The following is a 109,921-nucleotide window of genomic DNA, read 5'->3' on the forward strand; positions in this document are numbered from 1 at the left end:
CAAAAAACTTTTTTCAATTAAACATTATGCTATAAACAAAATATTATCATGAAAGACTATGATCTATGTGAAAAAGAAAGGTACAAAAACAATATTTATATGTAGTAGTGCAATACTTTTTAAAAGACTGTGTTGGAGATTGATAATCACACTTCTCTCTTCACCTCAGAGTTAGAAACCCATTCCAATACACTAAGAAGCTGGGAGAATGGAAAGCAAAATACCAGCTTTGTTACTCAGCATTCTGATTGGAAGAATGTAGGGCAAAGCTAAGGCAAGGCTAGCTTTCTAATCTTTTCCCCTGTGAGTTACCCTAACCCACTCCAAGCTTCAAGCCAACACAGAACTGGGCGGTGTCAGCCCTGGGAAGCTGATCCCTGTGTATTTGTCTCAACTGTCAGGCTACTGTCACACTGGACAGTGTCTTTAGCTTTATTAGCCCCCACTACTAGACACCATGGTCTCTCCCAAATCATGGAATGAAAAAGAAACATCCCCATATATTTCCAAATGCTCTCTCATTCAAGAGAGCAGAAAAGCTCCTGGCTGAGAAGCACCAGATGAGCTGAGATGAAATCCATGAATTTGAGAGTAGAAGATGCACACTTAAAATTGTCCTCAATCTCAGCCCATCTCTGCCCCATAATTCCTCTTCCAAGGGGGTAGAGGATGAGAAGGAAGCTATGAGGAAGGCAGGTCTCTGCTGTGAAGCGGCTGCACTGTGCACTGGTTACCAACTTGTCTGAGCTCAATGAGACCAACAGCAACTCACAGCCAGGAGCAAGGAGCAGGTTTATTACCCAGTCAGGCAGCAAGGGAAAGCAGGCACCAGAGTCCTGTACAAGGCCCTCCCCTAAGTCTTAGGGAAGCTTCTTTGGATGGATGGAGTCCTATCTGTTCTCCGTTTGCACCACAGCCAGGACAATACAAGGAAGGGTTTTCAGCCCTGGAGCAACAGAAGTTGGTAGGCTAATGCATTGAAGAACGTCCTATTTCTAGGAGGGACTGGTCAGACCACTCCCTCCTTATCTCAGGATGTCACTCTCACCACTTTCTACAGCAGTTCTTGAGAACTCCAGGGAAGAAGGCAGGGGCTGAGTCAACCCAAGGCCAGCTGAGTAACTGTCCTGAACTCTGCCTGACACTTGTTTTAGGAATGGAGGTCCCAATGTAATTATCCTCAGTAGAAACATGAGGAGAAAAAGAATGAAGGCCCTTGCAATCTACATATCTCTGTAAAAGTGAAGAAAAAAAAAGATGAGAAGGACATATGCTATGCTGTCACTAATGGTCACACTGCCTAGCTCTGTTAGTGGGGAGAGAAAGAGGGGAGGGGAGGAAGTTAGAAAAGTATGGACCGTTATTTTTGTTTTCCTTTAGTTTTGGGTTATATTCAATTTTTCTCCATTTCCTGAATATATGATTTTTGCAGATTTTTGCAGAGAAAGTCCTTAGAGAGAGGGAGAGAACTCAAATGAAAGGAAGTCCTAAGCTTCTCAGATACCCTGGGCTGGGCAGTATTTGCCCTGAAATGGCTCCTCATTCCATTATTTTTGGGTTAGTGTCATATACTTTGTGAAGATGGCATTTGGGGACATGTTGCCCATCATCTCTAACAGTGCTACCCTGAAACTGTCCAGCTTAATAAACAAGATTAGATTATACTCTTTACCTTTTCTTACCTGATAAAGAGAGTGACATGAAATGATTTTTCTAGAATAGCTTCCACTTAGCATCCTCGTGGGACTGACATTCAGGCATGTCGTGGATCAATCTTCTCAAATTGATCACACCAAAGCCTTAGTCTGGTACAAAACTAAAGTTACAAAAAAAATCGTAGACATTTGACTATCTAAAGTTTTTAACACCAAAAAGAATTGTGTGCACTATAATAGTGCTATTCATAAGGTAATTACATGATTTTGTTTTAAGGTATTAATTTCTAAAGTTCTTTCAGTAGCTTTGCCCTATACCAGGAAACAAAAGCTGTGTGCAAGCCATCTTCCTTCTGTCCTATTATCCTGTAATTCTACCCATCATCTCCCTTTGAAATTAACACCAAAAGTCTACTTTGGAGGCCCTCTTTGACTGTAAAGCTGACTCCCCTGTCTCTTCTCACACATACCCTCACCCTCAGGGTTATTGTGATTCAAACTCCAGCCATCACACAGACTCCTCCATACACCAAGCCCAGCACTTGATATGGCAGGGGGCCAGAGTAAATTTGGGAGACTTTTGCTACACAGAAAGAACAAGCTCTCCCGGAAGGACCAGACACACAGTCATCCACTAATCCAGAATTTGCAATCAGAAAAATAGAAATTTCTTTACATTAATGGCTTTTCCATTTGTGATTATAACAAATGCCACAGAGACAATCTGTAACTATCTGAGGGCTAAAATAATCTCCATATACATTGCTTTTAGAAATTCTGGCCAACCCACCACCTCACAGAGATCTCACTGTCTCTGGGCACTCACTGGCTTCCACCAAAATGTCTCACACAAACAGAGGTATGTCTTGATGAAGAAGTTCAAGCCCATTCGTCATTTGACCTGAGAGTAGGGCAGGGAAAAATCTTTCTAAAAGCATACTCTGGGTCCTTGTGGGCAAGTACTGAACAACCAAGAGCACAAAAGTCTGGAACTAAGATCCAGGTTGGCCAGCGAGGGCTTTGGAGCCAAAGTAGGGTGAAGCTGCTTGGATCCCAAGGCATGCTGGGAACTAACTACATGAGGGATTTGCCAAGATCTTTTATACTGATGTACAGTAAGAGATACATTTTGTATCACGATCCAGTGTTCATACACTTGTCCCTTAGTATCTGCTGGGAATTCACTCCAGGACCTGAAGGATACCAACATCTGCTCAATTTCCTTATATAAAATGGTGCAGTATTTGTGTATAATATATATCTTCCTGTGTATTTTAAATTATTACATTTGATTACATATGACTAGTACACATAAATGTTACTTAAATAATTGTTACACTATATTATTTAAGGATAATAAAATAAAAAGTGTATACATGCTCAGTACAGACTCTTTTTTTTCTAAGTATTTTCAGTCTGCAGCTTATTGATTCAGTGGGTGGGAAAACCGTGAATAGGAGGGGCCTACTAAGACACCTAATAAGTGGATACATATAGAGACATTAACGGCTATGAGGATCAGTGGAACAGAATTAGAGGATGCAGAAACAACCCCAAGCACATTCAACCATTTGCTCTGTGACAAAGAGGCCAAAAACACATTCTGAAGGAAAAATAACCCCTTTAATAATGATTTGGGGAAAACCAATTATCCACATGTAGAAGATTGAATCTAGACCCATATCTCTCACCATGTAGTAAACTAAAATCAAAATGAATCAAAGATCTAAATGTTAAAACAGAAATACTGAACCTACTGAAGATAAAACAGGTAAAACTCTTGAAGGCATAGACATAGACAAGGACTTTATGAACAGAACCCTGATTGAACAGAAAATAGTAGCAAGACTCAAAAAATGGGATCATTTAAATTCTTAGCAAAAGAAACAACCAACAGAGTGAAAAGACAGCCTATAGAATGGGAAAAATGTTTCATTAGTTGTCCCTCGGACAAAGGACTCATATCTAGAATATATAAAGAACTCAAATAATTAGATACCCCAAAAATAAAAGACCAAATCAAAACTGGGCAAGTGAAATGAATAGACATTTCTCAGAAGAAGTACAAAAGGTCAATAAATACATTAAAAATGCTCAAAATTTCTGGTCATTAAAGAAATGCAAGTTAAAACAAGACTGAGATTTCCTCTTACCCCAGAAAGAATGGTCATCATCCAAAAAAAAAAACACATCAAATAATAAGTCCTGTTGAGGCTGCAGAGAAAGAGGAATGCTTCTACATTGATGGTGGGAATGTATACTAATACAACCACTATGGAAATCAGTATGGAGATTTCTCAAAAAACTAAAACTAGATATTCTATTCAGCCTAGATATTTTCCTTTTAGGTATCTTTCTGAAAGAGTTAAAGACATCATATTACAATTATACATGATTACTCATGTTTAAATTCATAATATTTAAATCTCGGAAGTGGCCTATATGTTTGTCCATGATAAATGGATAAAGAAAATGTGATATTTACACACAGTGTAATACTACTCTGCCATAAAAAACGCTAAAGGTGAGTCATTTTTAGGAAAATGGATGCACCTTGAGACCATACTATTAAGTGAAATAAATCAGACACACAAGCTTAAATATTATGTGATTTCTTCCATGTGAGAAACCTAAATTATAAACAAAGAGCAAAATAAAAGATAGATAATGGGAAGTAGGGAGATGGATCTTTCTCAAATGGGAAGGAGATCAAGAGGAGGAAGGAAGAGAAAGGAAAGGGGATAAAAAAAGAATTAAGATGTGTTATGTACACGTACCATCTCCACACAGGGAATGTACACTTTATTTACTGCAAATATGTATTAATAAAAAATAAAACAACTTTAAGAATTTAAAAAGAAACACTGTACTTGAAATTAGCTCCTAAGAACTCAGCCTACTACAGAATAGCTCTTCAATAATATTTGTTGAAGGAAAAAAAAAATCAAAAGAACTTATTAAAACATATTTATTTTCATCAGACACAGGCTCTGTGAGAGGTCCTGGGTTCAATTCTCAGTAAAATAAGTGCATATATACATACATACATACATACATGGACTTGGAAATGTAGCTCAACTGTACAGTTTGCCTAGCATGTAGGAGGCCTTGGGCCCAATCTTCAGCACCAAAAAAGAGTAAATTCCAACCCACAAATGTGCTCTCACCACTAACAAGTAGCAAACCTCTACTTGGCTACTTGAAAAGTCCTAGAACTAGGAGCCCAGAAACTGAAATTTACCAAGCTAAAGCAGGGGTCTAGGTGAATTGAGGAGAAACAGATGAATACTGGGCTGTACCAGGGTCAGACAGAGGAGGGTTGTTGGGTGGAGCCCGTCCATCGCAGAGCAATGGAAAGCCATGCTGTTGTCTGGGCAAAGGCGCTGCTACCTGGGTGCAGAGCTGTGCCCTGTGTCTTCCCTCCAGTCCACACCCTGCCCTAATGGCCCCTCATATGAAAACACTCTTCAAACCCTGGAAGATTTCACAAAGGGAATCAGAAGTCAGTGGGCAATCACTTTGCTGCACTGTCAGTCATGGGATCAGGGAAGGGGGAAGACAAGGGTTGTTTAAGCAGCTGTGGAAATCATGCAATAATTTGGTAAATGAAAAATCCAGTCAGAGCCACAAGGAGCACAAAAGTGAGGAATTAAACAACTTTGTAAATAAAAGGATCATTACTCTCAAGCATTAATACACACTTAAGACCCACTGAAAACTTCCCATTTCAAGATAAATGAAGAGCATTAGCAGCTCATTTCCCAAGCTGGATGGGCTGTTTTCACAGCCCAGTGCTGGGAGCCAGAGGCCTGGGTCAGCTGGGCCTGGCTCAGGTGGCATGCTGGTGGCTCCACACTGGGGACTCAAGAGAGTATGATTCCTGCACTTGTTTTTGCGAGAGTTGGAGCCACAGCCCTGTTTGTTTTTTGTTTTTTTTACCTAGGGGGAAGTCCTCATGCATACCTGAGGAAGTTGGAGGAAAGTTCTATACCAGTGCACTTGCCTCCTCCAAGTTTCATTATTCACCAAATAAGCATAATTGCTCCATGTTTAAGGGGTGCTGGGAACAGAGGCACTGCTGGTAATTGCCTAATGGGCAGGCGAAATGAGGTGTGAGCCACATCAATGTGAAAAAAGCAATAGCCACAAGTTTATTAACATTGAAAATTAAAATAAGCTTGGCCCCAGCCAGGCAGTCTTTGCTGAAATGAATCCCATTATCCCTCTGATAACTGCATGGGGCTCAATTTGATGCCACCCAAGAGGTAGAGAGGCCTCGATACAGGTCACCTCTCTGCTAGCTTCGGGGATCTGAAGCTTCTCTGGTTCGCTGGTAACTATCACAGAGGAAACACAAACACCCAGTCTCCCTTGCAGCTCCTCCAACTCCACTTAAATCCATCCAGCATTTGAAGAGCTGCAAAAGGGGAGGACAGATAATAATCACATGTCATTCTGTCGGCATGTCTTTTTTTTAATGGTTGCTGAATGGAATTTGCAAAGGTGTGTGATGCACTCCTAGGACTGAACAAGCCAGAGCTACAGGAAGGAAGTCCAAGGTCCTGCCCGCAGCTGAGCAGTTGCAGATCATGAAGTATTTCTAGACACCCAGAGCTAGAAGTAGAACTGCTCTTGACCTTAAATTCATCCAATCTATGCAAGAAGCAAGGCTCTTCCAATAAAATAATCAACTAATAATCCACTGTTCAACATATGCTCTACCAATGGCATAATGAAAAGGCGAGAAAGCAAACTTAGAGTGGTCAGGGAAGGCATGAAGCTCAGGCAGTCAGGTAATAAAGAGGGAAGCCTGTGAATAAAACCTCACTCCCTTTCAGAGGCACTCAGAGGAGTGGGGAGGGAACCAGACAGACAGGAGTGTGGACAGTGACCTGGAGTCCAGAGTGATGAGCACTGGGAAACAAACCTGCTGCTGGATTTTGGATTGAATTCTGCACACAGAGGGAATCATTGGCAGGTTCAGAAAAGAGGAATCATGTCAAATAATTGAACTCATTCTACATTGAATTCACTTTACATTTTAAAATATGTTTGGAGTTTACATTTTAGTTTACTTTAAGTTTCATGAACTCCACTCACTTTGCATTCATTGCCAGTCATTTCACAACTGGGCTCTTGCTGTGTCCCAGAAACCTGGTTATCCCACCTTACTCCATTCCATTTACTCCCAGGGTTTGGGAGGATGATTCTGTACCTTTTCCCTAACTTTCAGCACCTCTGTTCTGTCTCACCTTCAGCTGCTGACCTTGTCTACCAGTCCTCCTGCTGCTGCTCCTACCCGGCCTCTGCCCTCAAACCCTGCCTCTCTCCCTCCCTTTCTGTATCAGGTTCTTCCTGGTCCCCACTAGGATGAACTTCCAGAGCTGCTGCCTCACCTACCTGAGAAGGATGCTCCAGAACACCTTCCCTCCAACTCCCTGAAGCATTTTTCTCTTAAGTCCATCAATATCTTCAGCATACAAACCTGCAGCAATTTCTCTCACCTTAAGAAAAAAATCCGAATCGCGCGGAAGATGCCGAATCACCCCTCTGCAGACAGGCAGGTCTGCCCATGCCCTACCGAGGTCCTGAGTCGCACAGAACACGCCGAATCAGCCCCCTGCAGACAGGCAGGTCTGCCCACGCCCTACCTACGCCGAATCACCCCGCTGCAGACAGACAGCCACCTGGTTCCACACTACAAAGACGCAGAGGGCACCAGACCACCAGGACCAAGGTACTGAGTCCCGCTGTTCCCGGCCCAGAGGTAGGGGCTTCTGAGCCATCGTCCCACTGCTCCTGCTCCAGAGGAAGGGGCTTCCTGGTCACCATCCCTCCCGCTCCTCCCAGCCCAGAGGAAAGGGCTTTTGGGCCACCTTCTGTCCCACCTCTCCCGGCCCAGAGGGAGGGGTTTCTGAGCAACCATCCCACTGCTCCTGGTCCAGAGGAAGGGGTTTCCGGGCCACCATCCCTCTGGCTGCTCCCAGCCCACAGGAAAGGGCTTTGGGGTCACCATCCCTACCGCTGCTCCCAGCCCCTATTCCACCTTGCCCAGCTCAGAGGAGGTAATCCGTGCCGGTGCTAACAGCCCCCCGCCCCAGTCGAAATGAGAAAACATGTAAATAAATCTCAAAACCAGACTTCCAGATCACCTACAGCAACCCCAAAGGGAAATGAGATGGAACACTCTGATGCTCAACCACCTGGACCCACTGAACTGGCAACAAAAGGGGATCTGGAAAAAATGAAATCAGAAATAATTTCTCAGATAACAGGAGAAATTGTGCCCCTAGTGCAAGACATGATTAATAAATCTAGAGAGGAGCTCAGGAACATGATGGAATCCCAACATAAGAAACAAATGGAATCCATAAAACAGATGCAAATAGATTTCCAGGACATGAAAAACTCCATTGAAAGTCTACACAGCAGAATGAGCCAATGTGAGGACAGAATTTCAGACATAGAAAATAAGATTGCAATTAGTGACCAGGAAAAGAAAAATTGCTTCAAAATTATAAGGGAACATGAGAAATCAATCCAGCAGCTGCTAGATGATGCAAAGAAGAATAACATAGGACTGATTGGGCTCAATGAAGAAACAGGAGAGAGTGGAGATGACATAAAAAATCTCTTCACAGAAATAATGGCAGAAAACTTCCCAAGCAGGGGAAAAGAGCTTGACATACAGATAAGTGAGGCATATAGGACTCCAAATAGCCTTGATCAAAAAAAATCTACACATAGGCATATAATTGTTAAGATTCCAGAAACTCAACAGAAGAACAAAGTTCTCCAAGCAGTCAGAGAAAAGAAACAAATCACATACAAAGGAAAGCCCATCAGAATCACAGCAGACTTCTCAACACAAACTATCAAGGCAAGAAGAGCTTGGAGTGACATATTCCAAGCCCTAAAAGAAAACAGCCTCCAACCCAGATTGATGTACCCTGCAAAACTATCTTTCAAAATGGATGGAGAAATAAGATACTTTCATGACAAAGAGCACCTTAGGAACTTCATGAATAGCAAACCAGCACTCCAAAGAATTTTACACAATATCCTAGGAACAGACATTGAGGATCACAACCCCAGGAAGCAAAGCAGAATGAACCCATCTGGCATGACAAGAAATTAAATGTAAAGGGGGAGAACCCAACAAAAAAAGTCATGGCAATGACAAGTCAATATGTTTCAGTTATAACCATCAACGTTAATGGTCTCAATTCACCAATCAAAAGAAATAGACTGGCAGAATGGGTCAAGAAGCAAAATCCAACAATATGCTGCATACAAGAAACACACTTCCTTCAAAAGGAAACTCATAGACTGAAAGTTAAAGGGTGGAAAACAATACTCCATGTGACAGGAACCAAAAAAAAAGCAGGAGTAGCTATCCTCTTGGCAGATCAAGTAGATTTCAAACCAACACTGATTAAGAGAGACAAAGAAGGGCACTACATCCTTGTAAAGGGAAGAATCCAAGAGGAAGAGATGACAATCATAAATATCCATGCACCAAACACTAGTGCACCCAACTATATAAAACAAATACTAATGGACATGAAAAGTCATATATGCACTAATGCAATTGTAGTGGGGGACCTCAACACCCCACTGTCACAAATAGATAGATCAACTAGACTAAAAATAAGTAATGAAATACTAGAACTCAATCAAACTCTTGAACAAATGAACTTAACAGATGTTTATAGAGTCTTCCACCCCACAAAATCAGAATACACATTCTTCTCAGCTGCACATGGGTAATTCTCCAAAATAGACCACATACTCACACATAGAACATGTTTAAGTAAGTGCAAAGGAATTGAAGTTATCCCCTGTATATTATCAGACCATAGTGTGATGAAATTGGAGATCCATAGCAAAAGAAACTCAAAAAATTTCATAAATATGTGGAAATTGAACAACACACTTCTGAATAACCAATGGGTCACAGAGGAAATTAAAGAAGAAATCAGACAGTTCCTTCAATTAAATGACAATGACCATACAACACATCAGAATCTATGGGACACAATGTAAGCAGTCTTATGATGGAAATTCATAGCAGTGAATACGCATATTAGGAAAACAGAATGAGCCCAATTAAACAACCTGATGCTGAACCTCAAGCTTCTAGAAAAAGAAGAGCAGGACAACCCCAAAGCTCATACAAGGGAGGAAATTATAAAGATCAGAGGAGAAATCAATGCAATGGAGACTAAGAGAATGATACAAAAAATCAATGAAGCCAAGAGTTGGTTCTTCGAAAGAATCAGCAAAATTGACAAACCTTTAGCCAACCTTGTCAGAAAAAGGAAAGAACAGGCCCACATCCATGCAATTAGGAATGAAAAGGGTGAAATTACAACAGACCTAGCAGAAATCCAGAGGATCATCAGATCATCCTACTTCCAGAACCTATATGCCAATAAGATGGACAACACAGAAGAAATGGACAGATTCCTAGATACATATGAATTATCAAAATTGAATGAAGAAGACCTAAAAATTTGGAACAACCCAATATCAACCAATGAAATTGAAAATGTAATTAAAAACTAATCAACTAAGAAAAGCCCAGGCCCTGATGGCTTCACTGCTGCATTCTACAAGACATTTAGAGAGGAACTGCTGCCACTACTGTTTAAACTCTTCAGTGAAATTGAAAGGGAAGCAATACTCCCAAATTCATTCCTGGAAGCAAGCATCACCTTGATCCCCAAAGCAGCGAAAGACCCAACCAAAAAGGAGAACTATAGGCCAATCTCACTAATGAACACAGATGCAAAAATCCTTAATAAGATACTGGCAAATAGAATGCAGAAGATCATCAAGAAGATCATACATCCTGATCAAGTGGGATTCATCCCAGGGATGCAGGGATGGTTCAATATATGCAAATCAATCAATATAATACACTATATCATAGAGCCAAGGACAAAAACCATATGATTATCTCCATAGACGCAGGAAAAGCATTTGACAAAATCCAACATGCATTTATGATAAAAACCCTACCAAAAATTGGAATAGATGGTCTCTACCTCAAACTCATAGAAGCCATCTATGAAAAACCAACAGCCAATATCATACTAAATGGTCAAACACTGAAATCCTTCACACTCAAATCAGGAACAAGACAAGAATGTCCACTATCACCACTCGTGTTCACTATATTCTTGGAAACGTTAGCCATTGCAATTAGACAAGAGAAAGATATAAAAGGAATAAAGATAGGAAATGAAGAAGTCAAATTGTCATTATTTGCAGATGACATGATACTCTATATAGAAGACCCCAAGAACTCCACCAAAAGTCTTCTAGACTTAATAACCAAATTCAGTCAAGTAGCTGGTTACAAGGTCAATACACAAAAATCAATAGCTTTCCTCTACACCAATGACAGACTCACTGAGAGAGAAATAGGGCAAATAATTCCTTTCACAATAGCATCCAAAAAACTGAAATACCTAGGAGTCATCCTAACAAAAGAAATCAGAGACCTCTTCTTTGAAGACTATAGCACTTTGAACAGAGAGATTGAAGATGATATCAGAAAATGGACAGACATTCCCCTGCTCCTGGGTAGGAAGGATTAATATAGTGAAAATGGCCATATTTCCAAAACTGCTATATAAATTTAATGCAATCCCAATTGAAGTCCCAGCAGCATACTTCATAGACCTCGAGAAAACAATCCAAAAATTCATTTGGAACAAGAAGAGACCCAGAATAGCAAAAGCAATTCTAGGTAACAGAGACATGGCAAGGGGGTATTACAACCTCCAACTTGAAATTATACTGCAAAGCTACTGTGATAAAAACAGCATGGTACTGGCAAAGAAACAGACTTGAGGACCAGTGGAACAGATTAGAAGATGCAGAAACAACGCCAGACACACTCAGCCATCTCATCTTCGACAAAGGAGCCAAACACCCTCACTGGAGGAAAGATAGCCTCTTTCATAAATGGTGCTGGAAAAATTGGGCTTCAACTTGCCAAAGATTAAAACTAAACCTGTATCTCTCACCATGCACTAAACTAAAATCAAAATGGATTAAAGACCTAAATATTAAAATAGAAACTCTGAACCAGTTGGAACAGAGGTTAGGTAGAACCCTTGAAGACATCAGTGTAGGAAAAGATTTTATGAACAAAACCTCAGTTGCCCGTGAACTAGCACAAACAATCAACAAATGGGATCTCTTTTTATTAAAAGGCTTCTGCACACCAAGAGAAACCACCAGCAGTGTGAAGAGACAACCCACAATGTGGGAAAAAATCTTCACCTGCTCTTCCTCAGACAAAGGTCTACTATCTCGAATCTATAAAGAACTTCAAAAGATCAGACCTCCCAAATTTAAAGACCCAATCCAAAAATGGGCAACTGAAATGAACAGACATTTCTCAGATAAAGAAGTAGAAATAGCAAATAAATACATGAAAAAATGTTCAACATCACTGGTCATTCGAGAGATGCAAATGAAAACAATGCTGAGATTCCACTTCACTCCAGAAAGAATGGCTGCTATCATGAAATCAACCAATAACAAATGCTGGCAGGGCTGTGGGGAAAGAGGAACCCTGCTCCACTGCTGGTGGGAGTGTAGACTGGTGCAACAACTGTGGAAATTAGTATGGAGATACCTCAAAGAACTAGGATTGGAAGTCCCATTTGACCCCGCTATTCCACTGCTGGGGATCTTCCCCAAAGAATTAAAAGAATCATACCACAGTGATATATGTGCACCCATGTTCATAGCAGCACAGTTTGTAATAACTAAAACTTGGAAACAGCCCAAATGCCCATCAACTGGAGACTGGATAAAGAAAATGTGTTTTTTTAATAAAATGGAGTACTACTCAGCCATAAAAAATGACAAATTAGAGACATTTATAGCCAAGTGGATGCACATTGAGGTGATACTCTTAAGTGAAATAAATAGGACACACATGTGTAAATACTGAATAGTTTCTCTGATGTGAGAAACTGAAACTGTAAATAAGGACTCAATGTATAATAGGTCATGTGAAATAGGAAGAAAAGGGGCAAAGGGGAAGGAAGTGGGAGGGCTATGGGAAAGGATAGAAGGGAATGGGATTAATATGAGAAAATGGAAAAATAGGAACAAAATCTTTGTAAATAGGGAGGACTGGAGGGGTTGAAGGGAGGGCTGGGCAAGGGTGAAAAATAAGAACCAAGAGAGACTCTGTAAAGGTGCAAATTTCCAATGATGAATGTCATTATATTGTATACCTAAAATGTACCAATGATTAGAATGAATAATCGAAAATGTAAAATAGGAAGAAAAGGTCCAAAGGGGTAGGGGTAGTGGGAGGGGCAGGGGCAGGGGAAAGGAAAGAAGGGAAAGGAAAAATGCTGAGAAATGGAAAAAATGGAAATTAAAGTCTTTGTAAATAGGGAAGGGTGGAGGGAGTGAAGGGAGGGCTAGGAATGGGGAAAAAATAAGAACCAAGATGCATTATGTAAAGGTACAATTCCCAATGAGAAATGTAATTGTGTTGTGTACCTACAATGTACCAATAAAAGAATTTAATACAAAAAAAAAAATCCTTTCTTGGTCTCACATTGCAGGTCTTGCTCCACTTTTCTGCTCCTGGTTTCAGAACCATTCTTCAAAAGAGCTGGCCACACTGGCAGACTCTACTGCCTTTCCTTCCAGTCTCCCTTGAACCCACTCCAGTCTGGCTTTAGCTGCCTCCTCCTCCAGTGAAGCTGACACCAATGTGGGCTGTGGTACTAGATGTGATGGTCAGCTCTCCATTCTCATCTGGCTTCAACACTCTGTAGCATCCTTCATTTGCCCAGAAACTGCTCCTTCTCCCTCTCTAGTTTGTTCCTTCTCATTTTTTAACCTCTGAAAATTAAAAGTGCCTCAGGAATGACTCCTAGACCCCTTCTTGGTCTAAACTATATTCTTAGTTGATCTCATACACTTTCATGGCTGTAAACACCACCTATTTGCTAAAAAGTTCCAAATATATATCTCCAGCCTTGACCACTCCCTCAGACTCCAAAGAGGTCTCTATGTGGAAGGGTGCAATAGACATCTTGAATTTAATAGTTCCAAAGTAATCCCTGCCCCACCTCTACCCCCCATCTTACACACACATGCATCCCACCTGCATTCCCAGGTGCCTTCTGAATAAGTGTTACCTCTTCCACATCCTTTGTTCAGGACCATGACTTTAGTCATCCTTGACCCCTTTGCATCCTCATATTCCAATACATCAGCAAAGCCAAACTGTGTCCAGACTCTGACCACCTCTCACTACTTCTACAGCCTTCTCCCTGCTCCAAATCACCTTCCTTCTCCAGGATGGCTGCAACAGTCTTCTAAAGAATCTCCCTTTTCCACCCTTGCCCGTATACTAGGTATTCTTAACACAGCAGTGAGAGTGACCCTTTAAAAATAAAAGCCAAGGGCCGGGGATTTAGCTCAGTGGTTCCACTGCCTACCTCACAAGCAGAAGGACCCAAGTTCGATCCCTGGTACCAAAAAAAATAATAATAATAAAAAAATAAAAATAAAAGCCAAACCATGGGCCTCTCTGCTCAAAGAATTTTAGTAACTTCCCAGATCCCCTGAGAATAAAATCCAATATTTTTACAATGGCCTAAAATCTCCTACACTCTCTGGCCCCAAGTACCTCTCTATTGTCCTCTCCCTCTCTCACTCTGCTCAGCTATGCTGGCACCTTGCTGTACCTCAAACACACCAGGCACATCCTGCCTCATGGCCTTTGAAATCACTGTTTCTTCTGCTGGAATTCAGTTCCCTCGGATAGTCACATGACTTGCTCCTTCATTTCTCCAGCCCCTTCCCAGTGACACCTTTCTTAACCATTCTACACAACACACATGTCCACACAGGTCCTCCAGCTCATATATTCTGCCTCACTTTCCTCCATTCAACTTACGACCCTGTATTAAATCAGGTTTTACTTGTTTATTTATTCATTGTCTCTGCACTAGAATATAAGCCCATTTAAGCAAGGCTTTTGTTGTATCAATTCCTAATGTCTAGTAAGAGCTCAATAAATATTTGCTCAGTAGACCATATTTATTTGAATCTACTTTTTAAAGTATCTTCCATCTACAAGAAAAACACAAAACCTGTCACTGTTCCAGCTGTCTATTGCTGGGTGACAGTATTCGAGGCTATGGTAATTCCTACTGTTGCTACAAAAACTACTTTGAACCCATCATGTGGCTGGCACCCACCTTTCCTCTCAGGCTACACCCTTTGAGATTACCAAGGTGAGTTTATTTCTGTCCTCTATGTTCTTGCCCAGGATGAGTTTTCTGATACCACTTGCTGACTGTTACCTCATCCAGAACTAAAGTAATTGACCGTAACCCATAGTCCCATCCATCAAGCTAAGGGGTGGTGTCTGGGATATGAAGTCTCAGCTCTTCCACTTATTTACCATGTGATCTTGGCCAAGTTTTAAAATCTCCTGAATCTAAGTTTTCTTAAAAAGTAGAATACAAAAAGCAAAACTTATTTGTAGTTATTGTATTCAAAGAAATGAAGAATAGATAATGTTTGGCATATAGTACTTGCTCACTAAATGTGGTTTCCTTTCTTTTCCTACCAGAAGGTGGCACTAGAATCATTCTGAAATCACAACTTTTAACCTGATATTTGACCATAGCCCCCCAGAGATACCAGGCTAGGGCTCAGCAGAGATGCAGACTACTTTGGGCTGTCTGGACCTGTCCTGGCCATTCCCTCTCCCTCCCCTTCCTCCTCCTGCACATATGCCCATAGAGGGACAGGCTGCCCTTGGGACCCTTCTTGCATTTATGGCAATCCTTCTCCATCCTGCAAGGGTGGTGAACTGAATTCAGGAAAATGACAGGTCATTACAGATATATTGCATGCTGTAAAATACAAGGATGCCCTTGTTGAAAAGCCAAATGACTTACTTTAGGAGCAACTGTAAATGATAGATATAGGATATCACGAACCCAGAATGCACATGTTACACTTTGGTATGTATCATTATGTACTGCAAACATGTACTAATAAAAGCAAAATTTTTTAAAATACTTGGAATATACAGGTGGCACTCTCATATTGACACACGTGACACTAGCATGAATCCTCTAACCGGAATGCTCTCTGACAGTAACTCTCCATTACTCAGTGCTCTATTGATTTGAGTTCAGCTCTAAAAGTTCAGACTTAGAGGATACTCAGGCCAGGTCTCCAATGACCAGAGCAGTATGGACTGTTGGTAATTCTCCAATGAATTCCAGTAATTATATAATGAATTACAAATTGTCTATACCAGTGTTTCCTGGAATATTTAATCCAGAAACATCCCTGTGAACTTTCTAGGACACATTTGGGATAGAAGGTTGGAGAAGAAGTATGTCCAGTGTTTGCCCCAATGTTTGTCCATGTGCCTCTCTTCTACCCAACACATTTTTATAAACACATGCAATTCATAGACTTTTGGGTTCTGTCTGCCACCATCCTCTTCTGCCTCTAAAATAAAAACTACTGAAGAACTACTAAGGAACTGGCTATGTGACCTTGGAGAGGTCTGCACCATCCAGTCAACTCAAGTTCTCTAATACTGTTCTCAATAAATGACACTAACACGGATCAGGGACCTCCTCAGAAGTGAAGAAATAACATGCTGCACCTCTAAAAGCTCCACTTGGTGTGAGTATGGTTCTCTGCTTCTCAACGCATTTCAAAGGAAAAGAAGATCCAGAGTGGGTAGAATTCTCCCCAAGGTGTACCCTGTATGGCATATGTGCCCAGGCTCCTACAAATCCACTGTCTCTGAGCCCATCATTTGGCAGAGTTAAGTCCAACATCAATTACATGTCCTTTGTTGGTGAAACCATTTTCGTTAAGTTCAATTTCAATAACAACAATAAAAACTTGTCAAAATAAGTGTCTGACAGAAGCTGTGGAGCTTTGATGATGAATGTGGGAATGAGAGAGAAGCTTCTGGATACTTCTGAGGACTAAACATCTCTCAATGGTGCTTTTCTTTGTACTCAGCCATAACACAATTTGTGGTATTTTCTTCCATGTCAGATTAAACTCTTAAGATTTCCTTTTCCTTTCTGGGCCGTGATTCATGTCTAGTCCAATGACCAAAGTGAAAAGAACCTGTGATTCACTCTGGGGAAACTACAGGGCAAGAGATAGCTTGTTAAAGTGTTAGTTCCTGAGTGACCCAGGTTCCCTTATGGTGCAGAGCAGTGGGTCAGGAGCATTTCTCACCTCAACATAACCACAGATGCACTTGCCTCAGGAATGGGGAGTGTGGAGCCCCCTGGGGTCAAAGGAATTGGTGAAGTCATCACCTCTATTCCCATCAGTCAGACATGAAGCCAGCCGGTCTCCTTCAGAAAGTACAGAGCTTTTCAAGACCCACTCAGGTTCTCAAACAAGTTAACAAACATGTTCCATTGAGTATCTATGCAGCACTCATACTATTGGCTACTAGGGTACAGAGGGTTGTGTTCATCCACCAAATGTTCAGTGAGCATGTAGTACAAGCTAGCCCTGCCCTAGACAAGGTAGACACTACTGCTGCCCTCACTGAGCCTCAGTTTACCTTCAAACAAATAAAAGCTATAAATCTATTTACCTGTCAACTTCATACAATCAGATGAATACATTAATGTGCTTGAGAATTATGGAAAGATAAGGTATTGCTACTGCAGAAGTTCAAAATGCTCCCTTTCATACTCAAAAGAATTGAAGGCCAGGATATGAACAAATATTTGCACATTTGTATTCATATGACATTATTCACAACAGCCAAAGGGTAGTAACAACCTCAATGTCCATCAGCAGGTGGATAAACAAAATGTAGTATATACATACCATGGAATCTACTCATTTTTAAAAAGGAATGGAATTCTGAGACATACTTCCCCAGAGATAAACTTTGAAAATACTATGCTAAGTGTGCCAGATACAAAAAGACAAATATTACATAATTCACTTGTATGCAATACTTAGACTAGTCAAATTCATAGAGACAGAAAGAAGAATGGTGGGTTTTTGGCTTCGGGAAGTCTGGGGTTGGGCCTGAGAAGTTGCATTTCTAGGAAATTCCTGGAGAATGTTAATGCTAATTGTCCTGTGACCACACTTTGAGAATCTCTGCCCTAAAATAGTAATTTGACTGGCAAAGTATGCTTTGATTTAATAATAATACATTGGACCAAGTGCTGAGTTAAGGTTCCACAATTTTGTCCAAGAAGCTTGAGACTAGTTCAAAGAGAGAGAGATTGATTTGAGTACTTTGCAGTCAGAGGAGAAGTTGAGTGATGCACATACATCAAGTACCATTACTCCTCAGCAACCATCCCCAAGAACCTAACATTCAACATCACGAAGACCATCAGTCAGGAGGAGTGGCATGCCCTGCAAATGCTTGAGAGAGAAGGTGAGCCAATCCCAGCTCCCGGAAGGAGGCTCCCCTGCCGCCATTCCATGCTCCCAGGGCAGAGAAGGTGAGCAGAGTAGGTGCCAGAAGCACCCCCCCTCCCACCGTGGAAATGAGAAGACACATAAACAAGCCTCAAAAACAGACGTCCAGGTCACCTAGAGCAACTCCAAAGGGAAATGAGATGGAACAATCTGATACTCAACCACCTGGACTCTCTGAACTGGCAACGAAAGAGGATCTGGGAAAAATGAAATCAGAAATCATTTCTCAGATAACAGCAAAGATTGTGCTCATAGTGCAAGACATGATTAATAAATCTAGAGAGGACACAGATAAAAAAATAGAGGAGTTGAGGAACATGATGGAATTCCAACATAGGAAACAAATGGAATCCATAAAACAGATGCAAACAGATTTCCAGGAGATTAAAAACTCCATCAAAAATCTGTGCAGCAGAATGAACCAATGTGAGGATAGAATTTCAGATATAGAAGATAAGATTGCAATTAGTGACTAGGAAAAGAAAAATTGCTTCAAAATTGTAAGGGAACACAAGAAGTCAATTCAGCAGCTGCTAGACGACACAAAGAAGAATAACATAAGACTGATTGGAGTCAATGAAGAAAGAGGAGAGAGTGCAGATGACATAAAAAAAAACTGTTCACAGAAGTGATGGCAGAAAACTTCCCAAGCAGGGGAAAAGAACTTGACATACAGATAAATGAGGCATAAAGGACTCCAGCTAGCCTTGATAAAAAAAATCTACACATAGGCATGTAATAGTTAGGATTCCAGAAATCCAAGAGAAGAACAAAATTCTACAAGCAGTGAGAGAAAAGAAACAAATCACATACAAAGGAAAGCCCATCAGAATCACAGCAGACTTCTCAATGCAAACCCTCAAGGCAAGAAGAGCTTGGAGTGACGTATTTCAAGCCCTAAAGGAAAACAGCCTCCAACTCAGACTGATGTACCCTGCAAAACGATCTTTCAAAATGGATGGAGAAATAAGATACTTTCATGATAAAGAGTGCCTCAGGAACTTCATGAATACCAAATCGGCACTCCAAAAAATTTTAGACAATATCCTAGGAAAAGACAATGAGGATCACAACCCCAGGAAGCCCAACAGAATGAATCCACTGGGCGTGGCAAATTAAATGCAAAGGGAGAGAATCCAACAAAAAGAAAAAGTCATGACAAGGCTTTTAAAACTTTTAACTTCATCTCCCTAATGAGTGTATAATGCAATCTTGTTATTGTACTGATTAGTATTTTTCTGATTCTAGAGTTACACACATTTCCTTGTGCTATACTGGCTATTTATCATCTTCTTATGTCTACTTTTTAATTGGGTTGTCTATTAATGAGCTGTAAGAGTTCTTTATATATTCTGGTCATAGGTTATATGCATTGTAAATATGGTCTGTTTAAGGACTACTTTTCATTTCAATGATGTCACTTAAAGTTCTAAATTTTGATGGAACCTCATTTATCAATTTTTTTCTTTTATACATCATGTTTTTTGTATCCTAGGTAGTTCTTGCCTACCCTGAATTCATAAATATTTTCCCTTATAATTTCTTCTTAAAGTTTTATACTTTTAGGCTTTAATATTTAGGTTCATATATCCCTTCAAGTTATTTTTATGTATGGAAATAAAGGTTTGAGGATAATTTTTTATATACAGAGACCAGGTGTTCTAGTGCCATTTGCTGAAAACACTATCTCTTCCTCGGCTCTTGAATTGAGTTTATATTCTATAAAATGTTAATGTTAAATAATCTTTCAAAACTCAGTGGACCATATATGTGTGGTTCTATTTCTAGACTCTCTGTTTTATTCCAATGATTTATATGTCTTTCCATAAACCACCACTGCCTTAATTACTGTAGCTTTAGAAGAAGTCTTAAAATTAGGTACTAAACATCTTCCAACACTGTTATTTGTTTGTTTGTTTGTTTGTTTACTTTTCTAGGTCCTTTGTACTCCTACATAACTTTTAAATTTCAATATCCAATTCTTCATTCATAGCAAGTATACACAGACCTGAATTTTTATATATACCTTGTGTTTTCTAATCCTGCTAAATTCAAATACAAGTTCTCAGGGCTCCTAGAGATTTCCTAGTATTTTCTCTGTAGATGATCATTTCATCTACATATAAAGATTTTGCTTCTACCTTGCCAATCCTATCCTAATTGTGCCATTTTATTGCCGGACTATTTTGGTTTGGGCCTAGGTTTCAAAGTTTAATGAACAGATGAAGAGTAGGCATATCTGCCCTTGTTCCCTATCTTAAGGAGAAAGCATTGTATCATTGTATCTTTTCCATTCATATAAGTCATTCTTGCTGGAAGTATGGAGTACATGTCTTTAATCTGTTGAGAAGTTTCTGTTCTACTTCTAGTCTCCTGATAGCTCTTACCATGAACAGGTGTGGAATTTCATCCAATACTTTTTCTCCAACTAGTGACAGGCTTTTTCCTTTCCTCTGTTAAAATGATGACTTTTAGGGGTGGATCTTCCAATGCTGAACCAACACTGCCAACCCTATAATAAAACCACTTTCTACATCCTGCCAGATCTAACTTCTAATAGTTTGTTTTGTTAAACAAATTTCTATCTATGTTCATACTTTTTTCTTCTATTATCTTTATCCAGTTTTAGGATTAACACAATGTTGGTTTCCTAAAATGCGAGGAGAAGTGTTCCTTTTTTTTCCTGTTTGATATAATTTATCAGTTAAAATGTATATGAGCCTGTTGTTGTCATATAGGTAGGTTTTCAAGCTAGGAATATACTTTCTTTAATAGGTGCTATTCAAATTTTATATTTCCTCCAGAGTTAGTTTCATTAATTTGTCTTCCAAGGTACTTCTCAGAAGTTGTCAAATTTATTTCAAAACAGATTTTTGAAATATGCTTTCTATATCCTTTTAAATTCTATAAAATCTGTGGTAATGTCTCCTAGGTCTTGATATTTTAATTTTAAAAATATACAATTATTATTGTGTAATAGGAAGTAAAGGTCTAAAGGAGCAGGGGAAGTGGGAGGGGTAGGGGAAAGGAAAGAAGGGAAGGGAAAAATATGAGAAAAGGAAAAAAATGGAAACAAAGTCTTTGCAAATAGGAAAGGGTGGAGGCGGTGAAGGGAGGGCAGGGGAAGGGAAAGAAAAATAAGAACCAAGATACTCATGTAATGGTACAAGATCCCAATGATGTATGTAAATGTATTTTATACCTAAAATGTACCAATAAACTTAATGGGGAAAATATTTTAAAAAAAAAAAAGAAGAAGAATGGTAGTCACCAGAAGCTTGTGGGGAGGGGTCATGAGAATCTGTTCTTTAATGGGCACAGAGTTCCACAATGAGATGATGAAAAAGTTCTGGAGGTGGAGGGTGGATATGGTTACACAACAATGTGAATGTGCTTAATGCCACTGAACTTTACACATAAAAACGGCTAATACAGGTTTTTATAAAGTTTCCAAGACTTCAGCTTGGTGTGTTCCACTCAGGACAGTCCTCAGCTCCCAGTCTAGGTCTCAGCACAGGGTGAACAGTCCAGCTCTTCCTAGGCCAGTTCAAACACAAGAAGAGCATTAAGTAAAAAGACACTTTCAGGGGTATTCTAAGGCAGGGCCATCTTCCCTTCTGCTTTCTGTCAGCTAGTGTTTGTGGGGAGCAAGGGACATTCTGGAGACTGTTCGTGAGCACTGAATGAAGTCAGAGAAGAGAAAGTGTTAAGTGGTGCCAGAATAGGATGGGATGTTCTTCCCCAAGGGACCTGGATCCTTGAAATCTGTTGATTACAGACGTGTGCTGTTAATGGCTTCCATCAGCGTATTCAAGATGCATCTTTCAAGAGGCCCAGAATTACTTAAGTCAGCTCCCTTTCCCTGGGATAAGGTTTGGTGTGATCCACAAACACTTTCCTCTGACACCCTCTTTCTGTCCTGCATCCGTGGCTGAACAGCTCTCCTTTCTGACCAAAGCGTTCTTTCTTTAGGTTTGCAAATACAGTATTCAAAGTAGATCATATCACAGTGTATAGGCTTAGGAGCACTTTCAACCCCTTTCAGTGGACTGCAGTACTTCTGATGTATTTTGTGTTGAGGGTTTGAATCTTGGAGAATGACAGGCCTTCTTTATAGAGTTACTGGGGATACCTCCTGCAGCCCCTAAGTGCTTTCAACGTTTACCATTACCCATCTTTTCCAGTTTCTTCACCATCTGGGTAACAAGGGAGAAGCTGAAAGACCTCTTTTCTGTGCAGTTGAGCTGTGAATGCAAAGCAGAGACATCTCTAAGAGTGACTGATGCAAAGATGATGATCTTGCTGGAAAGGCTGTGCCTCCCCTTTCGCCCTTCTCCTTCAGCTTTGTGTGCCAGTAATTGCCCGATGTCCATGACAAATTGCAGGTAAATCCTGAGCTGAGAGCTCAAAATGGACTTTGCATATCTCTCTTCCTGGCAGGCTCTTGCGGAAAGAGGTGAAGGATTGCGGGTAGTGAGGATATCTCCAAATAAATCCACCTGGAGGAGGTCAAAGGTCAGGGCTCAAGGGTGAGTTTTACCTTAAGCAAACCAGATCTGCAGATAAACAAAAGGGACCACAGTTTTGAACCTGGTCAGTTTCTTAATCCTCTGTAAACATACACATCACTCACTGCAAATTCTGGTCCCATACTGGCATTTACCGGAAGAAATCAATTTGTGGAGGCAGCTGTTTCTTTTCTTATATGTCTTCTGTTAAGCAAAATACAATGTACAACTAGCAAGATTGATGGTAATAATATTAAGTCTATAATAATCAAAATTAATTCCATCGGGACCTGAAAAGGTAAGCTGGGGAGAAGGTTTAGTAAAGGCATGTTTCTCAGGAGACAGTTATGGTGTCCCACTGTGTGCTATCTTCAACATAAAAAACATGGATTTGGGAGACAGTGCAGCCTATGGTCAAATTCCAACTCTTCAATCACATCATTCTGCCTCAGGTTAGGACTGAGTCATAAAATGGCATAATAAGGCTTGGTGGGAGAAATAAATTAGAGAATATGTATCAAGAACCAGGCAGAGAACTTAACACAAAATAGGTTCTTTTTTTTTTTTTTTTGGTACCGAGGATCGAACTCAGTTCCTTACACTTGCAAGGCAGGCGGTGGAACCACTGAGCTAAATCCCCGGCCCACAAAATGGGTTCTTAATAAGTAGTGGATCCTGTCTCCCTGTCTTCCACCCCAAAGCAAGCATATCCTAGTATGCACATTTAACAAAGAGCTCCTGTCTCAAATCTCATGTCCTTAGACGATTCAACAAACCCAAACCTTCAATAAATGCTTTTCAGTGGGCTAATGCTGTGCTGTATATCCACCAACTGGCAAGCATCTAGGAAATGTAAAGGAAGCAAACTTTGCCCACTTACATGACCCCAGAGCATATCATGGTATCAAGGACTAATTTGATAGGAAACCCTATCCATTGTCCCTGGCATTAAAGCTGTGCCTGGGTCAGCCCAAAAACTGGAAGCTAGTGTGTAAGGGAGGGGTAGAGGAGGGGGACAAGAAGGTAAGGCTAGATGTCACCAGCTTGTCCTTGACCTCTGGCTGCATCCCAGGACCACCTTTATGATGCCGCAACCTCTCTTCACACTAGGGAATGAGAACTTTAGAGATATGGGAGGTACCCCAGCTCCAATAGCCATGCTTCTTAGAGACTGACCAAGAGAGGGAGGTAGAAGGAGATGTCTCCTCACTACTCCTCTACTTCTTCAGTACCCCCTGTAAGATTATATACCTTCCCAAAACCAAATTGTTTCCTTTTAATCTGCCCTCACATTTAGAACTCCCATAAAGACAGCAATAAAATGAGAAGTGCCCTCAGATTCACATTTGCAGGTGTTCAAGATGCAGCGAGTCATTTGAATCTCCCCTTAGGCCAATGGATTCACTCCATCTGTGCTTGCAATTCAGCTGGGACTGGTATTTTCTAATGTGCAGCTTTCCCAAAATGTCTGTTTCTCCCTTTTTTCCCATACCAAAGAAGAAAAATTAGTGTTTCCAACAGTATTATTAGAACCAAGAATAGCCCCTTTTCTCCCCAGCCCATATCATCACCATATTACAACATATTTTTGTGCATCAACCTTAAAGTCTGTTATGTTTCCCTCCTGCTTTCTCCTTTCATTATACAAGATTTCCAGTTATTCGGTATTTTGTTCTCATTAGAACACTGCTTGTCACATGTTTTCACCAGAGACATTCATCACCAAGGTCAAAGGGTGAATATCTTGATCTATTATGCTTAGAGGAATCTAATGAAAAGCCACATAATTATCCAATTTAAAGAGAAGCATGTAAAAAAGAAGGGGAGCACTTGCTATAATTTAAATTGTTTTGTTTCCCTGAAGCAAAATTCAGCACCTGATTGACAGGACCTAATGATAATTCTTATTGATATGGTGATGTTAATTATGGGGAGATATTTAATAAGTCCCATATTCAGGAGGTAAATGCATGCTCTTAACCTGCACCTGAACCTGATTTTTGATGCAGTGTGGGGATGAGGTACAGATACAGATAAGTGAGCACAAGTGGATTTTCAGTCTTGTGTGGCAGAATGGAAATTGGAATCTTCAGAATCTATTAGGAGAACAATTCCACAGTTGCTATACTTTTATAAATTATACTGTATATTACAGAAAGACACAAAGTCAGGGGAGTTGCAAGACGAGGATATTGTCATGACTTTGCAGAGAAGTTTGTGTGGTAGCATTTGGTGATGGTGGTGGTGTTTTCAATCACAAAAACACAGGAAAGAATGTGATCTATTTGCATTATCAAATAGAATGCGCTAATGAAAACTATGTCCTGGCTCTCCTCTCCCATGCTCCCTCTCCTACCCTATTTTGAAAAAACCGAGGCCAGCTTTGAAATGTAGGCTCAAATAAATTCTTACACCACGAGCAAAATCACTTGAGAAAGCTGTCATAGATCTAAACTCCAAAAGCAGTGATCTGTGGGTATTGAAAACATCAGTGGACCTCCACCCACCAGGGTTCCCAGAAATAGCTGGGCAGCAGTGGGCAAAGCCAAGGTCAATTCAAACTTTCTTGGAGGCCATATCCAAATCATTAGCCGGATAAGAGAAGATAGGTCACCAGAACTGGTTAATCATGATTGGACTCTGAAAGAACCTGTGTGTAGCTCATGGTGTTTTTTTTTGTATTAATAAAGTTTTACATTTCAGAACTTTAAAACTGTGTTTGCTTTGTCCTAAGGCAATTCCATCATTGGAAAACTAATACTGATATAGCCATCTTTGCAAAAATAACACAAAATTTTTAAAAGTGAAAGCTCCTCTAAAGACAAATAGACTACAGCAAAAAAGAAAAAAAGAAAACCAAAACAAAACCAAAAAACCCAAAGTAGCTTAAATCTAGAGAAATCAAGTTCTGAAATTGAGTTCAAGTTATTTTTTTAAACTCCAAGTTGACTCAGTGTTCCACTGTACTCATGGGAAAAGAATATGACATGGTGACAATTTTAACATGTCTGGATCAATATAATTACTCATATCAAAGCATATTTAGCTTCCAAAAAATCAAGCCAGAGATAGTTATAATCTGAGTCACAAGTGGGTCCCTGGCACCTGGAAAGTTGTCAATCTACAAATAGAAACACGAGAGCTAAGTTATATAAAAGTATAGCACAGGAGGGGCTGGGGATCTAGCTCAGTGGTTCTGCCACCTGCCTCGCAATCACAAGGTCCCAAGTTCAATCCCTGGTACCAAAAAAAAGGCTATCACAGGAAATAAAAGTAGAATGTTTTTATTTTGGTATAGCTTTTGTTCTTTGTAGTACCAAGGATTGAACCCACGGCCTTGTCTAGTATATGCTAGGCAAAGGAGTAAATTTTATTGAGCAAAATATTGCTACTGTTCAAAACAGCCCAAAGTAAGATTGTTCTCGACCCTAGCAACTGGGGTCTAGCACATCTTGGATGATCAATAAAAGAGCAAAGATCAAGAAATTATCTTTTTTGCTTTTTGGACTTGCTTATTATTTTTTATTTCAATGCAAACATACATATACCTTGAAAAATATTCCAGATTTAAATTATACTGACTTTGAGCCAAGAGCTTACCTTAACTGAAAATAAAAAGTCAAGTTAATTGGAGATGACTGAATTGATTGCTGGTTATGATACCAATGGCAGCTGAAACTGCTGCTCTGATTTTCAACTTCCTCAGCCAAAGCATTACATCATGTGCAGGACATTAAGATTTCTCTGAAGAACACTTCTGGTATCTCTCTGCTCAAAAAGCGATATGCCAGCAAATTGAAAAGAGTTCAGAGAAAGGCAATAAAAATAATTAAGGAGGCCCTTAGATTGACTGATGGAAAGAGATGGAAAGAAGTGTGGGCTGCCTGGCCCAGTGATGACCTGGTGATTATAGGAATGAGAAACAGGTATCTGGAGGGACACAATTCTTGTCCAAAGCGGGCCTTCATAAACAGAATAAGAAGGCAACAATAAACACTGCAAACTTGGCACTGCTTCAGGTCAAAAGCCAGAGCCATGTCTGCCATGGGCAGCTGCCAAAGCCCTTCTGCCTTTCTGTGTGTCTCTCAGTGTAAGGTCAGATCTGACATAGAAGCTGAGATGGCCCTGTTTCCACTCTGGTGCTGCCTAACCCTACACTCACCCTATGCTAGACACTTGGGTTCTTGAAATAGTTTGCAGCCCAGAGGGGGAAATTAAGGACTGCTTAATATTGTGGTTCAAATCCCAATAACACTTTCCAGCTGAGTGACCTAGGGAAAGTTACTCAACTTTTCTAAGCTGCAGTTTCCTTACTTGTAATATGGAAATAATTATGTTATTCACATAAAGCATATCTCAGAGCACTCAGCCTGCAGAAAGTGTTCAGTACACAGTACCTATTGTTCTTGTTTATTATAATTACCAATAAGGGAATGGGAAACCCTAAGGCCCAACAAAGATCTGACCCTCCCTAAAACATTCCCTCATGAGTGAATGTTAGTCTCTCCCTTGGCCTGAGGGACTAAGCCACTGACCAAGCAGACCCCACCAAACTTTTTATGTTATTCCTGAATCCTCTACTCCCAGCCCTCCAAACATGACTGTTTTCTTTGTACTGCATTATAGATTCAGGGATCAAATGTTTTCCCAGGACAGCCCTGGCTTATGCCTGCTGGCCCAGAGTGATTATTAGTAGTACCTTCTTTCCCTCATCTAGGGCCACTGTTATTATGATGAATGAGATGTCACCCTAGTTACAGGCTTCTTGACGTCTTATCTTCTAAACCTGTTCTGTCCTGCACCACCTTTTAATAAGGAAATTCTTAAGTACATGGAAGGTACTGAGAAAAAAAGTATTTTTCATCATCCCTGACCTTCCCTGGGTCAAAGGTTGAGAGTTGCTCTCAGTTTTACCACCCAGGATATGGTGAATGGGTCCATGTTCACCTGAGCTGTATATTGCCCACATTTCAATGTCCACAGGTCTTAGAGCCTTGTTTATTGGTCTGCCCTGGACAGACAAGGCTTCCCCATCCCCATTTTCACTATTGATTTTTTTCCTAGAAAATGTCCAGTGGCAAATTGTATGATTTTTCTTCCCTTGCCTTACTGCCCTGGCTAAGGCCAGTACAGTGTTGAATTGAAATGATCTTTCCTAAGAAGCATAACTGAAATTTTACTTTGATTCTTTTAAGCAAATGAAATACAGTAATAACATGCCTCAGCTCATGAACACTTCTACTCTGGAACAATTCGGTTCACAAACAGAAATGTTCAGCAAAATTTTACTTCCATTTGCTAACTCTACATGAGGTGACAAACACAACCAAGTCCACCTTCCTCACAAGAACATAAATGTGGATACTTTCCCTAGAATTGTGGAATGAATTAAGTTTGTGAACCAAGGTACCTCTGTAGTCCCTTTTTTCATTCTAGTTGTGAAAATTCATTGTACAAAAGGAAGTCTTTCCTGTCTTACCCCATAAAATGGCATCCAAGACCCTGGAAAAGTAAGGGGGAAAACTCAGTAAGGGGGATGTCTGTTCTGGGAGTTCTGTTGCACAATCAATCCAATGAAACAGCCTGCCTATTAAGACTATTTTTACTTGGCAACTGACCACAAACCTATCAACTATGCCCTTAAGACTAGCTTTACATAGTGCCTGCCACCACTCACCAATCAGCGCTTGCCAGCTCCCAAGGGCCAGTGAATTTTCAAACTAACGGGTATAGACTTACCTGTCCTAATAAGACCCCTGACCTTTCCTTTGTGATCTAGGCATAGCAGAGGCCAGCCTGTGCATCTGTGCCTGGAATTGCAATTCTATTTTTTATACTCAAATTGTTCAAATTTCCTTTCTTGCAGATTTGTCCCTGCATTTTTGTTTGACTTTGATATAGTGTTTGAAGTCAAGAAAGCTAGGTTTGAACCTAGCATGAACTCACACAGTCATTTAATCTCCCCAAGCCTCACTTTCCTCATCTCTAGACATAGTCAAACATCTGAAAATTTTAATTTTACTTCTTTTTTATAGCAAAACATTTATTGGCACATTTTAAACTTACATAATGATAACACATAGGGAATTTGCACTTGTATACAATTAGCTTTACTTCTTCCTTCCAATCTGTAAAATTTTTTTCACACCTTACTGTATTGGCTGAGACTTCCAGTACACGATGGATTTGAAATGGAGTGTGCATTCTTGCCATATTTCTACTCATGGAAAAGGATCGAGCATTTCACTACCATCTATGATACCTGCAGATATTTTTATAGATGTCCTTTTACCCAACTGAAGTTCTCTTCTAGTGCTAGTTTACTCAGTGTTGAATTTACCAAATGTGTTTTCTCTGTTCACTTGAGATGATCACATGTTTCTGCCCCAATCTTGTAATTTATCAAGCTACAGAAATTAACTTTCAAATGTTTATAAAGAATGTTTCATTCTTAGAATAAATTCCATTTATAGATGGTCTTAATTTACTAATATTTTGTTAATCATTTTGTGTTGAAGTTATTGGTGTAATGCTATAAGGAAAGTATTTTTATGTCCTCTTCCTATATTTGAGAATCAAATGAGATTGTGAATTTTAACATGCTTTCTAGACAGTAAAGTACTTTCCACCTGCAGGCTCCAGAGCTGCTGCTGCTGCTGCTGCTGACCATGCATGGCATAGCAATAGCCCTTGTCATACAGCAGCCCACAGGGTGGTCAGAAACCAACCTCCATGACTCATTTCTATCTCACAAAATCACTCATAACCAATAACTCAGAACCCTCAGCCTGTGGGTCTTCTAGATGCCTTTGCAAGAAGCCTCCAACATTAAGTAGTCTTTCCTATTGTCTGACCTCACCATAGATGTATCCTAATTTTGAGTTTAAGAGTACTTTGGGGAGAATACACTGACTAATTCTCACTTAGAAAGAAACTCATCTGCCACTTTCCTAATTATTCCAATACACTCAAAATATTTTTCTTGGATCTGTCCCAACTTAGGAGGTAATAGAGCTTACTATACTGTGTGTGGCTTTAATATATCTATGAAGATTTTGTCTCAACTTGGGAAGTTTTAAATCAAGTCAGGCTTCTCAATTTTGACAGTTTGTTGAAAGTATCCTAATGTATATGTCCTTTGCATAATCCTGAAGGTTCTTCCTTTGTTTACTCAGCAAATGTGATTGCTAATATTGACTGTCAACTTGGTTGAATTGAGAAACACATAAGAAATTAGTAAAGCACACTTCTGCGTGTGTCTGTAAGGGTGTTAGTTATCTAGAAATAATTAGCATGTGGGGCCTCCACACACTAAGGGGGGACCTGCCCTGAATGTGGGCAGCACTATCCAATAGGCTGGGGCCCAGATGGAGCAAAAGCAGAAGGAGGAAGTCCACCATCACAAGCTCTCTTACTCATTCTCTTTGCTTCCTGGGTTCATAGCACTTTTCTTCTGCCACGTTCTTCTACCATGATGTTTCTGCCTCACCACAGGCCCAAAAGCAATGGAGCCAATGGCAATGATCATCAATCGAAACCTATGAAACTGTGAACCAAAATAAACCTTTCCTCCTTTAAGCTGTTCATATCAGGTATTTTGTCACACTGGTGTAAAGCGGACTATCACAGAAAATGTCTGAGTACCTACCATTCTGCTAGGTGCTAGGCACTGGAGATATGGCAGGGAGCAAGATGGGCAAGGCCATGGCCTCACGTGTCCAGTGTTGCTCAGACTGCAGTGTTGATGTTGAAGCCCTGCACAGGCTGCCAGGTAGCACTGGCTGGACCCCACTTTAGGACCATGGTGCACCTTCCCGTGGCTTCCAGGAGGTTTGGCCTCTGATAGCTTACATCTGAGACCCTTCCTACGCTTTGCCCTACAGAGAGCTGCTCACAACGGTGGCATTGTCTTCCAGGGGGAAGCCAAATCTAATGACTGGTGGGTGTGTTGCAGGAATCCAAGAGACTGGAGAGACCCACAGACTGAAACAGGAGGACTTTATTTCAGGTTTAAGGTATATACGGGCTCAGTGGATTCCTGTCCAAAGGAAGAGCACTGAACAAAGAGAAGTTCCAGCTTTTCTACATTTTGTCAAAGTGGGTGGTTTGTCTAGTGAAGTAGCAAGTGAGTTTGCTGGAACAGGACAAGGGCAGACAGTTTTGTAACTTTGCCTTGAAAGAAGACAGTGTCTTATAAATCATATGAGAACAGAATGTCATAAACTTTGTTTACCAGAAATAGCTGTCAATTTTATCTGTACCAGAAAAAGGAGTTAGAGCTACAGGGAAGAGGGGGGTGATAGTGGTGGGGGGAACTGCCCAAGGCTGGGAAGGATTTGTTTTTCTCTTAAGTCCTGCTTCGGGTGGAAAATTCGTAGGGCCAACTCACTTATCCTCAATACAGGACAGTTCTGAGGAGCCACCCTAGCTCAGGGTTCTTGCTTTATTACATTTCAACTCTTCTGCCCCTTTCTGCTTCTCTCACCCCTCCTCCCAGGTATTATTTCCACAACACTCTCCAATAAACTTTTTGCACTCAAATTCCCCTCTCAGAATCTGTTTACTAGGGTAAATGACTTAAAAATAAGCCCTAAACCCTGATATCTTCTTTTTAAATGCTACCTCTGGGAGGAGATGCAATTAACTGAATGACTACATTATGCGTCTTTCTTCAAATACAAGAAAGCTTAAAAATATACAGGACCCAAGTTAAAAGTTCACTGAAAAGGAGAAAACATTTTTTCTTAAAGATTAAAGCCATAACTGATAATTATTAGGGGAATCACCACTCCCAACTAATCTACTTCCTAAAAAGTTCAATAAACAAACAAAACCAGCCACCATCACGGAGCAGGAGTTTTAGGAGCATTTGGCTAACATTGAAAGTTCAGGTATGAAATGTCACAGACATTCACTTTGGAAACAAGTAAGTATAGCACTATTAAATGGGCCGAATTCTCAGCTCTGATGTGGGTCACAGGCTGCCACAATCTGTAAGGTGGTATTTCAGTCTCACACAAGATCTCTTATAAAAGAGTTACCTGAAATCTCCACTTGCAGAGCATTACTTACATGCAGCACAGTTCATGACATTCTTTTAAGTTTGGTTTCTTTTGGAAGGCAGAGCAGAATCTGTCAGCAGTGCAGTGAGACATCACAAGCCACAAGGTTAGGAAAAGATGAGGGTGTGCAACAGGCATAGGGAAGTCCTAAGTTTGTCCAGTGCTTGGCAGGTGCTCAGAGGATGGTTCCTGGTCATGACTACCTCTTCCCTTGCCCTGAGGTAGTGGTAGCCCTGGGTAAAATTGGCAAGCTCCTGAGATTCTCTCAACAAAAACAGTCGAACTGAAAGCTAAAGCTATGTAAGAAAGTGTGGTTTATGTCTAGGTGTTCCCTCATGTACTCATAATTGGAGTTTGGGGAGAGGGGACTGGATCATGGGGGTGTGACAGTCATCAGTGGATTAGTCCACTGATAAATTTGTAGTTGACTTGCTGTTAGGAGGTGGGATCTAGTCAGAAGAGGTGGGTCACTGGGAGTGTGGCCTGGAAGGGTTTATGTCCACCCTGCTCCTCCCTTCTCCCTCTCTGCTTCTGACCACCAGGCTATGTCACTTCTCCTCTGCATGACCCTCTGCCATGCTGTCCTGCCTTGGAGCCAGCCAACTATGGACTGAAACCTCTACAAATGATGAGCCAAAATAAAACTTTTCTCACTTAATTTGCAGGTATTGTGTCTCAGTGACAACTAAGAAAGTAACTAAGATACAAGGAGACAATCAAACAGAGTGGCTTAAAGAAATACAGGTTTATTCCATACTTGTGCAACACTGCAAGCAAACAGTCCAGGATGAGGCAGGTTCTGCCATATGTGGTCACTTAGGCTTCCTTCCAGTTGCTCTGCCACTCTCCAGAGTGGTGTCTTTGTCTACACAGTCAAGTTGATCATGGCACCTCCATCCTCTTCCCCTCAGGGAAGAGAACTGGATTAGGGATTACTTTCTGAGAAAATGAGACAGAAGGTAATGTATCTTTTTCTCTCCTTTCCCAAAGCTGATGACTTTGTCACCTAGCAACACAGCCTCAAGGGAAGCTGGGAAGTGTGGTGTAACTGGGCACGTAGCAGTGCTAACCACACCAACTTAGAGCCTGATATCCTATTAGGTCCAGATGACCTGTGGTCTTGTTCCAAAGAGTTTCCAGTCTGGTGGTGAAGAAAATAGATAAGTCAAGAAGTAATTCTAAACCTAAAGTCTCAGGAAAAGAATGAAGATGGTGCTGTGATAGAGAGTAAGATACAGAGTGAGAAGATATGAGATGGTTGGTGCAAAGCCGTAGAGACAGGATAATCAAGTGATATTTAAGCTTACACTTGAAAAAGAAGAATGTATGACTATATAGTGGGGAGTAGGGGAGTGTACGAGACAGAGGGACCTATTGCCCAAAGTCCTTAGGCAGAGAGTTGGGTGTATCAGAGGCCAGTCCAGAGAAAGGTGCTGGAGCAGAATGAGTGGGGAGCAGTGACTGGATCCAGGGATGCAGAGGGATGGGGGCAGGATCCTAAAAGATCCCTGGTCCCAGTGAGGAATGTCAATATTTGAAGTACAGTGGGAAGGCAGATTATAAGCTATGATTTACCTCTTTAAAGATCCCGATGGCTGCTGTGGGCAGAATATAGCCATTACATAATTCACTTATTACTCTGAGAATGAAATTCTGGGGCCAAGAGAGTCAATACTGTCTCTAAAGAAAAATTTTAAGATGAGAAAGACTCCTCCAGTAGTCAAAGGTTCTCTGGGTCTTCAGAGGGCCTGAGATCAGCCACGAAGGATAACAGCCTGAAGCCATGATCAAAACCAGAGCCTTCAAGGCAGATCTGCCAGGAGGAAGATGAGACAGGAAGTGCATTGTGGAGAGGGTTAGTGCTGGGATTTATGTCTCAGTCTCATATCTCTGTGGAGGAACCTCTCAGACTTTTAGGTTGTGAAGCTGTTTACCTGACTTAAAAAAATACAGAGGTGTTTTCTCCTGAGAATGTGGAAGGATCTTAAAAGTAATTTTTCTCTGGTTTTGTTATCTTAATATGCAAAATAATAAAGAGTCATTTATAACAGAAATGGTAAGCATATATATCTAGCTTGTCTACACTTTTTCAAAAATGTAGTCTTGTATTTACAATTATAGTAGATGGCAATTATACCTGAAAGTTGCATAGTTTTTATTAGTTCACATATTTGCCCACATTACCTTATCCAGATACTTGGTTAAATTAAATTTTTTATAAATGGTTCCTACTAAGTAAATGAGATCAATTGACTAAAAACTGAAATATGTCATGAACCTGAGTATTAGTCAGCTTTCTATAATTATGAAATATCTGACACAGGCTACTTATGAAGTAAACAGAGGTTTATTTGGCTCACAGTTTGAGAGAGTCAAAAGCCAAATGGAAATGCTTAAATATTATCTGTAAAGAATATTAAGGTGAAAAATCCTATTTAAGATGAACAGTCCTGTTGCTTTGGCCTCTGTGGAAGGTGGCAAAGGGCCATGTCTTAAATTGGAGGAAAGAAATGGAGATGGGTCCCATAATACTCTTCAAGGATACACTGACAATGACCTAAAGATCTCTGACTAAGCTCCACCTACCAAAAGTTCCATCATCTCTGGACAGGGGTAACCTGTGGACCAAGCCTTCAATCACAGTAGGCCTGGGGGAACATAAGTAAAAGATCAAAACACACCCAAACCATAGCAGCCTACTTTACTTCTGCATGCATCATAACCATTTCAGTCTTCAAAAACAGTTGAAAAGCCCTGATAATGCAAGGGGACTTGATTTCTTTAGCCTTTGGTTTATAAAATAGTGACAACTTCAGATGAAATGCTGCACATTTGTAAATGATTCTGAAACCTTGGAGATAAAGGGTCATTTCAAACCTTTGTTATATGAATATACATGCAAACTGTGTCTGCACTAAGTCAAATTCTAAATTAGTTGCAGTGTGAACTAATCATTTCAAGCATTATGCTTGGCCTTGGGATGAAATTAAAGGAGAAGCGTTTAGGCAGAATCATTGGAGAATTACCCTCAAAGTAAGATTGCTAAATCCATTAATATTTTCCTAAGGGAAAAAGTGAAAGTATCATCAGTTTCTAATTCTAAATAAAAAAAATTAGCCTGTGGACCATAGAAAACAGCCTTGTGTGAGAACACTGAATGATGTTTTTTCTACCTCTCATTTTCATTGTAACTAATGTTTCCTAAAATATTCCACAAGGAAATGTAAAATAGAAATCTGCATTAGGGATCTCAGATTTATCATCCCAGAGTAGTCAAAGGAACTGCACTGGTTCAGAGATATTACCTGGGTATCCATGTCCCAAATATACCAAGCCCAGCACAGCAGACATTTCTGGAAGTAGAGATGTACCAAACAATGAGTGTGAGAGAAGTCATGTGAAAGAGAGAATGAAAGAGAAACCAGAGTAAAAAAGCTAGTTGAGGGTAGCATTTAGTGAGCACTCTTCTGAGACGATGTTCACTCATGATCTTTGCCAGAGAGCCAACATCCCTCACTCCCTTCCTCTCTCCTTCCTCTCTTCCAAGCATCCTGTCATTCATCCACTAACATTTATTGAGCATCTATTATGGGCCAGACACAGTGCTGGTCCCAGATCAAATCAGGCATGGCCCCTCTCCTCAAGAAAATCACAAGCTCACCAAGAAAAGAAGCACAAAAAAATGAACAATCTGAAAAGATACCTAAGAGAAAAGTGCCAGATTTTGAGAAGGCCTAGGAGAGGAGGGAGCCTTAGGGAAGGCTGCACAGTTTTTAGTCCCTGAGTCAAACTGCACTTCCCCAAGCTGCAAGGAGGAAGGAGCATGGGGCTATGGAGGGAGTAGCAGAAGATAAGACTCCAAGGGTAGGTGAGGGGCACAATGAGATGGCCTAAGCCAGTGGTGGACGAGCTATGGCATGTGTGCTACAGCAGGATGTTAGTATCATTGAAAGCTCTACAAGGTTTGCCATCACTGACCTAGGCAGAGGCTAAGCAGTTAAGTAAGAGAAGGCAAGCAAGAGGAGAGACAGGACCAAGTTTGGATTTGAGGAAGGCTGGTGGCAGTAGCATGATGCAGCCATCACCCATTTGACCTTGGAACGCGCCCTGAGCAGAAGAGTCTCTTCCCCAGGCACCACTCATCACCTTGAGAACCCTTCTCTGTTCGGCATTGGTGACTTCATCGTGGGTTGCTCATAGAGGCTGTGGCCCATTAGTCAGGGCACAGTGAGCATAGTTGTCTGGGATCTCAGCTGGGGAAAACCAAAGCCTGGGGTGATTCCACGACTAGGAGCTAGGGCCATCTGGGGTTTGGCATGGGGTGGTAAAAAGTTTGGGAAGGTTGATTGGAGTTCCTCAGAAGGACATATTCAAACTGATGGCCAATGCAGGCCGCACGCAGGGAGTCTGGAGTCAAAGAGCTGGAAACTCAGGGTCTTTCACAGCTTCAGGCAACCTATAAAACAATTCCTTGCTGCTCTGTATTTACCTGGTGTTCTTGTATTTCTTACCGCATCATCTAACTGCTACCTACCAAAAAAGCACCAAAATATGACCTGCTCATCTGTTTGTAACCTCTGCTCCCATCCACACTCTCAACTCTGCAGCAGACAGTTGCTTGGTGTTGCCCACTTTGACTTTATTCTGTTTCCCCCCTTTCTTCCCCAAACTTGTCCCTTTGCCTGGAATGTTCCCTGGGTACCTGGCAACCTTGTACTTCCCTTTCAAGATTCAATTCTAATATCATTTTGTCTTGGAAACCTCGCCAAAGTCTGAGGTGCAGGTGACACCCTACTCCCCTCTGCTCCCATTACAGCATTGCGCTCTACACTGAACGCATGGCTGCAGTTGACTGTCATCGCCACCCCTCTCACTAGACTGTGACACCTCAAAACTCTTGCTGGATGGAGAATTCATTTCTCTCCTTGTCATATTCTCAGCTCTCAAACTTCCCAGTACATAAGGGATGTTTAACTGATCTGAACTTTTCATAGTAACTTTCAATATAATCCTTCACGTTTGAAAAGCATTTTACAGAGCTTACATTAGGAAAGCCCACTTAACATCTTTTGGCTTTAATCATTTTGATTTTTTTATTTCTCCATGTTTGCAGTACATGATTACATTCCTATGGAAAGTTGATGCATGTATATAACACATCATAACTTCTTTATGTCCTCTTGCCCTCTCCTTCCTCCCCATTCCCTCCATCTCTTGAAGAAAACAGTGGATCAGAGAGAGATGTAAGATGATTTGCTCAAATTCACTAAGCAAGAAAGTGACAGGGCTGGGGATTTAGCTCAGTGGTTCCACCGCCTGCCTTGCAAGTGCAAGGACCAGAGTTCAATCCCCAGTTCGAAAAAAAAAAAAAAAATTCTTTGGGCCAGGGATTTAGCTCAGTGGGTCCGGCGCCTGCCTCAAAAGCGCAAGGTTCTGAGTTTGATCCCCAGTACCAAAAAAAAAAAAGAGAAAGAAAGTGGCAGAGCCAAGATTTGTTCCTAGGTGGTCTGATCTGCTAGAGCTCTTGAATTGCATGATAAGGGAGCAGCACTGAGTAACCAGCCTCAAGTTCAAGGATTTACTTTGGGTACAATCTCCATCCAGTGCCCAGGGCCATACCTTAGTCCTATCTATTCTAATCTGAGCATCATTTGGAATGGAAATCTGAGGTAGGACTCCAGGAGCCAAGGGGAGGGAGCACTGTGAAAGGTTACTAGGACCAAGTCAGCAAGCTAGGAGTGGAAGGGATAAGACTTCAACTATTTCTTCTGCTGCTCAGTCCCTGGCATTGATTTGCAAAGCAAATTTTACATTAGAGTCTAAGTCCTATTGAAAATGTCATAAAATCAGAATTATCAGAGCACAAATTTCTGAGATCTTCAGGTGTTTATGAATTGTCTTGGTTTAATTATTTATTTCTTGAGCAGAAAATACAGAGTTTGAAATTTCAAAGGAACAAGAGAAAAATTGTCCTTCCCACCTTTGTCTCCCTGCCACCAATTTCTTCTCCTCAAAAGTATTTCATGAATACTCAAGAAAACACACATGCACACATACATGCATGAGCACACACATTCTTTTCTCCTATTTTCAAATAAAGGGTAACTATTTATGTGCTGTTCTACACATTGATTTGTTTCTTCACTTTAAAACGTCTTGAAATTCCTTCCGCCTTTGCACACACAGAGATGTCTCCATCTCTCTCTCTCTTTTTTTTTTTTTTTTTTTTGGTACCGGGGATCAAACTCGGGTCCTTGGCTTGCGAGGCAGGCAGCGGAACCACTGAGCTAAATCCCCAGCCCTCCATCTCTTTTTTTAATAGCTGTACAGTATCCCTTTGTATGACTTTGCCAAAATTTGTTTAACTAGTTTCCTGTTGAGGAACATTTAGTTTGTTTTCCATATGCTGCTATTATAAATAACATTGCAATGAATAGTCTTATAGATGCATCATTCTGTCCACATGAGAGTGTATCCATAAAACAGATTCCTAGCCAGGGGACTGCTAGGTCGAAGGGTGTGTGCATTTGTAATTTCAATGGGAGTAAGCCTTCTACTGACTGGGTACTGATTTAAAACTCTATCAAAGTTGTAAAAGAGAACTTTAGTCCCCAAGACTGGAAGCCTATAACATGTTAGCCATCAGGAATGGTCAGAGAATTCAAAGAAGTCACAAAGACCAAACCATTCCTCTGAATTTAAAACATAAAGATAGCGGGAATTGCAAATCGAAACCACATTGACATACCACCTTGGATCCACAAGGATGGCTGTAATGCAAAACAAACAAAAAATAAGTGTTGAAGAGGACATGGAATAACTAGAAGCTCTGTCCTAGGCTGATGGGAATATAAAATGGTTTGCCTGTTTGAAAAGAAACAAGAAGTTTCTCAAAATGTTACACAAAATTACCATATGGCCTAGATATTCCATTCCTATGCATATACCCAAAAGAATAGAAGATGCTTAAATAAATACTTCTACAATAATATTTATAGCCGCGGCATTTTTCACAGTAGCCAGAGTGTGGGAACAATTCAAATATCTATGAAAGGATGAATAAAAAAAATGTCTGTCTGTGGTATGTACCTTGATGAAATATTACTCATCGACACAAAAAAAATGAAATTCTGGTACATGATACAACATGGAAGAACTCACTAAGTGAAAGAAGCCAAGGGCCAGGGATTTAGCTCAGTGGTTCCACCTCTTGCCTTGCAAGCGCAAGGTTCTGAGTTCGATCCCTGGTACCAAAAAAATTTAAAAAAAATAAGAAACCAGACACAAAAGGCTATGTGTCATATGATTGCTTCTACATGAAATATTCAAAATAGGTAAATCTACTGGAAAAATGCAAATTGATGTTTCCAGGGGATAGACAGAGAGGGAAATGGGAGTAACTGGGTCCAGGGTCTCTTGTTGGGATGATAAAAATGTTTTGGAACAAGATACAAGTGGCAGTTACACAACATCATGAATGTACAATATGCCACTGAATCGTACACTTTAAAATGGTTAATCTATGTTATGTAAATTTCACCTTAACAAAGAGAAAAACTTCAGATGGAAGGGTCTTCTTTTCCACTGTACTGATATTCCTGGTCATCAACATTTTGTGACCTGCTTCTCTGGGATCCCCTCCCCATCTGTTAGTACAGAGAAACCAAGATAATTTCCTAGTGGCTCACTGGAAAAGAAGGGCACAAATACAAGTTAATAGCATATGCCAGGCTATAAGCCTGGTGTTTGATATGCATTTTCCCATAAATTCTTCCTCATAACCCTGCACATCATTGTCTTCCTCTTACAGATGACTTGGCATACAAGTGGCTTGCCTGTTGTTACTCAGCTACAATGCAGCAAATGGTGACCCCAAAGCTGGCCCCTTTCTGTCAAGCAGCCCACATGTGTTACCCATCTCAGAAAGAGTCAGGCAAAGTAGGCTCTTGCCACCCCCAAAGACCACTCTTAATAGCTCAATGACCAGGGCATCTGGCCAGCCTGCTCTCCGGAAGCACCTGACTTCTCTTCAGGGGACCTACTACTACCTCCAGCTTACAGAGAGCATTTGCCCTCCTACTTAACAAAGTGAATGAGTTCATGGCGTCCCATAAATAGTACATGAATTAAATTGATCTTAGTGGGTTGAAGCAAATGAAATAAAAAGAATTCATAGCATATTGGCTGTGGCCTTACAAACTGAAATTCTTACGTTTGAATAAAATGATCTCACCTTATTCCTGCTATGATATAAAATGAAGGGGGATTTGATGCTAAACAAACCTAGCTGTAAATCCCGCATCTACCACTCACCTGGTTTGTGTTGTTGGGAAGTCAGTTTACTCATCTGTAAAATGGGACTACAAAAATAAGGAGGAATTAACAATACGTAAGAAGGTGACTACTACACTTCATTCACAAACTATTCATGAAGAATGTACTGTACACAAGGTAGCGTGCTGAGGTTTTTAAATAGGTTTTTAATGAAATTAAGACAAATATAATTCCTGGATTAAGAGACTTTCATTCTAATGAAAGAAACTGACATCAGATAACTAACTGCAATTAGGGGCCTCATCTAATTGGAGGGGGAGAAAATTTCTGAGAAAGCTTTTTGAGGGGATGACTTTGGAGCTCAGTCTGAAGCATAAGTAGATATTAACTGGGGCAAAGGGATGTTCCTGCATGGGCCCTGAGCAGGAAATGAAGTTGGCGAGTTTCAAACCCTAAAAGGGGACGGGCATGACAGTGTCCAGACTTTCAGGAGAAGGGAGATAGGGTGGCAACCATTTACTGCTGAGCACACAGAGTAACCCACCTCCACGCCCAGTGCTGCCCATCTCTGCTCCCCTCATTGTTTCTTACCAGCCCCTTTGGTCTTTCTGCTTGCTTTCGTGAGCCCCTCCTGTTCTTTCTCCAGGACATGACAACAAGGGCTTTTAAAAGACATAACCAGGTCAGATCAACCTCCACGCAACATCCTTCAATGGTTGCCTGTTGTTCCAGGAGACTAGACATCCTCCTCCCTCATGCATCTGCACAATGGAGTCTCTTCATCCCTTCATCCCAGGAAGGCTACAGGGTGACATCCTCTCCTAAAGAGACATCCCCCACCCTCAGCTTATGCCCCCAAGATAGTTGTGGGTTACACAATAGAATACAACCCAACTCCAATCCAATCCCATAGCCAGGAATGGGAAGCACAAATAAGAGCAAGTACTCTGAGCCATGGCATGGAACTTGAGCCAAGGTTAGCGGCAAGAATGGAAACAGAACTGAATCAATCAGAATCTTTCTCTTGGGAGCTTGAAATAAGGAATTCCATGGGAATGTCCGAAAGTAGAAAGGACACCATGATTTCAAGCCAGGGCCATGACAAAACAAAGCCACATGAAATCTAACACTGGGAGGGAACAAACGCAGCCCTCTCTCCCACCCCACCCCCCTCCAGTAGGGAGGTAGTAAGAATGGAAATGAAGCAGGGCACAGAAAGGAGAAATGTGTTGAAGATATACCCTAGGGCCCAGGAGAGAGATAGGACTTCCCTGGCCTGGGACACCTTCAGCTACTGGCTACTCCTGCCCTAGGCAGAGCAGCTCTGCCTCATTCAGGCCCAAGTTGGCCACAAGACCCCTTTGTCCCTTGTCATTCAAGGGGAATTTCCAACCCTGAATCATCTGTGCTTGAATTGGACTGAGGTTCTCTGCTGCTTGCATTCATGGTGTCCAAGCAGACAGTTCTTGCCAGGGTCACCAGCCTCTTGGCTCCCAGGGTTTACTCACTGGTAAACCTGGAATGTTCACTGGGCACCTTTGAGAGAAAAATAAGGGAATGGAATTTAACTCCCAAACAATGGCTGGGAAAAATCATAATCAGAGGCATTTGGGAATTATTTTTTTCATCAAATATCAGTTTTAATTGGCATGTTCTCTACCCTGGATGTAAAATGGCATTTTCCCAGTGTGGCCCCTCGAGTGATCCTGAAACAAAAAGGCTGGAGGAAAGAGGTGGAAGTGAGACAGAAGGGGCCATGGGGAGGTCTGTAACACCTGCTCATAGAGACTATTTACCTACAGACAGATATCCGTAAGTACCTGCTGCCTCACTAAATTTGCATGATCACAGTAGCATATCACACACAAAGAAACGTGCACCTGGCTTCAGAGTCTACAATTTTCTCTGTCCTTAGATAGAATATTTAAACCACACACGAGGAAGAAACTTCCTACCGTGACACAGAGTTGTGCCCTTCTTGCAGTGGTCTGATGCTTGTGATCATACATGTTATTACTGTATTCACCTTGCAGGCCCCACTCACAGTGTCCAACTCCATTCCGGGAATGGGAGCACCTGCACCCTTGCAGCACCCAGGGCCAGCCCTGGACACAGACAGATGATGATTCCCTGTTACAGGCACAAACCTAGGCTATTTGAACGATAGTCAATTGGCCTGTTGGGGTCTTGTCATTAACTTGAGAGAGAGCTCTAGCCGTGATGGAAATAATCCAATGGTGTGGCAAGAACTAGTCGTCATTTTCTTATTCTGCACAAATGATGGAAGGCATCCTTTCCCGGCGTCCTCTGTGTTGAAATTCATGATACCATATCCACATGGGGCAAGAAGCACTTCCAGCAAATACTGTTTCCTTTCCATTTCCCAGACTGCCTTGCTACTAGGGAGCCATGTGACCAGTCCCTGCCCACAGACTGAGAGAAAAGTTCTGTAGGTAATTTCTAGGCAGACAGTCAAACCAATCTGCTGCCTCCACCTCTCTCCTAGTCACCTGCTCCTGAGAGCAGAGCTTTGAGGTGGGAAAGGAAGGCCCGACACACATGTGACTTGACTTGAACAAGAAATTAAATTTTCTGGCATTCAGTCAGAGATTTCAAAGTTTATGTGTTAAAACAGCCTAGCTCAACTCATTCCTACTCTGGGTCTCACACTGCCAGATTCTAGGTAGGAAACACTAGGAGGTAAGAAAGAGCCCTACTTTTATGGAGTTTGTTGTCTTAATTGGGAAACCAGGCAAGCATTTCACATTGGACTTGTAAAGCTCAGGCCACAAAGCTGACAAACAAAACTATCCCTATAATACCTGCAGAGGAGGCGAGGGTCTGTGAGGTAAAGCACAGGCCAATAGGCACACAGGTAAAGCCCAAGAAATAAAATTTCCTTGAATAGGAGGCACAAATGTGGTCACCAGCTAATCCTGAGTTGTCACAATAATTTCTTCTAACTTTGTGACATAAAGTATTTTAAAACACAGAAAAATAGAACAGTAAATGAATTTTTATTCTACTTGTCATGCAGATTTACAATTGTTTTCATTTGGCAATGTAGTTGTAGCTATCCCACCTTTTTTCTTTCCCTGTAGTACTTTTTAAAAATTTATCTAATGACTGGTTTGTAGCCATTGTCCCAGATTAGCTAGCTGGCTAACATCTATCTATCTACACCCTTTTACGTTCATTTGTTCAAATCAGAACCCAAACAAGTTCTAAATAGTGAATCTTGTTGACAGGTCCTTAAATACTGATTATAAATATAATAAGTTACCCAAACACATTTTAAAATTCCATTTACATGCATTAACTTTATAAACCCAAAGGAATGCATTTTTAAGGCCCTGTCTACTCAGATCTCACATAACAGCCAATGAAATCTTGTAAACAATAACTGAAATGTCAAGAGCTACCAAATCGTATCAGGTTCACAGAAGTTACACAGTAAAACTTCCAGTCAGCCCTCAAGTAGCAAACACACATGATGTGTGGCCTCTGAGGGAAGTCAGAGCTGAGACCCAGATGGCCCCTTCAGAAAATTCCTTCCCAAAGAAGAGAGGACATGTGCCCATCTTGTTTGCTCCAGGACACATGAAGGTGCCATTCTGAGACAAGAGAACTATAGGGATGGTTGTATTCTATCAGATAAAATAGAAAGCACCCTAATCCTTATCATTTATTTCTCACTAGGAATATGTGGATTCTGTGAGAGAGCAGCTGAGAATGGTACTTGGTTCATGCTTCTGGAAAGGAATGATTGCTGCCTCAGGTTTAAGCCTGTGTCTTTGGCTTAAAGTGCAACACTATTAACTGTGAGCAAGTGTGACCAAAGGTCTAATTCTGCATGATTGACTCACTGCCAACATCAGATGAACACCATCTATTATTAATGCAAAATTAAAGAGCAGAGCAGCAACCCTCACCTCAACTCTCACCTCCCTCCTGCACAGCCGGTGAGTGCCACCAGACAAGGTCAGTGCCACTTCTTTCCCTTTCCTTTTCTCTCCATTTTCCTCCTCCTTTCTCAGAGAAGAAAACAATAAAGAAGAGCAAACAGCCAGGAGGTGCTCAGAATCCAACACATTCCCTCCCCTGATCCAAGTTGGAATCACATCCTCTCAGAGGATTTCATCACCTTAAACAGTTTTGAACCAATAAGGCTGTGTCCCCTTAAAGAGACAGACAACTCTTTGTGTGAACCATAGAGGTTGTAGACAGATTAATATTGCCCCAGTGCCAATGAGAAGCCTTCTGGACCACCATGCCTCCCCCCACTCCAAGTGCCGAGGAGCAGAACTGCCTCTAGCACCAAGGAGGTGAGCTGTGCAGGCACAAGCAACACACCCCCCACCCCCACTGAAATGAGAAGACACTTAAACAACCTCAAAACCAAACTTCCAGATCACCTAAAGCAACCCCAAAGGAAAATGGGATGGAACAATCTGATACTCAACCACCTGGACTCCCTGAACTGGCAACAAAAGAGGATCTGGAAAGACTGAACTCAGAAATAATTTCTCAGATAACAGCAGAGATTGTGCCCATAGTACAAGACATGATTAATAAATCTAGAGCAGAAATAGATTAAAAAATAGAAGAGCTAAGGAACATGATGGAATCCCAACATAGGAAACAAATAGAATCCATAAAACAGATGCAAACAGATTTCCAGGAGATTAAAAACTCCACTGAAAGTTTATGCAGCAGAATGGGACAATGTGAGGGCAAAATTTCAGATATAGAAGATAAGATTGCAATTAGTGACCAGGAAAAGAAAAATTGCTTTAAAATTGTAAGGGACCACGAGAAATCAATCCAGCAGCTGCTAGACAATGCAAAGAAGAATAACATAAGACTGATTGGAGTCAGTGAAGAAACAGAAGAGAGGGCACATGACATACAAAAACTGTTCACAGAAGTAATGGCAGAAAACTTCTCAAGCAGGATGAAAGAACTTGACATACAGATAAAAGTGCCATATAGGACACCAACGAGCCCTGATCAAAAAAAAATCCACACATAGGCATATAATTGTTCAGATTCCAGAAGCCCAACAGAAGAACAAAATTTACAAGCAGTTAGAGAAAAGAAACAAATCACATACAAAGGAAAGCCCATCAGAATCACAGCAGACTTCTCAACACAAACCCTCAAGGCAAGAAGAGCTTGGAGTGACACATTTCAAGCCCTAAAAGAAAACAGCCTCCAACCCAGATTGATATACCCTGCAAAACTATCTTTAAAAATTGATGATGAAATAAGATACTTTCATGACAAGAGCACCTTAGAAACTTCATGAATACCAAACTAGCACTCTAACAAATTTTAGACAAAATCCTAGGAAATGACAATGAGGATCACAACCCCAGGAAGCCCAGCAAAATGAATCCATCTGGCATGACAAAAAATTAAACACAAAGGGGGAGAATGCAACAGAAAGAAAAAGCCATGACAATGATAAGTCAATACATATCACTTATAACCATCAATGTTAATGGTCTCAATTCACCAATCTAAAGAAATAGAGTGGCAGAATGGCTCAAGAAGCAAAATCCAACAATATGTTGCATACAAGAAACACACTTAATTCAAAAAGAAACACATAGACTGAAAGTTAAAGGGTGGAAAACAATACTCCATGCAACAGGAACCCCCCAAAAAGCAGGAGTAGCTATCCTCTTTGCAGACCAAGTGGATTTCAAACCCACACTGCTTAAGAGAGACAAAGAAGGGCACTACATCCTTGTAAAGGGAACAATCCAAGAGGAAGAGATGACAATCATTAATATATATGCACCAAACACTAGTGTGCCCAACTTTACAAAACAAATACTAACGGACATGAAATGTCATATAAGCACTAATACAATAGTAGTGGGGGGCCTCAATATCCCACTGTCACAAATAGATAGAACAACTAGACAAAAAATAAGCAAAAAAACTAGAACTCAATCAAACTCTTGAACAATTAACAGATGTTTACAGAGTGTTCCACCCCACAAAATGAGAATACATATTCTTTTCAGGTGCACATGGGTTGTTCTCCAAAATAGACCACATACTCGCTCATAGAACATGTTTAAGTAAGTGCAAAGGAATTGGAGTGATCCCCTGTATATTATCAGACCACAGTGCAATGAAATTGGAGATTAATAGCAAAAGAAACCTCAAGAATTGCAGAAACACATGGAAATTGAACAACACACTTCTGAATAATGAATGGGTCACAGAGGAAATTAAAGAAGAATTCAGACAGTTCCTTCAAGTAAAGGACAATGGCAATACAACATATCGGAATCTATGGACAAAATGAAAGCAGTCTTACAAGGGAAATTCATAGCAGTGAATACTCATATTAAGAAAACAGAGCCAGCCCAATTAAACAACCTGATGCTGAACCTCAAGCTTCTAGAAGAAGAAGAGCAGGACAAAGCCAAAGCTCATACAAAGGAGGAAATTATAAAGATCAGAGTAGAAAGCAATGCAATGGAGACTAAGAAGGATACAAAAAAATCAATAAAGCCAAGAGTTGATTCTTCAAAAGAATAAACAAAATTGACAAACCCCTAGCCAATCAGAAAAAGGAAAGAAAAGGCCCAAATCCATCCAATTAGTAATGAAAAGGGTGAAATTACAATGGACCCAGCAGAAATCTAGAGGATCGTCCATACCTACTTTGAGAACCTATATGTCAATAAGATGGAAAACACAGAAGAAATGGACAGATTCCTAGATACATATGAATTACAAAAGTTGAACGAAGAAGACATAAAAATTCTAAACAACTCAATTTGCAGATGACATGATACTCTATACAGGAGGCCCCAAGAACTCTGTCAAAAGTCTGCTAGACTTAATAACCAAATTCAGTAAAGTAGCTGGATATAAGGTCAACACACAAAACTAAATAGCTTTCCTCTACACAAACAGACTCACTGAGAGAGAAATAGGCCAAACAATTCCTTTCACAGTAGCATCCAAAAAACTGAAATACTTAGGAATCAACCTAACAAAAGAAATCAAAGACCTCTTCTCTGAAAACTATAGCACTTTAAAAAGAGAGATTGAAGACAATATCAGAAAATGGAAAGACATCCCTTTCCCCTTGGAAGGAAGAATCAACATAGTGAAGATGGTCATACTTCCAAAACTGCTATATAGATTCAATGCAATCCCAATTGAAATCCCAGCAGCATACTTCACAGAGCTTGAGAAAACAATCCAAAAATTCATTTGGAACAGGAAGAGACCTAGAATAGTAAAAGCAATTCTAGACAACAGATACATGGCAGGGGGTATCATAATCCCCAACTTGAAACTATACTACAAAGTTACTGTGATAAAAACAGCATGGTACTGGCAAAGAAACAGAACTGAGGACCATATTAGAAGATGCAGAGACACTCGGCCACCTCATCTTTGACAAAGGAGCCAAACACCCTCACTGGAGGAAAGATAGCCTCTTTAATAAATAGTGCTGGAAAAACTGGGTTTCAACTTCCCCAAGATTAAAACTAGACCTATGTCTCTCTCCATGCACTAAACTAAAATTGAAATTGATTAAAGATCTAAATATTAAAACAGAAATGCTGAACCAGCTGGAACAGAGGTTAGGTAGAACTCCTGAAGACACTGGTGTAGGAAAAGATTTTATAAACAACACCTCAGTTTCTGGTGAACTAGCACAAAGAATCAACAAGTGGGATCTCATCTTATTAAAAAGGTTCTGCACAGCAAGAGAAATCACCAGCAGTGTGAAGAGACAACCTACAATATGGGAAAAAATTTTCACCTGCTGTTTCTCAGACAAAGGTCTACTATCTAGAATGTATAAAGAACTTTAAAAAATCAGACCTTCCACATTTAAAGACCTGATCCAAAAATGGGCATCTGAAATGAACAGACATTTCTCTGACAAAGAAGTAGAAATACCAAATAAACATACGAAAAAATGTTCAACATCACTGGTCATTTGTGAGATGCAAATGAAAACATTGCTGAGATTCTACCTCACTCCAGAAAGAATGGCTGCTATCAAGAAATCAACCAAAAACAAATGCTAGCAGGGTGGTGGGGAAAAAGGAACCCTCATCCACTGTTGGTGGTAGTGCAGACTGGTGCAACCACTGTGGAAATCAGTGTGGAGATACCTCAAAGAACTAGGATTAGAGGTCCCATTTGACCCAGCTATTCCCCTGCTGGGTATCTTCCCCCAAAGAATTAAAAGAATCATACCACAGTGATATACGTGCACCCATGTTCATAGCAGCACAATTTGTTAATAGCTAAAACTTGGAAGCAGCCCAATTGCCTATCAACTGGAGACTGCATAAAGAAAATGTGGGGGGTTTTTTATAAAATGGAGTACTACTCAGCCATAAAAAATGAGAAATTAGAGACATTTATAGTTAAATGGATTCACATTGAGGCAATACCCTTAAGTGAAATAAATAGGACACATACGTGTAAATACCGAACAGTTTCTCTAGCGTGAGAAACTGAAAGTGTAAATAAGGACTAAAAGGTATAATAGATAATGTAAAATAGTAAGAAAAGGGGCAACAGGGAAGAGGAAGTGGGAGGGGTAGCGGAAAGGAAAGAAGGGAATGGAATTAATATGAGAAAATGAAAAAATGGAAACGAAGTCTTTGTAAATAGGGAAGGGTGTAGGGGTTGAAGGAAGGGCAGGGGAATGGGGAAAAAATAAGAACCAGGAGAGATTATGTAAAGGCGCAAATTTCCAATGATGAATGTCATTATATTGTATACCTAAAATGTACGAATAAAATTAATTTTAAAAAATAAGTCCAGATTTTGATGCCCTTGACAGTTTTACAAATGGTCATGTATTTTTGTGGTTTGTCTCTCTACTATAGTTTGTCTGATATTTTTCTCATCATTAGACTGTGCTATGGGTTTTATGGAAGGCATTTCCTGTGTTCCTTTTAAATAAAAGATTTCTCACAAAAAAAAATTGAAGAGCATTTTAAAATCTAAAGAAAGAGACAGAAAGACAAAAAGTGAAGGACAAATGAAGACAGAGACACAGAGGGTAAGAGTAAGGAAGCATCCATCCATCTATCTACCCATCGTCACAAGAAAAAGCAAGAAGAAGCTGGAGGAAGGAGTAGGCAGAAATCAAGCAACCATGAGACAGAAAAGCACAGAGTGAAGATAAACATCTTCTCAAGTCTGATGCTTTACTGGAAAACATGACTCCAAAAATAAACCACTGCAAAAGAAGCTTACAGGTAAGTTGCACCCTCGGAGGGGTTTTACACAGAGAATATTTCCCAGCCAGCTTCCAGAGTCGCCCGTGCTCGGCTCCCAAGATTGTCTAAACAACTAGCCTTTGTTCTGTTTTCCTGATGTGTGGTGGAAATGGACAGAAGCAATCAACACACAGCATATCTGATGTGGGTTAGCAGTTTTTAAGGGGACTCAAATCTCCAGAAACCCCACCAAGACAAAATGGAAAGGGCTGAGGAGAAAACAGAAGGCTGTGGCTGGATGATGTGCCAATTAAGTAGACTTGTTTGGAGTAACTTCACATGGCTATGTGATCAGAGCATGTAAATGATCAAAAGCAGTTGGGACCCTAACCCATCAGTCACAAACCATGCTGAAGGCCGGTTCCTTTGAATGCTGTTTTAGTAGTGGTCTCTTACAATACATCTTAAGGAACATTTATACTGTGTTCACTGTGCATTCAACTGTGGCCACTTCAAAGGTTTAGCCAAGTATTTTATGACCATGGTAAAGGGTTCTTATTGATTTAAATTACAAGCTTGGCTCCCGTCAGCTCCACTTGGGGGCAAAAATGCAATAAAATATCCCACAGCACAAGAGACAGACATATCGTATTGAAAATCTTCAGAGATCCTTTTCACTATAATCACTCTCAGGGATATTTATTTATATGGGCAAGGTTATCAGAGAGATTTGTCTACAATCTTTAGGCTATGAGGGTTTGTCTTGGTTTGGGTGTTTGCTTTTTAAAAAATCTAGTTCTGACCTTGGCCAAAGAAAAAGAGGTCATAAGTCCATGCGGTGTCTCTGGGCTTAGAGGCACCCATCTCTCCCTGGCTCTTGATAGAATAGCTCATTCCAGGAATAGTGACATTGACATACTGGTCATCACAGCTGAGGGATTATGGTTTTCAGTTCTCCAGTTATTTGCATATCCAGCAGGCCAGACTCAGATGAATGAGTGGTGTCAAGACATGAATGACAAGCCTATCAAGGCGATGGAAGGCTGTCCCAGGATAAACTGCCAGGGGGACAAACTTCACTATGGAGATAGACAAGAACATGCTTTCTATTGGAAGACTGCAAAATTGAGAGGGATTCAGAAGCTCAATATGCAACACTACTTATGCTATCCACTAAACCCTGTGGTGCTCAGCACAAAAGCAGCTGCCTTGAGCTAAGAAAAAAGCAGAAAGCCAAAGCAGGATGGTCGGTCTGCTTCATTCCTGGTTCCTTTCTAGTAATTTGCCTGAAACATACTCAAGACAGAGGTAACCCCTGGACATACACAGAAAATAGTAAATGACTATTACGTATCTGACATTTGAAATAACATGTTTCTGGAGGGTTGGCATTACAAGAGTCATTTCACTTCAAAATGTTATTCCTAATGTAATTTTTTAAAATTCATAAGAGGCACTTGCTAGAATTCAGTGTAGCACTAAAGTCACTCAAAAGACCGAGGTCAAATTCATTTCATTTCTTTTATGTTTTCTTCTCTCTGCTAGATGAAATAAATGATTAAGCCTAGAACACTTGGCAGTTCAGCGAATGTGCTCCGTGGCACCATTACAAGATCGATTTTCTCAATACAGGAGTCTTTCTAGGGTGCACATTGCTTAGCTGACATCTGTCGCTGTTGTCATGGCAGCGCTCTCTCCAGCATAGTGAGAGGTCAGGCCTGACAGGGAAGGCCTTGCCAGCTCTACCCCAGTCACTTCAAGGTTAACAGCCAATGGACCAAAGAAATAGGCAATTATAGTACAGTCAATTCCGGTTAAGGAAATATCTGAGAAGTAAATATGTCTGATAAGTGGATGGAAATGAAACAGCCAATGCTATTGATGCAATCCCATAATATCAATACCATTTTGTGATGTAGTTTGGTTGTTCCATGTAAAATTTCCATCCTCAAAGAAATCTAACAAGAGGGAGGATAAGCAAAATTCATTATGTTGCCATTAGCCTCTGTGCTTGAGGGACAGAGTCCTCACAGATGGGTAGATAAGCAATAGGACAGCAAAGCTTCTTCAAGGAAAAATTGCAAAGAAAAATCCCCTGGATCTCCACCCCTGGTTTAGCCCCAATTTTTCCAACTGCATATCTGTCTTAAGAAGATTCTAGGCATTTTGAAAAAAAGACTTTAAAATTGCAATTCTCATTGCTATCTCGTATTAACGAAGTTTATTATTTATCACGATGTAAATCCTTCCCACAAGTTACAACAACCCTGAAACACATCAAATTATTCTAAAAAGTTCCAAATCACCAATACGTTAGAACTCATAATTCCCAAAGATATGCATTTCCACTAAAGCATAACCTTTGATAGGCAGAGAAAAGGTATGATTTTAATAGATACTCGGTGAGTAGAATTAGAAAAATGACAGGTGGAACTAAAATGTAAAGATTTTCAATTACAAGTTGCATAGCCTAGGAATTCAGTTACTGACAATGTCTGCAGGTAGTGCTTCCTGAAATTCATTACCGTGGGCATATTCATATTACACACTCCTGATTAAATGTTGTAGTTAGTATAAAGAGATCTTGGCTTTCATCAGGCACTTGAAAGAATGGGAATGATTTTTCTTCAATTTTGAGATTTTGTTACAAGTAAAGAACAATGGGAAATTAAGAGTATTCACATATAATATATTATAATGTGCATATTATATATGTTTATGCAGTATATGTAAAAGTAAGAGTATGTATATAAATGTCTTGCATAGATATTCTATATGTAGATATGCATATGCACATATATATAATCACTGTGGTTACTTGTCTCAGATTCTTATAAAAATATCCTCAGCTGTGGTCAGTGACTGCTGAGGTCTGTGGTCCATCCTCAGTCACATCAAGAGGTGGAATCTCTCCAAGCAGTGCTCCAGTTGCACTTTGCCAATTTGTTTACCCAAGTCCCACTTATAGGCTGAAGCCACCGGTGTCTCCCTTGTGCTTAATGGGTGGAAGCTGGTTGAGCATTCAATGTGTCCAGCTGATGTGACTCCCTTTACCTTGATGGTCTCTTACAAACCAGTAGCTTGGTATGAAAATTCAGAAATATTTTAGATGGATTATGTGTGGATGCAAGAAAGAGTAATCCACTCAAATGAGCTTCAGTGTAGAGGATTTTGTTGTAAAGACAATAGCCAATCCAGCAGAGGATTGGAAACATAGACAGGAATCAAATTATATGCAGGCCAAGTACAAAGTAGAACTGGAATTGGAATATCAGAAGGCAGGGTTATTCTCTCTACAGATATTTCACCTCTGCCATTCTGTTCTTACTCTCTACCTCTCTCTTCCAACCAGTTTCCTCTACTATCAACATGGTTTGATTTAGCATGACCTTTCAGATATAGCACTATCCTCTTTTTGTTCAGTCTCTCAATGTCCCAATTCCAAATTCCCATAACAGTCTGATCAGCTCCGCCCAGATAATGAATTGGTTCTCTCAAGGTCAAGTGTTCACTTGAGTAAGAGCAGATAAGGGGCTATGAGCAATGGTATGTAGTTTAAATATGACTCTCCAGGCTCAACCTTCACAATAGCAAGATAATACTAAAAGCACATGTCTTCTATAAGGAACAGATATGACACATTTATTAAAAATTCCCCAAATACCCCAAAGCTTTAAAGATACGCAAGAATTCTTAAACAGAATGATGCAGAGATGGTTGTTCAACAATATAATCATGAATTTGTGTTACCTGCTGTATTTTCAGTCATCTCTATTGATATAAAATGACCACCTCTGCAAAAAAAAAAAAATTAAATTAACTCCTCTTCTTAATTACAGGGAGAAAATGCACTCAGAAAAACAAAATGCCTTGCTCTCCACCCTAGGCCTTTGTCAGCTTTGCAGCCTATCTTCCTGCACCCTGCATTTGCCCTGCACAGCAGCTAAACTGAGCTGCCACCTATTCCCTAACCAAGCTGCTCCCCTTCCTTTCCTCTATGTCACCTCCACACAAAGTTCTGCCACTCTATTCTCTCTCTCTCTCTCTGAGCCATGCAATCATGGATTGTAATGAACACGTGGAGGTTTTCAAAGAATAAGCAGGAGGGAATGAATGGCCTCTGGAAGTGGGGTATTTTCTCAAGCAGATAGTTTAAATGGACATTGGATGTCATTTGTTAAGAGAAAGCATGCAGGGTCTGTCCTTGAGGGCCAACTCAGATGCCAGCTCCCTCATAAAGCCTTCCCTTGACTACCCAGATGAAAAATCAATAATCTCTCCTCAGAGGAACCATTTATTGTCTCTGTCACTGTTTCCCAAATGTGAGAACTTGTGGCTCCTTGAAATGACAAGCCCACAGGCCCCATCTGAGAATCAGTGCATCAGAAGTTAGGTCCTAGCACTTGAGAGGACGCCTGAGCCACCACAAGTCATAAAATCTGGACCTGAAATCACATGACAGTTCTAAGATATTAATCTGACGTCCATATGATCCAGTATATTCCTCTACTAGTATTTAGATGATCATCGAAATAAAGGCACAAATCATCGCCATCATTAAAACTCAATTGTAATATATCGTTCAGGACCTGGGACACCTGGCATGCCCAGAGGGCTCTCATGCCACATGGGCCCGACTGGAATTAACCAGATGCCACCTCCACCATTCTGAATTGACTGTGAAGCTCTGACTTCTGAAACACCAAATACCCTCTACAGCTTGGTAAATTATATATCTTCTGTTTACACTTGATCAAAGCCATAAATCCCAGGCTTGTTTGGAATAGTGATAGATTTCCAACTTGTTCACCTGTACACCTTGTCAAAACACCCCTCCTGGTCTGGCACAGACCCTGTGATGCTAGACTCACCTTCTAAGCAGGAATGCCCATCAGTTGCTGAAACAAGAGTGCAGACAACTACTTTCCATGCTCACACATGGTGGAAAAAATACAGTGCTGACTCCATCTGAGGATTTTCTGTCAGGTGTCATCTCTTGCCAAAACTGAGGATTACTATGGCAGAGATAGAGATGAATTTTTATCCTTTGTCTTAATTATTCTTCTCTAAGTGATTTTTCCAGATTTGTGCAGTGGCTATTTTTATCATCCTTAATTCAGTATGTAAGATGCCAAGAACTGTGCCAAGCATCTGAGAATACAGATATCTCATAGTCTAATGGAAGAGACAGACATGTGAATAGACAATGCAATGGAATAAATTCTACAAACAAGGTACCTACTAAAGGGAATGAAAAAGAAGAATATTATTAGTACTCACTCAGGCATTTCAGGAGAGAATTATAGAAAAGAATCATTTAAGTTTATTGTAGTAATTGTACATTGCTGCATAGCATTATCCAAAAATACAGCTGCTTAAAACAACATTTTTTTCCCCAACAATTTCTGTGGGCTAAGAAGTTAAGGGGTAGTTTCAAATTTTTCATGAGGTTGCACATGACTCTTGGAAAGATGCCTCCATTCTTCTCATGTGGACTCCTCCACTGGGCTGCCTGAGAATACTCAGTTCAGCTGGCTTTCCCAAGAGTAAACTGAAAAATGTTGGGAGAAAGGGAGAGAGAAGACAATGTTTTTTATCCTAATCTTGGATATCCTGCTCCTTCATTTTCTGTGTATTTCAAACTAAAAGTTACTAAGTATAGCCTACACATAAGAAAATGGCAATTAGGTCCCATCTTTTGAAGGGAGAAGTATTTAATAACTTGGGGGCATGTTTTGAAATCACCACAAATGTCAAAGAATGAATAGCAGATCTTTGCAGAGAAGCTGCTGAAGGAAGCCTGTAGAAGACCAAAGAAGATGTGGAAAAACAGAAGTTCCAAGAAAAGTGAGGGCCTCATCTCTGGTTTTCAAACTCATTTTCATCTTTTAGTTAGAAAAATCTTACAAGGAAACCCAAGAGGCAAAATAACTAGAAATAGTTCATCAATGGTGGAAGCTGTGTGAAGGAAGAAGGGAATGGAGTCCCATCCCAAAGCAGCCTTTACAAGAATTGCCTAGAGCCTCTAGAACTTCACAGGGTTGTCTGAAAACCCCAAATGTAGTATGCTATTGCAGCAGCCCTAGTCCTTATCTATACTAAAAAGTATATTCTCTGTTAATCTTTATCAGGTAACAAATTGTGCTCTTTTCCTATCACTGGGATATATCCAAATAAAAAACAGACAAAAATTTTATTAAGAAGAGACTAGTGATCTTGTTACAATGGAAGAAAATCTCAACTTACCAATGGGTTATTTTCCAAGAGTTCACTTGTAAGAGCGTTCATAAACTTTGTGTATCAGTTAGCAATGGCCACCAAAATGCTGTGTAACAAGCCATCCCATAACACCATGACATAAAACAGCTACCATTTATTCTCATATATCTGCACATAGGCTGGAGATCAGGCATATAAGCTGGTAATCATCTCCGCATTTCTGTTCAAATTGTAGGCCAGCTTTAGGAGTAGTAGTTCCTCATGGAAATCTTGGTTCATGGAGATAGAAGAAGCACAAAAGTCACAAGAGAGCAAACAAAGAAAGACAAACCTTCACAAGCCCTAGGGTCAGGATGGTACACTTTTGCCTGTGTGTGGTTGGCCAAAAAAATTTCACAGATGAGCTCAAAGTCAAGGAGTAGGAAAATATACTATGTCTACAGGAGGCTAGAGTAAGGGGGTAAAGACTTGGAGCTAATAATTCAATCTACTACATTCTTAGTGCATTTTCTATATCAAGAAAATTTAGGTTGGAACTGGGTACCATAATAGCTCACCAAAACCAATTTAAGGCAAAGAGGAATAACAACAGTGGTCTAGAATCAAGTAGCTATATGATGCTGGCATACATGGCTTTCTTAAGATAGATTTTTCAAGGCAGTATTTTGTCTTCCCAGTTCACTTTCTTCACCATCTTTCAACAATACTTAATGTCTCTCTCCAAGTGCTCTGCATCCAAGTGGTTGCTCTACCCCTCACCTCTGTCTTACTCATCCCTTACATACCTCCCCTGAATTATGTCAACCCCTAAATTTAGAGCTTTGAATCCTTCAACAGAGACCCTCCCAGCTGGCTACCAAAAGGAAAGCCAATTCATACTCATGAATAAGTAAATGACCTATTACTCCTTAACACTCCCTAAGACATCTGTCCCATGGCCTAAGGATGCTATTACTGCTGACATTTAGATAGTAAATATATTGATAAAATTTTAGCCTAAGATGTTTTCAGAAAAGGGGAAAGTGTCCTACGTAGGACTGCCAGTTACTCCCATTTTGTGAGGCAATGTTATTCATACATGTGAAGATAGCTGCATTGACTTTATTACTCTCAGTTCCAATATTTTCTTTTCATCTCTGATTCAGTAGGGAATGGAACTCACCAGGAGAAGATAAATGTCTGAGTTATGATTTACATCTCATTACAGGACAAGTGTTGTTTCCCATTTTGGAATTTACTCCCTACACCAAATCTTTAAAGACTTTCTTCTTTTTCTTTCAACATTAAAAATGACATATTTCACAATGAAATATCCCTAATTTGATTTAAGGGGAGCTTAATAATTTGGTTCTTGTATTGGGTTTTTATATGAACATCCTTATTTTATACAAGAATTATTATCTTGAGAACCCTGTTATTAATCATATTTGATAAAGTGTTTACTTTTAAAGGCGGGTCATAAAGAAAGATTCAAGTAGTAAATTTTAGTGATACCACTTTTCTATCCTTTTATATCCTGCACATGTATATCTAAAAGGAAGAAGAAATTCCAGGATTGGTGACACCATGTAAATGACTAATCTGTATATTTTAGACCAAAAAATACAGTTTTATTGATCCTAAAGAGTGACTTTATATATGGTTCCCCATTTCTGCTGATGTTTGCATAACCAAAACTAGAATGTCTACATACATATGACAATATTATTGTCATCATCATCATCTATGGATACTTGTTAGCCATGCAGTCTCTCTTTGCTCATAACTCAAATATTTGGGAGCAGCTGAATCAGTTCATCATTGATTCAGATTTTTTAGTTCCTTTTGACCATTGTTGTTGGCAATGTAGCTTGGACCAAGATCCTGGTGGGATCCATAGAGTTGAAGATGCTCCTTCCCTATTTGTTAACAATGCTATTTTCAGGAAAATACAATGGAGAAAGTTTTAAACCTGTCCATAACAGACATTTAATGAGAATATTCATGGCAATGTGTTTTGTAGTAATAACAAACAAATAAACAAAAATGGAGATATCCAGATGGTCACCAACAAGAAAATGTGTAAGTTTTAAAGTATTCATACAACAGAATAACAAATAGTAATGGAAATGAACAAATAGGTTACAGATAATCAACTTGAATAAATCTTATAAACATAATATTGGATGGGGGAAAAAAAGGAAGTTATAGACGCATATATGAAAGTAATTCCACTTATACAATGGGTCAAACACATGCAAATCTTGTTTTTAAAAAAGCAACAGAATGATATGCACAAATTCATGATGGTGGTTATCTTTGGGAGTAAGAAGGATGTTATTAGAGTCTCAAGGGCAATTATTATATATTTCTTAATTTGGGTGAGTAGATACATCAATATTTTGTTGCAAAATTTTACAACTTATATACATTATGAATTTGCCCTTTCAGATCTATTCAAAAGTTCTTCAGTAAAGACAAAAAAATAATATCACTACCTTGCTTAGAGTCCAAATCCCATTTCTCTCGGGGATGCTGTCTGCCCAAGTTTTTCATCTCTAAAGTGCCAGGGCACCATTCTGAGGATATTTCTTATTATGAATGTGCAGTAGCATTAGGTCATGAGGTGCTCTGTCTCTATTGGCATTTTTTGTTTGTTTTCTAAATATAAATGTGCAATATCACATCAATGATATTCTCACAAACATTACTCTACCTACCCCCTCACACACAGGAGGCGAGTTTTCAATCCCTGCTTTGCACAGAAGTTGACAATCCTATTGCTTTCTGTTGCAGTCACTCTGGTGCCTGACAGCATCCCACATCCTGCTCCCTCCAGGCTCTTTCTCTGCTGTTTTACCTCCAGGGTACCCTCATTCACTACATTTCCCTCTGTAAACCATCCACAAGTTCTTCTGGAAGTGGAGAGCTATAAATCTTAAATTTAGAAAGCAGTAAGGAAATGGCACCTCTGGGATTAAGACCCAACTCTCCTGATTACAGGTTCTATAATGGAACATCCTCTAAATGGCATTTAAATCCATATGTGGTGTTCATTATGCACCAACACGCAACACAAGGTCTGTGGGGAAAGAGCCGAGCACTTGAAAGCTCCAGCCGGGCACTCCTGGCCATCCTGGGAACCTGGTCCTCCGAGAAGGCCATGGATGCTGGCCACCGGCCCCTCCCTGAAGCACCCCCACCACAGCTTTTCTTTGCATTATTTATTTATTTCCAAGACTTGGGGGGTGAGAGAGAAAAGAGAGGAAGAAAAGGAAGTGATTTTTCTTCCTAATAGGTTTGCTCTTCTTGCTCTGGGTGGAATCAATGCAAGTGGGATGGAACTCACTCCCTAATATCCCCTTCTTTCCAAACTGCTTCCTCCCATTGTAAATAATTCAAGCAAAATAAAATAATCATGTGCTGGTAATTACCACCACCACAGTCCCTTCCCCCCAAAACACAAACGAGTCCTGTGTGCCTCCCTCCGTGCTTGCTGCAGGCTACGACCTCATTGAGCTGGTGGCCAGGTGAGGTCTGGACAGCTTGTGGCACCCAACGGGATGGCAGGAGGGCAGTTCTGTCACTGCACCTAAGCAGAAGGATGTGAAACGAGCCACTGAGCCTTTGTGGAAATAGCTGGCCCTCTCTTCAGGGGCCTGGAAGCAGTGCAAATTTTAAATGGTTACATAAACCAAATTCCCCTTTTTCATTCTAATTTCCATAACGCTGTCTTTGCACATGGAATAAAGCTTTCATGGCCAGATCTAAAGCACACACATGCACTTTTCCTCCCATCCACTCCTCTTGTAGAATTTTTATTTAGTGGCTTCATTTCTTTATGTAAACACTTTGCTCACCTGTGCAGACCACATTAGCAGGAAATTTAGGAAAGAGGTAAATGGTTGTTTTGCTTCAACGCATCAATAAAGGACAGACAGATATGGCACAAGTACAATATGAGAAAGAACATCCTCAATTCTGCAGAAGAAAGTGGTGGCAATTCATGTGGTGGGGGAGTCTCCCAGCAAAATCATGTATGTAAGCAAAGAGGTGTGCGGGGCTGTGTGGTAGAAAGCATCTCATTTGGGTACTGATAATTTATGAGTAGATCTCTGCTTAGTGATACTGTAGTTCTTTGCAGAAAGATTCTCTGCAGACTCTTCATCTTCATGGAGAATTAAAGATGTTGTAACCAATCATTTTGAAAGCAGCATGGACAAGATTGTTCTGATCCCACCTTGTTACTGATATCTGCCACATGGCCTTTAAGGTGCTGGAAGAGACTGAACTTACAAACACCTAAACAAAATCCTGCTCCTCCTTCTGCTCTCACTCATGCATCTGAAGCAGGTGGTGGAGGCCTTGAGAGCAGAGGGAAGAGGCCTCAAAGCCCAAGGCCTCACCAGGATGCTCCAGCAGCATGAGAAATATTGATCCCCATTCCCATTCTTTCTATGCATGGGGTCAATGGTGACAGAGGAAAGAGTCTAAAACCTGGCTTGTCTGCTACCATAGCCGCTAGTTACATGTGGCTATTTATACTTAAATTTAAAATTAAATAAAATTTAAAATTCACTTCCTCAGTCATACTGGCCACATTTCAAGTGCTCAATAGCCACACATGGCTAGTGGTTGCCACACTGGACAGACAGACATAGAATATGTCCATCGCCTTAGAAAGTTCTATTGGACAGGGCTGCTCTAATGCTGACACACTGTAGAAGGTTGGCAGGTGTGCTGACCACCTTGGGGAGAGTCTTTTTTTTTCAGTTAAAAGTGAACTCAGTATGTTTAATTAAGCTTGGTATTACCAAAACTGAGGTACAAACATCAAGTCACACACCCACACAACAGAGGTCCATTTACAAAATGCTCCTAGGGCTGGGCCCAGGCCAAAAGAGTATCCTGTACAGGCCTGTGGTCTGGGAGTCAGGAAAAGTGCAGGGCCTCGGGGCCTGGGAAGGGAAGGGAAGGGAATGGACCAAACCCAAAGTCACTTACTTCCACATGAGGAATTGTTCAGATAATAATTGTCCATGGGAAATAGGTGCAAGAGCCAGAGTTCTAAAAATTCTGATTCTACCTTAATGAGCCATAAGATACAGCAACAGGGGATTTTCAAATGTTTAGGAAATATATCTCTCAGTTGGGTGAATGTATCTCAGTTGAGTGAACTTTGCTCTTCTATATGTTGGTCTTAATTGCTAACAGGGAAGTTTTTAGATAGAGGAGAAAGAGCATATTCTGAGGGAATTTTTTATATTCTAGAGCAAGAATGGTGATCACAATGATAACATGAAAAATTGCACTAAAATATTACAAAACAAATTATGCGGAATAATTTCCAAAACAACAGCATTTTATGTAAGGTAAGCTGTGATTGCCAGGACTTCCTGCTCTACCTGAGAAAGGACGGACAAGGGCCCAACTTGAGATTTTGACCCCTACTTTATCCTCTGATTCTAGGATGATTCCACTGGAGCCCAAGAAGTGTGGCTGGCTCTAAGAGGTATAAATGATCCAAAAGAAAAATGTCAACTTTATTATAAACCCAGGAAACAGGAAGTAAAACAATAGGATGTCCTGGAAGGGCTCTCAGCAGGGAAGGAAGTGGACCTGGGTGAAATCTTACTTCCTATAACTCACTGATGTGCTTGAAGATAGAAAAGATTCCAACTTTATATTTCTTTAAATTTCACAATTAAATAATACAAAATTAAGATACTGAAAAATCAGTTTTTACTTTAAAAATAGTATAGAATATGGAATATTGGCATATTAAATTTAGCATTATCATTACTAACAGAAAAAAAACATGTACATTACTTATTCCTATATTTTGAGTAAGAGCAGAAATTTCAGATTTCTTCAGACATCTAGAAGGTTACACACTGATTTCAAATGTTATTAATTCTTTTAAAGGGACTCTAGTATTTAGCATGACTTGTGTTCACCTTGATTTTCCATCCCAGTATCCCACACATTTTTGACCATTTATTTGTTCATTCATTCTTTACTCCTTTGTTCACCCACACACTTTTTTTCTTTTCAACAAAATACACAATGTGCCTGCTACATGTAAAGCACTGAGAACTGTGCTATGTTAGATACACAGATGCATCAAAATCTTCCCAGCCACTAGGCTGGATAAGATGTTTTTTTCCATTGCTCATTCAGTCATTTTCCCAGCCAGTGTTTACAGTGAGGATCATCATGTGGCAAGCACTCTGCAAGTCTGATAAGTTTTCTGTGAAGATTTTGCAGTCTTGAGGGAGAGAGAAATCAGCATGGTTTCTATAATAAAGGCAGCACACAATGGTGGCCTAAGAGAAGTACAGAGAAAGAAAATGCTTGTAGGTTTGGAAGCATGGGAACTCACACCCAATAGAGGGAAGGACAGCTCCACAGAAGAGGTGGCCCTTGAGCTACAGCTTAATGGGGGAAATCACTGGAGATATATCAACTCAGGGACACAGGAAAAAGTGGGACTGTATTTAGAGAACCCTGGGTTTCCCAATGTAGTTGGACCATAAGCTGAGTAAAGGGAAATGCTAAGAGAAAAGCCCAGAAAGGCAATTTACAAATCATGACAGGGGACCTGAAAGGACAAGCAGGGCCAGAAATTCACTCTGTAATCCCATCTAAGTTAACAGTTGGAAGACTCCAACACCCACCTGTGCTAATGAAGGGTGGTCACTTTATCCATCCTTGTAAATACTTAAGAGCCTCTGTCTATTACACCACTCCATGATTGGTGCTGCCTCATATGGGAAGTAATTATGTCATCAGTTATAATGCCAGGCTGCCTCGACACCAGGATCTACTTACATTCCAACTTAGCTCCTTCTCTTTCCTTAAATGTTTACCTGATAGTTCAATTCATCTTCAGAGTGATAGATTTTTCACAAAAGCTGCACAATTACCCCAGGAAAGTGAAGGAAAGGATTCATCCTCGATGAGCAGAGATTTGTAGTGAGAGTGGTAGGAAGAAGCCTGGATTTGAAGCCACAAGACAATTTCAGACTGGCTTGGTCATTTAGCAGCTGGGGGCACTGGGAAAAACATATGCATGCTATGAATCATTATTTCTATAAAATGAAAGGAGATAACAATGGCTGTTCTCACTGAACTACAAAACACTGGGAAAATAAAAACTATCATTACACTTAGATAGAGTTTGAAATAGTACTGATTCATCATCTAACAAATATCAGCCCAGTATAACTATTCTTGCTTTCAAATATAAAGTTACTATTTCTTTAAAAATTCTACATGAACCTTGAGATGATTTCTTTTGCTTTTTTCTGATTCTTTCTTTCTAGCTTTTGTTTATTTCATCTAGAAAATAGCAAAGGAGTTGTTTTGTGATATAAATTTTGAAACTGATCATCAATTTCCTGAAACACATAACTACTATATGTTTAAAATCATATTCCTGGGTTGCATATGTGGCTTCGTGGTACAGCACCTGACTATGTGCAAGGCCCTGGGCTCAATCCCTAGCATCACAAACATAAAATAAAAACAATACAAAAGTATTTGGCATGGCCTCTGCCCAACAAGATTTTATAATCTAGATACTTAAGATAAATTATGTTGCTGCATTATATATGCAGTTAGAAAAATAAAATAAAATGATAGCTAAAGGTCAAATCATGGCTGAGACTACATGTACTTCTGGGAAAGTAGAAAAAGGAGAACTTACTAAAGAAAGGAGGCTGGGAAGCTTCCTGCAGTAGGCAAATTCTGGGTGGGTCCTGAAGGCTGTGAAGGATTTGAATGGAGAAGGGATGAAGGAGGATGAGGCAGTGGTCATGAGCAATACATGATTGTGGTCCATGAAAAACAAATAGCGAGGTCAAGAGAAAAGAAAACATTGAAGAGTCAAGGAAATTAGGTTGGGTTTGATTATGAAGGGCTCAGAAGTTTAACTCACTCAACAAATGCCATTTGATAATTTAAACTATTTTGGTTCACTTACACCTCACTGCAATGGGTAGAAGATTATAAAATACTCTTTCTTCTACAAGGCACTAATTTCCTGAGGAAGGCAGAAATATTTGCATCCACTGATTTGGGGGAGTTGAGGAATCTGCTTGAGAAATCACAAGAATAAGTTGATGAACTTGAACTACATTTTTTAAAAATTTTTAAAATAACTTTATTATCAAACACAAATACACAAAAAATTGAAACCATTCAAAGAAGAACAATGCAAGGTGAAAAAAACTACAATAATATTCAAATACAGTTGAACTACATTTTTATAAGAGTTGGTAAGACCACTGCATTCATGTCTTCAGAGAAGCATCAAGCCAATTGGGAGGAGGAATGAAGAGACAGTAAGAGCCTGTCTGCAGTGGGATGCTGCAGGACAAGCCAGTCTCTGAGAACCAGGTATGAGTGGTGATTGTCAGTAACTGGAGTACCTGGTACCTGGAGCACCTGACCCAGCTAACCTGTTGGAGTCAACTTACCCATGCAGCACCTGAGAGAGGGGCCACAATACACTCCTTTACCATCTCACTAAAGGACCTCACCCTTGCGGCAGGACTTCACCTTTACTGAAACTCAATGGAGGGAACATTCGCACTTCCAAGGCACCACCAAGCAGTTACACTGCCAGTGAAAACCCATCATTTCAGTAGGGTAGGCCAAACTTGCCATATCTGCACTGAAGTAAGGGAAAAGGGCCAGAAAGCAGGCCAGAAAAGACGATATGTACTTTATCTGTCATGTGTGGTGATGCATGCCTGTACTTCCAGCACTCGGGAGGCTGAAGCAAAGGATCGTGAGTCTGAGGCCAGCCAGGTAATGAAACCTGTCCCCTAAAACCAAAAAACAACAACAAAAACATACTTTATCCCCACAACCTGCATGGAAAGAGTATACTTCCCTACCCATTGATTTTGGGTTAGGTCTAGTGAATTGCTTTGACCAACGGGATATTAGCAGATGGGATACTTGCTAAGACAAACTGTACTTGTATGACAGTTTGTCCTCTCATGTTTCTGCTGTTACCTTGAGAAGAATGTTTCTCACTAGCCCGTTGATTGGACACAGGGCAGACCCATATCTGCAAAATGAGGCAGAACGAACCCCAGTCAGCACGCAGTTCCATGAGAATAAACAGCATAACATAATCCACACAAACTGAGAAGCCAATTCCCACAAATTATGGGATCCAACATTCCTCAATCTGGGATTGTCTCCTACCTGTCTTAGTGAATGTACAATAGGTCACAATAGCTGAGGAAGGGCCCCAAGAACATTTTGTTTCTGTCAAAAGCTATGGTTTACTCTAGCTTTGGCAAAAAAAGTAGAACTGTGATTAAAACTAAAACTGACCCAGACACAAGCTGGGTTCTACTGGAGCTAACACAAATTCTTTATTCATCATTCAGTGCAGTTTGCCTTTTTCTTTAAGACATCACAGAGGCCACAGCTCCCAGCACAGAGGAGGCTTCCCGGTCAAGGAGCCACAGCTCCAAGAACAGAAGAGGCTTCCGGGTAGGCGTACCACAGCTCCCAGCACAAAGGAGGTGAGCCTCCCAGGCAGCACAAGCACCCCCCCACACCCCCTACTCCCTTCGAAAATGAGAAGACACATAAACAAGCCTCAGAACAAGACTTCCAGATCACCTACAGCAACCCCAAAGGGAAATGAGATGGAACACTCTGATACTCAACAAGCTGGACTCCCTGAACTAGCAACAAAAAAGGATCTGGGAAAAATGAAATCAGAATTAATTTCTCAGATAACAGCAAAGATTGTGCCCATAGTGCAAGACACAATTAATAAATCTAGAGAGAACACAGATAAAAAATAGAGGCGTTGAGGAACATTATGGAATCCCAACATAGAAAACAAATGGAATCCATAGAACAGATGCAAACAGATTTCCAGGAGATTAAAAACTCCATTGAAAGTTTATGCAGCAGAATGAGCCAATGTGAGGACAAAATTTCAGATATAGAAGATAAGATTGCAATTAGTGACCAGGAAAAAAAAATTGCTTTAAAATTATAAGGGACCACGAAAAATCAATCCAGCAGTTGCTAGATGATGCAAAGAAGAATAACATAAGACTGATTAGAGTCAATGAAGAAACAGAAGAGAGTGCAGAGGACATAAAAAAAATTGTTCACAAAAGTGATGGCAGAAAACTTCCCAAGCAGGGGAAAAGAACTTGACATACAGATAAGTGTCGCATATAGGACTCCAACTAGTCTCGATTAAAAAAAAAATGTACATGTACCCATATAATAGTTAAGATTTCAGAAACTCAACAGAAGAACAAAATTCTACAAGCAGTGAGAGAAAAGAAACAAATCACATACAAAGGAAAGCCCATCAGAATCACAGCAGACTTCTCAACGCAAACCCTCAAGGCAAGAAGAGCTTGGAGTGATGTATTTCAAGCCCTAAAGGAAAGCAACCTCTAACCCAGACTGATGTACCTGCAAAACTATCTTTCAAAATTGATGGTGAATTAAGATACTTTCGTGACAAACAGCACCTTAGGAACTTCATGAATACCAAACTAGCACTCCAAAAAATTTTAGACAAAATCCTAGGAAAAGACAATGAGGATCACAACCTCAGGAATTCCAACAGAATGAATCCAATGGGCATGAAAAGAAATTAAAACCTAAGGGGGAGAATCCAACAAAAAGAAAAAGTCATGACAATGATAACTCAATACGTATCAGTTATAACCACCAATGTTAATGGTCTCAACTCACCAATCAAAAGAAATAGACTGGCAGAATGGGGCAAGAAGCAAAATCCAACAATATGCTGCATACAAGAAACACACTTAGTTCAAAAAGAAACTCATAGACTGAAAGTTAAAGGGTGGAAAACAATACTCCATGCAACAGGAACCCCAAAAAAAGCAGGAGTAGCTATCCTCTTTGAAGGTCAAGTGGATTTCAAACTCACACTGATTAAGAGAGACAAAGAAGGACACTACTTCCTTGTAAAGGGAACAATCAAAGAGGAAGAGATGACAATCATAAATATATATGCACCAAACACTAGTGCACCCAACTATATGAAACAAATACTAACGGACATGAAAAATCATATAAGCACAAATACAATAGTAGTGGGGGACCTCAATACTCCATTGTCACAAATAGATCAACTAGACAAAAAACAAGCAATGAAATACTAGAACTGAATCAAACTCTTGAACAAATGAACTTAACAGATGTTTACAGAGTATTCCACCCCACAAAATCAGAAAACACATTCTTTTCAGCTGCACATGGGTTGTTCTCCAATATAGACCACATACTCTCTCATAGAACATATTTAGGTAAGTGCAAAGGAATTGGAGTTATCCCCTGTATATTATCAGAAGATAGTGTGATGAAATTGGAGATCAATAGCAAAAGAAACCGCAGGAATTTCATAAACACATGGAAATTGAACAACACACTTCTAAATAACCAATGGATCACAGAGGAAATTAAAGAAGAAATCAGACAGTTCCTTCAATTAAGGAATCTATGGGACACAATGAAAGCAGTCTCACAAGGGAAATTCATTGCAATGAATACTCATATTAGGAAAACAGAACAAGTCCAATTAAACAACCTGATGCTGAACCTCAAGCTTCTAGAAAAAGAAGAGCAGGACAAACCCAAAGCCCATAGAAAGGAGGATATTATAAAGATCAGGGCAGAAATCAATGCAATGGAGACTAAGAAAACAATACAAAAAAAATCAATGAAGCCAAGAGTTGGTTCTTCGAAAGAATAAACAAAATTGACAAACCCTTAGCCAACCTTATCAGAAAAAAGGAAAGAAAAGGCCCAAATCCATGCAATTAGGAATGAAAAGGATGAAATTACAATGGACCCAGCAGAAATCTAGAGGATTGTCAATACCTACTTCGGGAACCTATACACCAATAAGATGGAAAACACAGAAGAAAAGGACAGATTCCTAGACATGTATGAATTACCAAAGTTGAATGAAGAAGACCTAAAAATTCTAAACAACCCAATATCAATCAATGAACTTGAAAACATAATTAAAAACTTACCAACTAAGAAAAGCCCGGGTCCTGATGGCTTCACCGCTGAATTCTGCAAGACATTTAGAGAGGTAGTACTGCCACTATTGTTGAAACTCTTCAACAAAATTGAATGGGAAACAATACTCCCGAATTCATTCCTGGAAGCAAGCATCGCCTTGATCCCCAAAGCAGAGAAAGACCCAACCGAAAAAGAGAACTATAGGCCAATCTCACTAATGAACATAGATGAAATAATCTTTAATAAGATACTGGCAAATAGAATGCAGAAGATCATCAAGAAGATCATACACTCTGACCAAGTGGGATTCATCCCAGGGATGCAGGGATGGTTCAACATATGCAAATCAATCAATATAATACACTATATCAATAGAGCCAAGGACAAAAACCATATGATCATCTCAATAGATGTAGAAAAAGCATTTGACAAAATCCAACATGCATTTATGATAAAAACCCTGCACAAAACTCTGATAAAAGCCATCTATGAAAAACCAACAGCCAATATCATACTAAATGGTCAAAAACTGAAATCCTTCACACTAAAATCAGCAACAAGACAAGGATTTCCACTATCACTGCTCCTGTTCAGTATAGTTTTGGAAACATTAGCCATGACAATTAGACAAGAGAAATAAATAAAAGGAAAAAAATAGGAAATGAAGAAGTCAAATTGTCATTATTTGCATATGACATGATACTCTATATAGAAGAACCCAAGAGCACCACCAAAAGTCTTCTAGACTTAATGACCAAATTTAGTAAAGTAGCTAGATACAAGGTCAACACACAAAACTCAATAGCTTTCCTCTACAAGAACAACAGACTCACTGAGAGAGAAATAGGGCCAACAATTCCTTTCACAATAGCATCCAAAAAACTGAAATACCTATGAATCAACCTAACAAAAGAAATCAAAGACCTCTTCTCTGAAAACTATAGCACTCTGAAAGAAGAGATCGAAGAAGATATCAGAAAATGGAAAGACATCCCTTGCTCCTGGGTAGGAAGGATCCACATAGTGAAAATGGTCATACTTCCAAAACTGCTATATAGATTCAATGCAATCCCAATTGAAATTCCAGCAGCATACTTCATGGACCTTGAGTAAACAATCCAAAAATTCATTTGGAACAAGAAGAGACCCAGAATAGCAAAAGCAATTCTAGGTAACAGAGACATGGCAGGGGGTATTACAACCGCCAACTTGAAATTATACTACAAAGCTACTGTGATAAAAACAGCATGGTACTGGCAAATAAACAGACCTGAGGACCAGTGGAACAGATTAGAAGATGCTTAAACAACTCCAGACACACTCAGCCACCTCATCTTCGACAAAGGAGCCAAGCATCCCCACTGGAAGAAAGATAGCCTCTTTAATAAATGGTGCTGGAAAAATTGGGTTTCCACTTGCCACTAAAAACTAAACTAGTGTTTAGTTTAAAACACTAAAACTAGACCTATGTCTGTCACCATGCACTAAACTAAAATCAAAATGGATTAAAGATCTAAATATTAAAACAGAAATGCTGAACAGGCTAGAACAGAGTTTAGGAAGAACTCTTGAAGACATTGGTGTGGGAAAAGATTTTATGAACAAAACCTCAGTTGCCCATGAACTAGCACAAACAATCAACAAGTGGGGTCTATTCTTACTAAAAAGCTTCTGCACAGCAAGAGAAACCTCGAGCAGTGTGAAGAGACAACCCACAATGTGAGAAAAATCTTCACCTGCTGTCCCTCAGACAAACATCTACTATCTTGAATCTATAAAGAACTTAAAAAGATCAGACCTCCCAAATTTAAAGACAATATCCAAAAATAGGTATCTGAAATGAACAGGCATTTCTCACACAAAGAAGTAGAAATGGCAAATAAACACATGAAAAAATGTCCAACATCACTGATCATTCAATAGATGCAAATGAAAACAACGCTGAGATTCCACTTCACTCCAGAAAGAATGGCTGCTATCATGAAATTAACCAATAACAAATGCTGGCAGGGCTGTGGGGAAAGAGGAACCCTTCTCCACTGCTGGTGGGAGTGTAGACTGGTGCAACCACTGTGGAAATCAGTATAGTTCCTCAAAGAACTAGGACTGGAAGTCCCATTTGACCCCACTATACCACTGCAGGAGATCTTCCCCAAAGAATTAAAAGAATCATACCACTATGATATATGTGCACCCATGTCCATAGCAACACAATCTGTAACAGCTAAAACTTGGCAAATGCCCATCAACTGGAGACTGGATAAAGAAAATGTGTTTTTTTTTATAAAATGGAGTACTACTCAGCCATTAAAAATGCAAAATTAGAGACATTTATTGCTAAATGGATGCACATTGAGGTGATACTCTTAAGTGAAATAAATAGGACACATATGTGTAAATACTGAATAGTTTCTCTAGTGTGAGAAACTGAAAGTGTAAATAAGGACTAAAAGGTATAATAGATAATGTGAAATTGGAAGAAAAGGGGCAAAGGGGAAGTGGGAGGGATAGAGGAAAGGAAAGAAGGGAATGGAATTAATATGAGAAAATGAAAAAAGCAAACAAAGTCTTTGTAAATAGAGAGGGATGTAGGAGTTGAAGGGAGGGCAGGGGAAGGGGGAAAAATTAATAACCAAGAGATTATGTAAAGGTGCAAATTTCCAGTGATGAATGTCAGTATATTTTATACCTAAAATGTACCAATAAAAGGAAAAATATTTTTTTTTAAAAAAGACTTCACAGAAAAGTTGCAAAAAGAAAAAAATAGAAAATCCCTATATTTTCTTCCCCCAGCTTCCCCTAATGCTAATTTCCTACATAATAATAATATATTATGAAAACCAGAAAGTTAATTAGCACCATATAACTAACTACACTTCAGACTTTATTTGCATTTTACCAATTTTTCACTGTATGTCCTTTATCTGTTCTAAGATCCAGCCCAGCATCCCACATTATTTTCTCTTTAGTCTCTTCCCATCTGTGACAATTCTTTAGTCGTCCATGAGATTTCTGACCTTGACTCTTTTTAAAGAAGACTTGTCAGGTAAGGGAGAGTGGGTTTGTCTGATCTTTTTTCATGATCAGAGTCAGATTGTGCATTTTTAGTAAAAAGACCACAAAAACAATGGTGTGTATTTCAGAGAGAATGTGGGACACTGTCTTGTTACTACTAGTGATGTTAACTATGATTGCTTGGTTAAGAGGATATTTACTGGGTTTTATCATTGTAAAGTTAGTGTTTCCTTTGTAATTAAGAACTATCTCAGGAAGTGTTATGGTTTATATCTACATGTCTCCCCCCCAAAGACTCATGAACTAATAGGTGGATCTTTTGAAGGGTGATTGAATCATAAGGACACTATAGCTAAATTTGATGTTAGGCAGTGGGGTCTGGTAGGAGTTGCCTGGTCACTGGGGTGTGACCTGTTAGGGTATATACACCTCCCCTGCACTCTGCTTTCTGGCTGCAGTTTTCCTCCGTGGACCCTTCTCAATATGCCCAGCTGATAACAGACTGAACCCTCTACAAACTGTAAGTCAAAATAAAACTCTCCTCCTTTAAATTTCTGGTGTCAGGTATTGTGTCTCAGCAATAAGAAAGTGACTAAGACAAGAAGGTACTTAGAAAAACGAAAGTATTGTGTCTCTCCTCCAGAACTTCACCTGCTGATTTTTCACCTGCTGATTTTTCACCTGCATTGGCAGACCTTGCCTGCAACAATCATGACTATGACATTTGCGTTACAGTAGTTCACACACCTTAAACTAGAGGTGCTCTGCTAATGAACCATTCCTTCACTTCCCTAACCTAACCAATGATGAAATTTGAACTAAGTGTGTAAAGGGGTAAGAAAGGTCTAGTTCCTGAAACTGAGGTGTCTCAGCCACGATTTCTGGCCTGTTTTGCAGGGTCCACTGAACAGCAGTTGGCAAATCTTGCTTAGCAGGCAAAGAGGGGAACAGCAGGGAGCACAACCGACTTTCAGGCTAATTAAGGTGAGCAAAGCTAAGACATGGGACAGAAAGCCACTGGACTCTTAACATAACCAAGGACTCAACTTACTCAGCCAGCTACCTTGTTTTTCATTTGTAATTAGAGTCACAAAGAAACCACCTCCTTGCATTGCTATCCAAGAAGCAGAGTCCCGGACAACATCCTCATTTTCAATAACTCTTCCCCTTTATCTCACTCTGCCTGATGCCTAATAAGCTGATTGCTATTTACTTTGGACCAACAGCTAATCTGTTAATGATTGATTTTAAATTTTTACAGTCATTTATCTCTGGCAAAACCTGAGACTGCAAAAGGCAATCCTTTCCTACCTGATGAATTGGCTTTTTGTTTAGGAGAGGAAAAGAAAAGAAAAGAAAGATTTAAGTCAGAAGTCTTCATGGCTGCATTCTGCTGACAAACAGTTGACATTCAATGAGAAATTTCAATGGGAAAAAAATGAAATGGTAACTCTTCTTGTGAAATTCATCTGCCTTTGAAACTGTCAGCAACTAATATAAGTGGACATTTTGCTAATGGTGCCATGGGGTAAAGACTCTCTTCAATATGAAGTAAATTGTAATTGTACTATAAATTTAAAGAGCTTAAAATTCTTAATTAACAAAATTGATGCTCATTGCCTGGTGAGAATGGGATATCTAAAGTAAAACCATTATGATCCTTTAAAACAACCTAAATCGCACACCATATGATATATGTATTTTTGTAGGATAAATGCAGAAAAGTGAATTTTGCTTCCATTTGAAAAAGAAGGAAGACTTTTGAATAGACAATGGTTATTTTAATTGGCATCACACAGCAGTGCTCTGCAATTTAATCACTGCTTCTAAAATGGAACCATGGATAACTACCGTGTTCTACAAGAGTGCTACGCTCATTTATAAACACCACTTCTGCCCCAAGTTAAGCTTTCCTCCGAGACGCCATCTCTGATTTCTTAAATACGAATGACCCCCAAGGCTAGCATTCCCATCAAATATTTATTAAAACGCACCCCAAGACCTCTCATCTCAAAATGGAATTAAACGTATCCAAGTGTCTCCACCAGATGAGAGTGATTGAAGATGTGAGCCAGCACTTTGGCAGACTGAAAAAGAAGGACACCAAGAAAAGTGGGGTTTTGATATCTGGAAGTGATGTCCAGTCTTCCTGGAGAACCAGTATCATAAATTAACAGATGAGACATTTTACAGAACCTCTAACAGGAAAGGTTCAACTGTTTGAAGGATAAAAGTCCTAATCTTATTAATATTTTAAATCCTACAAGACACTGAGGCTCTATCCACCGTCAGCAATACCTGAGAAAGAATCAAGGCAGCAGGGGAAAAGAAACCGCAGCCTCGCAATGGTCCGCTGACCTTCTTGAGGGGCAGATACCATGTGACAGCGATTGCCTATCTCAGCAGAGACGCGGGGAACAGGAGAAAGTGTTAAATATAACCAGGGAGACAGTGATGAATTGACATACTGAAAAATCGAACGCTTCAGTAATCAGCCTAAGGATCTGATATCAACAACATTTTTCAGTTTTGTCCAAATTCATTGAAAGGTGTGCTTTAGCAAGTTCACTTCTCATTGGTAGGACCTTTCATCCTCACGCTGCTTTTCTGATTGGATTCAGTGTCATGATAGGTTTGGGCGGCTCTGTGCCCAGGAAACAGGCAGTCTGCTTGTGAGAAAAGGAAGACTAGGATGGGCACCAATATAAATGGATTTTACTCCACCATTAATTAAAAAACGATTAAATATCTATGAAAATGGTTACTTAGAAAGAATTATTAAAGCCATGCTATATGAAAATGCATCAGGTTCTGTGTTCCAACAGCACAGTAAACCTGAAATGTTGAAATATTGCCCACTATTCTCCAGTAAGACGCTTCTATAGCTATAATTCTAATTACAAAACTCTAATTAATGTCTATATGGCTTCAGATAACCTCATTAAATCTTTAGAATATTTATATTATCCCAACACAATCTCTATCCATTAGAATAAAGAAATTCTTTAAAATAACTTTTTTTTTAAATGCTGCTGATATCCTGTTCTTTTTATGGGACATGTAAGTCATAAAATTTACTTTAAGGTTTCATTCATCTCCATAGCTGTATTCTAGACATTCTTGAACTCAAAAACACTTCTTTTTTCCTGCTACAGATGCAACATGGCTGTCAGCAGAGAGCACGCCCTCCTTTGAGAGTTAAATAAAAACTGACTCAAGCCTTCGTCTTCATCCCACATCCTGTGGGAAGGCCAGTGTGCTGCCTTAATGTCTGAGAATTCCTGAGAGCTTACATTCTCAGGGTCACTTGTCTCTCACCATGGCTTCTTGTGGCTAGATTCTTGATCTCACTTGTCTCTCATCTCCTGTAGCTGCCCCATGTGAACCTACATTTTGAATCTAGCCTCTTTCACTTGATTTCTTCCAAAATACCACTCAGATAAAGTATTTGTGGGAAGACAACTTTCCATTTGAAACATAAGTCTCTCATCAGTTCCCATCACTTGCCACCATCTTGCTTTTGCCCTTGCTTCATCCCTCTCCCTTCTTCTCTCTCCTCTGATCTCCCTATCCCCAAATTCCTGCAAACTTCTTCCTTAGCAAAATTTGCTCTCTTGGGCTAGCTCCAGACTATCCAGACTATCTCCTGAGGGCCTTATCTTCATAGCCAAATGTTTCCATTAAGGTGGCAGACAGACTCCTCCCTGAAAGGAATTCCTGGCTAGTTCTTAAAATAACAGCATTTTCCTCCAGGCTGCCCATATATTATAAGAAAGTCTGACTCATTCGTGCAAATATCTGGCGGGGGTGGGAGGGGGATACAAAGAACAACTAATTTTGTGATAAGCACCATAAGAAAGCATAGAAGGTCTGAAGCAGGAATATAAATTCAGAATTTGGGGAGACAGTAACTTCAGGACAGGACTTCTGCCTTCAAGATCACCCTAGAAAGTATCAATAAAATGGTTGACTCATAGGAAGCCAGAGAGCTTTATTCAACTGGTAATGAACCTCCTCCATCTCCGTATCTTCTTCTTAAGGCTCTAAGCTAAAGGCTTTTCCCGGAAAGTTTAGTGTGAAAGTTCCATAAATAGCTTTGCATATTTAACTGACTGATTTTCCCTTCAAGACTAAGCCAGATGGGCCAGGAATTTAGCTCAGCAGCACAGTGCCTGCCTGGCAAGTGCAAGGCCCTGAGTTCAATTCCCAGTACAAAAAAGACTAAGCCAGAAGCCAAGATAAGGCCATGCCCTGCTGCCTGGAAGGGTAGAAAGAATACCAGGAACTGGGCTGGGGATTTAGCTCAGCGGCTCTGGCACCTGCCTCCAAAGCACAAGGTCCCAAGTTCGATCCCTGGTACCAAAAAAAAAAAAAAAAAAAAAGAATACCAGGAACTAATAAGAAGCCAATCATTTTTCCTTCACTCTCAATTTGAATATAACAGATAAAGCATCTCTACAAAACCCATAAGGCTCAGATGATAATGCATGTGCAATGCCCATGTTAAATTCTCAACCTCAGCCGAGTAGTAAAACGCTAGATCCATGATCACAAGTGAAAAGTGAATGAGTTCACTGGCAATATAGCCAGGCATAGTGGAGCATGCCTGTAATCCCAGCATTACAGGAATCTGAGACAGGAGGATTCCAAGTTCTAGTTCTAATTCTGTCTAGGCAACTTAGCAACCTAGGGAGACCCTGTCTCAAAATAAAATATAAAAAAAGGGCTAGAGACATAACTGAATGCAACAACCCTGGGTTCAATTCTCAGTACCACAAAAACAAATACATTTTTTTCCTCTGTTAATCTCAAACATATCCTAACCTATACTGGAATAATTCATGCAAAAGAAATTAATTTTAAAATATCTAAATAGATTGCTATCCAATGCATTATTTTCTTGCTCTTGTAGCAAACTAACCACAATTTCTAAACAAATGGCAGAAATTAAGTAAATTAGGTTCAAGCCTAAACAAAAATTTTTACCTTAACTCAAAATTCTGGAAGTATGTATTTAATACTACTAAGTTTAACTCAATAGCAGACAAAAGTTACTCAATAGGAGGCAAAAGTAGGACTGTCCATCGTTATGCACTGGAATAACATCATTGCAAACTTCTTGAAAGGGAATTCACTAGTTAATAACAGATTCAATTAAAGTGTTACAACCTATCAAACACTTACCCTTTTATATTGTGGCTGGCCCATCAGAGACCGGCTGGTCAAACTTGCTCATGCACTGAAAAAAGGGGCTCAGAAAGAAAATGACTTGCCACACACCTAATCACTATAATTAGTCATATGATTATAATGGTCAAAAAATTGCCCTTTGAATTAAGTACATCTGATTCAATCTATTTGTATTGAATTAATATATTTGAAATATGATAATAAATAGCAAATATTTTTATAATATTACTGTAAGTGAGACACTGTTATACTGTTATATATTATGGTCACAACACTATAAGGCAGGTACTACTATTATTCTCATTTTACGGATGGGGAACTGAGGCATGGAGAAATGATGTAGTGTACTCAAGGTGTCACAGTAAGAAGTGGCCAAGCCTGGGTTGAACACAAGGCAGTCTGCCTATCCAGGCTTCACACTCAGCAACTGTGCCATACAGGGCCTCCACTAAACCTGGACCTTTAACTCAGCTCAACAGCCTCCCAGTAGCAGCACCAGAAACAAGGACATGCCTCCTGTGGTCTGATTGCCATCAGAAGCACCCTGAAATCTGAGGACTCAAGAAAACCTCACAAATTCAAACTAACTGCAAGGAGGGTAATTGGCTGAACTGAAGGAACTTGTATTATGAAGTATTTTAGGACATATTAATTTGGATAATTCCAAATGTGTATAATATCTTCAACCACAGGTCATTAAGTATGTCAGTTATAGGTTTCAAGAGCCTGCTTAACTACATAGATAAATATTATTTGCATATGCTGTTTCATATGAAAGAAATTAAAGTTAATTTAATACATTCTCTACATTCCTAGAGTATTCACTTCTGCAAACCATTTCTCCCCTAAAAGTACCAGAGTTAGCACCAGCTCTGAATTAGTGGAAGATGCATTAATGCTGCATTAATGAGATTACACTGCAACAATTCTGGTCAGTCTGAATCTCTAACCTAATCCATGAGAGTGCTACTCAGCAAAATATATGTCACCTATGTTATCTTGTATTTAGTATTTCCTTTGACATAGCCCATTGACAATCCTATTCACATTATGCTTGAATCAGGTGGCTAGGTAAGGTACATTCTCTCTACTGAAAATGCAATTCCCTCTTCACTTATTAGCCCAGGCTTTTATCTGCAAATAACATAAATACTCCTCTTCTTGTATACTTATGTCATTAATTTTTGCTTAATCATTGTTTTTCACCTAATACTCCAAAAAGCAGGTGTATCTGACACTCTTGGTTACCCTCTCTTCTTCCTTGACAAAAATCCAGAATCTATTTGAATATCTATCCTTTCCATACACAACATAGGGTGAATCCTAACCAAGGCCAGCTTGTGATTGACTGAGACATGGAAAAGCGGGCAAAAGGATTTCTGGGGCAAGTGTCTCCACTCTTGAAAAGATGTAAGACAAGTGAGAGAGGCTCTCTCTGCTTCCACTGGATGTTATTATGTCTAGATGTGATGCCTGGAACTACAGCAGCCATTTATAACTATGAGGTTAGCTAGTCCAGGCAGAAAGAAGGACCTGTACCAAGGATGATGTCAGTGAGCCATCGACTTAACCAACTACACAAAATCTCTATTTACAGATTTCTAGTTGTATGAAATAATAGCTGTCCTCCTTGGTCTAGCAAGTTGAGTTTTCTATTGCTTAAAGCTGGAAATATCTAAAAAGGACACCAGGAAATGTGACTGTATACTTCACTTTAATTCATTTGTTCAAAATATATTAATTAAGCATCCATGATCACCAGGTATTACTCTAGAATGGAGGAATAGAGCAATAAATAGGCAAATTTCTGCCTTTATGTAGACTATGTTCTATTGGGGAATTTGCCTTGTGTAATGCCATGAAGTGGGAGAGAAGACACCCCGTGCTGGCAGAATGGGAAGAAAGCTGCATTTATCATGCATCAGGACATCTGTCAAAGGCTGTCTCATGTAATCACCAAAGTCATGTGGTAAGGTCATTATTAGGGTTCCCATTTTGCCAAAGAGGATGCTGGAACTCAGAGGTCATAAGTGGCAGAGCCAGGATGAGAAGCTAGATCTGACAACAACCCTGACACTCTTTCAGCCCTCCTGGACCATCAAGCCAGAAGGGTGGGGAGTGGGTCACAGTGGCGGGCAATGGAACACGGAGCAGATGTTAGCATGCCAGATGAGGACATGTCAGGGACATTCGTCTTCTACCGGGGCTCACATCACTGTGTGTCCTGAAAGGACTGTAAACAGGACAAGGCAGTAAAATTCAAATGGATAAACATCTAGCAACTCTGAGATAAACAGAGCTTTTGATGAGCTGGTGGCATGGCAGGGAGGAATGAAGCTGATGTTCTTAAGGGTCTGTGATTTCCTGGCCTGTCAGCCCTGTTTCAGGATTTCCTGCTAGGGATGGGGTGCATGCAACATAAAAGACAAAAACAAAGCACTTCTGGACCACAGACAGGCTGATAAAGAGGAAGTGCCACATTATTCAAGAGCTGTGTGTTTTGAAATGATAACAAGTAAAGGAATCCTCCAAAAACTTCTGCTTGGGTGCTACCTAGTGACATAGTAATGGTGGCTTGCACTTATTGGTCATTTGATACATGCCAGGGAATCCGTTAAGTTCTTTCTCATAAGATCATATTATTAAGTTAATTCTATTGTCATTTCTGTTTTTACAGATGAGGAAACCAAGACAGAGAGTTTGAGAAATTTGGCCCAAGGTCTCAGAACAGGTAAGGGGTTTCTACCAAGTCTGTCTCTTAACTATTGTACATTTCCTGCTACAAAGGTTTTTGGAGCTTTGAGGCCCCTGTGTTTGCATTCTCCCTCTGGTCTAGGGCATGCTTTTCAGCTACTCAAGGTGAAGGACCAGTGTGCTTGCTTGTCTGTCTGTCTCTCTGTTTTACATGGACTGATAGAGTCCTAATATGGCAGAGTCCCCCATGTAAGACTCACACTTGACTTGTCCTACAAGACCACCCCTTAACTACTACAGTACAGCAATATCCAATCAGGACAGAGATTTCCAAACCTCCTTTCAGTTTCTGTGTTTGCTTCATTGTGGACCAGCAACAGACAGTGCACAGAGGGCCACTGGCCCAGACCACAGTGCTCAAAGCACTGATCTAGGACACGTAATCTATAGCTGCCTCACCCTGGAGAGGCAAGAAGGACCATTTAGTGATGAGAGTTTGTATGCACAAGTCTATCCCTAAGAAAAAAAGCCTAGGGCCAAGGATTTAGCTCAGTGGTTCCATCGCCTGCCTCTCAAGTGCAAGGTCCCGAGTCAGTACCAAAATAAAGCCTAACATTCAAATATCCAAATGCAACAGGGACAAAAGGAACCAAAGAAGGTGGTTCACAGACCTAAATCAGCCTCCTTTTTTTTTTTCCCCAGTACTGGAGATTAAACCCAATGCTATACCCCCGGCCCTTTTTCTTTTCTTTCTTTCTTTCTTTCTTTCTTTTTTCTTTCTTTCTTTCTTTTTTCTTTCTTTCTTTCTTTTCTCTTTCTTTCTTTAGACAAGGTCTTTCTAAGTCCCTAAGTTGCCCAGATTGGGCTCAAATTTGTGCCTAGTTTCCCTGAGTGCTAGGATTCAGGTGTGTGCCACCACACTCAGTTCCATGTTATAAATCAGAGATGTAATTGTCAAAGAGTAGAAGAACAAAATAATGGTGGTAGTTTTAGTGAAAGCATTCATTGGAATAGTACATGCAGAGCCATTGAAGGCCATATGACTCAGATCAGGCTTCCATATCAAAATACCATAGATTGGGCGGCTTAAACAACAGACATTTATTTTATCTGGAGACTGGGATCCCCGATCAAGAGCCGACAGGGATGGTTCTAACAAGGACTTGCTTCCTGGCTTGCAGAAACCTCCTCTAGTGTCCTCACACAGCAGTGAGAGAGTGAGCTCTCTACTGAAGCTTTTGATAAGGACACTGTCTATGGCCATACCACCCTGAACGCGCCGGATCTCTTCTGATAAGGACACTAACTGTATCCAATAAGGGCCTCACCCTTATGACCTCCTTTAACCTAATTCCATCCATAAAGGGCTTGTCTTCCAAAGGCAATAACACTGAGGACTTTAATGTATGAATTTTGGGGAGACATAATTCACTCCATAGCGGAATGTTAGTTATTAAAGTTTTAATGGGAGAAAATACCTATAACGTTTAATAGAAAATAAGATAAGCACAAAAATTATATATCACTGTATGATATTACCTCTCACACATCAAAATCTACTATTAAGAAAAGGCTTTACATAAAAACATTGTCCTTAATTGTGCATTGGCACATCATTTTAGTTAGCAGCTTTCACTTAACTCCTGTACTTGTCTAAGAAAGCTGTTATAAATTCATTCTTACTAAAGTGTAACTGGCCAAGCGTGGTGCCCACCTGTAAACCCAGCACTCAGGAGGCTGAGGCAGGAAGATTACTGAGTTCAAAGCCAGCCTGGGCTACACAGTGAGTTCAAGGCCAGCCCATGCTACATAGTGAGACCCAGTCTCAAAAAACAAAAAAAGGAAAGAAAGAAAGAAAGAAAGAAAGAAAGAAAGAAAGAAAGAAAGAAAGAAAGAAAGAAAATGTAAATGATTAGTAACCTTTATAATATCCCAGGAAATATTTGCCTTTTAATAGGTGACATAATTAGCTGTTAGGAATTCCTTGTCAGATTGTAGTTGTTAGCTATGCAATCATACTTTGAAAGAAGGCAATGAATGAGGATTTTTGGAACCTCAGATATTAGGAATTCCTTGTCAGATTGTAGTTGTTAGCTATGCAATCATACTTTGAAAGAAGGCAATGAATGAGGATTTTTGGAACCTCAGATATTATTTGGTACAAGTCTCCCAAGCCTGTTAAATGAGAAAACTGGAGTCTCTGCCTATACCTTCAATCCATGAGACCAAATATATACATGGATGACTCATTCATCCACTTGGGAGCTGAATATGAGGAATCTTTTACTTACAGTATTTAGGATTTAAAACTGACCTACTTCCCAAAAGAATTTGAAAACATTTAAGAAAGTTAAAATAATTTGGTTAAAAATAGAATAGAATCAGTTTACAGTGGCCAAAAGATAAATATAAATATATTATTACAGTGGAGCAATGAATATAGTTTCCCTCCCAAAACACAGTATTACGTTTTAGCAATAAAAACATTGGAATTGATTGTATCCCCCCCTAGTGCTTCCTATAGTAGGTGTTCAAAATGAACAAATTTAGCCACCTGCCTTGCAAGCAAAGAATCTCGAGTTCAATCCCCGGTACCAAAAAAAAAAAGAACAAAATGAACAAATTTAATCAAAGTGCACCAACTTTAAGGTTTAGCTATTTCTCCCTCAGGAAACGTGAGGAAATCAATATCCAAATTATAAAGTATTTTGTAAATTCCAAAGCAATAGTTTATTCTGATCATCACTTTATTTTTTTCTTTCTTTCTTTCTTTTTTTTTTTTTTTGGTACCGGGGATCGAGCTCGGGTCCTTGCGCTTGCGAGGCAAGCGGCGGAACCACTGAGCTAAATCCCCGGCCCTCGTCACTTTATTTTTCCACTAAGGCATTTAAAGCCTGAAGTACATTAGGTGTAATCGCTTATAGTGTATTTAGAACTCAACAGACTTCCCTTCCCCTCACCTCCCCATCGGATGCTCCACATAGGTCAAATTTGGTGTCAAGCAAATTAAAGTGTTATTTTATTATACAAAGTAATTGTTTCTGTATTAAAAGGCCATTATGCTGAATCAGTTGTGTTGGTGATTATGCCATTAAGAATGTGGGGCTATCAGTTAAGCTGAATGCTCATGTTCATGAAAATCTCCTTTAAGCTCTCCTATATGTGGCAAATCATTCTTAACTGGGTACTCCAAATGGTCTGGGTACCTCAGATGTATTTTTCTAAGCCATTAACACATTGAATCCCCTTCCCCAATTCCCCAGTGGATCATTAATTAACAGGGTAAGAAGAAAGAACCAGGCTTCCCATTGTGATGTGTCAGGGACTAACCTTTCAGCCATGATGGTGCTCAGAATCAGCCAGCCAATGGAAATCTTCTATTCACATCAAATGTGCTATGATAAGAAGTAGAGAGGAGAGTATTTTAAATAGTGCCTTTAGTAAGAGCCTTTTTATTTAAAAAAATCTGCTGGATACGAATACTTCTTTGAAAGCCTCACGAAATCTCAACATCATTAAGGAATTTTGAGGCAAATTCATTAACTTGGTCTTTAAGAAGTCCCCATTTAAAAAAAAAAAAAGAAGTTCCCATATTTGATGCATTTGTAGATTCAGTGCTTACAAATCCTGCTGGGTTTCCTCTTTTACAGATGAGGGAAAGACGCTTAGAGAGACAAATCTACCCACACCCTCATGGCATCCTGAAAGCTATATCAAAGATCCAATTGAGTTTGTCTCTAATACACAGGCTCCTATCATAGTCCAACTTCCTGAAGCCACAACAACCCAACGTCAAGCTTACACTTTACACTGGGGGTAACCTGTCTCAGCACACATCTAAGAACTAAATGGTTAATTATAAAGCAACAAAACTCTATAAAATTCCCAGAAATAAACAGGTAAAATCGATTTGTGATACATACATGTGCACACACACACACACACACACACACACACACACACAAAGAACACTCAAAGAAATCTTTTGTTTCACATAAGGCTCAGAACTTGAAGAATTCTTCCTAAATTAACCTAAAATTTTATTTAAATATAAATTATATAATATATAAAATTCTAATACAAATTGCAAGAGGATCTTTTTGAAACTTTGAAAATTTATTCTAAAGTTCATCTAGAAGAACAAACATTTTAAAAATTCTTAAAACAAATAGAAATGAGATTTAAAATGTGTGGTGCTGCCTCAGAAATAGAAATAGCAGTAGGACCCAGGAAGTATATGTGGACATTCAGTACATAGTCAAAGGAGCATTTTATATCAGTGGGACTAAGATAAATTATTCAAGAAATGGTTTTGAAAAAGCTAGCTAGCCATTTGGAAAAAAAATAAATAGAGCTTGATCCCAGCCTCATTCCTTATACTGAGTTAAATTCCAGTGGGATCAACAATTTAAATGTAAAAATTGGAACAGTAAAAGTAATAGGGAAAAAACAGATGAAGATTTTTATTACCCAGAGAAAAATGACAGCCTTTCTTATCATGAGTCAAAGGCCAGAAATGAAAAGAGGGAAAGCTTGATAAATTTTATTTCATAAAAAATGTAAAGCTTCTGTAACTAAAAAAAAAAAAAGACAAATGATAATCTGGGGAAAATACTTACAACAAATATGATTTTTAAAAGGTTACTATCACAAATCTTTAAACGGGTATATAAATCTTTACATTCTAACGTTTAATTTTTTACAATGAACATAAAATATTTTTCTATTGAGAATAATAAAGCTGTGTTTGTTTTTTAAAGAAGTATTTGTTTAACCACACTCACTTCCTCTAACATATAATTTTCAATATTTAAAGGAACCAAACAATAAGTTTAGTTGCACATTGTTAACTCCTAAACACAGGGATTCTCAAAATTGGATGTGTTTAAGAATTGCTCAGGGACTTTGTATTATTGATTTTGAGATAAAAGAATTTGACTTTCAAAGAATTGCCACCTTTGACTCAAGCCTTTGGTGGCCCCTGCCGAGCTGATGCTAAAATGTTGCCAAATGAACTTATTATCTAGATTTTTATCATCAGTCACTTACACTTTGGGCCAGGAAAATAATTCCAGGAAATGACACTGAATTCTCTGCAGCTCCGTGGTGTCTTACGATTGGCTGGGTCTTCCTCAGTTGAGTGACTCTTACAAGAACTCAGTCTTCTGTGTGCAGTTTCAATTTCATTTCATTTACCAAAAATGCCACGTGCTTTCTTTTTTTTTTTTTTTTTTTTGGTACCAGAGATCGGACTTGGGACCTTGCGCTTTCGAGGCAGGCGGCAGAACCACCGGGCTAAATCCCTGGCCCCTGCCACATGCTTTCTAACATGGAAAAAAACATCTGATTCTTTCTTGGAATTTTCTTGCTTCACCATGGCAATCTGATGTTTCTACAAACTTGGAGTGACCATTTCAAGTTTTTATTGGCCTCTTCTTTCTCAGACTTTGAGTGTTGAGACACTAGTACAGTTCATCAGGTCCATGTTACTTAAAGCTATCTTGAGAATTATCTTGAGAAAATTGAAATTGCCAGTTAATTGATGAAAAGTCTGTATTATGAGAGATCTTCCAATAATTGGGGGTTTTTTTCCCCCATTAACTTTATTGGTACACTTTAGGTATAAAATACAGTTACATTCATCATTGGGATCTTGTACCATTACATGAGTATCTTGGTTCTTATTTTTTTTCCCCTTCCCTTGCCCTCCCTTCACCCCCTCCACCCTTCCCTATTTGCAAAGACCTTGTTTCCATTTTTTTTCCTCTTCTCATATTTTTTCCTTTCCCTTTTTTCCCTTCCCCTACCCCTCCCAATTCCCCTGCTCTTTCAGACCTTTTCTTCCTGTTACACAATATCAGTTAGACATTTTTTAAATTACAATATTAAGATCTAGGAGACATTACCACAGATTTTACAGAATTTAAAAGGATATAGAAAGCATATTACAAAAATATTTTTTGAAATAAATTTGACAACTTCTAAGAAGTACCTTGGAAGACAAATTAATGAAACTAACTCTGGAGGAAATATAAAATTTGAATAGCACCTGGTAAAGAAAATATATTCCTAGCTTGAAAACCTACCTATATGACAATAGCAGGCTCATAAATATTTTAACTGATAAATTATATCAAACAATTAAAGCAGAAAAAAGAAGGAACACTTCTCTCCTCATTTTAGGAAATCAACATTGTGCTAATCCTAAAACTGGATAAAGATAATAGAAGAAAAAAGTATGAACATAGATAGAAATTTGTTTAACAAAACAAACTCTTAGAAGTCAGATCTGGCAGGATGTAGAAAGCGGCTTTGTTATAGGGTTGGCAGTGTTGGTTCAGCATTGGAAGATCCACCCCCAAAAGTCATCATTTTAAAAGAGGAAAGGAAAAAGCCATATGATCCTGTCACTAGTTGGAGAAAAAGTATTGGACTAAATTCTACAGCTGTTCATGGTAAAAGCTATCAGGAGACTAGAAGTAGAACAGAACCTTCTCAACAGATTAAAGACATGTACTCCATACTTCCAGCGAGAACGCCTTATATGAATGGAGAAGATACAATGCTTTCTCCTTAAGGTGGGGAACAAGGGCAGATATGCTTACTCTTTATCTGTCCATTAAACTTTGAAACCTAGTCCCCACCAAAATAGTCTGGCAATAAAATGACACAACTAGGATAGGATTGGCATGGCAGAAGCAAAATCTTTATATGTAGATGAAATGATCATCTACAGAGAAAATACTAAGAAATCTCTAGGAGCCCCTAGAACTTGTACTTGAATTTAGCAGGATTAGAAAACACAAAGTATATATAAAAATTCAGGACTGTGTATACTTGCTATAAATGAAGAATTGTATATTGAAATTTAAAAGTTATGCAGGAGTACAAAGGACCTAGAAAAGTTAAAAACAAAAACAGTGTTGGAAGACGTTTAGTACCTAATTTTAAGACTTCTTCTAAAGCTACAGTAATCAAGGCAGTGTTGGTGTAAGGAAAGACATATAGATCATTGGAATAAAACAGAGAGTCTAGAAATAGAACCACACATATATGGTCCACTGAGTTTTGAAAGATTATTTAACATTAGCATTTTATAGAATATAAACTCAATTCAAGAGCCAAGGAAGAGACAGTGTTTTCAGCAAACGACACTAGAACACCTGGTATCCATATATAAAAAATTAACCTCAATCCTTTTTTTCCATACATGAAAATAACTTGAAGGGATCTAAGAACCTAAATAAGAAAGCCTAAAAGTATAAAACTTTAAGAAGAAATTATAAGGGAAAATATTTATGAATTCAGGGTAGGCAAAAACTACCTAGGATACAAAAACCATGATGTATAAAAGAAAAAAATTGATAAATGAGATTCCATCAAAATTTAGAACTTTAAATGACATCATTAAAATGAAAAGTAGTCCTTAAATAGACCATATTTACAATGCATATAACCTATGACCAGAATATATAAAGAATTCTTAGAGCTCATTAATAGACAACCCAATTAAAATGTAGACATGATAAATAGCCAGTATAGCACAAGGAATGGTGTCCAACTCTAGAATCAGAAAAGTACTGATCAGTACAATAACAAGATTGAATTATACACTCATTAGGGAGATGAAGTCAAAAGTTTTAAAAGCCTTGTCATGACTTTTTCTTTTTGTTGGATTCTCCCTCTTTGCGTTTAATTTGTCACACCCAATGGATTCATTCTGCTGGGTTTCCTGGGGTTGTGATCCTCATTGTCTTTTCCTAGAGTATTGTCTAAAATTTTTGGAGTGCCGGTTTGATATTCATGAAGTTCCTGAGGTGCTCTTTATCATGAAAGTATCTTATTTCTCCATCAATTTTGAAAGATCGTTTTGCAGGGTACATCAATCTAGGTTGGAGGCTGTTTTCCTTTAGGGCTTGAAATACGTCACTCCAAGCTCTTCTTGCCTTGAGGGTTTGCATTGAGAAGTCTGCTGTGATTCTGATGGGCTTTCCTTTGTATGTGATTTGTTTCTTTTCTTTCACTGCTTGTACAATTTTATTCTTCTGTTGGATTTCTAGAATCCTAACTATTATATGCCTATGTGTAGATTTTTTTGATTAAGGCTAGCCGGAGTCCTATATGCCTCACTTATCTGTATGTCAAGTTCTTTTCCCCTGCTTGGGAAGTTTTCTGCCATCACTTCTGTGAACAGTTTTTTTATGTCATCTGCACTCTCTCCTCTTTCTTCATTGACTCCGATCAGTCTTATGTTATTCTTCTTTGCATCGTCTAGCAGCTGCTGGATTGATTTCTCGTGTTCCCTTACAATTTTAAAGCAATTTTTCTTTTCCTGGGCACTAATTGCAATCTTATCTTCTATATCTGAAATTCTATCCTCACATTGGTTCATTCTGCTGCACACACTTTCGATGGAGTTTTTAATCTCCTGGAAATCTGTTTGTATCTGTTTTATGGATTCCATTTGTTTCCTATGTTGGGATTCCATCATGTTCCTCAGATCCTCTATTTTTTTATCTGTGTCCTCTCTAGATTTATTAATCATGTCTTGCACCATGAGCAAAATCTTTACTGTTATCTGAGTAATTATTTCTGATTTCATTTTTCCCAGATCCTCTTTTGTTGGCAGTTCAGAGAGTCCAGGTGGTTGAGTATCAGATTGTTCCATCTCATTTCCCTTTGGTGTTGCTGTAGGTGATCTGGAAGTCTTTTTTTTGAGGCTTGTTTATGTGTCTTCTCATTTCCAGGGGGACGGGTGCTTCTGGCACCCACGCGGCTCACCTTCTCTGCCCTAGGAGCTTGAGATGGCAGCGGGGGAGCTTCCTTCCGGGTGCTGGGACCGGCTGAGCTTCACTGCCCTAGGAGTCTGGGATGGAGGCAGGGAGCTTCCTTCTGGGTGCTGGGACCAGCTGAGCTTCTGTGCCTAGGCGCCTGGGATGGAGGCGGGGAGCTTCCTCCCGGGTGCTGGGCAATAATTGGGTTTTTAAAGGATATAAAGCCTTAAAATTTATCATTTTTCTTAATTATTTCCTTTTTTTGGTTTGTTTTAGTGACAAGAAATATGATCCTATCACCTACATATTTAGACTTACATCATTTCTCTTTTCATACATAGGTATTAACGTATTAAATAAAAAACAATCCTGTAGTGTTTTTATTGTTTATTTAATATTAGGTCCTTCCTTTCTTCTCTCCTTCAATTAATCTTTATTGGGAGCCTGGATATGGTTCAGTTACTTTGCTAGAACATGGGCACATAAATACTTTTTGAACACTAATTTCTGAGTGAATCAACTTTCTTCTTTCCCAAGCTTCTCCAAGAAGGAGTCAAATTCCACAATTGCAACATAGCTGCAGAAATATCAACAACTACTCAATAGTCTCAGTAATTTTGTTAAAGGCCTTGAAAAAACTTTAAAGTGATATCTTACTAGTTGAACACAAATAGCATTTTTTTGTTGTTGTTAAGAATTTCTTTTTGTAAGTTTATGCCACTTTTTCCTTTTTTTTTAATTTAATATTTTTGAAACAGGCTCTCGTATATAGTTCAGGCCAGCTTGAACTCAATATGTAGCCCAGGCTGGCCTCGACTCAGCCTCCTGAGTGCTGAGCCTATAAAGGTGTGCACCACCATGCCCAGCTAAACAGCATTACTTTCATCTGTGCTCATGGCTTCAAATGGATACTCTTGGCTCTACAGGTCTTCACTGGTGTAGAAGTGATATGTATGATATATTCTGCAGCTTCTCTACTTCATACTGGTTGAGAGACTTCGCAATGACCAAAGAACAATCTTTATGATTAGATGATTGATGAAAGATTGTGATGTCTATAAAGACTACAGGTTCCAACAGTTCTGACGGTAATTTGATCCTTCTTGCCAAAGGTAATGAGGGATTCGTGGAAAGTCCAGGCTGACTTCCAAATGAATTTTATGTAATTCTTCCAATTTTTAGACTCAGAGTTTTCTAAATTGTATCTGAGGTTATCTAAAAGAAAACAAAATAGAAACAAGCAGACTACACATAGAACAAAATATGTGCCATAATATCTCTCATGGTCAGGGACTCACCTGGGAAGTGAGTTTGTGAATTCTTTAATTATTGAAAAGGATTTTCTTGCCAGCCCTATAAGTCACAGTTTGCAGTCGTAAATTTTACAAAGGAAACCAAGAAGTCAGAAAAGTTCTGCTGAAAGCTCCCAGAGTCCACCATCCATCCCACATATTGCTACTGGGAATTTCCAAATTCACTTCCTGTGAGACCATCCCATACATGAAATCCTGAACCAAATGTAATTTTGTTGGTATGGAGCAAGGCCTCCCCAGTGAGAATAAAATCCTAATTTTCTCAGAAGGGTTGTTGACAACATGAAGAGAAAGAACTATAATTTCTCAACAAATATTGCAGAATCATGAATTAATGTGGTCTAATTCCAATTCTCCCATGTCGATGGGCTATTACCAAAATTCAACTGATTTCACTGTGATGTGTGGCTCAATCATTTTTTATCTTGACTAACAGGACTTCCTACTTTGTAGTCTGACTTCCACACTTCAGTGCATTTATCAAAGCCTCAGTGCTGAACTCTCCCCATGAAGTTGAGCAGAGAACTTCACGGGGAAAATTCACTCTCACACATCAGAAGTGTCTTCTGTGATCAAATGCCATGTTGGCCTGGAGTGGGAAAATAGCCACACAACTGTGGGTTGGAGTGTATGATAGTTAGCTTAGCAATGTGTATCAATATTTAAGTATCTGTCTCATTGTCCCAGTGTTTTTACTGCTAAAAATTTATCCTACAAGCATACCTGCACAAATTTATAAATGAAAAAGTATGAGGATATTCATTGCATGATGGTTGAAACAGCATGCATTTAAAAATGGTTACATCCAGGGGCCGGGGATTTAGCTCAGTGGTTCCAGCACCCCCTCACAAGCACAAGGTCCCAAGTACTATCCCTGGTACCAAAAAAAAAAAAGAAAATGTTACATCCATACCCCAGAATTCCATGGAATTGTTACAAAGTATGCAACAGATACAGATGTGCCTGAGGAGAGATATTCAATATATCATTAAGAAAAGTACAAGACACTGAAGAGTAATGTTGCCATCAACCTAATTGTATAAATAAAAAGTAGAGACATACATGTGTATAAGTATAAAAATTACATGAAGCCAGGCATGGTAACCCATGCCTGTAATTCCAGAACTCTGGAAGGCTGGGGCAGAAGGATCAAAAGTTCAAGCCCACCCTAGGCAACTTGGTAACTTAGGGAGACTCAGTCTCAAAATAACAAAATTTTTTATAGGGCTGGGGATGTAACTCAGTGTGAAAGCCCTGGGTTCAATTCCCAGTAAGGCAAAAAAAAAAAAAAATCTGGAAGATTATACAAAAATATTAACAGTGGTTGTAATAGTGGATATTACAAAAGTGAGATATGGAAGGGAAATAGAATTTTATCTTCTAGGGGCCGGGGATTTCCCTCAGTGGCACTGCACCTGCCTCCCCAAGCACAAGATTCTGAGCTCAATCCCCAGTTCTGAAAAAAAAAAAAAAAAAGAATTTTATCTTATATTTCATACAGCTCAGTAGTGTTTGAATTATTTTATGATTAAATATATTACTTTGATGATTTTTAGAAGTACTGTCCATCCTCTTACCACCTTCTTATATTATCTGTTCTAGCTTCAGCCACAAGGTTTTCTCAGAATTAAGATTACTTGTTTTATATTAGTTCTCTCCCAAATGAATATTTCCCAAGCTTATCTTCCCCAAAACACTTTTTTCTCTTTAAACATGACCTTTCCCACCACTTGAGCTTATGATTAACCAGATGAAACTACTAGCACACAGACCCCTCCAATCCAGGTAGTATTTTACAAAACGTTCATGCGGGGGGGGGGGGGATGCTAACTCAGTTGCATCAGTCACAACACCAACAGACATTGGCAATGCCACAGTGTCATGATGCAGGAGGTCAAAGACCACTGTGCCCTGCACTGAGAGTCACAGTAGGACTTATCTGGAGCAGTGATGGTTCTGCTATTAGGACCATGAGCACTCCAATCTCAAGATACAGCCATTATCCCCGGATCACTGCCACGATAGACTCAAACAACTCCAGTCTATCGTGTCAATGTGTATTTGGGGAGTCTTTACCACATGGATCATTGGCAAGCTGTACCATAACAGCCCTGTAGGAGTCACGGCCATGTGTGGAATCAATGCACACTCAAGGACTCCCCCGTGCCTGGATCATTTGCAGCGCATCGTGTCAATGCATACTTCGGGAGCCCTTACTCCTCTGCCTGCAAGTGCTGAGGCCCAATGTACACCAAAAATACTTATGAAATAGTTTACAGTGCATACACAGTATTCACTTTTCTAAATGGCATGTCAGCAAGTTTAGAGTGCAACAAATAACTCCTAAAAGACACAAAACGCTCCTAGAGGCCCAACGTCATACAAGGACCATTGGCCCATGGAATTGTGGCATGGCTGTGGGGGAGTATGAACAAAGGGACAAGGGACAGATAGTTTTGCCAGGTAAACCACTGCCTCTGCTCAGCATTGTCTGGATTTTTCATATAAAGCCAACTACTTACTAATTATTTTCCTGGGCATTCAATGCCTAAGATCCAAAAGACTTTCTTGCTTCTGTTCCAAACCATCTAGAGTCAGGTGAGAATGCAGTTAGAGCTAGAAAGCTCCTCCGGTCTGCGGCCTCCTCACTAGCACTGTCCAACACAGAACACAAAGCACACATGCCATTTTACATGTTATGTGTAGGCATGTTTTCTTAAAAAGTAAAAAGAAACGTTTAACTGATTCTAGTGCTATATTTTATTTCCTTCAGTGTATCCAAAATATTAAATAACCGGTCAATACTTTTAAATGATTAATGAGAGGGTTACATTCTACTTTCCATACCACACCGAATCATCTTTGGAACCCTGTGTACGTTTTCCACGTGGAGAAGGTCTCCATGTGGACCTGCCACACTTCCGGTTCCAGGTGGTCAGGGCTGCCCTGGTGGCTGTATAGCTGAGAGGCCTAGGGAAATGAGTCCTGGAGCTTAATGTTCATTTTCTCCCTTCAACTACCTATCTCAAGGCAAGTGTGTGTCTGTCTTTCCACCTCATTTCCTTACCAGCGCTGCAACAGCCTTTTCCTAGCAGCCTGAGTGGATGGTCCCGTTTAGGTTTTTGCAATCATAAAAATGATCACAAATGTGCATACAGAAAGGAGAGAAAACGACTTCAGGCCCGTGTGATAATGCAGTATTAGGTCATCTTTCTCTCTCGGAGATGGAGCTGAAGAGAAGAGGGGCTGGCTGCAGGGGGAAGGGAAAGAGAGGGCCGCAGGGCACGAGGGTGAGGGTGGTGGCCTCGCTGCCACTATGCCGCCCGCCCGCAGGGCAAAGGGGCCGACCGTCTCATCTCAGGGTTTGTGGGGGTCACAGGCAGTCACCAGCGCCGCGAGGGCCCTTGCTATCCGGGCTTGAGTCTTGCCGCATACACAAAGCGGGAGGGAGGAGAGGAGAGGGAGACAGAGACAAAGACGTCGCGAGGCCAGGAAGCGAGCGCGGGAGCGGGGCGCCCGCGGCTGTGGGGGAAACAGGGCGGCTCGCGGGACGGTCGGGCGGGGCCCGGGTAGGGAAGGAGGGAGGCAGGCGAAACGGGCAGGTCGATTTGAATATCAGGCTCTGCCACACTCGGGGCGCCGCTGACAACTTCATTACCTCCGCATATAAAAATGACTGCCGGGGAATGCAAATGGCTCGCGCGCCGCAACCGCTGCCTGGCTCCCAGCGGGCGGAGGGAAACCGAGCGGGCTCGCGCGCATGCGCGCTGAGCAGTGAGGCGCGCGCCGCTGACAGAGGGGCGGCCCGGACTGCAGCGAGCTAAGATTTGCTGTCAATGAGACCTGGTGCCTTGGTCTTGACTCTGTCATCCTATTAATGCTGGAAATGCCAGAATACAGTAGTAGTACTCGGTGGGTACCGTGTGTAACCTTGAACCCTGATGGGAAAGGTGATACCCTCTGGTCCTGGTCGGCTGCCCAGGTGCATGGTGATCAACTTGGATGGACGTAAGCATCCCTAGCGCCCCATTTTTCTTCATCGAGCAAGCAGGGAAAGGGGACATGCTGCTTGCTCCCTGTCCCCTAGGCCATCATGTCCTTCTGCCACCAGGAGGATGCTGAGGCACCGTGTTGGACCCGCCTCTCCAATCCCAGGCCTGGCTAGGTTCCTCATAAGGAAACCGAGGCAAGTCATCTGCAGATGGACAAGCAATCTTTACAAGAGATTTTCTTCTTTGGCACAGAAATAGAGCGGAGCGCTTCACCGGCAGGAAGTTGCCTTCGCCTTGTGAACTCCTGGAGGGAAGGAGTAGGTCATTTTTTATTAATAACAGCAGCGGCAGCACGACAATAATCGGACTCACCTTTTGAAGATATATTAATTGCAAGACACTGCCAGTTGCTTTACCTACATTACTTTTGTCACAATAACTCTATTGCCCTCCTGGAAACGGAGGGTTAGCTAAGCCTTGCAAGGAATCCATAGTAACCTAGCTAGGAAGAGGTCTGTGCTTTTCACTACCCTGCAGTGTCTCTTTCTGGGCCCTTCTTTCAGGTCATGCTGTGGTTCTGCACCCCTGTCCCCTAGCCATTCCTCCCTCTCTCACCATGGCCAGGGATAAATCCTAGGTGGTCTACATCTGTTCCAATCAACCCTTTCTCATTGGCTTGAAAAAAAAGTGAGACCAATCCTACCCAAGACCACATGAGAGAACATTTGCAGGGGAGTCTAAGAAAGACTTCTGGTCTTTAAACAAGAGACCATGAAGTAATTCTCCTCCTTCTGACTCCCACCTGGTAACAGAGCCAGGCAACCAAGCTCCCCTTTGTGGAGATGGCAGAGGTGAGGGCAATGATTTCATACTGTTTCATGTTAATTCACAAATATATTTAAAGTTAATTCTTTTGGGGAACAAGTAAAAATACAAAGAAGTAAACAAATAAGATTCCAGAAATTCAGTCCTATGATACCCCCACTCTGTATCTCTTCATTAAAGGGGTCATGTTGCTGGGCACTGACAGGGAACCTCCCATCTTACCTCCAGCTTCCCCTCCTGGCTCTCACCTCCAGCCTCATCCGGGTTCAAGGCTCTAGGCAGGTTTCCCCCTCTCTGCTCAGGACAACTCTCTGCTACACAACTGGGTATCTCTCCCTCCTACACAACTGGGTATCTCTCCCTCTGTGGAGCATCAGGAGGGATGCTGGTCTGCACCCATACGCCCAGCCATCTTACCTTGACTGCTGTGAAATGCTGCTTACCGGCCTTGAGTCCTCTCTTTGGAGAACTTGTATCTCTTTGAGCCTTTTGGAAAACAATGCCTATTTGACCAGTAATGTACTAGTTCCTTTTGGCAACTGCTCTAAAACCAAACCAAAATGTATTTTTATTTTTTAATTAAAATTATGCACATTTTTTCATTAAAATATACCAAAACTATACCAAATAAATATTACATGTTTTATTCATTCATCTGAAGTCAGTAAATGGTGAGTGGCACAAATATCTCTGCTTCCCACTACTGTGAAAAAGAAGCCCCAAGACCTTCAAGACCCTCCCTGGTCTGCACCTAGCCCAGGCCAGCTTTATTTGGCACCCTATACCCCCAAATCATACTGTTGTATTTTCCCTCCTTTCACCTTCTCTGCAGTTGGTGTAGAGTGTAACACATTCTCCACTTGATCTTAGCCAAAAGGCCAAGAAGTGATATGTACCACATTCTCTAAAATGCCCTTGAATTCCACCTCCAGCTATTCAAATAGCATGAATCCTCCCAGGTCCAGATAAAATGCCACCTCTTTCAAGAAGCCTTCCTGTTCCTCATATACAAAGTCACTAAATATTGAGTTATTCAGTATTTGTTCTCAGCAATATTTACCATATGTACTTTACTGACACTTGCATTCCTAAAATAATGCATATCTTCAACAATTGGAGAACTATTCTTGTACAAACAAGTGAATTGGGTGTTACATATTATCAGAAGAATTGTTTAACCTCACATTCAACTTAACAATCAGCTATTCTCTTAGATGTGATAAAGCTTCTTATACCTTGTTTTTACGTAATAGAAAACCTGTGTCTACTAACTTCACCAAGAAGATGTAATATCTCCTGTAGGAATTACCATGGTGACAGATGCCAAGGTTGGTTGAGTGGCTTAAAAATGTTTCCTGTTGTCAAGGACCCAAGTTCTCATCTTTCCACTCTGCCATTCTCAGCCTATTGACTTTGTCCTCAGATAGGTCTCCTCAAGGTCTCACATGGCTGTCATATTTTCCAGCTCACTTTAAGACACAACAGAGTTCAGGCAAAAAAAGAGATGGGCTGTTCTTACCTTAAATTTCTTAAGAATGGGGAAAATACACCCCAAACCCTTAGAAGATCTTTTTTTTCCTAACCCAAATCAGCCAGAACTAGATCATATGACTTTCTCTAAACTATCACTACAAAAGGAGGTGAGATTATTATAATCAATGACTAATCAAGATTTACCATTCATTTATATTAGGGAAGGAGAAGAGTGGTGGAGCAGAGGGTAGGACAGGCAGTGGCAAAACAAAAGCTGAATGTTAGCCAGTCTCCCCGTCATCTAGTCCTGAAGAATCACCATTCTCAAGCTTAGTGGCCTTAATACACTAATGTTTAATACACTTCTAATATACACACCATCTGCATATATATGTGTGTATATGTAACATTTTTCCAAGATTCTGGGCTGGACTCCTAAGAAATAAGGACTTCTGTAGGGTAGGAATTTTTTTTTAATGATATATATTGATTTAGTCAATAGCAAGCTGATTGGTTGAATTCAACTGATAATTTTTTGAGGAGATGGTAAAATCACATTTGCTCTTTTCCTTTGTTTTTCCTCCTGAATAACCAGCCATATTATGGATTCCACATAGGATTTTTCCTTTAACAATATTAATGCGTGACTGAATTAAACCATTTTTGTCCCAAGTGTTTTTGTTTGTAGACATTTGAGAATTAAGTCAGGAGGATAGCAAATAATTCCCTTGATTTAGCAAGTAATTTGATAACTGGATTATTCACCATCAGATTATTACCGTAATGAAAGCCTGTAAGTTACAGAAGCATTTGAAAATAAAGTTATTAAATAGCCATTCTCTTTTTATCAAGATAGATAGGAAAATTGTAACATATATTCTTCATTTTGTAATATCACTTCCTTTTCTTAAATAAGTCTTCCAGATCTCTTTAATTTTTATATATATAAGGTAAGAGAGTTCTTAAATGGTGGCTCCAGTTAGATTCATGTCATTTACTGAAATAATATGTGGGCTTCCTTTTGTGGGTATATCTCCCATCTTCCAATAAATGTGTAACTGCCTCCATAACAATACCCCATGAAATGATGAATGTTCATACAATAGCATTAATAGCTCTCTTCCTGCTCTTTTCCAAGATGCCCGAGGAACTGCTTGTACATAATCTGATTGTACTCCAATACCAACTCTCTGAATCAGAGACCATTAAAGCCAGAATTTCAGGCTTCTCATTTGATAGGTGAAGAAACTGAGGCCCTGGAGTTTGGAGAACTTTGTGGAAGTTGTAACACTAGTTAGTGGTAAAATGAGACCTCATTATCTTATTTTCTAGTTGGTTGCCCTTTATGTAACTCCATGTTAATAATGATTAACTTTAAGGACAGAAGTAACTCTAACCAAATGATCCTTTAATGTGGCACTGGTGCTCATCCAGGTCCCTGTGAGGGCAGGATTTGCACTATATCCTCAGAGACCAAAAGCCCACTAACTTCCAGCCCATCTTACCCAGAGATTCAATTTGCTGCTTCAACTCTGCTCACAGGTACCTAGTTTCTTCAGATCCCTGTTATATTGTATGCCCCAGCATGCCACACAAATCCTCAAGGTCACACTTAAACCACATATCTCCCAATCCCTCTTGGCCAGTGAAGAAAGGAAAATGGAAGAGCACAGCTGAGGATGCATTGCTGGCCAGTTTTTCACAGTGAATTTAAGGCCAAGTCCATCTAGTTCAATCAGAAGAGTGGGTTTTCACTTCCCAAATGTTAGTTGAATTTTCCCTCTTGAAATAATTGGATTTAGAAGTTCTGAGGCCTCTATTTTTTTTTTTTTTTGGTACCAGGGATCGAACTCGGGTCCTTGCACTTGCGCAGCAGGCAGCGAACCACTGAGCTAAATCCCCAGCCCCTCTATTTTTTTTTAAGTGTGGAATTATTCCATTTGCACCATTCATTCTCAACTCATTTGTTCAAATCAGACACTTCTAAACAGTAGAAAATAAAATGTGCTCCAATTCACTATTTTTAAACCAGTAAAGCACAATTGAGAAAATGAATCCTAACCACTACTTTTCTTCCTCTTCCTCCTCTCTTCTCCTTCTTCTTCTTTGACCAACAATTGCTATAATCCACACTAATGAGGTAGACTGTGCTAAGAATTTTCTTCACTTAACATTTCTCATTATTAATAAATTTTCCACTGACAACTATAAAGTGAACACTTTGGATTTATGCACCTAAACTAATTACATATGCCGCATGTACGCATTTCATTATTTACTTGACAGATTCATTCCTTGATATCATAAATAATTAAACAAGAATCAAATATTAACAATCAGATACATGTTAATTCTCCTCAAATCTGTAGAAACAAACTACATTTTTATCTTCAGTTCAACGAGCACTGATTAAAATTTCTTCATTAGGCAAATTTCATAGGCAAAGTTCTTGATCTACTTTTACTTTCATTGAAAATTAAGCCTGAAACAAATTATTCCAGGATTACTTCGTGGAAAATAAATGAACATAACAGCATTTCTAACAAACCACTGGATTCATAATCTTTCACAAGCACTGCTGCGTCTTATATATGAAACATTAATCTGTGTGTTTGTTAGGAATTTTCAAATACAATTTTTATTATGAGCTAGAAGCCAGCACCATATTGGTTGCTAGTGGTATTTTACCAGGGATGTCTTATCTTGTGGAATGATAGTTTTAATCAAACAATTATTTTTAACTTGTTTAAAGAATGATTTCTAGACATTATGGATAATGATAAAACTCAACTTATTTGAACTAAAAATTTACCCTGAGGTCAAATTATAGCTGTTGCTTTTTCAACTTTAATGAGCTAGGTTTAATATTTTTATTCATGTATATCAGCATCTTCATTGATCAAACTATTCTTACATTTTATCAAATTTGCTTTGGTAGAGCATACTATACAATTTTATCATTTAAAAAATATTAAAGATTCATAGATAGCCGCATTATTCATAATACAAGATTAATGCCAGGCTGACAGGATTTTGTAAAGATCTGACTTTTTTTTCCTAAGTGCATGTAACATATCTGTGTGAAATGTACCTCTGATGGTGCATATTGATTACTCTCTTCTCTTCTCTTTTAATGCTAAAGAGAGAATATTATGGAATGATTGTCAGGGTTAGTGTGTCTCTGACCTACACGTGTACTATTAATAATTTATGAGCTGATTTGAAATACAGCATCAGGAAACCAACTGAGAACATTGCCTCTGCCTGGAGTGACATAGACTGGGGGTTCACAGCATGTGCGCCTACATTCTGAGGTCCTGTTTGTTTTTTAAAAAAAGCCTAGAGGAACAAAAATGCTTCGAGTGCTGGAGTTAACTGAATTTCGGAAGGAAGCCATGCTTCTTTGTTAGAAATTTCAAGTACATTTATCTCTTTCTATCCTTTCAATGACATGAGATTTCCTTTTTAAATGATTTATTTAATCAGGTTTTAAACACTAGATGATCTAAATTCAAATAATATGGAGATATATATATATATAACAAAGATCAGCTCTTTCTTCTTATTTCCCCCAGGTCTTCGCACCCAGAGGGTATCTGGTGAGTCTTCTTCCAGACTCTTCCATGCTCATACAAAGGAAGAGGATGTGGGAAGAGAGCTCCTCACACTTGAATACTGTGCAGCACCTTGATTTTTCTTCTAAACAACTCATCCAATAGTCTCTCATATCAGCACATCCATCTACCACTCACTTTTTAAACAATAGGGTGTTCCATTTTAGAGATGTACAGTGGCTTATTTACCTATGCCTTACTAAGGCATAGTTAAGCTCTCTCAAATTTTTCACAATTAAAAAATGCCACATGCACTGAACATACATGCTTTATGAACTTGCTGGCCTATTTCACTGAGATAGATTTCTGCAAGTGGAATTGCTAGGTCAATAACTGATTTATAAAATCTCCTTAGCTCATTAATTGGGCAAGAATAAATAAATGTTCCTATGCAGGATTTAAATAATGTAACAGTTCGTTCATAAATATGCTTGCAACATTTAAGTGCATTTGTAAAGGAGTATACTTTAAAACTTTAATAAAAAGAGTATACTTTTAAATCTTCTTAATAATAGTTATTTATAATAGTTATTTAGAAAAAGATTAAAGTTTTAGTTACATTTATCTCAGATGTGAGTAGCTTTATGCAAAAGAAAACTAAAGCCTACGTTTTTTAATGTTTTAGCAATATGTCATTAAGCCACATGTCTGTACATATTATTTTTAACATCAATGTCCAAAACCGCCAATCTTCATTCAAGCAATGCTACGTGAAACTAACACTTTAAAAGTGTGTTTATAGAGATTGACAACTGTTCAACTATTGAGCGGTTTTCAAAACAGATTCAAAGAATTTTATGTTTAGAGACATTTCATCTAAGAAATATAATTAAAAGCAACGTGCTTTTTTTATTTGAAACTGTCACAAAGCAAGTTTATTTTAAAATTCCCTGCTTTTCACCTAAGTTGTTTGAAGCCTTCTACAAACTGTAATGGTTACCTAGAGTGTCTGTCAAGTTCTATTATATGAACTAGAATATGCTTTCAGAAAAGATGCCTTGCATGCAATGACAAGCACTTCCTATCTGCTAGGACTCATAAAAATTGGAACATTGATCATTTCTTGTAGAGATTTTTCTTTTGCAAGAAGATAAAAGGGAAATCTTGTTATGCCAAATGACTTACTAGTCAAAAGTAGCCAGGACATTGAAACCTGGAAACTAGTTAATGGTTTGTAACAAGTCAGAAATAAAGATGTTCAACCAAGAAAATGACATTAAGCAGCACTAGCTACAAGAGGAAAGAGCAGCCTGTCAGAATCATGCGAGGGCTGTGGTGACAGGTAGACAATAAAATGGGATGACACCAGTTCCTCTCAGTGGGGGTGTTTTCAACAGCTTTCTCTTGGGAGTTTCCACGCACTTCCTTTGTAGGGAATCTTTGCTCTAAAAATGGCAGCAGACCCCTTGGAGGTCTTATTAAAATTCCCCTTCTGTGTTATAAAGTGTTTTGAAGAAGGCAGGTGACAGTATCCGAACAGTTAATTCTTCATTGTATAAAGGAAAATAGGAACAACAGTCCCGGCAGTCAGGTAGCTGGGCGACTGACATTTCCAGTACTGTTGCACAGTAGGGAACGAGAAACAGGAAATGAGTCAGAGGGGAACAGCCAGCCACAACCCCACCTAAGGTGGCAGACAGCAGGAATTCGCATAGAAGCAGTAGGGTACATAATGAATATTTCATATGCAGAGTGGTATCCATTATATCTGTAAATGAGCTTCAGATAGGACTTTAAAACTCCATAGTGTAGTGTCTGATGCAAGCATTGGGATGAACGTTATTTGCACTTTTAAGAGAAATTTTCTTTCATTCACTCCGTGCCAGAAAACTGCAACTATGACAATGGGCACTACCTCCCTCATTATAAAGGGTAGCCTACAAAAGAATTAAAAGAAAGCAAAGAACCCAGTGATCGCCCAAGGAGTTCCTTCATATCAACCATTTTAAGAACTGAATTTCTGCATTATCCAGAATAATGCTATTGCTATTTTTTATTAACCCTGTTCTGGTGTAAAGTTCCATCATTTCATATGTCTGTTTAAAGTGTTATATTACAACTAAGCTAATTTCCAATAGTGTGATAGCTATTAGAAGATTCTTCTAAACCATTTCTCTTTTTTATTCTATTCCTAACATATTTTAGGCTATATGACAAAATAAACATTTCATAACCTTTTTCAGCTAAATTTTTTTCTACTATTATCATTTCAACCAGTGGGAAGTCTATATTTTCCACATGGCAGTTCTACATTTAAAATTATTTCTGCTATAGATTAGCTGTCCCTTAGTGAGCTATAAAAGACAAAAGCTTAGCCTCTTTAAGCCTGTCTTGTTTGACAGCATGCAATATTTACATGAAATAAAAAGCAAATATTTGTTCTTTTCATACAAGCTGTCAGCACAAAGTTGGGTTGTTTAGAAATCTATTCAGACAGACAGAATTTGCATTACCACATGATATATGATAAAAGGTCAACACTAGGTAACATCAAAAATTACTTAAAAAGGAAAAAGTTGATATGCATTTTTAGAACCAAAGGTGATCATATTATTCCATTAATTATGCAGTGTGCTATCAATGAAAACTTTTTTTGTTTATTTACTTGTTTAAGAAAGCATGGGCTTAATTTTAGTTGCTTGCTTGCCAGAGTATTAACTTTAAGTCTATTGCAGGGATACAGGTAGAAGAAAATGTTGTTTGTTACCCTAAAAAGTTTTCAATTAAAATTGTTTTTCAGCTCTTCTCTCCAGGGAACTTTCTAATTGCTAATAGGAACATACTCTGAAGTCAGGCAAGCTGAGCATTCCTGGTGTCACTGCCACCTAATCAGGGCCACAGAGTCACCACATCCAGTTGCCCAACCAAGTCACTTTTCTGCTCAAGAAACCAAGAAATCAATCATTTCTCAATATGCATGACCAAAAGTAAGGGGAGGTGTCACTTTGCTCTCATTTCTAGGATTTGTACTATTATGACTGTCAGGCTGGGGACAAATTTCACCCGCCCCAGACCCACTCTGTTCTGAAGCCACAAGGACAGAACTTATTCTGCTTCCTGTGGACAGTGTCCCATCTGCTGAACACACATGTAATACACAAACTCCATTTCCAGGAACAATACCTAGTGGTATTAACAAGAAAATAGCATCTCTACAAGATTCCCTGAAAAGAAACCCTGTCAGTGCCACTCAGTCTACCTTCAAAGACAAGTCCTTGTAATTACTTTCTCTTCATCATTGCCCTGTCTAGATAAAGCAACAAGATCAGGAGAACCTATCCATTTTCCCCGGATACCTTCCAAAATGCACATCTGCTTCCTAGGCTGGCATCAAAAATTTCATTATCTGTATTTGTATTAGTAATTCACTGCACAAAGAGAACAGGGGGCAGAGGAGGAGAGCAAGCATGGAAGGAACATCAGACAGACAATTGTATATATGCAAATGCTTGCAAATTTCTGCCAGCATCTCCCTATCTATAACCAAGCAACGTGGAAGCCTATTCATCCCTCCAGCTTCTTTGCTGCCAAATGCGGCTGTGGTTTTGGAGAAAAATATTCGAAAATGTTGAATTTTCAGCCACTAGGATGAAATCTAACTCAAAATCTATGACATCACAGTCTAAATGCATAAATAAAATCAGGGATTTTCTGGAAAAAAACAGGAGATAATGCAACCTCTTGGCTACACAGGGTGAAAAACAAGATGTTTTGTGAGAGGTGGAGGGGTTGGGGGTAGGGAATGATTCCAAGCAGCTCTTGAGCCCAACTGACAGAACTGAAATGTTCTCTCGTCTTTGAGGCTATATATTTGCATAAATAGCCTAGGCAAGAAGGCGTATGAAAAACTAGAAACAAGTATTGTAAAAAAAATGCCCCAAATTGAACTCATAAATACAAAATGCTCACTTTTAAATGAATATGCATGGTGATTGAAAATGACAAGGATGACCATGTATTTTCTGTTATCTTGAAATCAATTCTTCCTAAGTAATAATGGTCATAGAAAGTCTCATGACTTCCTTTAGTCTTATGTATTTATTCTATTCACTGAAAGTCAGTAATAGTAGTAACTCACACATACACATATGTTTTTCACATACAATAATTCAGTGCATCTTCAAATCATGCTTAGAGGTAAGGACAGTTATATCTATTTTACAAATAAAGAACCCGAGGCTCAAAAGTTCAAAGATTTACTCAAAATTATATAACAACTAAGTAGGAAGACTGGTATTCAAACTCTCCTGATTGACTCTGAATTTCAAGCACTACCACGCTGCTATATTTGAACATCTCCTCCAAAACTTTTGGAATTCAATTGCCATTCTGACAATATTAAGACTTGGGGCCTTTAAGAGGTAATTCATGCATGAGAATATCAGCCCTATGAATGGATTAAGGCTGTTATCATAGGAATGAGTTAGTTCACCCATGGGAGTGAATTAATGAGAAGTAAGCTCCTGATGAGAGAATGAATTTGGCCCAGTTTCTCCGTCTCATTGTTGCTCACTTGCCCTTCCGCCATGTTGTTTTGCAGCAAGAAGACCCTCACAAGATGTGCCCTCTGGCCTTGGGCTCCCCAGCCTCCGGTATTGTAAGCCAAATAAACTCTTATTATTTATAACTTACCCAGGAGCAGACAACAGATGAGGACACACACCATCATACTGTACCACATTCCAAAACAGATTTCACTGCAAATGTAATAGTCTTGGGCATCAATATCTCTCTGCAAAATTTCACTCTACTCTTGGTCACAAATGTTGCATTTGCTGAAAGTGCAGGTGTAACCCTCACTGTAGCTGCTCAGGAGATCTCTACTGATGTCGATGTTCAGATTTTACTACAGCATAGAAATGCCCTTGATCTTTCCTTGAATAATTTAATTTCAATCTCTATAGCCTTTTTCGAGCCTCTGCCCTCAAATTCTATAACTTCAAGGGTGGCATTCTTTCCTTCCTGGGAACATGGCTGCCCAGCCTTGCTTACAGCTAGATGTGGTTGTGTGACAGTTCTTACAAGTGATGTGGTAACATGTACAACTTCCAGGTCATCTGCTTAAAGATGTCTGGGGTGGATTTAAAATAATACTGCAAGAAAGGAGGGCATCTTTGGATGATGACAATGATACCTGTCTACCATGTGAATATAACTGTGGAGCTGTGTGATGGACACCCTGGGGTATGGGGATGTGTGATGCTGCATTATCCTCACATTTGTGTTTGCCTCAAAATTCTTTTTTTGGGAAATAAAAGGTGTTTGTGCCAGTTAGAATCCTTTTTTCCTTCTTACTGGTAGAGAGGAGGTTGAGGGCCAATCTTAGAAAAAACACATTGCCAACAGCAGTGATGCTCCACCAGCCTGGGTCCTAGAAGGCTTCCTGGAGCCAGCCTTGCCCACCTGCCTTGGAGAGTTACCTGAGAGAGGAATTGATTCCCACCGCCCTTAAGCCATTGCAATTTGGGGACTCCCTGCTCCAGTTTCAGTGTTCTTCATGTGACTCTACCTCCTTATTTATTTCCATTCTATTTCACAACAGTCTCCCTTACTTGTCTGGACAGTACAATCTCCTCGTCCTTCACCAACTCTTTACTTCTTTCCTGATTCTCTTATTAGGGACCACAGTGCTAGAACTCAATAAATGTCCACTATGGTTACATTTTTTTGTTGTGCAGTTCAAGCTGAACCTCAAGCCCCACAAATATCTAGACTCCACTAAAACAACCTGAAATTAAATTGTTCACCACACAGCTTACTGTCAAAACCCTTACACCAAGGTCATATTTGAGTTTGGAGACCAATTATTTAAATTGTTATGGACCAAGAAAAATACTATAAGTTACTGTACTGATGGGCTGGGGATTTAGCTCAGTGGTTCCGGTGCCTGCCTTGTAAACGCAAGGTCCTGAGTTCGATCCCCAGTACCAAAAAAAAAAAAAGTTACTGTACTGAAACTTAGAATAACAGTAAGGTTGAAAACATTTCAACTACAAAATAAAAGGTTAAGGAAAATTTTTTTTCAACAAATATAAAATACAGCTATAGTGTAAACCACCTTGTAGTTGACGCTGACCTGCAGACATGTTTTATCTTCCTCCCTCCAACTCTAGTACAGTTCAGTAGCATATTCCAGGACTTGTGCATTTTGCCTAGCTTAGAGGGCACCATGGTCCTCCTTCCCTGGTGGCCTCAACCAAGCCATTTCCCCTGAGCCTAAGGAATCTTGTCATAACATGGAGCATGGGGCATATGGCTGTGAAAAAATTTTCTGAAAGGACTTGCAATAGCCTTGTCATAGATTGCCAAAGAAGATTATAGTCAGTCCAGAGGTCCTTATAAATAAGGTTGAGACTCACATCTCGGCCTCTAGGTAAGGTCTCTTGAAGGGTAGGGGGTGAACTTGGAAAGTAGACCTACAAAAAAGAAAGAAAAATCGGATGCAAGACAGTGTGCACTATTAATGAAACCTAAACAAGATGAGGAGCTTCAGGAAGCTCTGCCTACTGGGATGGACTGCAGGCTCCACTCTTTGCCACATCCAGTACTGCTGGGTGCTCCCATCCTCCACCCAGCCCTCACCACCCTCCCCCTCCCAGGACCCTACTCCTCAGGAGCGTTCTCTCTTTGCCCAACCAGTTCCCAGGCTGGCTGCACAAGTTGGAATCTGTGTGAGGAGGAACCAAGAGGAGGGGAGGCTATCATGTCACACAAATATTGAAAGCTGTGAGTCAGCGATATATGCGCACCCATGTTTACAGCAGCACAGTCTGTAATAGCTAAAGCTTGGAAACAGCCCAAGTGCCCATCAACTGGAGACTGGATAAAACAGATGTGGTTTTTCTATAAAATGGAGTACTACTCAACCATTTCATTCTTTAGAATGAAAAACTAGAGACATTTATAGCTAAATGGTTGCATGTTGAAGCTGTACTTTTTTTTTTTTTGGTACCAGGGATTGAACTCGGGTCCTTGCACTTGCACAGCAGGCAGCGAAACCACTGAGCTAAATCCCTGGCCTAGGCCATACTCTTAAGTGAAATAAATAGGACACGCATGTGTAAATACCGAATAGTTTCTCTCGGGTGAAAAACTAAAAGTGTAAATAAGGTTCAAATGGTATAATTGATAATGTGAAATAGGAAGAAAAGGTCTAAAGGAGTAGGGGAAGTGGGAAGCGTAGGGGAAATGAAAGAGAGAAAATAAAAAATATGAGAAAAGAAAAAATGGAAACAAAGTCTTTGTAAATAGGGAAGGGTGGAGGGGGTGAAGGGAGGGCAGGGGAATGGGGAAAAAATAAGAACCAAGATGCATTATGTAAAGGTACAAGATCCCAACAATGAGTGTAACTGTACTGTATACCTAAAATGTACCAATAAACTTAATGGAAAAAATAAAGAAAGCTGTGAGAGAAGAGAGGGAAATAGATCCATAGGGCTTTGGAAGCAGGAGGATCACAAGTTTGAGGCCAGCCTGGGCTTTATATCAAGACCTTGTCTAAAAGAGAGACAAAAAGAATGAGGGAGAAAGGGAGGGGAAGAAGGAGAGAGAGAGAATTAAAAATGATGAGAAAGGCAAAAGCCAGTGTGGTCTGGGTTTGGAAGTTTGGAAAGAGGCTAAAGCTCTCAGGAGTTTGAAAAGAAAGTAATGAATAGTGTGTGTGTGTGTGTGTGTGTGTGTGTGTGTGTGTGTGTGTAGAGGGAGAGGATAGAAGCTTTTAAGAAGTTTAGAGAGTTAAAATTGGACTCATTGATATTTTTAGGAGACCTTAGTAAAGCTTTAAATTACTTTTCAAAAGTCAGCCTGGCTCCAGCCTTGTTTGAAGTTCTTTGATATAGCAGCTGACACGTGGAGAAAGCACTAACCTATCCCTATAATTAAGAGGTGACAGTCATTCAGATACCTTAACTTACTCATCAACCATTCACTGAATTCAGTCTCCGCATTGCACTGATGAGGAAACATAAGTTCAAAGAGGTTGGAAGCTACCTTTGAGTACAAGCCAGCAGCAGAGCCAGAATCTAATTCACCAAACTTCCTTCCAGATCAATACTCTCTTTGGCAAATAAATCCTGTTCCAATGTATGTATTCCATACCTCTGATATATATACAGTACACACAGCACATGAATTGATAACCTTGCAATTACCAACATACAAATCACTCTTTTAAAAAATACAAAGAAATCCCTAGGTGAGAGCTGAAATCGTCTATACAAACTTTTGAGTGTTTATATACACTATTAATCACCCTTGTCATGGATTATACTAGTTATTCCAGCCTTGCTGATATCAGCTGTTTATCTTCATTGCCATTCCACTGAAATAATAATACCAATAACAACTACTAGCTCTTTTTCTCAATGTGAAGGATAACATTAATATATTGATGCAAATTCTAGTGTTTATCTTTATGCATTCATTTAAATGGAAACAAGGCTGAAGAAATCACTCGTTAACAAGACAATCGCAAACAAATCTCTGTACCAAGTCCTTCACTGATGGATCAAATCCCATTATCACTGACTAAAAGGAAAATTGTTTACACTGGAATTGGTTGGAATGAAGACAACAAAATAGGCAAGGGAGGAAATCTTTGTTTTTGCAAAGATTTATAACAATATTTGTTATGTTAAAATGTAAGTTGTGTTTGACTGGAAAAATATTAAAGGTAATAAGCAAATTAAAAACATACTTCAACTGTGCAAGCACAAGGACCCGAGTTCGATCCCCGGCACCAAAAAAAAAAAAAAAAAAAACATATTTCAAAAGCACTCAGCACCCAACTTTGAAGAGTATTTAGGCATAACAACATATTTTGGAAAAGACAATTGGGGTCTAAAATGTTAAACATTCAGTGCCTATGCTCTGTATTTGTCACCAAAGTGTTCTTTATCAGCAGAAGGAGGAGAAGGAGGCAAATGATACCTTGCAAATGTTTTAAACACGTAACTGTGCTTATCTTCCTGTATTAATGATTCTTATGGCAGTTGTTGTATTAACCTTATCACACAGCATAGCAATAAGGGAGACCTATTGTAAACAAAGGGGAAAAAACCCATTTCATTTAATCTCTGGGAACTTTTTTTAACCTAGTAATTTTTTGATTGTCAAGAGGGGAAAAATAAAAGTTAGGCTTTTCTTAAAAACTGAAAGAAGAAACTTGACATTTGCAAATGGGAGATTCATTAAATATTACACAATGTGAAGAGGACACAGATTAGATTATAAACTAAATGCTCATTGAGTTCCTTCTGGGTTTCATGAGGTTCACTAAGTATCTCTGACCAAGAGGCAGGAAGTGGCTTCTGAGAAAGCCAGTCTTGCCTGCAGGCTCATTTATGGTTAGGACACTACAAGAAATCCTGTTTGCCTCTCATAATACTACTATTTCCTTCTTCCTACAGTCTCTCTGTGCACATGGAAGAAATTCAAAGCCTCTATCTTTTCCTTTTGAACTTGACAATCGGAAAGCAACCCTGAAACCCTACCTTCTCTTCCTTTGAATGCTTGAGAAATCACCTAACTTTATGATTGAAATTAATAGTTTCATTCAATTTCAAATGTCTGCACTCAATACACAAAACAGTAGGGCAAACAGACCTCCGTCCATTTCCTATGCCAGGTAATATGTACTTTCCTCTTTTTTTTCGTCCTTTTTTTATTATTCCTTTAGTCCAGAGCAGGGCTACTGATTACAAAGAGGCAGTTTGACTCTAGCAATAGGTCTTCTTCACTAATCCTCGCTGTCATGGAAATTCCAGCTGCTACAAGAATAAGAGGCTCAATCCATATTTGCCAGCTCTAATATGAAATCTGTCAGAGCCCAAATTAATGAGTTCCAAATTCCTTACATCACGATAACAGGTTAAGACTGGTCAATTAATTACATAAATCCTTCCCGATTCATTGTGCGTTTGCAGCTCAGATTGTGTCTTACATTACTCCATGACACAAGGCCTTTTGGCTCCTGTTGTTCCGCAGAAAGGCCCCATTTAAGTGGAGGCTGCCTGCCACAGCAAAATGTTAAATGTCACACGTTAAATTTGCACTTTTCTGTAATTGCTTTTGTTAAAAAAAAAATTTAAATGAAAGCACATGCTCCTGGTACACCACTGTACAGAGGGCTGGGACTGTACTGAATGAATCCCAGGGCAGACAAGTACCTGTGTTTCACCCCTAAGCGTTTACAAACTCCTCTGTACCTGATGCTATGTATGCAGCAGAGGAACCCAGAACATGTATATTTGTGAAAATAAACCAAATTTTCCTAAGATCTGTAGCAGCAGAATATTCATCCAGATGGTTCTTATGATAGGATTAAAATAGAACTCTTTAATACCCAACTACCCTTGTCTGGTGGTAAAAATATTAGGTATATAAACCATTGTTGACCTACACACATGAAGAGGAAAGAGTATTGTGTGTGTACCACAGTATATTTTGTAGATCTTGCCTTTTAAAGGGATGATCCTGGCCCTGCTATTTGAATATGTAACTGATATACACCCACAAAGGGTAGAATAATCGAGGTTTATCAGAAGATACCCCCGGGCCCAATTTTTTCTTTTTCAAAACAACAAAATGCTCTCGGAATCAAGCTAGTTGGGTTCCAAAATCAGTCTTTCTTCACCGGACTGGATTTCTTTGGGGACTATTGGATCGCAAGCAGCTGTACCTAAAGGAACCAGTTCCCACTGTGATTCTTAACTCATCTTGTGCGGACCGGAGGTTCTGCGAATCCACGAGTAAGCAGGTGATGCTCAGAGCAACCTGAAACCTTGTGGGCAGCAGGTTCTTCCCAAGGAGACCCGAGCACCCCTCCGGCCGCAGGCAGCGGGCCAGACCCACAGCGGCGCGCTCGGCCCGGCAGCGCCCCCCTCTGTCGGCCAGCGGCCTGGCGCCCGGAGTCGCGGGCCGGGCGCTCCTTCAAACACAGCTGGGCTTCCGCGCCTGCAGCCCGGGCAGTGCGGGATGCTGCTCCCGCGTAAGCCCGCCCCGCGCAGACCCTCACCCCACCCTCACGCCAGCCGTTTCTGCACTCGAAGGCTGGCGCGCCCTGCCCGGCGGCCTCGTCCCGCCCCTCCTCTAGGGTCGGGCAGGGTCGGCTTAGCGCGAGGCTCCCGGGGAGCTGCTGTGTAGGGGCGGACACGTGCAGCACGCGGGCGCTCTCGCCGGGACCCCCGGCCTCAGCCGCACCCGATCCCGGTCGGCGCTGCTGGCTCGGGAAGAACAAAGGCCCGGGCCTCGACTCTGCCACGGCCCCGCGCGCGCTCGCAAACCCGGGGTCCTCGGGCGGCTTGGAGACCCGGAGAGTCCTCGGTATTCCGAGCTGGGTCCCTCCCCAAAGCCACTCCCTAGGCCTTCTGCAATATTATTTTATTTCTATGGTTACTGTTTCCCCCACCAGCCGGAGTCGTCATTTTAACGCTGGAAGGGGCCCCGCGGCGCCCGTGGTTGGAGCAGGTGGGGCCGGGAGCCGCAGGTCTGGGCTGTAAATCGCTGTCTTTTTGTGGCTGTTGTTCCCTCTCACCACTCGCCCCCCGCCAACCGGGTTTTTTT

General features: G+C 39.9%; 2 long non-coding RNA genes across 2 annotated transcripts; both read right to left on the minus strand.

The window, feature by feature from the left end:
- Window positions 1-50,286: 50,286 nt before the first annotated feature.
- LOC110348107 (uncharacterized) lies at window positions 50,287-92,188 on the minus strand. Its single transcript, XR_002393083.2, has 5 exons — window positions 92,114-92,188; window positions 81,699-81,763; window positions 55,467-55,708; window positions 54,092-54,771; window positions 50,287-53,014 (listed from the first exon to the last, which is right to left on the minus strand). It is a non-coding gene; the product is annotated as an uncharacterized LOC110348107 (long non-coding RNA).
- Window positions 55,715-65,000, minus strand: LOC110348108 (uncharacterized). The gene is made up of 3 exons (XR_015449323.1): window positions 64,443-65,000; window positions 63,127-64,249; window positions 55,715-62,473 (listed from the first exon to the last, which is right to left on the minus strand). It is a non-coding gene; the product is annotated as an uncharacterized LOC110348108 (long non-coding RNA).
- Window positions 92,189-109,921: the final 17,733 nt, after the last annotated feature.

Source organism: Heterocephalus glaber, unplaced genomic scaffold (genome assembly GCF_053883595.1).
Source record: "Heterocephalus glaber isolate CG9 unplaced genomic scaffold, H.glaber_assembly_v1.0 deba00000676, whole genome shotgun sequence".
Lineage (NCBI taxonomy): Eukaryota > Metazoa > Chordata > Mammalia > Rodentia > Bathyergidae > Heterocephalus > Heterocephalus glaber.